General features: G+C 38.4%; 7 protein-coding genes across 15 annotated transcripts; 4 read left to right on the top strand and 3 right to left on the bottom strand.

Annotated features, from left to right (window-relative positions):
• Positions 1 to 2,072: 2,072 nt before the first annotated feature.
• Positions 2,073 to 38,085, bottom strand: crc (bZIP transcription factor crc). Of its 3 annotated transcripts, XR_011237547.1 has the most exons (9): positions 37,574 to 38,085; positions 37,176 to 37,297; positions 36,470 to 36,563; positions 34,816 to 34,967; positions 32,985 to 33,161; positions 32,263 to 32,334; positions 31,350 to 31,586; positions 29,519 to 30,926; positions 26,159 to 26,201 (listed from the first exon to the last, which is right to left on the bottom strand). XR_011237547.1 is itself a non-coding variant. In XM_034975602.2 (5 exons), exons 3-5 carry the CDS (start codon positions 25,555 to 25,557, stop codon positions 2,493 to 2,495), a joined length of 1,062 nt encoding a protein of 353 aa, XP_034831493.1. In that variant the 5' UTR covers positions 25,558 to 25,585; positions 26,108 to 26,201; positions 29,519 to 29,678; the 3' UTR covers positions 2,073 to 2,492. The 3 variants fall into 3 exon arrangements, 2 of the variants coding, with proteins under 2 accessions (XP_034831493.1, XP_069359125.1); XM_034975602.2 differs by lacking the exons at positions 31,350 to 31,586; positions 32,263 to 32,334; positions 32,985 to 33,161; ... (2 more) ...; positions 37,176 to 37,297; positions 37,574 to 38,085 and adding exons at positions 2,073 to 3,277; positions 15,296 to 15,463; positions 25,449 to 25,585 and having other exon boundaries at positions 26,108 to 26,201; positions 29,519 to 29,678; XM_069503024.1 differs by lacking the exons at positions 26,159 to 26,201; positions 29,519 to 30,926; positions 31,350 to 31,586; ... (4 more) ...; positions 37,176 to 37,297; positions 37,574 to 38,085 and adding exons at positions 2,073 to 3,279; positions 15,128 to 15,283.
• Positions 38,086 to 38,575: 490 nt separating this feature from the next.
• On the top strand, positions 38,576 to 44,918 carry hdm (meiosis specific with OB domains hold'em). 3 transcript variants are annotated; one of them, XM_069503169.1, is made up of 9 exons: positions 38,576 to 38,630; positions 39,339 to 39,400; positions 40,343 to 40,496; positions 42,270 to 42,350; positions 42,459 to 42,552; positions 42,981 to 43,153; positions 43,781 to 43,940; positions 44,188 to 44,290; positions 44,654 to 44,918. In XM_069503169.1, exons 3-9 carry the CDS (start codon positions 40,388 to 40,390, stop codon positions 44,810 to 44,812), a joined length of 879 nt encoding a protein of 292 aa, XP_069359270.1. In that variant the 5' UTR covers positions 38,576 to 38,630; positions 39,339 to 39,400; positions 40,343 to 40,387; the 3' UTR covers positions 44,813 to 44,918. The 3 variants fall into 3 exon arrangements, with proteins under 3 accessions (XP_069359270.1, XP_034831213.1, XP_069359269.1); XM_034975322.2 differs by lacking the exon at positions 38,576 to 38,630 and adding an exon at positions 38,871 to 39,117; XM_069503168.1 differs by lacking the exon at positions 38,576 to 38,630 and adding an exon at positions 38,871 to 39,117 and having other exon boundaries at positions 44,682 to 44,857.
• A 533-nt stretch (positions 44,919 to 45,451) lies between these two features.
• On the top strand, positions 45,452 to 49,551 carry Dnai2 (dynein, axonemal, intermediate chain 2). The gene is made up of 11 exons (XM_034975685.1): positions 45,452 to 45,669; positions 46,139 to 46,286; positions 46,361 to 46,616; positions 46,711 to 46,820; positions 46,929 to 47,080; positions 47,180 to 47,314; positions 47,384 to 47,465; positions 47,556 to 47,734; positions 48,220 to 48,352; positions 48,795 to 48,899; positions 49,321 to 49,551. Exons 1-11 carry the CDS (start codon positions 45,452 to 45,454, stop codon positions 49,549 to 49,551), a joined length of 1,749 nt encoding a protein of 582 aa, XP_034831576.1.
• Positions 49,552 to 50,437: 886 nt separating this feature from the next.
• LOC117988208 (ecto-NOX disulfide-thiol exchanger 2-like) lies at positions 50,438 to 64,831 on the bottom strand. The gene is made up of 10 exons (XM_034975321.2): positions 64,625 to 64,831; positions 64,181 to 64,315; positions 58,375 to 59,006; positions 57,518 to 57,742; positions 56,543 to 56,726; positions 54,299 to 54,405; positions 53,719 to 53,841; positions 53,234 to 53,377; positions 51,659 to 51,802; positions 50,438 to 51,274 (listed from the first exon to the last, which is right to left on the bottom strand). The coding sequence occupies exons 1-10, from the start codon at positions 64,641 to 64,643 to the stop codon at positions 51,083 to 51,085; spliced, it is 1,905 nt and encodes a 634-aa protein (XP_034831212.1). The 5' UTR covers positions 64,644 to 64,831; the 3' UTR covers positions 50,438 to 51,082.
• Positions 64,832 to 70,882: 6,051 nt separating this feature from the next.
• Polr3H (RNA polymerase III subunit H) lies at positions 70,883 to 73,502 on the top strand. Of its 2 annotated transcripts, none has more exons than XM_034975207.2 (4): positions 70,883 to 71,100; positions 71,484 to 71,667; positions 72,012 to 72,152; positions 73,277 to 73,502. In XM_034975207.2, exons 1-4 carry the CDS (start codon positions 70,990 to 70,992, stop codon positions 73,486 to 73,488), a joined length of 648 nt encoding a protein of 215 aa, XP_034831098.1. In that variant the 5' UTR covers positions 70,883 to 70,989; the 3' UTR covers positions 73,489 to 73,502. The 2 variants fall into 2 exon arrangements, with proteins under 2 accessions (XP_034831098.1, XP_069359274.1); XM_069503173.1 differs by lacking the exon at positions 70,883 to 71,100 and adding an exon at positions 71,150 to 71,413.
• Positions 73,503 to 82,347: 8,845 nt separating this feature from the next.
• anchor (integral membrane protein GPR155 homolog anchor) lies at positions 82,348 to 99,545 on the bottom strand. Of its 3 annotated transcripts, none has more exons than XM_069503164.1 (16): positions 99,523 to 99,545; positions 98,444 to 98,559; positions 97,816 to 98,105; positions 94,886 to 95,184; positions 94,090 to 94,211; positions 93,286 to 93,451; positions 92,424 to 92,651; positions 91,925 to 92,077; positions 91,064 to 91,232; positions 90,380 to 90,544; positions 89,845 to 89,859; positions 89,279 to 89,411; positions 88,569 to 88,755; positions 88,073 to 88,248; positions 86,903 to 87,028; positions 82,348 to 86,565 (listed from the first exon to the last, which is right to left on the bottom strand). In XM_069503164.1, the coding sequence occupies exons 2-16, from the start codon at positions 98,530 to 98,532 to the stop codon at positions 86,373 to 86,375; spliced, it is 2,511 nt and encodes an 836-aa protein (XP_069359265.1). In that variant the 5' UTR covers positions 98,533 to 98,559; positions 99,523 to 99,545; the 3' UTR covers positions 82,348 to 86,372. The 3 variants fall into 3 exon arrangements, with proteins under 3 accessions (XP_069359265.1, XP_034831202.1, XP_034831204.1); XM_034975311.2 differs by lacking the exon at positions 99,523 to 99,545 and adding an exon at positions 98,863 to 99,213; XM_034975313.2 differs by lacking the exons at positions 89,845 to 89,859; positions 99,523 to 99,545 and adding an exon at positions 98,863 to 99,213.
• An 869-nt stretch (positions 99,546 to 100,414) lies between these two features.
• Positions 100,415 to 116,064, top strand: LOC117988422 (uncharacterized). 2 transcript variants are annotated; one of them, XM_034975558.2, is made up of 8 exons: positions 100,415 to 100,538; positions 100,639 to 100,733; positions 108,586 to 110,026; positions 110,112 to 110,340; positions 110,418 to 110,576; positions 111,093 to 111,434; positions 111,928 to 112,080; positions 112,633 to 116,064. In XM_034975558.2, exons 2-8 carry the CDS (start codon positions 100,699 to 100,701, stop codon positions 112,761 to 112,763), a joined length of 2,490 nt encoding a protein of 829 aa, XP_034831449.1. In that variant the 5' UTR covers positions 100,415 to 100,538; positions 100,639 to 100,698; the 3' UTR covers positions 112,764 to 116,064. The 2 variants fall into 2 exon arrangements, with proteins under 2 accessions (XP_034831449.1, XP_034831448.1); XM_034975557.2 differs by having other exon boundaries at positions 111,925 to 112,080.
• Positions 116,065 to 116,385: the final 321 nt, after the last annotated feature.

Here is a 116,385-nt window from a genome sequence, read left to right as displayed (position 1 = left end):
TCTATTTTTCGTAAAAATCCATGTCGGCCATCTTGGATTTCAAAATAAATGTCATCATCCAATTCAGCACCCTCGAAAACCCTGAAAACGACACCCATGTCAATTTTTTGTAAAAAATCCATGTCGGCCATCTTGGATTTCAGAATAAATGTCATCATCAAATTCAGCACCCTCGAAAACCCTGAAAACGACACCCATGTCTATTTTTTGTAAAAAATCCATGTCGGCCATCTTGGATTTCAAAATAAATGTCATCATCCAATTCAGCACCCTCGAAAACCCTGAAAACGACACCCATGTCAATTTTTTGTAAAAAATCCATGTCGGCCATCTTGGATTTCAGAATAAATGTCAACATCAAATTCAGCACCCTCGAAAACCCTGAAAACGACACCCCTGTAAATTTTTGTAAAAAAATCATGTCCGCCATCTTGGATTTCAGAATAAATGTCATCATCAAATTCAGCACCCTAGAAAACCCTGAAAACGACACCCATGTATATTTTTTGTAAAAAAATCCATGTCAGCCATCTTGGATTTCAAAATAAATGTCATCATCAAATTCAGCACCCTCAAAAACCCTAAAACGACCCCCATGTCAATTTTTTTGTAAAAAATCCATGTCGGCCATCTTGGATTTCAAAATAAATGTCACCATCAAATTCAGCACCCTCGAAAACCCTGAAAACGACACCCATGTCTATTTTTTGTAAAAAAAATCATGTCCGCCATCTTGGATTTCAGAATAAATGTCATCATCAAATTCAGCACCCTCGAAAACCCTGAAAACGACACCCATGTCTATTTTTTGAAAAAAATCCACGTCGGCCATCTTGGATTTCAAAATAAATGTCATCATCCAATTCAGCACCCTTGAAAACCCTGAAAACGACACCCATGTCAATTTTTTGTAAAAAATCCATGTCGGCCATCTTGGATTTCAGAATAAATATCATCATCAAATTCAGCACCCTCTAAAACCCTGAAAACGACACCCATGTCTATTTTTTGTAAAAAAAATCATGTCCGCCATCTTGGATTTCAGAATAAATGTCATCATCAAATTCAGCACCCTCGAAAACCCTAAAAACGACACCCATGTCAATTTTTTGTAAAAAAATTCATGTCCGCCATCTTGTATTTATAAATAAATAACATCCCGGAAAAGTGCACAATCAGTTAATACTTGATACACGCGCAATAATATGTATTTATGTAGGTGTGACACAAGGTGCCAACAAGTTCAAATTAATTCCCGTTGTGTAACAGTGTTACTCAACGGGAATGTTTTGAAATTTTAGGCACCTTGTGTCACAGTGTTACACACGGGGGTGTGACTCAACGGGAATAACCATTACTGTAGGTAGACGATACCCGTGCACGGCTTCGTTTTCGTAGATTAATTATGCTCTTAAAAATCCCGTCAGCCAATCCGCATTGGTCCAGCGTGGCAGACTATGCCCTGTACCCTTCTCACTCTGAGAGGAGACCCGGCTCAGTAGTGGGCCGATAATGGCTTGATCATGATGATCACTACCACTTTTATAAGTTTCGCCGATGTACCTGCGCCGAAATCTTATTTTTTGAATGGCGCGAAAATATATTAAAGAGCGAACCGTAGCGCGCGTCCGTCGGTCCGTCCGCGGTTAGGCACGTGCGAATTATAAGCGAGATAGTTATAGGAGTCTCTGTTGCTCTTGTATAAATAAACATCTTTTCTTTCTTGTTCAATATTTTAAGGACAACAATGAGGTCTGGATTTCCATTTTTTTTTCTGCGCAATCGAATTTGCCGATGCAACTTATAAAAGTGGTGCTAGTTTAACTGAGAAAAACCATCATCATCGTCGTCAGCTACTCATCGCTTTTAAAGAGGCGAATGTTTCGTAAGTCTGGACTGCCAAATGCACAAAACGCATCGATTCTTTCTCAGCAGACTACATAACACGTCTTTCCACCACCTGCCTTCAGCGCACCCTCAGTTATTTTGACATCTCTGCGGCAGGGCTCTTTATTACTAACTTAGTAGATAGTTTATTCAGTATGTGGAAGGTCAAAAATGAAACAACGATATTCCGCCGTCGCATCCTTTATATTGTTAGAAAACAGAACAAGATCTCATAATACAAAATAAAATCTGTACAAATAACCATGTTGCTGTAATTGAATTACAAAAAGAAGTTCATGATTTCATCACAACGAATGCAACCTATCCTCTTAAAACTAATGAAAGATGAAATGAAAAAAATAGCGCCACCTATGGATCGTAATAGATGTTATAAAGATGCCCTCGACGATGACACGGGTGGCTGTGCTGCACGACATTAATATATGATGCAAACAATACAAACTTATCTAGCTAACTAGAAATTAAAATGTAAGTATATCATCGAAACTTAATAAAACTCCATAACTTCTTTAGAACAATATTCAGTAGACCGCGTTTCGAGCGGTGCGGTTAATATTCTTTCACGGAATGATATCGCTTAGTACTTATTTTATAAGGCCCTTCGCCTTGAATAGATCGCGCATGAGCCCTTTCAAGTAGCGAATCTCGCGCTGGAGATCCGAGCACTTGTCGCCGAGCTCGGTGTGACGCTTGCGCAAGTTCTGCTCCTCGCCCAGCAGTACCTCGATCTCGGCCTTCTTCTTCTGGCGGTAGCGGGTGGCCGCGTTCTTGTTCTGCTCCTTCTTGCGCGAGCGGCGGTCGTCCACGTTCCGAGAGTAGGGCTTGGGGCGGCCGGATGGGATGCACCAGTCCTCGTCCGCGGACGACGAGCGCGGCGACGACGGCGGGGAGGAGCGCGGGGACGAGTGCGGCGAGGGCGACGCGCTGCGCCCTGACGGCTGCGGGGACGCAAGCTGCGCAGCGCGGTGGCGGACCAGCTCCTCGAGGACCTGCGAGTCGCAGTCGTAGTCCGGCAACACGGCTTGCGCTGGGGTGTGGGGCCACGGTTCGGCGGGCGGCGCGAGCTGCAGCGCAGGCGCGAGCGGCGCGCACTGCGCCTGCTGCGCGTAGCTGAGCAGCAGCTGCGTGGCGGGGCCGGGCGGGCTCTGCGGCGGCGTGAGGTGGGTGAGCTCGACGGCGCCGTACACCGTCTCGAACTCGCGCAGCAGCACCTCAGTCGGCTGCGGTACCGTCTGCGGCGGATAGGGCGCGGCGGGCGGCGCAACCAGCACAGCGGCCGGGAGCACCTCCACGCGCTCGGGCACTTGAGAGATGTTTTCGAAAATGGGAAGATCCACTTTCTCTTCTAACCAATTTTGGAATATGTTTTCTGTAAAGAAAAGAAAATTTCGTTAATTACGCTATCGAAAAACAATTTATTCTAAAGACTAAGCTCGTCGAATTGAATTTAAGATGTAACCGACATAAAGGCCATCATCGTGTCGGGCATCGTAAAGATTCTGACTTCTGATAAACCTGAGCATTCACTTGTAACAAAAAATTGAACATTCATCGTTTTTAAATTTTGACGAATAAAGGAATTTGCTTGTACTTCATTCCTTGTTGGTCAACATATAAAAACCGCCCGAGTACGAGTCGGACTCGTGCACGAGGTTTTCCGTACCATTATCTATAAAAACGGCAAAAAAATCATTGCGGTTCATGAGATACATACAGCCTGGTGACAGACGGACGGACAGCGGAGTCTTAGTAATAGGGCGGGACCCTACGCTTTTACGCTTTAAAACGATGAATGCAATGAATGAACGTTTTGTTACAAACACAGGTTACAAATTAATACTCAGGTTTATCAATACCTTTACATTAAAGATCACTTCTCGAACTGAATTTTAAATAGCTGCTCGATAACGCTATCGAGAGCCGAGACTATTTACCTACACAAATACATACTGAGTGTTATCTTTCTTGCTTTCCAATAGTTTTCTTAATAAGATAAAATATAATAATGAGTGTGTAATTTTAAGTAAAGCCTCAGAAATTGTGATAATGTTTCTGCATGTAATGCTTGTAAGCCCAGTCGATATAGATAACTTCTGCGCGAAAGCTACTCACATTACTATTTTAACATTCTGTAATAATTGAAAAGCTATATTTTGCATCAACGTAGGAACGAATAAGTAGGTATAATGATCAACCTTTTCAATGACAATCACGAAAAGTAGGTACCTAAAGTTGCAATGTAAATAAAAGATAAAAATATTAAGACCACCACATGAAAACAAAATCAATACAAACCCCAAACAAGTTTAAACAAGCGAACCTGTTAAGTGTCTGCTGAATATTATATGTATTTTATTATTGTGGCACATGTAAGTACTAAGTATCTATGTACATATTTGCTTTTGTGTAATCACTAATTACAAACGGAAACGGACAAATATTTGTCAAACAATCTCAATTCGGGTTGCTAAACAGCAACTGATATAATATGAGCTAATTTATGATTTAGACTAAAATAATGAACTAAATTAAAATCTATCTAAATATATAAAACGAAAAGGTGACTGACTGAACTATCAAAGCACAGCTCAAATTACTGGGCAGATAGCTATTATTTTAGTTTATTTTATTAGTTTGCATTAGAGTGTACACCCATTACTCGCAAACCGCCATGCAATATTTAAAAGTATGTAAAAGTTTTGAAAGTTTTTTACGACGTAGAAATCCGCTGAGAAAGGATTTTTGAAAATTCGATCCCTGAAGGGGTAAAGCAAGGGTTTGAAATTTGTGTAGTCGACGCGGACGAAGTCGCGGGCATAAGCTAGTTGCATTTTTTTCTCTGTAATATTATTTAACAAGAGAAAAAAAATAAAGACTAATTAGACTAAAAAAAACCCTTAGAACGTAGAACAGTAAAAGTTACTGTGATAATAACTATGTTAATATATTGTTAAGATATAATCAATTAACAAAAACGGGATTTTCCCAATAACAATAATAACGTTTTACCTTAAAGTAGCTTTGAAACTAGATGAGAAGAGAATCTTATCCATACTGATCCATACTAATATTATAAATGCGAAAGTGTGTCTGTCTGTCCGTCTGTCTGTCTGCTAGCTTTTCACGGCCCATCCGTTCAACCGATTTTAATGAAATTTGGTACAGAGATAGCTTGCATCCCGAGGAAGGACATAAGCTACTTTTTATCCCGGAAAATCAAAGAGTTTCGCGGGTTTTTTTTTAAACCTTAATCCACGCGGACGAAGTCGCGGGCATCAGCTAGTCTTTGATATTTTGCTATTTGCCTTGCCTTTCGATGAACACAGTAGGCATTAGAATGCAAAACAAGCTGTGCTCTGTAAACAAAACATAATCTCATGTTGCACGCAGTCAGCGAAAGCCATAACGATAATAAATTAATTATTGAACTATTGTTGCACCGCGAAGGAAAATCAAGCATTATTATGCGCCTCATTATGGTAATTTGAAATCGTAAACTAACCCCATTACTTTACTATAAATAAAGCTAAGGATTTGTAATTAAGTTTTTAATTAGAAAAGATTTTCTTTTGTTTTCATAGTAGTTTTTGTTATAATTAAATTAGCGATCTATAGAACGATAAACAAAGGTATTGGAACAATCAATCGAACAACGCATTTATGCTATAATTTATTTCTGTTTTATAGCTAGTTTTGAGAAAATTTAATAAGTATAGTATGCGACAGGACGAGACGAGATGCCAATCGGGGAGGGAACGCCCCACACAGCTGCACAGCACCCGCGCTAACCCGGTACGGGTGAGCTCGGGTGTGCGGGGCGACCCCCCGCCTCGTACCCCGATTGCCATCTCGACCTGTCGCGGACTACAGTCTATAAGTGTAATGAGATAGGTACCTATAATATCAACTAACAATACCTATAGACGAAGAATTCTCGCTCAATTTTTAATCGCTTTATTTATACGTTGACTAGCGACCCGCCCCGGCTTCGCACGGGTAGCTTATTACAATTTTCGTAGGGGTCTCTAATTTTTTGAAATAAAATGTAGCCTATGTCACTCAGGAATAATGTAGGTTTCTACTAGTGAAAGAACTTTCAAAATCGGTTCAGTAGTTCTAGAGACTACCCCCTACAAAAAAACATTACCTCTTTATAATATTAGTACATATTGATTAATTGTGTAGTACTTTTCTCAGTCTTTTCAGAGCCTAAAATGAAGGCTTAAAATATTGCATGAAGTCAACAATTTTGTAGAGCGCTATCTCTTCTACTCGTGCGTTTTTCTTTCTTTCTCACAAATAAGCACGCATTGTATACGCAAAGTAATATTAAAGTAACAAATCTATGGTATATAATCTATTTATATAAACGGAAAAGCTGGCTGATTGACTGACTGACTGACAAACTGATCTATCAACGCACAGCTCAAACTACTGCATAGATCGGGCTGAAATTTAGCATGTAAATAGCTATTGTTGACGTAGGCAACCGCTAAGAAAGTATTTTCGAAAATTCAATCTCTTAATGGGGTAAAACAGGGGTTTGGAATTTGTGTAGTCCACGCGGACGAAGTCTCGGGAATAAGCTAGTATAATATTATAATTGCAGCCAAAGACATTACTATTCTCCTTCTAGAGAACTATGTTATTCCCTCATAATGAACAATTAATTATTAATTACAACAAAGACTTGTAGATGCAGATATTACACGCTTATTTATGTGACATTTATTAAAATGCAGCCCGTTGGACTAGATTTTCCTCGTAAAATGACAAACGCAATAAACCGATCCCTAATGATGAATGTGATAAAGCGTGTAACGATTTGTGCGACGATCGATCGGCGGGTGTTTTATTTGGTTTGTTCTCGCACGTCGCACACTATCAATTGATCGTAATTGAGAAACATTTCGTCTGGCATTTGAATTTGATTCTTTTTAGAGTTCCCTCTTTCTCGCTTATCTCTGAATGGGACGACTGAATTTGTTAGTAAAAATGTATTTTGACTTGAATCTAACTTGTAAATAAGTTTTTCACTTTGATCGTACTAATGTTTGTGCCTATTTTCCAACAGCATATAAAATACGTAAATTTTATTCCTTACAGGGGCTTGGCTTTACAAACAACCACAGTCATCACAATCCTTTGTATTTGGAAATGGTTTTTATCAAATGCACTTTCGCATTAAGTATTTCCTACAAAAAATCTTTATATCTTTATAGGATATAAAAGCAAAAGCTGACTCACTGATCTATCAACGCACAGCTTAAATCACTAGACGGATCGGGCTGACATTTAGCATAGAGATAGCTATTACGACGTAGACATCCGCTAAGAAAGGATTTTTGAAAATCTAACTGCTAATGGGGTAAACCTATTTCACCTTATTGGCAGTTAGGTTTGAAATTTGTGTAGTCCATGCGGACGAAGTCGCGAGCATAAGCTAGTTTGAAAATATGTTTTTAAACTAAAATCGTTTATTTCACAATATGTTATAGGCCGATTTAATAGACTTATTAAGATACTATAACTATACTATAATAAATGTGTCATTTCCGAAGGGCAACAAGTTTTATTTATAAAACTTTAAGTACCTACCTAAGTATAAAGGTAGTTGTTTTAAAAGCAGCCTGTAAAAGCCTTGTCAGAGCCATAATAAAATGTTTTCTAAGATCATGTACACTTGTACAATGAGCCGATCACAAAGCGAAGGGGCGCGACAAGCAACAAGTGACCCCTTGATAAACTGCCGCAATCTGTACAGTTCACCGATGCTGCCCTCTTGCTTATATACGCTAGATAAAGAAATCATTATATGTCGCACAAAAAATGGCCATGTTACTGAATCATCTATAATAACTAAAGTAAATCTCTGCTGTGATATTAAAAATATGAAAGTTGTAAATTTTCATACAAAAAGCGATAACTTTTTCTCGTAGTTTAATTTTCATAATTTTTAGAAATGTTATAGACATAATGAAGAACTATGCTCGTACGTTTTAATTTTAAAGAAATATATCCATATTTTTGACCTATAAACTTTCTTGAGTATTTTTTTAAATTTAACTAAACTAAAATACTAAAAAAAAAAACATACGAGCCTAGATTAAGGTGTACTGCTACTGAATCTAATGAGACCAAAATTGTCTAATTTTCGTGTCGTGTCGGGTTTAGGAACACCAAATGTAAAACAAAAGTATAAATAATTTTATAAACATATCAAAAATTGCGTTGCTAAAAAAAAATTATAAAAAATACAAAAGTATAATTTTATACCTTTGTAGTGAAAAACTAAATTTAATTTATTTTCTGTTGTCTGGATATGACACATTTATATTATAAAAATTACTCTCAAGCTATTTTGCATTATCAATAGGATAGATTAAACTAAACACCAATTAAATTGTTTTGACTTTGTCTTAAAGATTTCTTATTGTCTTTTCTAGAGCAATGACAAATGGAAGTCATTGTTCCGATATAATCGTAGTTAAGTAATTATTATTAACTGTTGAATTTGTAAGTTGTTAACTGATTATTATTTACTTTCCCGAACTTCCAGACATGAGGCGTATTAATTTCTAAAATGTAGGTATATACACTCGTTATTGAATTTCCCGGAAATGTTTCTATGAAAGTATCTAACAAATTCAGTTCTCTGCGCTCGCGCTTTTATTTAGGATTTGATGTCAGTTTTCTGGTATGAAAGGTATCTTAAAAATACAAAAAAATTGCGATAGCTGTTTGTTTTCGTTTTGCTTTTTAAAAAATCTATACTAAGACAAAAAAATCGCGCACTTTGCGGTTGCGCTCCTTGTTTATTATTGAATTCTAGCTTACTCTCAGATTGATAGGCAACATTTTACTAACCAGGTACCCCGTCATTTCGGGTCAATTTTTTTTTGTCATGAAGGGTTTCTGTAAAAAAAACCCTCCGAAATCTATTCCATGTATGATAGAAAATGGTCCTTTTGTATTCCTAGTACCTCCTATTTTTAAATACGCTATGTGCATAAAACTTGATACATCTTTGAAGTGGGGAACCATCTTAAGAAGACTTACTTAGAGCAGATTTGTGAAAACTCAAGTTTTCAAAGAAATAAGGTTAATCACATCCACTGGGTGTCTATTTTAGAAAGTCATTGTGGCTAATTCCGTTGTATACAATCTCTAAACTAAACTAAAATGGCACGTCTAAATCTATTCCTATCCTTTTCATAATGTTGCTTGCGGAAAAGGATAGCACTAGATTTAGACCTGTTAATTTAGTTTAGTTTAGAAATTGTGTACAAGAGAATCGGCCCCATTGTCAGTGTTTTTATCTATACTATAATTCAACATTAACGCTCAAAACTAACGGATCGAAATAAACAGCGCTCTGCGACAGGTCATAAGCTATATCAATGCGTAGGAATGGAAACAAGTAGCCAATATCGCTTTAATTATTGGGCGAGTAGCAAACGAGGTCGCCTTGTAAGCGAACTGGTTTATCAAAACACTCGTGGCACAAGCGTGGAAAGGTTTAGTTCCACGTAGGTATTAATATAATTATTGCATACATACTGCATACAGAAACAAACAACCGCGGGGCGAACTTTGCAAGAAAAAATAATTAATTTGACATGAAGTTTCAAAATTAGAACACGACTCTAGAACCAATAGTACGCGACAGATCGAGATGGCAATCGGGGAGGGAATGTCTCGCACACCCGCACAGCCCGCGCTAGCCCGGTGCAGGCGAGCGCGGTAGACGTGCAGGTGAGCGCGTCTTCCGTCTCATACCCCGATTGGCATCTCAACTAGCGGACTAGGTATAGGTACCTACGTACTGTATAAAAAAGTTCACCACGGACGTAAGACGGGCTGATATTTTCATATCTATTACTACCCATATTATAAATGCGAAAGTGTGTTTGTTTGTTGGTTTATTGGTTTGTTGGTTTGTCCTTCAATCACGTCGCAATGGAGCGACGGATCAACGTAATTTTTCGCATGGGTCTAGCCAAAGGCCTGGAGAGTGACAAAAACTACATTTTATCCCGGAAAATCAAGGACTTCCCACGGGCAGTATAAAACCCTAAATCCATGCGAACGAAGTCACGGGCATTAGCTAGTAGGTATTATTTTAAACATTTGTTTTTCTCGATGCCAATTCTAATCCTTCTTTTGTTTATATCATAGTATAATAATTTATAATATAGTTATTATTTGTAACAATATAGAGAGACATATTCGCCATGCCAATTATCTCTGCAAGTAAAGATTTTTTTTAAAAACCGGCCAAGTGCGAATCAGACTCGCGCACTGAGGTTTCTACAATCGTATTTTATCGACATTTGGCACGGATAAATCAAAAACTAATTACTAGATCTCGTTCGAACGAATTTTCGGACGAAGTTTGCATGGTACTGTACATCATATATTTTTTTTAGTTTTATCATTTTCTTATTTTAGAAGTTACAGGGGGGGACACATTTTACCACTTTGGAAGTGTCTCCCGCGCAAACTATAAAGCCTACAAACTTGGAATTTGGATGGTAGGTTCCTTCTAGGACATAGGTGTCAGCTAAGAAACGGTTTTGAGAACATCCACCCCTAAGGGGATGAAATGGGGGGTGGAAGGTTATATGAAAGTCCTATGTTTTTGAAGTTACAGATGTGAAAATCGACATTTAGGTTAATAGGTTTAAATAATAAAAATCTGTATAAGTCAGTTCGGGAAAATCCCCCCTTAAGGGTGTTAAAAGAAAAGTTTTAAATATTATTATTTTAACTTGAAATTTGAAACTTAGGTTCTATCTAGGGGGTAGGTATCAGATAAGAAAGGATCTAACTAAATTCCCCCCTAAGGTGGTTAAAAGAGCGGTCGAATGTTGCATGAAAGTCCTATGTTTTTGAAGATAGAGACTTGAAAAACGACATTTAGGTTATTAACTTTAAATAATAAAAATCTGTATGATTCAATTTGGGAAATTCCCCCCTTAAGGGTGGTAAAATAGGAGGAAAAGTTAGATATCAGATAAGAAAAGATCTAACTCAATCAAGCGGGTGAAATGGGGGTTGAATTAAAATGTTATGTTTTTGAAGTTAGAGATATGAAAATGGCATTTAGGTATTCTGGGTTCCGTGCCTTAAGGTGAGACTGAGTGCCCTGAAGCTCGAGCTTCTTTGAGTCTTCTCTGTGACCTGTATTTTGATTTTATTGTCCCAATTTCAACCGTATTTCAAAGAGCATAAATCTGAGTTCAAGTTGCTAACAAAATAGATTCGGCTCCAATCTCCATACTTCGTAGGTATATGTCGGCCCTTATGCGACACGTGAATTATTCTCAGTAGGTAAATTGCGCATCATTCTATATCTATACCTATGCATTGCTAAATAAGTTGAAGTTATGCACTTCATAAAACCTACGACTATAATAATTAGAGATATAATGTGAATAAATTACAATAATAAACCCCTTATAAACCCAACTTGCTACCAGTATAAGCTATAAACCAGTTTAACGTAGCAAAACATTATGAATAAAGATTAGAGATTTATTTACAATTTTGTTAGATATAGGTACTTTACCTACTTTGGTAGCAAAAATTCCAAACTTGTTTGTTGTAATCATAATGATAAATGACAATAACAAAGAATAGCATTATAGTACTCGCGCCTCAAAGTTTTCAAAGTAGAAAAATTGTTGAAGTACAGTACCAGTTCACAACAGGAAACTTCTAACAAAACGGCGAGGCTTCGACGTTACTGGCTGGCGTCAAATGTTAGTACATTTAAGGCAGGTAGCGGTGAAGTAGCCCTATTTGTCTATGATTTCACGTCACTATAGCCTAATCGTCAATTCAGTTTCAAACTGCGAGTTCTCTCATGTCTTAAGGAGATCCATTTAAATAACAAAAAATTTAAACATTAGCTTGATGATTAAATTTGATGGAAAGAAACATTCAATTTATGAGGCATACGTTAAACCACAGTGACATTGAACAAATAAACCCCTTTCGAATTGGCAATTGCCAATTACCTTAAAGCTTTCAATTTCACAACATAGTACCTAGTCAAAGTTTTAAAGCAAGGTGATTATAACTTTTAAATAAACATAATTTCAGTTCGGTTCGGGCTGAATTAGAAAACAACAACACGAGGAATTAGAGCGTTAAGGCCTTGATATCAGTTTAATGTACTTTTCAAACTACACGATCAAAACAAACCATCTAGCATTGACACATTCGTTACAGATCAAAAACACGTACCAGCATACAGATCTGCAAGTGCCATCACGAAGGTCCAAACGTATTAACAAATAATTAGGCCTCTATTAGTCTTACTGCTATAAATCGTCTAAGGTTAATTCTACACGAATAAATGGGCAGTGGTATTGCAGAAACTGGAATCCTCGTGGTGCGAGCGATAGTCGTCGGAAAGTCCTAGAGTCGGGCCCGAGAACCTAACGTCTTTGACAAGTTTTTGTGAATTGAACACTATGTCCTTGTTCCAAATGCAGCGATAGTGGTACTTCATTCTAACGGCGTCCAAGAATCGCGTGGCTGCCTGGCAGGCATAGGACGCGAGCCGAGCGCGAGCGCCCGAAATGTGCTTCTCGGAATGAATTTATATTGTCACGGTTTATAAAACCAGCAAACGCGGCGCGAGACACGTTCAACTGAGTGCGCGTGCGCAGCGCGATGTCAGCGCGACGCGCGCCTTTCCCCTCCGTGCCGCGGCTCGGAGGCGGTCATAGATGCTGAATACTAATTTAGCTTACGACGCAACTACTGCAACTGCATGCAACCTCTATAATGTAAAAGTGGTATTGTTTCAGTTCACGCATATTTGGACCTACTGTTATTTCGCGTCTTGATATTGCATTCAATGCCTTAGAATAGAAGGGCAGTTTCAAAATTGATTAGTTTATATACATATACCTAACCGTTTTAGTATTTTATTTGCAGTTCAGAGCTATTAAAACAGGAAAGTAGAAAAACCGATCCTATCATCCCAAAATATTAAAGATCGTGGATTAATACAGATTTTCCTTAATTAAATTGATTTTTAAAGTAGAATAATTGTCAATTTACGAATACATAACAAGTGTTAAGGTTAAAATAATTAATGGTCAAAAAAAATTATAATTAGGTAAAGACAAAAAATAATCTAATATGATAACTGTATTTTTAAACAAGTAAGAATTACCAATTGATTAGATAGTATTTGTTTTCTAATATTTTACAATCGACACGTTTCATACAGAGAGCAACTATTCCACCGCCACGAGAGTGAGCAATAACTGATTTAAATGAATCTAATGAGACCTTATAATTTACATAACATCAAAAGTTATCACGGCAATACTTCCAATAGGTTATTACTTATTAATTACGAGTTATCGATAAGCTGAGCTGATCACGCGGTATGTTCGTGACTTGCCGTAAACCATATCAGGGTGTGTCCTTTGTATCTAAAGCGCCAAGATAAGGAATTAGTGTCTAATCATATATATTAACGCAAATATTGTTTAAGGTTGCTTTTATGCAAGGCTGTTTAGCGAGAGATGTGTGTAAAACCCACCAATAGAATCGCTTTATTTTCCTAACTTAGCTGACTAAACCCTTTCCCCTCTATATCTGGTCTGTCCCTTATGCTTAACTCTCAGTTCATCGAATCTTTAGTGAAATTTCAGATTTTTGTAGCTAGGAAGACATCAATTGATCATAATGAAATACGAAATAATATTACTATGGTTTTTTAATTGCGACATAGGCCTGCGCTTGAAAACATCATGCTTAGTAAAACTTGGTCTGCTGATTAAAAAAAAATTGCAAATTGTTCCAGAAACCTCGAAAAAATCGATGTACATAGGTACATTGTTTAAAAAAAACGGGCCGAATTGAGAACCACCTCCTTTTTGGAAGTTGGTTAGAAACTGATGAGGCCTAGGTTGGAGCGCGCTTGTCTAGAATATGCATATGCACTTTTACCTTGAAGGAATTTAGGTTACATGTGACAGGAAACACGGACGCCGGAAGATCATTCTACTCCTTAGCCTTAGCGATTCATAAATCAGAAACGTTGAGCAAAAACTTAACAAAAAAACTTATAATCGGGTTTCAGGTTTTTTAGCCAATTTCTTTAATAATAAATAATTTATTTAAGCTGCGAGCCCTAGTTACTACTAGGGCTCGCAGCTTATAGTAGTAGTAGAGTAATGTCGGCGCTAATGAAATGCTTCATTAAAGTCAAGCGTATTTACTGTGGCACCAATGTAAAAACTGGTCAGACAGATAGAGTCAGACACGCATACGAAGGGTTCCGTACCATCGTACAAGGTATACTTAACACTTTTATGTAGATTTAGTATCCATATTAATATTTTCGTGAACACATTTAATTTTTTTTGTGCTGTAACCACATATTCACGGTTTTTGGATTTTTCCTTTACTTGTGCTATAAGACCTACCTACCTGGCAAATTTCATGATTCTAAGTCAACGGGAAGTATAGGTTTTTTTGCCAGACACGGTCAGACGGACAGACAGACAACAAAGTGATCCTTTAAGAGTTCCTTTTTCCTCGATCCGATTTCCTTGATCTTGATTCAAAGGTCTTTTCTTTTTTCATAATCAAGGGGAAAACGGAAGACAAAAGTGCATTTTAATCATGAGTAGAAATGAAAAGACACTTTGTAAATTTCCGTTGATTGTCATCTTTTTAGTAATGTCCCTTACGATGCTATGCCCATCAATTTGACAATCCATCGAGTTGAAGATGTGCGAGGAACTTACCTAATTTAATAAATTCTCATTTTTCTACTAAGTATATTATTCTATTAGTTCTAATAATGATCTTTTCTAAATTAAATTTATTTATTTCGTCTGCGTGGGCTACACAAATTTAAAATCCTATTTCACCCTCTTAGGGGTTGAATTTTCAAAAATCCATTCTTAGCGGATGCCTACGTTATAATAGCTATCTGCATGCCAAATTTCAGCAGGCTCCGTCCAGTAGTTTGAACTGTGCGTTGATAGATCAGTCAGTCAGTCACCTTTTCCTTTTAAATATTAAAAAAGATGAATAACATGTCTTACGCAGCATAGGCTTGCTTGACGATATAATCCTGGCTGGTGGAAAGCCAAGGATGAAATCTAAGTTAGAGCGCTCTTGTCTGGAAGGTGCCTATTGACGACCTCCTAATGAATAGTATGGATTATTGGAGCACAAAACTTGTTTGCATTGAGTTTCCAGCTGCTGCAGAAGATCGTTGCCAAGTCCGGCTCGACTGGGCCTGGTATCGGGCGGTGACGGCGGGAACATGGTATTTGACGTGTCATCGTGACGGCATTTGCTGAAGTCCAACTTCGGAGTAGTTGAGTATGATTATTGGAGCACAAACCTTGTTTGCATTGAGTTTCCAGCTGCTGCAGAAGATCGTTGGCAAGTTCGGCTCGACTGGGCTTGGTGTCGGGCGGTGACGGCGGGTACATTGTATTCGACGTGTCATCTTGAAGGAATTTGCTGAAGTCGATCTTCGGAGCAGCGCTCGGGAAAGTCTTTAGGAGATCTGTTGACAAATTTCATTAATTTAAAAAGGAATTTTTTATAGTAACGTAGACGGCAGTACAGTTAGATGGCAATCGTGAATATAAACCATGTTTGGTTTAAAGTATTTAGATATAGAGATATAAATAGATAAATTTTTTATTCAAACAAATATTTACATGAGCTTTCAAATCGAGAAATATCTACCAAACAGAAAAAATTTAGCCAGTTGCGGACTCCCTTCCTACCAAGAAGAAACTCGGCGGTTGCTCTTTAAAAAAGATTTAAACTTATTATGACTTATCTATACTATACTATAATATTATAAAGGGGTAATGTCGTTAAGTTTGTTTGTAGGGGGTAATCTCTGGAACTACAGAACCGATTTTAAAAATTCTTTCACCAGTAGAAAGCTACATTATTCCTGAGTGTCATAGGCTATACGGGATCTTTAAAAAACCTAAATCCACGCGGGCGAAGCCGCGGGGATCAGCTAGTTTAAGAATAAACTAAATAAAAAATATCTTATATAAAATATATAAGTTATTTATATTTAAAGTTTATTGAATCACTAAAAGTATTGAAGATAAAATAAGTAAAGAAAAAAATATATTATAAAGCAAAAATGTATTAGTAAGATAATTTTGTGCCCAATGATCCCAAAAATAAGAACTATATTCCTTCGTAATATCGTCTAGGTACATAAGAGTCCTAGTAAAACTCCACAAGATTAAGTTATGTACCTATTTAAATATTAAATAGTTCAATATATTTAACATTTAATTGTTAACAAATAATCTGTTATTTGTTAGGCTATTTTTAGTATTTTATAAATAAAATATATCTTACTTTGCAATATCGTCAATTGGAAATCTCTACACAGGTCACACATTGCATTGTTTTATAGCAACACATTTCGGATATAATATAACAGCTACGATTATACACTACGATCTAAAGATACACTGATACGAACTGTAATGAAAATTAACTGTGCAATTTTCATTAATAAACGCGAGGAGCTTCAAGGTAAAGAGCTTAGATAAGTAGTGTACAAAATACGAAGAGGGACCGAAGACGTCAATATATATACGGGCGATATCTGTCGCACGATGCTACGTCAAAGTAACGCCCAGAATAATGTCGTAACGCTTTAAATCTTATTTGATAGTGTCATGACAATAGCTTTTCATATAAAAATATATAATAATAACGATAATATAATACTGTTCTTGATAAAACTTATTACAGGGCCTCTTCTTGCTCGCGACCTAAAATATCGATTAAATACTTCAACTCGAGTGGTTTCATTAAAAATTATTACTTACTTTATTTATTACTAACCACAGTTTTTTTTTCACGGGGGTCCTTTGACAATGATGATTTTTTTTTAACAAATTATGAACCAATAGTATAGTTAAAATGCTTTTTCCTCAAATCCATACTAATATTATAAATGCGAAAGTGTGTCTATCTGTCTGTCTGCTAGCTTAACGGCTCAAGGCTCAACAGATAAACCGATAACCGATTTTGATGAATACTCAATAATCTATAGCCAGAACTTTGTTGAAAAAAATTATTTCAATAAGTTTGCATATTTTCCTCTGTTGCTCTGTCTACATAATAATTTAATCTTATTATGGTTCCCAATATGCCTTCCATTCCATAAATTATATTCAATGAAGAAAGAGAATTATATAATAATCAGTTATCTAATTATACAAATAATGATGGCTATAAATAGATTTCATAGTGACTATTACTGAAATTTATCTCCTCTTATCAACTCGTAACGGATGTATGTCTGTCCATAGATGACATTTCAAAAATAATAAATTATTTTATTTATTGAGGCCATCTAAAATATCATGTAATGGTTTTTGAAAAACATTGTATGGATAAAATTGCAAAATACTACGATAATAAAACAAAACAAACGCCGGCACACTACTGAGCACGGGTCTCCTTTCGGAATGATAAGGGTTTAGTCATAGTCTACCATGCTGGCCAAGTACGGATTGGAAGACCTTTACACACCTTTGTGAACATGAACATTGGGGCCGATTCTCTAGTACACAATCTCTAAACTAAATTAAATTAAAAGGTCTAAATCTAGTGCTATCCTTTTTTGCAAGCAACATTATGAAAGGGATAGCAATAGATTTAGACGTGTCATTTTAGTTTAGTTTAGCTTAGTTTAGAGGTTGTGTACAATGGAATTAGCCACATTATCTCTCTATCTCTCTAGGGCATGTAGGTTTCCTCACAATGTTTTCCTCCACCTTCCAACCCCGAAAAGTTAGAGGTGTCAATAAAAGCAAAATAGGTTGCACAAGTAGGAATGTGACCAAAACTTTACCTTTAACCTCTATCATGGTACCAGTGAGACTGGCAGCCAGCTTGCTTGGTATTGGTTTTATATAAACAGTTTTCAAGTTGCTCAAAATAGAAAGAACAATTTTGTCCAATATGCTTGTATAGTCCGTACAAAATGACTCATCACGCGCCATTTTAACTCTATGGGTCAACTGTCATGTCAAAAGTACGGTTCACCTTTAAAATAAGGACTAAAGTCGTACTTTTGACATGAAATTTGACACATAAAATAAAAATGGCGCGTCAGAATTTTAATTTTACGCGTTTAAAACCCTTGACATAATTTATTCTAATAAATGTAAATAAATACACATGTCATTACTTGCACAAACAGCAAAATAAGCTATTATTATTTTGTAATGTAAGGACGTAAACTCATTCGAAACAAGATAAATAGTGGAAAAACAGTTATAATTTTGTGATATACGAATGTTTATATGAAAACAAGATCGTAGGGTTCAACTAGTTCAAAACAAATATGTTTTTGAACAACCAAAGACGTCATAGATAGTCAAAGTAAACTGTTTCCAACCAATTACACAGCGCTTAATGATTATCAAGACACACCCACATATCTGGCATGGCAACTCATTGTGATCGTTTAATTTGAATGGCGTGATAGTGATACTGGAAGTTTATCAGGTTGAACGCAACATTTTAACTCAAATAGATTTCTTTTGGAATAATTTATGATTTAATTATTATTTACACAGTCCAATTATTGCATCATTGCAAATATGTGTGAGGGTTCACTCTGCAATGATAAGTTAAATAGTTACTGTTAAAATGGCATTTCCAACAATAAGCAGCGAACATGAATTGGCGAGATGGCAATCTCGCCAATTCATGTTCGCATGAAATGTGCGTCTCCCCGCCTCATACCCCGATTACCATCTCAACCTGTTACGTACTACAGTTTTAGGCCGTATCCGCATAGGCGAACAGTGTGGCTAATTCTGTTGTACACAATCTCTAAACTAAAATGACACGTCTAAATCTATTGCTATCCCTTTCATAATATTGCTTGCGGAAAAGGATAGCACTAGATTTAGGCCTCTTAATTTAGTTTAGTTTAGCGATTTTGTACAAGAGAATCGGCCCCAGTGAGCGGCTAACTATCCGTTGGCTGACTGAGCGGCGCGCGTATCGGTCGCTAATGTCGAGTTAGCTGCGATCTGGCGAACAATTGGGAGGAAAGGTAAACAAACGGTTAGTTTACATGATTATTATATCAGTGTACCGCGCGCATTTCGCTAAGAATCAGCCGCTGGCAAGCGAAACTCCGCAGACTGCGCAAGTACATTACACGCTGTATGGACACTATTTAAAAATTATAGGCAGCTAAAGTGGAAGCAAACAGTTAGCCGCTCACCGTACGCCAAATGGGGACACGGCCTTAGGGTTCCCATACTAAATTGGTTTTTAAACTTATTTACTTACTATTATTTACCTTACTATTATTATTATAATTTTAAATTTATAGAATAGTGCTTGACTTGCTGGCAAGTGATGATGCAGCCTAAGAGTGTACAGAGCATCTACTTCTAGACATTTGCGTAGATGCTCATACACTCTTGATTTCAAGGTTACCTATACTAAAAGTATTACCTAATTGTACCTATATTAAAATTTAAATATTATTATGTATTTATTATTATACCAGTGGTAGATGCATTTGACGATTCAAAAGTACTGTGTTTTATTTGAATAAAAAAAATCTATTGATTCTATTTTTATCTAAGTATCGATAATTAAATTACATATATGCTAATGTCAATATTCAATAATTATATAACTTTTCTCAAACAGTAATTATGGCCCTGGAAATATACATGAATTGATAGGATAAACGAGCCAATTATTGACCTTTATAGTTTATCTGTACATGAGGTGAATCTGTGGGGGGCTAGTTGTTGGTCACTCGTGGAATAATAACGTCATTTAGATTGTTGGTGAAATGGAACGCAGCCCATAATGTAAACGTTTTGACACTTCGCTCTGTTCTCTTTGATTTTATGTCTCCGCCGCGTATAATGTGTTTTTTGTAAAATCCTATTTTAATCAGATAATTAAACAAGTTTAACTAGTTCATAACCCGACTTTAATTCAGACTTTCAGGTTATGGGCCGTCTCATACCTAATAACAACAAAAATGACAACAAATAACCATTTAACTTTGTGTGAAAAACTAAAAGGCCGGGAAAACTACTCCACGTGGAGCTTCTCTGTGAAGGCTTTGTTACAGTTAGAAGATCTCTGGGAATGCATCAATGATGTCAAGCCGGACCCAAAAAAGGACACAAAGGCAAGATCAAAACTCATTTTATTGATTGACCCCACTCTTTACGTGCATATTAGAGAGGCCGATACGGCCAAACAAGTATGGGACAACTTGTCACGGGCATTTGAAGATTCGGGTTTAACTAGGAAAGTAGGACTCCTGAAAGACCTTATTAATACAACTTTAGAAAATAGTTTAAACGTGGAAGACTATGTAAATAAGATCATGACCTCTGCTCATAAATTGAGAAATATTGGTTTTCAAGTTAATGATGAATGGCTCGGGACATTGATGTTGGCAGGGTTACCCGATGTATATAAACCTATGATAATGGGTATTGAAAGTTCCGGTGTAACAATTAGTGCAGATTTGATCAAAACGTTTACATTATGGGCTGCGTTCCATTTCACCAACACCCTCCTCTGAACGCAGACCCATTGCCTTGGTGAATTGTAGGTGCTTAGGCCGGTGCAGACCCTTTGTGAGAACATCAGGACATGGTCGCTGATGTTCTCACAAAGGGTCTGCACCGGCCTAAGCACCTACAATTCACCAAGGCAATGGGTCTGCGTTCAGAGGAGGGTGTTGGTGAAATGGAACGCAGCCCATAATGTAAACGTTTTGACACTTCGCTCTGTTCTCTTTGATTTTATGTCTCCGCCGCGTATAATGTGTTTTTTTGTAAAATCCTATTTTAATCAGATAATTAAACAAGTTTAACTAGTTCATAACCCGACTTTAATTCAGACTTTCATAGATAAGATTATTAAGTTTAAATAGAACGCGTTTTAATATAAATAATATGAATAAATGAGCGTTCACACCTAACATAATGTCAGCGGTACCCGGCCACAGTACGGGTTAACGGGTACCCGTATTGGGGCCAAGTAGATCGCAAGCAGAAAAATGTACTATAACGTATTTCTATTCACACTGCAACGCGCTCGCCCGTGAGGTTGCAGACGATGCGAAAATGTTCTTGTGTTCTTTAGCAATTGTAATCTACCAATTATAATCCGGATACCTTTAAAACAAGAGTAAATAGGCATGTTCTGTCCTATCTTAGACTACATCACTTTCCATCAGGTGTGATTGTGGTCAAGCGTATGCCTATTATGATTTTTTTTAAACGTTACGTGTGAACGCGCCCTAAAGAGAGAACAACATACAGTCATCATCATCATCATTATCAACCGATAGACGGCCACTGCTGGACGTAGGGCTCTTGCAGAGACTTCCACACGCCACGGTCTTGCTCCGCCTAAATCCAGCACTCCACCTTGGGTGGGGGGGGGGGGGGGGATCCTTCCACCGCTGCGCTTTGCGACCGCAACGTCTATCGGTTTTCCGAACTATGTGCCCTGCCCATAGCCACTTTAGCTTAGCAACTAGTTGGGCTATGGGCTTTGAATGTCGGTTACTCTAGTTCATTATTTACCTTTCCAGATAAGCGCGCTAGCTAGCCATAGGTACGACATTGTGGCTAATTCTGTTGCACACAATTCTACTAAATTAACAGGTCAAAATCTAGTGCTATTCTTTAGAAATAGGAGCATTATGAAAGGGATACCGACACATTTAGATTTGTTAATTTAGTTTAGAGGTTATATAGGTACAACAGAATTGGCCACAATAAGTGCTGTGACTTTTTGGCAAGAACATAATGCGGTTACCAAAAATTGACAAAAAAAATAACTAAATCAGTTTGTGTCCTTGGTCCTTCATTTTCAATTGAACGCAGTACTTCGATTTATTAAATTCCGTTATTAATTTGTCCTACGTCATTTACTTAGAATTTAGATATCGCTGCTGGTCTGTTTATGACCATGCCATACCTACTATATATGACACTATCTATAATCTATATACATACATGTAAAATTGATCAAGTGCGTATCAGAACACACATATAAGCCGGTGATACACATGCTTGTTACTCGCACAAAAGCATGCCAGTTGCAAGCAAAAATGACCTACTCGCATGTGTATAGAGATTTCTGCCAGTAGCTCACGTGCAGTACAAGGCATACTAGTAGATCGCAAGGCGTTTGATTTTTCCCCCTTGAGGGGAAGTAGGACGGGAGACTTGCATGCCAGCTGCAAGCACGCAAAACATGTCGTAAGGCGTGTGCTAGTAGATCGCACTCTCAACCTCAGCCAAAATCTTTTGAATTTTTGTACTGGTTTTTGTTTATTGCGTCTATTCCTTGATATAAAAGTTTCTTCACTAATATAATCGCGAGTTGTATTGTACCACTATTATAATTTCTTCAAAATTAATATTCATTTTGTGATCTTCAATTCGCACGTCACTGGCACGGTATGAGCCTTTCTAGAAACTGGCATACCAGATTTTTAAAAACCTAAATCCACGCGGCCGAAGTCGCGGGCATCATCCATACCCGTACTTAATATAAATGCGACAGTGTGTCTGTCTGTCTGTTTTTTTTTTACTATTATGAGAATTCATTGTGGTTGATTTCATGTAACATCAAACATCAATTCAGCATCTTGAATTGTATGCAACTGTCTTATAAAACTCATAAGATTCTAAACAACTACATATATTATGTTAAAATTTAGCCCTGTTAAAATTAAATTCGCTATTTATATTCATAAGATAAAATTTGCTATAAATTTTTTATAGGGTAAAATTTTTGTTATACTTGAGTATTTCAAGGGTTTCATACCCGAAGGGTGCTAACGGGACCCTATTACTAAGCCTCCGATGTCCCTCTGTCCACCCGTCTGTCTGTCTGTCAGCGGGCTGTATCTAATGAACCGTAATTGGTAGAGTTGAAATTTCAGTGTGTATTGCCGCTATAACAACAAATAATAAAAAATTCAAATGGCCGCCACGTATATTTAAAAAATTTAAAAGTACATAATCTTGTACGATGGTACGGAACCCTTCGTCTGCGAGGCCGACTCTCACTTGACTGGTTTTTTTTTAATCATACAGGGCTGTTTTTAACATTGTTACGTCAGATGGAGACCTATTAAAATTGAGCTTTGCTGCGACCACAAAACAGAGGTCGAATTGCAGGGTTACTGCCCGCATAAGTTATGGAAATTCAGCCACTGTTGGTGGTGAATAATTGATATTGTAGGTACCAAGCAACAACTTAAGGATTGGGTTCAAAGTCCCTACTACTCAATCCTGATGATGCAGGGTACAGCACTTCTAGACAAAGAAAAAATTTCGCAGATAGCATGTAAAAAACCACGTGAAAAGCTTATAATTATAAGCATAATATTATGTGACTTGCTATCTTACTAAAAGAAAATTAAAATATAAACTTCTGGATGTCCCAAAAATCAAAATAAGTGTCGCCTGTGAATATTATTGAAGCAAAATCTCACAAAATTACAAACATTTATACGTCTTTATTTTTGTCTAAACTTCGCGCGCACACTGTCATCGACCCGAGTTAAAGAATGTGCGAATGAGAACACTCGCATACCTGCATGTTAGAAAGGGAAATACATCTAGCTCAATTAATGTAGCTAAAGATCGTTTGCTATGTTTCACGAAAAGTAATTTTGGCACTTACAATCTTATGTGCGAAAATTTACTTTCCCTGAAAACCAACCCACGAAATATCAGCGCTATTGATCTTGACATAAGAATAATAGCGCTATTGATATGAGCGCTATTATTCTTAGTTAAATTAATATAGCAAATGAGTGGAACTGCGAAAATTGAAAAATCACTTTCCGTGAAAAATCGTCTGGGAAATAGCTGTGAAGCAAAATAATAATTTCGACAAATGATTTCGACATCGCTAGTTCCTAGTCTAGTTGCTAAAATCTGGCAATCAATATTTCTTAAACAGTCACTTTTGTCCAAAACCATGAAACCTATTATTGTTTTTTTATATCTATTTAACCATGTATCATTCGATGGGGTAAACAAAATTGTTTTTTCCGACTCCCACCTTATATTCAGGTTGTATACTGAAAAATCTTTTTATTTTTATTTAATGTCTCTGGTACTGTTTCTGAGCGCAAATTTTTTTTTAGAGTATACGCATGTTTTTCTTTACCAATTTAATAAGAAAAGGACAGACAAACCTAATTTAATTTAGAACTGTCTAACCTCGTGACTTTAGGTGCCAGTCGTGATCCTATTGTTTAAATCTGTAGAGATGCACAACAATTTGGTCTTTAAATTTCATTTTCCAGCCTTTTTTAGCAATTTCAAAAAGAAAAAGATGCAGATACTATAAAGTTAGCATAGAAAAAACATAGCGGCGACGCCTTAACATTACGCGCATAACTGTGCTAAATTAAAACTTTACAGCTTTTATAGTTTGCTAGCAGATGCCCGCCACTTCGTCCGCGTGGAATTATGTTTTTTTTTAAATCCCGTGGGAATTCTTTGATTTTCCAGGATAAAAGTAGCCTATGTCACACTCCAGGTCCTTACCCCTATACCCATGCAAAAAATCACGTGAATCTGTTGCACCGTTGCGACGTGATTGAAGAACTAACCAACAAACAAACACTTTCGCATCTATACTATACTAATAAATAAAATTAAAGTGGATGTCTGTAATATTGAAATAACTACCTCATATTAGACTCATATGGTCATTTGAACTGTACCATAACTGAATCTCACGTTTTTAAAATTTTTGTCTGTCTGTCTGCCTGTCTGTTTGAACGGGCTAATTTCCGGAACGGCTGAACCTATTTTGACGAGACTTTTACAGACAAGTAGAGGATTAACCAAAGAGTAATATAGGCTACTTTTTAACTGACTTTTAAAAGGAGTTGTGTTTTTCTACTTATAGACACCGAAATCTCCGAGATTTCTGAACCGATTTGCGTTTTTTTTTAATCGATCGAGAAACTTTGCGACATGCTCCCATAAAAAATTTGGATTCCAACTCATCAATCCTGCTGTACGTAACCTGACCACAAAAACTGTCTATTATAAATTGATATTGGAGGTACCTACCTAATAAATACTATCACTGAACTCAAGGACTCAACTACTCAACCCTGATGCTGCAAGGAATTAAATTGTAAATCATGCTGATCCCACGGAATTTTTAAAGAATCATGCGTTTGAATATTTTTACGAAATTTAGTACTGAGATACCTTGCATGCTGGGGATGGGCTACTACAGATAGACTAAATTTTGCCCTGGAAAATATAAAGTCTCCACGAGATTTTCAAAAACCTAAATCCACGCGAGCGAAGCCGCGGGCATCATCTAGTTTATAATAAGGTTACTGATTTTTAAAATGGCTGTAAACACACAAACAGTGGACTGGATAAGATAACACTATAAGGGCCTTCATAGTAGTATGGAACCCTAAAAATGTAGATAACAATATGTACCTTCATCGGTCTTAAAAAGATCAACGTCGCGCAGCAAGAAGCGTTCATTTTCAGTGAGAAGGCCGTCGGCCGAAGCCAGCGACCACACCCATGACTCGCTTGCACTCATTGTAGTTGATGTAGTCCTTGGTGTCAATCTGCAACATTCACAACACAACAATTAGTCCAACACAACTTTATGGCAACCAGGGAGGGAATGCCCAGCCTCATACCCCGATTGCCAGCTCAACCTGTCGCGGACTATACTAGCTGACGACGACTTTTAACAACCTTCATGGCACAGTGGTGATCACTGTGGTCTTATCAGTGGGAGGTCCTGGGTTCGTATCTAGGCAGGGGAAATTTTGGATTTTATAATTTCTGTTGGTCCTGGTTATTATCACAAGCATCTGATAATAACTAAAACCTAAGAGTCGAAATCTCATTCTCTTGAGTTGTATACGGAAGGATCTGGGAACCCACCGCATTAGTATCCCAAGAGAGCTCCTGCCATTTTTATGAATCAATGGAAAAAACGTCACGACCCTCAGCAGTGAGGAATACGACTAAAGATTAAACTAATATATAAAGAAGAAGAATCTTCAAGCCTGGCAAAAGGTCTTGAAAAATCCACGCCTTTGACTATGTAATTTTGGTTAATTAAAAAAAATGATACTTACCAAAGATGCAAAGTCTAATCGGAATTGATCGAGATCCGTTGATGCTGGTAGTGGTCGAGGGACTGGGGTGTCCTTGGAAGGCGCCATTTTGGCACTGAAAAATTAATATTTTGTAATTAATATGGATAAATAAAAATATACAAACAATAAAATACATATAGGTAGTCATGTTAAAAATATATCTTATTTCTATTTGATTATTTACAAAACTAGCTTATGCTCGCAACTTCGTCCGCGTCGACTACACAAATTTCAAACCCCTATTTCACTGCCTTAGGGAGCTGAATTTTCAAAAATCCTTTATTAGCGGATGCCTACGTCATAATAGTTATCTGCATGCCGAATTTCAGCCCGATCCGTCCAGTAGTTTGATCTGTGCGTTGATAGATTTGTCAGTCAGTCAATCCTTTTATGTATTTAGCTGAACAAAATAAAAATATACAATAACATAAAATATGTAAAAAATATATCTTATTTCTATTCGATTATATACAAAACTAGCTTATGCTCGCGACTTCGTCCGCGTGGACTACACAAACTTCAAACCCCTATTTCACCCCCTTAGGGATTGAATTATCAAAAATCCTTTCTTAGCGGACGCGTACGTCATAATAACTATCTGCATGTCAAATTTCAGCCTGATCTGCCCTGTAATTTGAGTTGTGCGTTGAAGATCAGTCAGTCAGTCACCTTTTCCTTTTATATATTTAGATTATACTAGCTGCCTCGGTGAACTTCGTACCGCCTAACAATCGATTCGTTTTCAGGGAATTTTTTAATTTTTTTTCTCCTTAAGAACCATCCTCGTACTTCAAGGAATATTATAAAAAAGGAATTAGCGAAATCGGTTCAGCTGTTATCGAGATTTGCGATCAGCAACACATTTAGTGATTCATTTTTATATATAGAGATTACATACTTATTTTTTATTTTCAGATATGTTTTTTTTGGTCAATGGTAAAGACAAGAGCAAAAATTTGTTTTCAAATACTTTTTCTTAATATTGTAGCCAAAATAAAAAATAGTACTTCTTCCTATTAAACATATTATAAACATATATTCCGTAAAAAATTGACTTTTGACACTGATAAGTATTGTGATGAAGCCAAATCAATTTACATAACTATACTTATGCAACAATGTTGATAATAAATGAGGAAATAATGAATTAACTATCAATGTAGTGTCTAAGTAATTAATAAAACAAATTAGTAACACAAAACTAATAAATATATAACTTATTTATTTCCTGAAACTTAATAATTAGAATACCCCAAAACAAGCTAATTGGTAAATTATCCTCTGGAAACCTTAAACTTAAATCGGTTAAACTGCTGGGCTGTGAAAGCTAGCAGACAGACAGAAAGACACACTTTCACATTTATAATATTAGTTTGGATATGGATTTCATAGTTCCCATCAGTCATGCACATGATTCATGATTACTTTCCTTTAGGCATTTATCATAAATGTCAGTAGTATGCCTTGTGTGTAAGCATGCCTTGTGTGCAAACAGATGGAAATAATAATTAAAGATAGTTATTTACATTAATGATCAGTTCAGATAATGAGAAGCATGATACAATGGATGCGTACTATTAGTACAGGTAAATAGTAAACACAAAACCCAAGTGACTGTAGTAAACAGGATGTTAGTAGACCTAGTAATTGTGCCAGTCATTTTTCTATTTTACAAGATTTTCAAATGGGAAAATCCTTGTCTGCAATTATTGTATTTACTCCTATACATATTATGTCTAGATTAATTTTGGTTAGATGCCCTATTTTTTTCAATTTTCAAGAACGGTGATAGCCTAGTAAGAGCCGTGACAGCCTGGTGGTTAAGACATCTACATTCTTATCGGGAGGTTGGGGGTTCGATCCCGGGCACAAACCACTAACTTTTCGGAGATATGTGCATTTTTAAAACAGCAAGGCAGACTATGGCCTAAACCCTTCTCACTCTGAGAGGAGACCCGGCTCAGTAGTGGGCCGGTAATGGGTAGATCATTATGACCAATTTTTTTTCAAATAATTGTAGGTTGTAGAGCCAGCTGTTATTTATTCATGTAGATCTTAGTTCTTCCTACACTGATCTCTCATATAATAATTAGTTACCCATTGTGTGCTAAAGTACTAACATAATTATTTTATTTTAAAACTACCTACCTACATTAATAGTATGTATAGTATGTATCAGTATGTAAGTATAAGACTACAGAGGAATGTGCAGTGCTCAGACAAGCCGCCAAGCGCTTACGAGCACGAAGAAACCAATATTGTGTTTTTTCTGTTTGTGTGGAGAAAAAAAAAAAAAAAAAAAAAAAAAAAAAAATTAACTATTTTTTTTTTAACTACATTTAATTGTTATGCGAAAGACACTTATTTAAGTATTGACATATTGTTGTTGATAGTCCCATACCACATAATTAATATTGTTAAATAGTCTTTACAGCAAAATATGATAACTTTTTCTAAAATTGAACCAAATTTGGCTTAAGTGGTCATTGATTATCCAGATTATTAGCCCAATTTTAATTTTTTGGACACATGCAGTATTTAACCTTGTTAGTTAAGCAGTATGGGACTAACAACAATGATATGCCACATCTGACCAGAGCATGAAGAGCTCATACCTCTGATGCTGATTGTTTAGCCTGTTAAGAACTATGACTATATAATCAAAGATTTTTTAGAAATCAACTAAAAAAACTGTTTTAGAAATCAATAAACTAAGAACTATAAATATATATTCAAAGCTTTTTGTTTGGATTACTTATGTAAGTAATTGATTTCAGTTTCATGCTTTATCATTGCTCAACTACTTTTGAAACCTTACAAAACTAGATGTGTCTGCATCTGTGTTTTTGTTACAAAATGTTTCGCAATACTAGACCGTAGTACACTTGTGTAATGTAATGTACACAGCATGTGCTGTAAATTATCACCAGTTACATATTAAACAGTGAATTGACAAACAATCAATGTAAGAAAGTGAGAAAAGAAAGCCCAACAAGAACTTTCTTTTCATTGATTGACATGCTAACTTTTTGAATAGCTACAATAATTATAATTATTAAGATAGCAAGCATTATTGGTTGTTTATGAATGACATTTTTTCTTCTTTCCAGCTATTCCTAGCTCTTCCCAGGCTAACTGAATACACGGAATATCTGAATTAAAACATACATATTTAGTTAATAATGTAAGAATCCTAAGGTTAGCGGCATTGGCTATCCGCGTATGTATGTCATGCACTCATACAGAATGCTGAAATGACTCAACACGCTCGTGAAAGCTCTAATCATAGTGTAATTTCGTAACGACGCCATGGTATGGAATTTTCAAATAAGTACTATGCTACGATTGTAAACATATTTGTTAGTGAATGTTGGAAATAATAATACTTACAACATTTTTTATAACTTGTGAAGGCACACGCAGGTGTGCAAACGTTTCAAAACTAGAAACCCATCTTTAAGCAATTAATCGCACGGGAGAAAACAATAACACGTCTTTCTAGTTGCGAGCCATGATGAGTAATAGAAAGAGACAGTTGTTATGAGCTGTTTGATAGTTTAAGTCACTATTGAATATTTGCAATCCATTTGACCACTCGCTTACTATTGGTGGATTTCTCTATCTATTGATTTCATAACCAATAGCATAAACGAATCTGCAACAGGACAAAGGCAATAACCAATAGAATGATAGCAACACTATTGCAATATTTATTCCATCCAAATTCCATCAGATTGGGAATAGAATGGAATAGTAAGGAATAGAGACTCAAGCATCAAGAGTAAAAGTAATTAATAGAGAAAATGACGGCACAACGGCAAACACGGAACTCTGACACTATCCCATCATTATCCGTAGAAACGGGTAACATTGATATAATAACGCAAGTTAAGATGCTATTAAAAAAGTGTATATATTTTGTGGAATGAAGTGTTCCCTAACACGTGCCTAACACCTAGGTAGAGTGAATCTACGAGATTACGGAGATAACGATTATTGTGACCAAACAAATGAAAAAAAGGTACACAGCCGCAGATTTTTCAAATTGTACTTTTGTAATAATGACAAAGTTACTCCACAGTACAGGCTAACTTTAATAATAGAACATTTTTCTTTTGAGAATCAAAGGTTTCACCCATCTTTGGTATTTTAAAGGTTTTAATAAACTATAATGGACCTTCTTAGATTTTTCAATATAATAACCTACATTATTTTACTTATGTTGGTGAGATATAATGTACCTACCTTATATCTTACACTAAACACACAAATTTTTTTCATCTACGGGATGTACTATAGCACAGAATATATAATAGACTATAGGCTCATCCTATTATAATATAAAAACTAAAAAGCATGGGTTTTACTAAAATGTTTTAATACTGGTTAATCAAGTTACTTGTAGTTAGGTTGCTGAATCGATTTGGTTCAAATTAAGCACACATGTTGCATGGACGATGGGGTAATGGAGTCGACGCGCGGGGGCGTTCAGGGGGAGGAGGCTGATGCGGGTCCGCCCGCGTGCCATATTCTGTCGTTAGTCTTTTGTCATTTTCTCTGCGTTTGTAATTTTGTACATGTACCTATGTTCATATTTAATGTGTTTTATTGCCTTGATAATCCGCAATCCGTCTTGTTTTTGCCTGTTCAGATTAGCGAGGCCCTACTGTATAAGGTACTTATAATTAGGCAAATGTCATGCTATAACATTCTAAGTTTGCAAGATTAACCAAAGCTACTGTCTTAGATGAACAAAAATCAGGAACGCATACTATTCTAGTAGTTTGTCCTTCATCGCCTGAAAATAAAACAAAATTAAAATGTTCAATTAGCAGTTCATTATAATTATGTAGTTCATTATAGGTGCACTAGCTTATTCCCACGACTTCGTCCGCGTGACTACACAAATTTCGAACCCCTGTTTTACCCCCTCACAGGTTGAATTTTTAAAAATCCTTTCTTAGCGGATGCTTATGTCGTAATAGATATCTGCATACAAAATTTCAGCCCAGTCCATCCAGTTGTTTGAGCTGTGTTGATAGATCAGTCAGTCAGTGGACGGATCGAGCTGAAATTTGGCATGCAGATAGCTATTATGATGTAGGCATTTGCTAAGAAAGGATTTTTGAAAATTCAACCCCTAAGGGGGTGAAATAGGGGTTTGAAATTTGTGTGGACACGGACGAAGTCGGGAGCATAAGCTAGTTCAATATATGCATACCTTTAAACAAGTCAGAAGCAAATTCATTGCAGTTACCGCTGTAATATACTGCAGGACAGTTGTATATAGTAAACGGATCTGTTTCCAAACATGGTGTGCTCGGTACCGTATCTGGGCATGTGGGTGCTACATGACGCCATTGCAGAGTTTTCTTCATTGCATTTAAATCAGAACCTATCTTGCTGTATCTTTTTATATCTTTTATAGGTTCTCCTGATGTACCCAAACATACAAAACCTGAAAAAATTGTTATTGTATTGGACCACAGAAGAAATAGAAACAAATCATTGGTACCTTTTTGATTCAGCGCAAATCTAATTTTATAAATTATCTGTATAATCTATCTGTCTGCTAGCTTTTCACAGTTCATGTAACTGATTTTGACGAGATTTGTCAAAATCATCCCATGGATGGACATATAGCCTACTTTTTATCCCGCAAAATTAGAGTTCCCACGCGATTTTAAAACACTGATTGACGGTTTTGACGTACAGACAGACACAGTTTGGCATTTATAATTTATGGACTATGCAAACCCTTAAGCTGGAGATTGACTTGTAACTTGGTGTATCGAGTTTTTGTAACTTTGTAACGTTAGTTTGTAATGTAATTATTCGCGGCGAGCGCCGCGTGCTGAACTCGACTGTCGGTTTTTTCGCGAATTACCTTTGAGAGTTACATTACAAGTCAGTGCAGGTCGTGTCATCGCAAGAGCAAATCGCAAACGCAAGCCATAAAAATGGAGCACACTTGAGCCAAGAGCTCGAATGATACATTATAAACACACATTACAAGTCAGTCTGTGTCGCCTGTATTGTAACAAGATCACCTAGAATGGTACATTACAAACAAACAGTACAAATCTATCTCCAGCTTTATATTCAGGCAACTTACTTATAAAAATTATAGTTACCTCCAATATCACATTCATATGGATTAGAAACTCTGTTGAATGATTTGTATTCTATGGTTTTGGGAAATAAACCTGGAAAGATGGACACAAAATATTAAATTCTTACACTAACGGCGCCTTCAAATTTGTCGCAATTTGTCGGCTGCAGCGCTGCGGCTGCGTTGCTTTGTAAATCCATATAATTTCGGTCGATGTAATGACGCGCTGTGTAGGGCTGCAGCCGCGCTACCTGCGCGCGGAACTTTGCGGCAAATTTAAAGGCACCCTAAGAGACTTTAAAAAAAAATCTAAAGAGTTTTTGTTATTAAAATAGGCATGCTTCAGTTTTGGGGTTCCATACACAAAGAATCCTTATAACTTTGTTGAGTCCATCCATCTGTTTGTGTATCACAACAGCTATTTTAAAAACAAGCTATAAAGTTAAAACTCTTTCGAGTGACACATTATACCCATATCTCTGATCGCTTTCTACGCTGAATCGTGCCGGAACGCTTAATAGCTTGGCAACACGGCTTTGCTGGTAGGGTGGTAGCTAGCCACGGAAAAGCCGACCACAAGACCAGACCAGGGGCAATAAATTATAAATTCCCTTGCCAAGAATAGAACCCAGGTTCTTGGCGGAAGGCCGCTTATAAGACCACTTGCAATGGAAATTGTCAAAATGTCGTCGTCATGATGATGAACCTATGAATAATAAAATAAGCACTACAAAATATACCCACAATAATGGAATGGCTTCTGTGGCAACATGATACCAGTGGGGTCTTTGCAGCCAGGCATGAGGTCCAAAGGCGTTACAGCACTGACAGCCGCCGAAAACGAGTCCACGACTTCTGACGCGGCGATCACATCTGATTCACTGAGTGTGGTCTCATCCGAATGATTTGCATACATTCCACCTGCAGTAAAACAATTTTTTTTAAATAAAAATGGCGAGCAAACTATATCGCGGGACTTCGTCCGCGTGGATAAAATGTGGTGGTGGTGGTTCCCGTGGTTTTTTGTAATCCCGTGGGAACTCTTCAATTTTCCGGGATAAAAAGTAGCGTATGTCCTTCCCCGGGATATAAGCTAACTCTGTACCAAATTTCGTCAAAATCGGTTGAACGGTTGGGCCGTTAAAGGCTAGCAGACAGACAGACACACTTTCGCATTTATAATATTAGTATGGATTTTTATTTATTTTTATGCATAATAGTTTTTGATTAATCGTGCAAAATGACGAAAAAAAATTTGTAAGAGTTCCCTCTTTGATTTGCCGCGATTAAAAGTAGCCTATATCACTCTCCAGGTCTTAAACTATTACCATGCCAAAAAACACGTCGATCTGTTGCTTCGATGCGACGTGATTGAGAGACAAACCAACAAACCAATAAACCAACAAATAAACACACTTGTAACAAACCATCCGTCCGCGCGGCCGCCGAATGCTTTCCCACTCGCACACTACTAACTGCACTGTTCTACAAACACGTCATCGAGTAGCCGCCTACGCAAGAAGCGGGGATCCGCGAGTATAAAAGAGCGCGCCCGCCAGTCCGAAGATCATTCCGAGCTTAGCGGCCGGTCTTAGAGCGATAGCCACGCAGTCCTCTAAGACTGGTAGGGTTAAGGAGTGCGGTAGCTACCTGCAGCCCACTCCGACAACCAGTTGAGGTTACGAACGCGATAGCCACGCAGTCCGTTCTTCCACCTCCAGCTTAGGATCCGATTTTGTCGTGTACGTTTATTTGTTAACTATTATGTAAGGGAAGAATATAGATTTATTACTCATCCTCGAGTTTTGCTTCTACCGCCCCTTATAATTGGCGCCCAACGTAAATACTATAAAGAAGAAGATCGTTTGAATATGGAAGCAAATATGCTGTAGGAGCAGCTTTACTGCAGGGGGAGGATGCAAATGATCATCCTACCGAATATGCAAGTCGATCACTTACGTCAGCAAAATTTCCACTTCGCCAAGACGGACCATGTGTAATTATGGAAAAACACGGAAGTTCCAACGCACATTGTACCCATTCAACGACGAGGACATCCAAGGAAAATTCAAGATGTTCCTGGTGCTCTTACGGGACGTTAACGAGCACCAGAGGGGGATACTGTAACAAACCATCCGTCCGCGCGGCCGCCGAATGCTTTCCCACTCGCACACTACTAACTGCACTGTTCTACAAACACGTCATCGAGTAGCCGCCTACGCAAGAAGCGGGGATCCGCGAGTATAAAAGAGCGCGCCCGCCAGTCCGAAGATCATTCCGAGCTTAGCGGCCGGTCTTAGAGCGATAGCCACGCAGTCCTCTAAGACTGGTAGGGTTAAGGAGTGCGGTAGCTACCTGCAGCCCACTCCGACAACCAGTTGAGGTTACGAACGCGATAGCCACGCAGTCCGTTCTTCCACCTCCAGCTTAGGATCCGATTTTGTCGTGTACGTTTATTTGTTAACTATTATGTAAGGGAAGAATATAGATTTATTACTCATCCTCGAGTTTTGCTTCTACCGCCCCTTATACACTTTTAAATTTATAATATGGGTAGTGATTTGAATATGAATACCTGCAATTATAACTCTGACAATCTTGGAGACTTCCTGTTGGTATTCTGATGTGCCACAAAAACCCGAGAGCCACTCTGTGAAAAGACTCAAGGCAAACAAATGGTCTCCACTCTTTGAGGCTAGGTTTAGACCTGACATCAGAACTATGTACCTAAAACAAGAACATTTTCATTTTGCGGGGTTCCGTACTTCAAAAGGAAAAAGGAGCCCTTATAGGATCACTTTGTTGTCTGTCTGTCTGTCAAGAAACCTAGAGGGTACTTCCCGTTGACCTAGAATCATGAAATCTTCATAATTTTTTATAATCAAACTGAAATCTAAACAAATTAAAGTCAAAAATTCTACAGTCCACAAGTGCTTTAATCATCTCCCAACAGGCAGCAAGGTATGTCTTATAGCAGAAATGAGGGGGAAAATCTGATAACCGTGAATTTGTGGTTAGGTACATCACAAGAAAAAAACTAAAATGTGTTATGAACAAATACTGCTATTTTCAACTTTCAATGTAAGATTACAATACCAAGTGGGGTTTCATATGAAAGGGCTTTACTTGTAAATTCTAAAACAGATTTTTATATATTTTTAGGCATAATAGTTTTTGATTTATCGTACAAAATGTCGATAAAATACCATTGTAGTACGAAACCCTCAGTGCGCGAGTCTGACTCGCACTTGGCCGGTTTTTTATTTACATAACAAAGTCATTTACATGTTTTTAACACCTTTAAGCCTTGTCGACTTGCCTGGGTGCTGCACTATGCTTTATTTTATGTATGCAAAATACAATAGATGAGACAAAAGTAAGTAATATACATAGTTAGGTAAGGTAATTTTTATATTGAGTTTTTACTAAGTCTAGTATACTTAGCTGAACTGGTTTGGGAGAGGATTGAAATGTAAATTGAAGGTACTTTCAAATTTTAACTTTTGAATTTTCATTCTATAGTTTTGATACTTAGGAATGAGGATATTAATTCGGCACTATTCCTTAATCTTTATATTATAAAAAAGGATAAACTGACTGACTGACTGATCTGTCAACGTACACCTCAAGCTACTGGACGGATCGGGCAGAAATTTAGCTTGCATCTGCAAGCTATATTTCTGCTATTATGACGCAGACGTCTGCTAAGAAAGGATTTTTGAAAACCCAACTCCTATGGCAGTAAAACAGGGGTTTGAAATTTGTTTAGTCCACGAGGACGAAGTCGCGAGCATAAGCTAGTGTATTCATATTATTCTAGTAATCAATTTAATTTATTAGCATTTCAAGAGTATTTATTGAGTAGTTTATCAGATTTAAGTAATGCAAGATTAACAGACCTATAAACTAATAAATTAATCAAAGTCAAAGTCAAAGTCAATGTTTTATTCAAAATAGGTAATAAATTACACTTTTTGATGATCAGTTGTTGCATTTGTAAGATGATGATAAAGTGTAGGTAGACATTTTTTACGAGAACTTAAAACTAAAGCTATGAGGGTTCCAAACAACTGAGAAGAGCCCACAACAAACTCAGCGGTGTATTCTTTTTAGTATCACCACTTTACAAACTTATTAGAACTATCACAAAGCTGTTAAGCAACTCATTCCAAGCTTTCTTATCATTTAAATAATCCTTTACATTGTAATCAGATAAAATATATGTATACCTATCACTAGTTAATACTGGCAATGGTTTTTGTATGTTACATCCAGCCCAGCATACATCTTTGATTGTAAAAACACCATTTTCATCCTCAGATCCTGAAAGAGATATATAATAGTATTAATACCAAGCAGCGCTTTTTCCGTGTATACTCTTACCACAATGATTCTTGTACAAAACTAATCATCTGGTGTCCATTCAGTTATTGTTAATTGTTATGCACTTACAACCCTACCACTTTTAAAATTTACACTAATGTACCTGTGCAGAAATTTTATTTATGAATCGCACGACAATATCTCAGCCAATCATAGCGCGCGTCGACCCTTATATCAATTGGTTGTTACGCGCGATGTTTTGTACAAGCGAATTATGAGCGAGATAGTAAGAGTCTCTGTTGTTCTTGTGTTTAAAATCTTATCATCAAGCAATAAGGTATGTATGTCATTGGTGTACATTCGGTTTGAGTCAACATTAGGTAGGTAGTGCTTGCCTGCACAAACATATTTAGCCGAACGATGTGACGTATAAAAGTGTAGTACTGTAACTGTCAAGAAACAAAGATATCACTATGATCTTTCAAACCTAGAGGCCATCGATGCATACAAATCTTAATTTTTATTCTTGAATTTTTTATATGGCTGGCATAATAATGCTGGTACCCAACTCAGAAGGGCCTCCAAATAGTTAGTGTAGCAATCAATAGTCACCTAGTAAAGCAGCAACAACACCAGTTACAACTTCATTTTCATCAATAATATCGCCAGCCAACTTTACTCTTTGTAACTCATCCTCCAACACTAAACTGTCTGTCTCATGGACAAAGTGTGTCCTGCGAAATAAAACAAAATCATCATAATTTGTCAAACAAAATCTAATTAAGGCACATGTTTTTATTTTTTAATAAGTAATTTTAATTCATGTTTATACTTTATTTGTACAGACTGATATTGATAGAACACCTCCAGCGTACTTTATTCACAAAATATGTTGGTACAAAACTGCAAGTTTTGTTGAATAGAAAATTAATTAGAATAAAGTTAATATTATAGTGATGTAACAAAATCTAGGTGGTTGATATCAACTGCCTAGTTGCCTAGATACAAACCTGGCAGGTTGTGGTATAATCTCCAGTTGATCAGAAAGCTCCTTCAATATACTTGGTTTTAATTCCTGAAGTTTGAATAGGGTACCTATTATTACACAAGTTGTACCTTTGTCTCTCAAGTCACATAGTTTTAAAATCTTGTATTTATTACCCCACCTCTTATTTATAATAGGCTGTAGTATATTTCTGAAAGTATTTAGTCTAGCGGAGTAAATGTGAGCATATTGTTTTGAAAAATCACGGGAGACATTGTAAAATCGTTTCGACGTATCGGTATGCTCAATCGTAGGTCTTTCTATTTCTTGGACTTCAAATCTTTTCGTTTCATTATCAGATACATTAGAGTCGACTTTAAATAACATATTATTGTTTAAATTCTACGTAGAGGGTAAATACTGTGCACTCCAAACCACTCCAAACCCACCGACCAGAAATAAAAAGCTCCAAGCCTCGCGCCAACTTTCTTCTTCTTCTTAATTTTTGCTTTAAGGTCTTTTATTTCTGGTTTATGTTTATGGCTTTCAGTAGTGCCAACTGCCAAGCATGAGCACAATGCACTTCGCCAAGCATCAAGACTTCGCCAATGTCACGTAGAAGCGCCATGGCGCCAACTTTTATCAACTGTCAAGAAACAAATGTCAATGTCAATTTGGTTTTTTTTCAAACTGGCTTTACGGCTCTGGGTTCTAGCTTTAGCCATGAAAACTTCTTGAAACGTTGATAGCCATTGAAGCCATTTTCAATAAATATATAGTTACTAGGTTTGAAACAAATCAAACATGAACCTTACCTGTAGTAGTTAGATGCCTTATTGTGACTATTATTATTAAAGTGAGATAGTTAGACGTGACGAATGATTATTTTTGTCCATTTCATGGTAGCCTATTTTTTGTTGGTCAAAATGTAGTTATTTTGTTCGTAAGATTTTGAAACACAACGTAAAGTGAGGATATGTTGACCCAAGTATTTCAAAGAAATAATTGATTTGTTTTGAAAATTGAAAACAATTTGTCTAGGTTACAATATCCGAAACGAACATAGTTATAACATTTCACAAGTAAGTAACTATACCTCTGCTTGAGCGAGTAGCCACACTAGTTAGTTGTTTATTCTGTAGGTATAATATATCTGTGTGTCCTGTGGGCTGTGATCGATAGTCGATAGTATCGATAGTGGTTCTTTTTAGCGAGAAAAAAGTACCGCTAGTGGCATATTTGTTGGCAAGTTTAAACGTCAAAGGCTATGCTAGACTAGAATCCAGAGCAGTAAAAAACAAAATTCAAAAACACTTGCGAAAATGGCGGGAGTTCAAAAAGTTTGCCTGAATAATTTAAATATTAATATTAATAATGCATTAATTGTAGGAATTATTATAGCGAAAAATAGTCCTCGAACTATAGGTTCAAAAAAGAAGAATGGCGAATCACGGGGGGTCATGTCTTTTACATTACGTGATTCCAATATTGATACGATTAACGCGGACGTTTGGGGTTCTGAATACTTTGTTATCACATTCTACGAAAGATTTCTCGTGGGAGACGTTGGTAATATAATATATTATACTTAATATGTTATTAGATATTACTTGAATTAATTAGTAACAAGTTTCAGTCAAAATCTTATTTAATTATAATAATTACTTATTAGTAATTAATGGGTAATGCGATTTGGCGTCGCTGAAAGCAAACCGAGGATATTTCTTAATAAATCAATAGTACCTAAGTTCAATTTGTAAATTGTATTGATTGAAATTACTTTTTTGCAGTCGCTATCTCATCTCCGAAGATTTGTATCAAGAGTGGTGACAACGAAATATATAGACCCCAGGTTTGAATTTATTTTTGCTAGTTAAGTTATAAGTGCATGATGAATGCTACAGATTTATACTATTTCAAAGCCATAAATCTGTCTCGTTTTAACTTAAGGTAAAGTCTGAGTAAAGTCAAAGTACGCTCATCATTGCTTTCCCTAAGGCATGGTTGTAGTCAAGCGCAAGTCTATCCTGCTATAAAAACCGGCCAAGTGCGAGTCAGGCTCGCGCAACGAGAGTTCCGTAGGACTACAGTCGTATTTTTTCGACATTTTGCACGATGATTCAAAAACTATGATGCATAAATACAAATCTGTTTTAGAATGCTAGGTGAATCCCTTTCATATGATACCCCACTTGATATAGTTAGTTATCTTTGAAAATTGAAAATACTTATTTTTAGTTCATGACCACAATTTAATTTTTATTATGTGTGTAGTAACCACAAATTCACGATTTTCAGATTTTTCACCTAATGTCTGCTGTAAGACGTACCTACCTGCCATATTTCATGATTCTAGGTCAACGGGACGTACCCTGTAAGTTTCTTGACAGACTGACAACAAAGTGATCCTATAAGCGTTCCGTTTTTCCTTTCGAGGTACGGAACTTAAAAAATATGGGCGTGTGAAATGATGAATCGTGATCTATGTAAAGACATAGATTATGATTCATGGCATAGATCTCACTGTCTTATTTAGGCATTCCTGTGCCTATTAATATACATATTACTTATATTATAATTATTATCTTTATGTTCCCTAACAACTTACGTACACCTTAAACCCAGTTTCACTAGCCTTTAAATCCTCTTCAACCTAGTTGCCTGGTAGAGATCGCTTCACAGCGATAAGGCCGTTAATTGTATGTTCTTCTTTTACATGTTTCTTTTTGTGTCTTTTCTTTTTGGTGTACAATAAAGAATATTAAACTAAACTGTCATAATATCCTGGTTTAAGGCGACGTCTCCATTCTACCTGTCACTGAACGAAGGCTTATCCGACATGAGCATCTTTGACGGCGATACATTCGGCTCGTACTTGCCACTTCTCCATATCCCCACTAAGCCATGCGCAGGGTACTGCGGCCTTTCAGAAGTATTGAAAATTACAGGTAATCATCTCCTATATACTAGAGATACTTAATTAGGTTAAGTTTAAAGGTATATATAGAAGGATGACTCCGCTAATGGCCCTTTTTATGACGCAATAATTCAGCTAGCAAAGCGCTGCGGCCTAATATTAAGTGCCTCTCTAACGTGTGTTGGGATCTAGCAACTCTTATCTTAATATATAAAAGGAAAGGTGACTGACTGACTGATGGACTGCCTGACTGACTGACTCATCTATGTTGATAGATCCTGTAGTTTGAGCTGTGCGTTGGCACAGCTCAAACTACAGGACGGATCGGGCTGAAATTTGGCATGCAAATAGCTTATATGACGTAGGCATCCGCTAAGAAAATTCAAAATTCAACCCTAAGAGGGGTGAACTAGGGGTTTGAAATTTGTATAGTCCACGCGGGCGAATTCGCGAGCATTAGCTAGTCTCATACGAGATCAAGTTAGTACCTAAGTAAGTACCTATATTTCTTGGGTCACATAACTAAGTGTGGCCTTTAGTATATTCTTGACTCTCTTCTGTGTCGCAATCATTATTAAGTACTTATACTTTTCAATAATCCCATAATGCAGCAGTAGGTAGATATACGCTCTCAGATCCAACTCCATAAAGTAGCTACACGCGTCTATGTACTTTAGGTAGGGTACGGTACGTACTTATAGTTATAGGATTAAGGCTCGGTTGTTTCAAACCGTATGTTATCGTTACATACATTCGTTAAAAACCGGCCAAGTGCGAGTCAGGCTCGCGCAATGAGGGTTCCGTACTACAGTCGTATTTTTTCGACATTTTGCACGATAATTCAAAAACTATGATGCATAAAAATAAATAAAAATCTGTTTTAGAATGTACAGGTGAAGACCTTTCATATGATACCCCATTTGATATAGTCACTCACTTCGAAAGTTGAAAATACTAATTATTAGTTCATGACCATAATTTAATTTTTTTTTTGTGTGATCTAACCCTAAATTCACGGTCTTCAGATTTTTCCCCAAATGTCAGCTATAAGATCTACCTACCTGCCAAATTTCATGATTCTAGGTCAACGGGAAGTACCCTGTAGGTTTCTTGACAGACAGACGGACAGACAGACAGACAACTAAGTGATCCTATAAGGGTTCCGTTTTTCCTTTTGAGGTACGGAACCCTAAAAATGGTTAAAATGGTTGTCTTTGACATTTTGTTCCGTGAAGCCTTGTTTAATGGTTACGTGTCTGTTAAAATTTGTTGAAGCAACCGTGCCTACTATGTCTATAGGCCTTAGGCGCATACGAATACTAAGTATGGTTTCGCAGGCAAGAAGTTCTAGTTTCGCTTTCTCTGTAAGGAAAATTAATTAATTATTCTGTTTGTTATGTTTTTGGTTTGTGCTCAAGATTTTCAGCATCCTTCATCCTGATCCCGCCCAAATATTGTAGTCTTTGATCCCGCCAATACTTATATCCCGCGGGACTAAGAAACTTCAGTTCCGCAAATGACGGGATTTCATCATCATCATCATCATCAGCCGATAGACGTCCACTGCTGGACATAGGTCTCTTGTAGGGACTTCCACACGCCACGGTCTTGCGCCGCCTGAATCAGCGGCTCCCTGCGACCTGTAAAAGCAATTTTTGTTTTATTTAATACCGGGATTTTAAAAACCAAAAATTGTGGGACTACGTTACCTAAAATTTGGATATGATTAAAATAGCGAGGTAGCTACGTTAGATCTAATGATTATTATTATTGATTACCTAATTTTATATGTAATTTATTGCAGAACAGACAAACAATGTTTACGTAGACTTATTGGTAGTAGTTAAGGCTGTGAAACCAGCGAAAACTATCAAAACAAAAGCAGGTTGGTATATTTCATTTGGTATATATATTTTATTTAGTTTTCAACTTTGTCTTGTACTATCATACTTAACTCTTCTTTTGCTCCTTACTTGATTTTACTACGTTTAAGGTACAGACATGACCGTGCGTACCGTTGAAATAATGGACAATACTACACCTGCTTCGTTAATCCTCGATATATTTGATATTGACACTATTCAAAGGTAACCTAATACTTAGTTAATTAATACATATTTAAGCACTGAAATACAAGTAAGTATGCTGAAAAGGGTCTAAAAGTAGGTACTTATAAGACAATAGTTTAGGAATTTGTATTTTCTGAATTATCTCTGGTCTGGTCTAGTGGAAGGCTTCGGCTGTGGCTAGTTACCACCCTACCGGTTAAGCAGTGACGCCAAGCGATTTAGAGTTTAGATACGATGTCATGTACAAACCGATTAGAAGTATGAAGGGTTTAATGAAACTGCCATATCCTTCCAAGTTAGCCTGCTTCCAATTAGACTGCGTCATAAATTTTAAAAAAAGCACCGGGTAAGAAAATCCTTCTAGAAGCCACTATTTAAGGCAGTATTTGAAAATCCTAATTCAAAACATTTAGTCATTTAATTTTTGTATATTTAAAAAATCGCAGAGCCGAGCAATGGCGTCCGTTAGAAAGCGTGCTATTCATTGCGGACGCGCGCGTGTCGTGGCGCAGCTTTGCAGTGCGAGTGCAAACGTGCTTTCGAAGTGTGGTCACCCACCAGCCGCATACTTCTGAGGCAGAGGCACTACGGCTTTACATACGCAATCAGGCTAACACACGTGAGTTCGATCAAAACCGGTACTAAACTTGACATTAAGCAATGGCCTACGTTTGAGCGCATGCTATTAATTGCGGACGCGCGCGTCTCGTGGCGCAGCTTTGCGGTACGCGTGCAAACGTGCTCTCGCAGCGTGGTCACCCACCAACCGCATCCTCCTAACAGCGATCATGCACTCATCCGATTCGAATCCGTGAAAATACGGATGTAAAAAATATTTACGACATATGTCATAAGCTACCATACAAATAGTTCGTAAAACAAAAAGGAAAGGAACGGAAGGAAGGCTCTAAGGCTGAACCAAAAGCTAATTATTATTAGAGACATCGGAGTCATACATTTTACATAAAGACGAGGGACAAGAACGTATTGCTTTGGCAAAGCCACAAGCTCAAAGTCCTCGTCAAAATCATTTCGATTTTGACGAGGACTTTGAGCTTGTGTTGATTTCCAAAATCAACGTCCGGGGCACGCTCTACCATTCGTCGATCCGGTAGGACACAATCTTAAAATTAAACTACATACTAGATAAGTTTTAAAATAGTGCTATCCCTTTAATAGTGTACCTACTGTGCGGAAAAGGATAGCATTACTCTCAATTTAGTGAAATATAAGTACTATGCGTTAGGCGGAGGCGAAGCTGCTGCTTGGGCGGCTTGGAGTGGAGAGCGCGCGAATACAGCCTCCGTATCGCAAATCAGAGACCGGCTCAGCTCCGGGGCTCCATTCTGCGCCGCTCTGCATGCATTACTCACTCATCTGGATTTAGACCAATTTGTTACATCCAAGTAAGTAAATGTTATACCTGTAACTTATACCCTATCCGCGGAATAAAGTCAATATGTTTGCTTGATGCTTAAGTTAAGGACTTACGTGCTTGACGTGGCATTCGGTCAATATTCAAAATATGCGACCGTCAAGCAGCTTGATCAAGCAAAACAAAACTAGGTACCTACGTGCTTGAAGTCAAGCCACTTGAGACAGTCTCGGAATTTTCATAATGTATGAAAAAGTGGATGCTTTGTTTATGTCTAGGGATGCAAATCTGGAAGAATTGAGGGTCCGCTTCGCAGATCACACCGGGGAACTAAACGCAAGAATACCTGTTAACGTACTAGAAGATGCATTTGGATATTCTGTAAGAATCTTTAACTAAGATAACTCAACATCAAGATCGACATTTAATGCGCCTCTGATCACATATCTAAATATATAAAAGGAAAAGGCGACTGACTGACTGACTGACTGATCTATCAACGCACAGCTCAAACTACTGGACGGATCGGACTGAAATTTGGTATGCAAATAGCTATTATGACGTAGGCATCCGCTAAGAAAGGATTTTTGAAAATTCAACCCCTAAGGGGGTGAAATAGAGGTTTGAAATTTGTGTAGTCCACGCGGACGAAGTCGCGGGCATAAGCTAGTCATATATAATAGAGCTATCACGGCTCCAAGTATTAGTAAAATTAAGTTATACCTCAATTTTTTTACGTGACAGGCTGATCAATTCAAGTCGATGTCGGCAGATGAAAGAGCCTCTATCCGTTGGAGATTTCTACTGGAGCAGTGCAGTACAAAGATAGCTGTGACTCCGCCTCGCCTTATTGTCTTAAGTTTACGACGTGCTTCACCAGCGGATCCAATACCACTGTACTAACTGATATAGATACAATGGAAATTATAATTAGTATACTTTATTTTCTTATCTACGACAGTTTTTGCAAATTGAAATATGTACCTACCTACTTAAAAATATAGCTAGTCTAGCCGATACAAAAAATGTAGATATCGATAGCAAATATCTTTACTTTGTGATTCATGTTATTTTGGATAAGTAAATAAATAAATTATTATTGGATTGTTTATTTTAATTAATGTCTACCCAGCCGATTTGCAGTAACAGTGGCCTCCCCCCCCCCCCCCCCCCCCCCCCCCCGCGAGTAGCCATCTGCGCCATCGGGATATATAATAGTGAACAAGTGTGCACGCAAGCACAGGTGCACTCTCTATTCCTATACTCGACAATTCAACACGACCGGAGAGAAATCCGGCGCTGGACAGCGTGACTCGTCATTGACACTTGAACATGCTAACTACTAGCCAACGAGGCAGTTATTTTAAACATAAAGTACCTAGGTAGGTCTACCCACCAAATAAAAACAAGTGAATTGCTGAACCTCTGATAGGTACCGAACTATTTGTTGTTTCTACGCTACGACCACTTTTATTGATCAAACCCGCAACAACTTGCTAAGCACAACGTGAAAGAAAAACAATCGTATTGACAAAAAGTAAGATGGTAGAAAAGCCAGAAAAAACAGACATCACTTACGAGTACACAAGACGTAGAAGGGGATTCGGGAGGCAACTGCTTTTTGAAGATCACGGTCCTGAACTATGTGTCAGTATACCGTCAAATCCAGCCATGTACAAACACTACATACTAAGGAATCCCGTGCATGTTGCCATCCAGAATACTGGAACTATGTCGGAACATTGGGTAAATTCTGTAAGGTAAGAACATGATCATCATCATTTTTATCACCCGATAGAGGTCCACTGATGCTGGACATTCTATCTTACACCGCCTGAATCCAGCGACTTACTCTCGCGATCAAACTCAGGTCGCCCTTGGGACCCCAACGTCCATCAGTTTTTCCAATTATGGTGTGCCCTTCCCACTGCTACTTCAGATTCGCAACCCGTTTAGCTATATACAGCTACGCATTCATAAATTTCGTGTAACGCAATAGCCAATGAATCACAAAACATCAAAAACATAATTTAAAATTTTCTACCAAATTACCCGATAACTTTATCGTAAAAACTACACTACAGATATAGTAAGATAAAGTGGCACGTACCTAATATTCTTTCCAGTTACCCTATGAGTACCTACCGTGAGTGATTTCCATTCTAAATAATATCGGTCCCTAAATAATCAGCCGGGACAAATATTATTTACCCTATAAAACTTTTTTAGAGCTGAATATACCAGTTCTGGCATGAATCACATAGAAGGCGGCTGGCCTAAAGATATTAATACGAATGACCCAGAAGCTATGCAAAGATATCGACGTAAAATTGAAAAAGATGACGCTTATATCCACGCGGTTATGCACCTTGGGCATGTAAGGAACATTCACGTAGGTATATAACGTAAATATAGGTATGAATAAAATGTAGAACTCGAATTTTTTTCTAGAGCATGGAGCATAATATTCTACAAAACAACGCAGTGGATATGTACGAAATCTATTATTCTGAAATCGGCACTATCCCACCTGTAGAACGTAGCAGTTGTCATACAGTGAACGTGTATAGAGAACCTGGTGGAAACCGAAAACCGGTTCGATCCCTGTCGTGGCAAGCAGACGGAGCACGATTAGCATCTGCACACGCTGATGTTAACTTCATGAGAAATACAAGAAGTCTTCAATTTTCGTACATTTGGGATATAGGTAGAAACAACTTATAAGTTTTCTGTTATATTGAATGTTGCAAACACTGAGGAGAGAAAGATCAATTTATATAACAAGATTAATATTCTTTCAGAAAACGCAAACGCACCCGAGCTAGTAATCACACCTCCTCAACCACTACTGGATTTACAATATAATCCTCGTGATCAACATGTTCTCGTTGGTGGGATGATGAATGGCCAAGTGAGTATAGGTACATGAAATTCACCAAAATACCTCTGACATCAGAACTTTTATTTAGAGGGTTTTCTATCAACAAGAATCGGAATAGTTTGCTTGATTATTTTCTAGGTAGGCTGTTGGGATATGCGAAGAGGCAGTGAAGCGGTTGCACTTTGTCCTCCACACGTAGCTCACAGAGATTTAGCCAGTAAAGTACTTTTTATTAACTCCAAAACTGGCGCTGACTTTTTCTCCTCATCCCCTGACGGCGTTGTGAAGTGGTCAGTAGGCAAAACCTTTACCTATTCCTTTATAGGTTTCATAATTATTGTTAAAACAGGAAACAATAAAAGAAAACCAAAGAAATCACTTGATTACAGGTGGGACATCAGAAATACCAGCGAGCCTACAGACTCCATGATAATAGATCCTGTCAAAACCAACAATGATACTCAAAGCATCGAAAATGCTTTAGGTATTTCTGCTTTAGAATATGAACCAACTATACCGACGCGGTAAGAAGACAGTTTTGATACCTCTTATTGATTTAGAACATATTCTGTGACTTATGATTTATTTTTCAGATTTATGGTAGGAACTGAAACAGGATTAGTTATTGGAGGAAACCGAAAAGGAAAAACACCTCTGGAAAAGCTACCTTCTAAGGTAAAAAGTAATTAACATCAGCAATATAATACATCAGATTATAGTGCCGAAACATATTTTAAAGCTCTAATTGTTACGTCATCATTTTAGTATGAGGCTCATCTAGGACCAGTTTATGCACTGCAGAGAAATCCGACATTTTTAAAGAATTTTCTAACCGTCGGGGACTGGACAGCTCGAGTATGGAGCGAAGATTGTCGCGAGTCCTCCATACTTTGGACGTATGCACACAGAACCAAGCTTACTGATGGAGCATGGAATCCGATAAGGTACTCCGTATAAACATTAACGGTAGAGGTCCCAAACATCAAACATAGAACTACGAAGGTTGACTAAGACCCGCTGATGCCGCCATTGCACTTCGGACAACGTATTGAAAGAACTCTTGCTCGAAAGCTCAAGCCAAGCTTACACTGCTTACCTATAGCTAATTATTTTCTATTGTTGACATACTTTTTTTTCCAGATACAAGTTATCCCTTGACTGCAATCTCACCTGATGGTAAGTGACGATGCAGTCTAAGGTGGGAGCGGGCTAACCTGGAAGGAGTATGACAGTTTTTATTAAACCCTTACATACTTAACCCTTAATACACCTTTGGTTTCTACACGGAACTATTCTATTATTTCTATTTAACTGACAGTGCTATTTTTTTTGTACCATTGTGAAAAGGATGGCATTAACTTTAGAGCTTCAACAGCTCTTACAACGGAATAAACACCACTAACTAGAAGGATTGGACATTGAATTTTAGATTCTCGCTTCTGCTAGTGACGCAATGGGATGGCTGTCTCTCCTGTTGGGACCTCTTACGAAGACGCAGCGCGCCTATCGTCACTGCACAGCTTTGTGATGAGCCCTTACTACGCCTTCGACCACATGAAGGGGTACGACTTCTTAACTGAAGGTAGCTGTAGGTGAAAGTAGGCTTTGCTGTACGCGAGATACGACGATTTCTGTTAAAACGAGATAGCATCATATCGCTGAAATAAATCTGTCTCGTTTTAACTGGAACTTAAGTTAGAGCCAAGTCAATGTATTCTTTCTTACTTGCTCCAGAACGATCCGTATCGTATCCGCGAGAGGTTTAATATGACAATCGGGGTATGAGGTGGGAGGACGCCCCGCCCACCCGTACTTTCCCGCACCGGCTTAGCGCGGGGGCTGTGCGTGTTTGCGTGGCGTTCCCGCAGGAATTGCGGAATTCAATGCCCGTGTAAGCGTACCTTTAAACTTGTACACACAATTATATTATATTCGAGACATCAGTAGTAAAAAAATTCTACGCATTCACGGTAGAGTGCTTATTAGAATTATTATTTTGTTCAGGGTCAGTTGGTGGCATGCGGCAGTAGTCTAGGCACTATCTACTTGGCAGAGTTATCACAAAATCTAGGAACTGCTGATAAAAACGACAAACAACTTTTAACCCATGTAAGTTTTAAAATGACCTTGTTGAATTTAATAAATGAAGGTCAAACGAAGATTGTGTAATTACAAATTATATGATTCACATAATAAAACGTATTCAGGACTCTAGAACCAATTTATTTTTTTGTGAATGTAATGTAAATCTAGCGCAAAAAAATATCGGAAAAACGAGTCCGGACTCGCACACGAAGGGTTCCGTACCATCGTACAAGAAATAACACTTTTTTATTTTCATGGCAGCCATTTTGAAATTTTTTCTAAGTATTGTTTTTAATTATAGCGGCAATAGACACGGCAATACGGTTCATTAGATACAGCCCACTGACAGACAGACCGACAGACAGCGGCACCCTTCGAACATATCGACTACTGTGGTAGTGGTAGATGCACAGAGCACAATAACATGAATTTCTTCTTCCATCAGATTCTAGATCGGGAAAATAAACGGGAACGCATACTGGAAGCCCGCATGAGAGAGATAAGACTACGAATGCGGCAAGACAGGGACGGGGGACAGCAGCTCGGCGAGAGCGAGTCGTGCGTGAGCGACAAGGACCTGGAGGAGGCCACCGCGGACTACATGGCGACGGTCAGCGACCTGCAAGCGCAGCACCAGAAAAGCCAACAGACGTCTGAGGCGAATTTTACGACGTAATGCCACCCATGAATGTAATAATTAGTTTTGGTCGAAATAAATGATTTCATTATTATTATTATAATATATCCTACTAATATTATAAATGTGAAAGTGTGGATGTTTGTTACTCAATCACGCAAAAACGGCTGAACGGATTTGGATGAATTTGGAATGGAGATATATTATATCCTGGGTTAACACATAGGCTACTTTTTATCCCGGAAAATCAATGAGTTCCCGCGGGATTTTGAAAAATGTAAATCCACGCGGACGAAGTCGCGGGCATCAGCTAGTATAAAATAAAGGTGGATCATGCGCTCCTAATACATACTTGAAGCAAACAACCTACTATCGGTTTCAAATTTCACAGAACTAGCCTAAAACTGAGTTGTTAACACGGAAAGAGAATGACCAGCTTGCTAGCTTACTGTCCAGCTCGAAAAATTAGCCTCATATCACCCGGGCGTCCAACTCCTACCAATTGAGTAGTCGAAACTTTATTTAATTTATAGAGCCAACGCTATGCCAAAGTAATTAAAATAGATGATTTTTTTAATAGTACATTACTGTCCAGGCTTGAAATAAAACATTTTACGGTCGTGCGATATTTGACGACCTCGCTGGCGCCGTGGTAAGCACTGTTGTTTTATTAGTGGGAGGTTTCGGGTTCGATTCCTGGCAGGGGTTTAGAATTTTTAAATTTATTGATATTTTAAATAATTTCTAAATTTCTGGTCTGGTCTGGTGGGAGGTTTCGGCCGTGACTAGTTACCACCCTACCAGCAAAGCCGTGCTGCCAAGCGATTTAGCATTCCAGCACGATAGGAGGCTGTATGTAGTTATTTTGGCTGAAACTTGTATTCATTAGTGAGGAAAAAAGCAATACATCTAAATAAAACTAATCTTCCAGTAACTTATTTATTCTTATAAAGATTTTTATTTTACATACTAGGCACTATGCAAAAATTATCACACAATCACGTTAACACCTCATTAAACAAGTTCACAAGTACCTAAAATCTTAATTTTGATTTGTTGACAAAGAAAGTCTATTTAAAAATATTTTTTTCTATACATTGCCAGGAAATATAATAATTTATGATTACTCAATATTATTCAAATGCTAACAGTCATGACTCAACACCTTCCGCTATCTAATAATGTTGGGTTAGCAGGAGTTCGCATAATAGTCCACCTGTCGCGTACTGTACTTATAAGTTTTCACATAAGACCGCGATTACACCTGTAAGTTTTACTCACGTAAGTAGCTTACATAATTAGTTGACAACTTTCATCATCTTACATTAGCAAAGTCGTAAGTTAATCACGTAAGCTACTTATGTGAGTAAAACTTACAGGTGTAATCACGGTCTTAGTAAAGTCGTAAGTTTATCATGTAAGCTAATTACGCGATACAGGTGTATCCGGGGCCAAAACGCATACTGCGTGGGGACCCACAAGAGCCACATGCAAAGCATTTTTTGCTTTTGCGCTCTTGTGGGTGGTGGTTGCGTGCAAAAAACGCTCGACGGCAGCATACCGGTTTCCTTTACACGGCGGCATTGGTGAACGCGACGAAGGTCCATCGCGTCTCGATGTTGGCGCCCACGCCGCTGCTGGTGCGCTGGAACACCTCGTCGTGCTTCTGAAGCACGTGGTGGATGGTCGCCTGCGACACGTTCGGGAACAGTGCGCGCACGTACGACACCACGTAGTCCAGGCTCGCGCCTTGCGGGTGCACCTGCAATTATTGTTACAATAGAAACAGTTTCAAATCTTATATTTAAATTTTGCAAGGTTATTAATATTCATGACAAGGTCCAATTTACACTTCTGAAGGAACAATTTTTTAATTTAGACATCCAAAATGCAGTTCAAAACAAAATGCAGACGCGCAAAGTTACGCAAAACAAACTAATAACCGTACCTTCAAAAAACAAATACTAAAATACAAATACTAAAAATAAAAATTAAAAAAAAACAAGTCTTATTTCTTCTACGATAGTACCGTGTGAGAGTCCAACTCTCATTTGACTGACTTGACTATCTTGACAGAACAAACATGATTTTTAGAATTACTGACATAAAAAAGGACAAGTTATTCTTTATGCCACTTCAAACAAACCTGCAAGAATGCGGACATGACGCCAATGAGCTTGGCTTCTCCGCACTTGACATCGATTTCGTCTTTCAAGGATACTTTGGAGTCCAAGTCATCGGGTAGCGGCGGCGGCGGTGGCGGCTTCACCACGGGCGACGGCAATGGCGGCTACACGAAAAAAATATAATATTTCTATTACATGATATTAGTGTATTAATACTAGCTGATGCCCGCGACTTCGTCCGCGTGGATTTACATTTTTCAAAATCCCGCGGGAACTCTTTCATTTTCCGGGATAAAAAGTAGCCCTATGTGTTAGTCCAGGGTAAAATTTATTATTTCCGCCGGTACCTGGTCGGTTGAAGCGATTCGGCCATACCTTGAGCGATGGCTTAAAAGGCAACATGGAGTGCTGACGTACCGGCTGGTGCAGGTGCTTACAGGGCATGGCTGTTTTGGTAAGTACCTGCATCAGATTGCGAGACGGGAGGAGACGCCAGCCTGCCACGAGTGTGGTGCACCAGAAGATACGGCATATCACACTTTGGTAGAGTGTGCGGCATGGGGACCTCAGCGGCACATCCTGTCGTCGACCCTCAGAGGAAACCTCTCACTTTCGAATGCAATAGACGAGATGATCAGTAGTGAGACCAGCTGGGGCGTAATGGCCTCCTTCTGTGAAACTGTCATATCACTGAAGGAGGCCGCGGAGCGGGAACGAGAGCTGGACGCCGACGCCCACCCGCTCCGCAGAAGAAGACAGGGGAGGAGAAGGAGACAGTATGCTCACCTTCTCCTGCCCTAGGCATTGGGAGTAAACTTGTGCCGGCCCAACGCCAGGACGTCTCAGTCGCATCCGATATCCGGGATCCTGAGACGTCTTATACTTGACGCGGACGGCACCGCTGGGTTTTTTAGTGGGTATGCTGATGGCGGTTAAAAAAAACCGCGAGTGAGTCCCACATACCCGCCCTTGTGCGGCATGCCTAATAGCATTTTTACCAGCGGAAAAAAAAAAAGGGTATAATTTATTTCCATTCCAAATTTTATCCAAATCCGTTCAGCCTTTTTTGCTTTATTGAGTAACAAATATCCAAACATCCACACTTTCACATTTATAATATTAGTAGGATTATATTGGTGCTGATGCTGAGCACAACAAAATTTTAGAGCATTCGCATTCTCTTCTTACTAATATAATATGTAAAGGACAGACACAGTTTGACAGTTTTAAATTTAATTTAGAGTCGTCAAACCTCGTGACTGTAGCTGCCAGTCGCGAGCCTATTGTTTTAATTTGTAGCGTGCTCTAAAATTTAGAGTATTCAAATGTTAAATTCATGTTCCATTCTTTTTTAGGAATATTATTAAAAAGAAGAGGATGCAGATACCCTTTGGTATGGGTACACCCCTATCTATTACTCGCTACTACCTGTCATTGAAAATCGCAGAACATTGCTGATTGCAGTTTTCGATCTCTTTTCAAAGGCTCATAATTTCAATGTAGCTTTTCAACCAAAATAACAATTACATGTTGTCTAACTTTGTATAAAATATAATTGATTGAAGAAACATTGTATCTCATTAGAAAGGACTTACATTCTTCTCCATTGCGACTTGCAACGCTTGACGCGCTATGAATTGAGCTTTGAACTTCTCCATCTCTTTCTGAGCATCAGCTTTTATTACATCAACCTCGTTCTTGTAAGCCTCCAATTGGAATTGAAGACTCTCATTTTCTCTCTGAAAAACACATAATATCTTCAGGCCACGTTGTTCACAACACCAATAGATGTTGAAGTCCCAATTTAAGAATGGCAACCTCGCAACGGAAAACGCAGCGTTGACAGACCCTCCATTAGGTGGACAGTCGAAATCAAATGAGTCGGAGAGAGACGATGGATTCAGCGCAAGACCATGGTCTCATGTAGAAGTCCCTACAAGACCCTCCATTCCAGCCGCGTCGCGAGCAGAGGCCCTTGGGCCCGAGAAGGGTTTGAAACTAGTCAGGCTTACTTCAACTAATCACGTGAGTCTAGCCCCTTATTTAGAACCAAAAAGTTAAAATACAGTTTAAACTTTACCTTCAGTTGTTGAACTTCTTCATTATTCATATCGAAGTTACTGTTTGTTTTATTGTACCCATTAAAGTCTGATTCTTCACTAAAGAATTTCTCATTGAATTCCTCTTTCAGCGCATTAAACTCCTAAAAGTAAAGATTTGCTATAATTACCAGAATGTTGTCTTTTGTCAAAAGGTAACACAAATTCTTTTGTGAAAAGAAATATATCTATACAATAAAAAAGGCTTTCCATATATTGTAATAAGAAAGAATTTCAACATTATAATATTTAAGTGTTCCTAAGAATTTGTGTTACCATTTTCATGTTAGTGCTAAACAAATGCACAGGGATAATAGAGTAAATAAAATAATGATAGTTGTTCCTTGGACCATTTCACTTTTACCTGTAACTGCTGTCATTCCAGTGATGCTTTTAATACTTACTTACTACTTACTTTAAGTATGTTGCAGTTAAAAAATATTCTAGCTGCTTTAAGTATCAGAGAAATTTATTCACTAGAACTCTTACAGCTCATTTGCCACACATTTTATCACATATACCTAGCCTAAAAGTCTTATTACAAATCGATCAGTCAGTTACCTGTGTCATTTTTTGCCATGTTTCGATGTTCTTTCGCTGAGGCTTAGTAAAGTGGTCCCAAACGCGTTGATGCGTGGCTGCATTGAACACTTTCGCCACCTGTTCGACTGAGGTTCACAAAATGTATATAATATTTAGAGCATAGAAACAGTCCGCTCGAGAAACATACCGTAGTATAATCGTGACACCCAGCCTCTAGAGTGCAGACTTTACGTCGGCTTAGAACGCACGCACTTGTATCTACCCACGGCTGTCGCTATAGTTGCGCACGCGGCTCGTCACGTCGCATCTCGCGCCGCGCTGACTTACTCAAGAGTCGAGCTGTTGTAGCTAGTGTTTCATATTTTTAACGATTTCACTATTTGGAAATATGCCATGGAGCTTTACAAAACTTTACAAAAAAAAACAGTTTTCATCATGATATAATTATTTGAAGTATAGCTTACACTGTATTACAGAAACAATAAATACACAAATAGTCAATTCGTCTTTCTGATGAAACATTAACTACAAATGTGACATGAGATATCACAGAGGGACCACCAATGCTTTTACAAATATTTGTGCAACAATTTTAGACAAGTGAATAATAAAGTAATGGCTGCAATATTTGTAATTTAAACAATTATATTTGCAAAAGCATTTCAGACTTACAACCTTGATGTGGAATACATCCTGCTTTTCGTGCACACTTCTTACATACTCGTAGGTTCATAATTTCATTGGCTAACGTTTGCAATCGGCTATGTTATGTCCAAGAGTAGGGTTACGTGGCGGGAGGGCAACCCATATGTCCAAGAGCAGGGTCACGTGGCGGGAGGGCAACCCATATGTCCAAGAGCAGTAGACCCAGTACAAGAGTGAGATAAGGATTTGTTATGTAAATATAGAGAGCTTGACCAGAACCATGGAGGCAAAAGGAATACCCGCCAATTGACCAGCATTCATTCTTCTTAGCTTTGAAGACTGCCAAACTCGATCTGTGTCTTGCAATCCATTGCATAATTCCTCTTGCAAAGAACAATGGCATGCAATTATTTAATCCATACAACTATACCCAGTCCGATCACTCCTGGCACGCGGAGTCATAAAACATGGGAATGTAGTGCATATAGCGCGCTTTCTTGTACTTACGGGCCTTATGGCGGGCGTAGCGATGTTGAAACTTTGTTATCAATCCTTATATGCGTTATTATGCGTTAAATGTTTACTGTATAGTGTTACTTGTAAATTATAACTTACAAAATTTAAATAAAATAAGTAACAAAATAATTATAGCTAGACTTATATTATTAACTAGATGATGCCCGCGACTTCGTCCGCGTGGATTTACGTTTTTAAAAATCCTGTGGGAATCCTTCACTTTTCCGGGATCAAAAGTAGCCTAAGTCCTTCCCCGGCATGAAAGCTATCGCTGTAACAAATTTCATCAAAATCGGTTGAACGGTTGAGCCGTGAAAAGCTAGCAGACAGACAGACAGACAGACAGACACACTTTCGCATTTATAATATTAGTATGGATAATTTATTCTTGCCCATCATCATCGGAATCGCTGTCTTACCTTAACAACAAAGCAATCCGACAATTTCACAAAAAAGGTTAACACATTACTAATCACACAGCAAGCTTGTTGCTGCACTTTACCACAAATGCTTTTAATGTTATTTTGAATGCCTCCATGCTGAATGTAAGTGTAAATAAAAACGTACAGTATCCATTAGCCAGCCCGCAATATGCGTATTTGTTGTTGACTCATCTGAAGGAATACGCAACCCTAATGACTGACGTCACTAATGCGGTTTATAATCCCGCGTGCCACGAAGGATTGTACGAGGCATAAGCTATGATGAGACGCGATGTATAGACGATTCCTGGCCACTGTATTTGCGCCTGATCAACTGACACGGCAAAATGCCCAGAGAGAACTATTTAAACTCATGAATTGAAGACGGCGACAGCACTCCAGGCTCGTTCGGCTGACCAAGAAAAACTATGATGGACTGAGTAGACCAGAAAAAATATTTTTAGTTACCATGGTAGGTTTTTAATTTAAAATTAAGCTTAACTTTAAAGCTGCTTATGTTGAGTTTCACTATCTTACCTCAGAAACAATAACAATCAAGAGTAATATGGCAATGGTGCGCATTATTTTAGAGAGAGACAAGAGAGTGACCAATGAACAGTCACCAAACAGGTGAAAGATTGACTAGATGTTTAGTGTGATATTCTGTATTGGCACTTACGTTGTTCAATCACACTCTGAATGTGATTTTTCACCCTTTCTTTGCACTCTTGCAACTCTTCCTCTGCTTGCATTTTTTCACCAAACAACCTTCGAATGTGAGAGTTTGTAGCTTGAATCATGGAATAAAATTGATTGGAAGTCTTTTTGGAGCATTCCCCTCGTTCCAACCATGCAATTAATGTCTGAAATAACAAAATTTTAAATGAGATGATTTAGTTGAGTAAAACAAAATTAGCGCCTCCAGCAAAAAGGGAACAACTCAAATTAACGAATTTTCCGGAAAGACAATAACAACTTTTTAAGGATTTCTAGAATTACACAGTTGAAGTCATAACTTCAGAATAAACTCATCAATTAATTCAAAAGAAGTTAATTATTTCAACTGTGAAATACTAAAATTCATTAGAAAAGTTTTGTTTTAAAGTCCTAATTGCACCTAAAAGTAAAATGTACATAGGCAAACTTAATACCAACAGGTATTCTCATCCACGTTATGCTTTTTAGGGTTCCGTACCTCAAAAGGAAAAACGGAACCCTTATAGGATCACTATGTTGTCTGTCTGTAAAGAAACCTACAGGGTACTTCCCACTGACCTAGAATCATGAAATTTGGCAGGTGGTGGTGGTGGCAGGTTATAGCAGACATATTGGTTACATCACACAAAAAAAATTAAATTGTGGTCATGAACTAATAATTAGTATTTTCAATTAAAGTAAGATAACTATATCAAATGGGGTATCATATGAAAGGGCTTCACCTGTGGATTCTAAAACAGATTTTTATTTATTTTTATGAATCATAGTTTTTGATTTATCATGCAAAACGTCGAAAAAATACTACTGTACAACGGAACCTTCGGTGCGCGAGCCTGACTCGCACTTGGCCGGTTTTTCCTCCCTTGAAGTGTCTAATTTGAGTAGTTCCCTTTTATACTGGAGGCACTAAAATATTATCCGTAAAAATTCTACCTACAGGCAGACTGCTTGCAAAGTGTTCTTCATTTTTAATTTTTTCCGACAATTGTACCATGGCTGCATTCGAAAACAGTTGAATTCGGGCGGGCGAGGGCGAGCGACGATAGTTCATGGTGCGACTGGCCATGGCTTCCTGCTGCGCTGTCAGCTGCTGCATTTGTTGCTGCTGAACTCTTAACGCTTGGCGTTGACGTCTCTCGTATTCATTTTGATCATCTCTGCTCTGTAAGGTACTAGATGTCAATACCGGGTTTAATCAGCAGGTAAATCACGGAAAACCTTCAATCATTGTTACAATCGCAATTGTTGTGATTGGCAGAGTTTATGGCATACTTGTTGCAACAATGCATTGTAGCCAATAGTGACCCAGCATCAAACAATCAGAGGCGATTGTGACATTATAGCTGTCATTCTACGGCAATCAAGCCACAGTTGGATAATAAGTATGTTACTTTTTTCTTCTGTTATTAATATGAACTTATCATCATATCAGCAACTCATCAATACGCGCGCATAGTATGGGAGCTTGTATTAACGGTGAAGGAAACTATCGTGAGGAAACCAGTATACCTGAAAGTTCTCTAAAATGTTCTCAAAGGTGTGGTAAGTCTGCTAATCCACACTTGGCCAGCATGGTTGACTATGGCTAAACCCTTCTCATTCTGAGAGATTTGTGGCTCAGTAGTGAGACAGCAATGGGTTATGGTGATGATTAAGCTTTAAAATGACAGAGAACATCGATTTTATATATTTTGGAAGACCATCTATTTACCAATCACTAGGAAAACAATATATTTTGGACTCAGGCAACATCTCTATTATTGCAGACATGGTTTGAACTTAACCGTGACTTACCAAAGCGTAGTCCACATGAAGCCAGCCATTATTAGCTTGGGAGTCTTCATCATCGTCCTTATCATCTTTGCTGTCCTTATCTTTGGTCACCAGTTTAATCCTGTAACCAGATATGGCCATAGCAGCATCCACACAACTCTCTCTATCGAACCGAATATGGCAGAAGTTCTTTTTTGACAGCCTCAGAATATGAATTCTTCCATAGCGTTCAAATATTTCTCTCACAGTGCTCTCCCTGATTTTTTCAGGTAAACCGCCCACAAAGATTGTTCGACAGCCAGGCGGTCTCGCTCGACGGGGCGGGTGGGTGCTGCCGATCGCCGGTGGTATTAACTTGCAATGTTTGAGAACTATTTCTTTTTTCTCATGTTCAGCTTCTGCGCTCATATTAGGATACATTCCCATCATGGGGTCCATCATGACACCACCCATCAACCCCATGTCAATGGGTTGAGGAGTAGGCTGCATGGGCTGAGCAGTTCCTAGAGCAGACATATCCATCGTAGGCTGCATAGCTGACATTTCCATCCCACTGCTTTGCATCATATCCATCCCAGTTGTCTGCATCATACCACTCCCCATCATAGCATTTGGCATCATCATATTGAACATTCCCGGCATCATCATGTTTCCTTTGACATAACGGAGAAAATAATTTGATTGTTGCACATGAATTTTAGAAACAAAAAGGTTTTTTAGGTTATCAAAGATTGTGCTAGGACTGGTGGAAGTATTCAGCCATTGATTTATTAACTACCTAAGATGCACCATCAACACGCAAAAAATGGCACGGCCCAATTGTGCTGGTTTAGAAAACGTGAACAGTTTTGCCCTCAGTCGCGCATGAGTCGACAAGGTGAAACTATGCCGACGTGCTCCGTGAAAAAGTGCAAAAATAATCCAATAAATGTGAAAAAAAAGATGGAATATCATATTTTCGGTAAGAATATACTTTATTTACATTAATACTACGATATAGTAGTGAAATAATGTGAAATTCTTACGTAATTTAATTATTTTGTCATTAAAATAACAATATTTCTGCGGCGCAGCTATCTCCTTCACACGCTTACCTAGGCTTACGCGCCAAAAGAGAACGCGAAAGGGGCGTGTTTGAATCACGTTTGAACAGAATGGATACAAAAATATATAGAGTAGTTTAATTTTTTTAAGTGATCTCTAGTGACTACCGAATATCTTTAAGAAATCAATATGGATCTTTATCAAACCGAAACCTTCGTAGTTTAGAAATAAATTAAGGACCTCACGCTTTTATTTAGACTACTATTAAAACTAAGCAAAACTAAGTTTGTTTGTTTTCTGTCCACTGGCTGGCTAGTTGTGACAGACAGTCAGGCCGACAGACGTAGTCGCACCATAACATTGATAACTTAATAAATTTTTTTTGCAGATTTCCTGTGAATGAAATCATTGGCGAAAAGTGGCGGAAAATTATAGGTCGCCAAAGAGGAGATGAGTTTTTTAAACCCAATCGTTCTCATGTCGTTTGTTCTGCCCATTTTTTAGAATCTGATATGTACTACACAAAAAAAGGGTACCGGAAGGTGACAAAAGATGCTTCTAGGTCAACGGGAAGTAGGTACCCTATAGGTTTTCTTCACACACATAAGGATTCCTTTTTTTATTTTCAGGTACGGAACCCTAAAAATTAGATAATTCAAATCCTAGGTGCCAGGTCATTACACAATTCCAATTACTGGCGGCTATAGCATGCAAATTTATACGGTTACGTCATGCAAAAGAACATTAAATTAACTTAAATGTTAATTAACTTAGATAATATCACTAATAGGTACTTCCGTCCTAAATGACATAAAATCACCTACGTGTAGAATATTTCCTACGCGGACAAAAAAAATTATTAATATAATAATAAAAACGCGACTCCACATTTGGAACATAGAAAATACTGCGGTGTGGTTCTCAAAACATCGTACTTGTCGAACATTCATTACAAAATTGAATCTTAACGCTAAGTTGATATGGTTGGTTTTTGTGATCCGGGTGGAGCCTCGGTGTATATTATCTATAGCTGCGTTCGTATAGATGACTGTGGACGCTTTTTGCATCTGAATTTGTAGGTGATGTTGTATCTAAGGTAGTTAATAAATCAATGTATTCAGCACAAGCATTATTCTTTAAATGCTTCTTTGCAAGAGAAAGGGCAATTATTAAAAATTGATATTTGTTATCTCCTAAAAATTACTAGTAACCACTAACGTAAAAATGAACCATCCCATATTACAAAACTAAATTATTCTTCTTTACTAGACAAAGTGGAATGAATGGCCACAAGTGTTTGACGCTCTTTGTAATAAGTATGGTAGTTTTTACGTCCTACCCACATTTAGATTGATAAGTTTTGGTTAGGTAACTTAGGGTGGAGTTCGCCGACTTTTAAAACGGCCGATTATGTGATAACCGGGCGTTTAATGATTTTTACTGTTTGCTGAGGCTTGTAAATATCAAAACGGTTGTTTATACGACGGTTGGAAAGAAACCGGCCGGTTACTAAACCTTGTTGGTTTGGTTTTGTAGCTTCTGATGAACTCCAGTGTTAGTAGGTAATTATGCAATTTCTAGCGGGATAAGTAAATAAATATGTAATTATATATGTATTTATATTTTGGTATTAGATAAGTAGAGGGCGTAGTAAGAGGGCGCTGCAGTATATATAGCGAATATACTGGGTCCGCATTTAAAGTGAATTATTAAATTGAAAATCGCAAATTTACAGTTGTTTTTGTGAAAAAAGTGTAGAACTATATACAAATCGCAAGTGAAAGTGTTATCAAAGCCGTACAAGATAAGAAAACTGTGTGAAATGCTTATGAATATCTTCTCTTAACCGATCGATAGCCCAAGTGCTGTTAACAAAAGTGCTAAAATATAAAGACAAATACAATTAAATCTGGACTAAAGTATGTTAAAAAACTATTTTTCTATTGATATTAGGTACTGCAAATGAATAGCATTATAAAGTGAATTAGGTACCTAAATAATTTATCTACGAAAACAATAAAAACCAAACAGTGAACGAATGAGGGTTGCTTAAAAAATAGTTAGACAATCGCAGGTTCGCAGATAAGGATTACGTATTTCACTTTATTGACCAAGTTAGCGGTTGGCGCAATTCGAACATCACTGGTCTTAATATCAACTTTACTAAGATCGATCCCGGGTACTGAAAGTGTGCTTTTTCTTTTTTTTCTTTTTTTAAGATAAATTATTATAAAAGCAAAGATGGAAGATATTGTGCAACTATTGAAAAATATACAAGAAGACATTAATGAAACGAAAGAAAGTGTCAAAAACAGCGAAATAAATTTACTTAACAAAATAAACGAAAAATTCGACGATATCCAAAGTAAACTGCAAAATCTAGAGATCACAGTCAGTTCACAAGAGCAACGACTAGACCTCCTCGAAAAACAAGCCAGGGAGAAAAATATTGTAATTTTTGGTGTTGAGGAAAAAGAACATAATTACGAAGATTTACAGAATAATTTTCTCGAGATATTTAATGATATTATGAAGATAGATTGTAATAATTTTGAAATACAATGTATAAGAAGAATTGGTAAAAAATGTGATAAACCTAGACCTGTTGTCGTTAAACTTTCTACACTCAGGAGAAAAATCGAAATTTTACGTAGCAAAAAATCACTTGAACAGTTTAATTACTATATAAAAGAAGACTACCCACCAAAAATTTTAGAAAAAAGAAAAGAACTTCAAGAAATAGCGAAGGATGAACGGAAAAAGGGCAAAAAAGTAATAATCAAATATGATAAGTTAATTTTCGTTCCACAAAAAGAAACAAGTGAGAGCACAAAACGAGGAAATAAACGCAATCTCTCTGAAACTCCACCCGACAAACATAGTAAATTTACAAGGAAACCCAAAAAGACGACCCAAACCCAAAAAAATAACACCCTGACATCTTACTGGACCAACAAAGACACCCCAAATCATCTAAACGAAAAATACATGACTCCAGAGCCAGAGATATCTAGCTAATATACATACTTACAACCTAAGGTGCCCCCCTCCTCCTCCTCCAAGACGGCCGGTCACCGTGGAGGAGTATGACCATAACCCCCCCGGTTAAAACAGAATTTATTTACACACATAATCGAACAATAAGGCATATACTTACCTAAGAGGCTATGATATTTATGTAAACAAGGAAGAAAAATTTAAGGAATTTACCTACATTATATTATAATTATTATGGATTTTCAAGACTGCATTAATGAAAAATACATAAATTATATAGACGGAACCGGGGGGAGGCCTTATACCCAAATATGGGATCCTTATCTGGACTAACAGTGAAAACTTACTCAAATAAATAATTAGATATGTAATAAGTAATAGATATAAATATAACTAGTTTAAAGCTTATGTAAACTAACAATTTTATTAACAAACAATTTTACTAGAACAATTTTATTAAGTAACAATTCTAGTTATAAGTAATTTTATTTTTACTAACTAAAGGTAACATAATGTAACATGTGAACCTCACACATAAAAACAAAACAAAAAATAATAATAGGTATGTACTAACAAAACTAACATAAAGTAAAGGTAAAAACAAAATGTAGAATAAATAACTAGACAGCTGTAAGAAAGTATATTGTATTTAAAGATAAGGAAATAAATAAATAAAGGCTTAATAATAATAATTAGATAAGTAAATATAGATATAGATATAGTTTAACTATATTGTGTGTTTGTGATTAATTACTTTAGAATTGTAACTTCATAACTGTGTGCCTTATGTCAACTGCACTACGATGGTGTACAGAAAAACTCAACTGAGTTTATGTTTACAGCATAATCGTAATAAACCTTGTAAGCATCCTTTGTAACAAATAAATAAATATTAACAAATAAAGAATATCAGAATTAAGAATAGGTAAATTGAAGATGGAAAAATCTGGATATGGCCCAGAAATTTAACAACTCCTGAACTAAATGCCAATAGTAAGTTATGTAATGACTAGAGACCGGATTATATGCATTTGCATATTTTAGCCATTCTCAGCGGTAATAGCATATTTTACCTAAGATCTAGTTATGATGCATATTATCGGTACATTTACAATATTTTTCACTCACCCTGCGTTCTGCAATGCGATCGAAATAACAGTCACAAAATATAAGGGCTTAGCTAGTGAGTAATAATTGTGACTTCATACTGCATTTCGGAACGCAGTCAGTAGCCGCGCGCGTCTTTTGTTTCGACAGTTACGCCTTAATTCTGCCCAGTTACCTCAGTGGATGTGGAGCGAACCTTTTCCACTTACAAAAATATTCTAAATGATCGTAGACACAATCTTACCACTAAAAAATTTGAAAAATATTTGATTGCTTACATTTACAAAAAAATTTAAATAATTTTATTGTCAGATACCTAATGTTACGGTACCTATTTATCGCCTATCAAAAAAACGATTTTGAAAAAAAAATTGATTACTTTTCTCTTTTTTTGGGGATTCCTAAAATTTATCATTTTGTGGTGGTTGCCATAGTAGAACCTAGATGGCGCTGTTCAATCGATAACAATTTTGCATAGTCTGCCAATTTTCGTGCATATTTCAAGCATTTTTCATGCATATAACAAGCTTTTTATGTTGCATATAATGCATATTCTGCCAATTTTCGTGCATATTTCAAGCTTTTTTCATGCATATTTGCATGCATATAACAAGCTTTTTATGTTGCATATAATCCGGTCTCTAGTAATGACTAATGAGGTATAGGATCAGAATTTTACCTTGAGACATCATCATGTTCTGCATCATCATAGGGTTCATCACACTACTGGACATACTGACATCACTTTTATTTTGCTCCAATGGTTTGTCTCTTCTATTTCCTCTCATCGGAGATCTTGATCTATCTCTTCTACCTAGATGTTAAAATAATTGAAACACAATTTAGTGCTTTGCCCCGCCTTCGCTTTGCGACGCTCTATTATTATATATATTGCAGAACAAAATAATAATCTATATTCTTGCGATAAAATTTGTTGCAGCGAGGCCTGCCGTGCTGCCAGTCCAACGCTGGGAACAAACCCGACAATCCATGCTGTTATAAGATTCAGTTTTTTCTCCATAACATTAAATTACATCTAGGCCTCCAGGCGTACGATATCAAGACACAAGTAATTCAACGTTTGCTTGATATAAAATAATTATAAATTAGGTATTTTACCTACCTGACATGACCGCCTTCATATAAAAGAACGCGAACCGGAAAAGGTAAAAACTTGGTAAAGTAAACGTAACCGTTGGTGTGGTAAAATCAATGTTCGGTTAAAAAGCTCATTTCCCGTTCACTTTAATAACTGCAAGCTGCACTGCAAGTAATTTGGAAAATCCTGAACTGGAAAAGCAATAACATCACAAAGTACTCTGTGAATAACATGTAATAGTGTTCTGCGTGTTCTGTGAGGCGTGAGCAAAACTAAAACTATTTTTTTTTTTTTTTTTTTTTTTAATTTATTTTACGGCCCTGGATAACAGTCCTTTAAGGCCTTTCAAAAATTTACAAATTCTAAAATTCAAAATTGCTTATAACTAAATATTATTCTAAAAATACAAAATTGCTTATAACTAATTAGTCTAACGTTTTTACACTTTATTTATAGTATTACTTATATAATTAAAAATAGACTTAAAATATGACGTTTTACACAACAAGTCCTTTACATGGCGAGGAAAATCAATTTTTTGTTTTTGTTCCATATTTATAGTGTTTAGATCACTGGCTAATATAAGTCTTTGTATGCCAAAAGCTGGACATTTGAGTATCATATGATTAACATCAGCCTCCTCATAATCACAATAGTTGCATTTTTTACTGTTTAGTATTTTTATTTTATTCAGGTGTGTTGGCACCAGACAGTGACCAAATCTCAGTCTATTCATTAATGATGTAAATTTTCTAGATTCACACTTCGTTTTGAAATACCATGGTTGTATTGGTATTTCCTTTTGAATTTCCGCATACCATTTTCCTTTATTTTTATTAGTCACATCCCACACTTCACTCCACAATTTCTTTTGTCTTATTTTAATTGTATTGCATAAATCCGTAAATGGCACCTTGATGCTACTTGAACAATCTTCATAAAAATTACTTTTTCTTGTAGCAGAATCAACGACTTCATTTCCTGTTATGCCTCTGTGGGAGGGTACCCAAACAAATTCTATATTAATTCCCCTTTGTTTTAAATTAAGTAGTACATTTTTAATTTGGAAAATAATATAAACTAATTTATAATTACTAAAATTAAAATTATTTATAGCTAAAAGAACACTTTTCGAGTCTGTTATTAAAACATAGTTATTAATTTTAAACATTAATTCTTCTTTGATATATTCCAATGCCTTGAACAGGGCCACGCATTCAGCAGTAAACACACTGCAGTCAGAGTTTAATTTATATGATCTACATTTTTTTAACTGTGAATCATAAAAAGCAGAACTTACAAAGTTCTCATTTTTAGAACCATCCGAATATATCCTATAATAATTTTTACAATTTTCTTCAATGAACAATAGGAAGTCTAAATTGGATTTAATATCAGTGATGTGTATTCTATTTTCGAGGTTTATTACATCATAGTGGCAATCATACATAGGCCAAACGTCATTCACATTTATCTTACTAGCAATACTATGCATATAAGTCATAATCATTGACATAGTAGGTCCTTTACCGGAAAGAAGTGCTTCCGCTGTAGGTTGTAGAGTTTCAATTGATGCTTCAGTAACTTTTAATAAATCCTGTGGAAGTAATAATTTGTTTACCAAGTTAGAGTTAGCGAATAGTTGCTTCAAACAAAACTTTTCAGCCAAATAAACACGTCTCACCGGCAAAGGAGGGATACATGTTTCTACTTCCATTGAATTAATAGGTGTAGACCGCATTGCTCCACTTATTATTCTCAAACCTATATTTTGAATGACATCCAATTTTTTCAACAACGATGGATTAGTTTGCATATACGCAAGACAACTATAATCAAAATGACTTCTAACCATACTATTGTACAACAAAGTCAAAACTTTGGGATCTGAACCCCAAAATGTACCAGCTAAACATCTAATAAGATTAATGCTTTTTAATGCATTTTTACAAATGTAGTTAATGTGAGCATCGAATTTTAGTTTTGTATCAAAAATTACTCCTAAGAACTTCTTATTTCTTACAATTGGAACATCTAAGTTATTATATTTAATGTTTACATCTACTGGTCCACCAAATACCATGCATGAACTTTTAGAGGTATTAATACTTAATTTTAAAGTGTTTTGGTAATAATTTTGCACCTGAGTCAATGCTGAATTAACATTATTTACAGCTATTTCTACATTTTTATTTACACTATATAATAACAAGTCATCTGCAAATTGTAAAATTTTTACATCCTTTGTTGTTACATATTTCTCAATTTGAGAGGTATATAAATTGTATAAAATTGGAGATAATGATGCACCTTGCATAAGGCCTTTACTTGTTGAGTTAGGTCCATGAAGTATATTATTATACTTAACATAAAACTTTCTGTTATTTAAAAAATTTGATAGCCATTTTAACATTTTTCCAGGAATGCCAATTTCATGAAGAGAAGTAATAATCTGGTTTAAATCAACATTATCATAAGCACCTTCTATATCCAAAAATACACATACTGCAGCATCTTTTGATAACTTACAGCTTCTTAAATCCGATACAAATGATGTCAAACTCTCATTAGCACTTCTTCCTTTTCGGAAACCGTATTGGAATGTAGGTAATAATTTATTTTTTTCTGTAAAATAATCTAATCTCAGTTTCAGCATTTGTTCAAATAATTTTCCTATGCATGATGTTAGAGATATTGGTCTGTATGAATTACAATCAGATGAAGATTTATCAGGTTTTAAAATCGGTACTATACATTGGATCTTCCAACTCTCTGGAACACATTGATTATCCCATAGCCTATTAAATATATCAAGTAAAGCTAATTGACCTAATTTATGCAATTTTTTAATCATTATATATGGAATGTTATCTAAGCCGGGTGTAGAGTTTTTTCTTGATTTAAGTGCTATATTAAATTCTGCAAAAGTGAAAGGCTTTAAAAGTAACATATGCTTGTCAGAATCATTATTAAATTCGAAAACAGAGGTATTTAACGTTGTGTTATTGTTATCATGTTTAAATTTTGAAATAAAATCGGGAATCCATACATCATTTTTATGCTGTGGTGGGTTTTTAATACGTTTAAACATTTTCATATAATTCCATACTCGAGTAATAGGAGTATATCTATTGAATGTTGAACATAACTTGTACCAACTATTTTTCTTAGCATCCTTAATTATTAATTTTTTTTGTGCATCCAATTGTTTATAATTAATGTAATTTTTTATCAACCCATTTCTTTTATATAACTGTAAAGCTTCTCTCGAATTTTTAACAGCAACTTCACAGTTTTCATCCCACCAAGGAGCAGGAGTTTTAAAAAGTCTAGGACCTTCAATTTTTACATAAGGAACGAATTCTTTTCTAAGAGTATTTAAAACTTCACAGAACTTATCATACGACTGTGAAGGATCTTTTTCATCAAAAGATATACCTTTAAAGTACTCCTCTGATTTTGCATAATATTTGGTCCAATCTGCTTTATGAAATAGAAATTTCTCTACTTTGTCATTGACAGAATATTTAGATGGAACTAGGCTTAATTTTGTAAATGTTGGATAGTGGTAACTACCCAAAGGATCGTCACCTACTGACCATTCACATAGAGGTGCTAGTACGGGACTCACCCCTGTCACATCAATAGCAGAGCTATTTGCATTAGGTCTTTGTACTGTAGTAGATACACCTGTGTTTAACAGGCATAGGTCATGTTCATCAAAAATTTCAAACAATGTTTTGCCTCTTGAATTTGTACAATTGCACCCAAAAGCAATATGATGCGCGTTAAAATCTCCTGAGACTATACAAGGTTTTGGTAAGCTAGCAATAATATTTTTAAGTTTATTAATTCTACAATAATTGTTATTTTTATTTTTAGGTGGACAATAAACACATAGAATCGACACGGAACCTATATTAGTTTCTAGAGAAATTGCTATGGACTGGACATCTTGATAAAATTGTGTTGGCAATATTTTATATTTTAATGTATTTTTTAATAAAATGCCTACTCCACCATGTTCATTATTTGCATTTTTTCCTACAAAATTATATCCTGAAAATCTAATAGGATTACTTGTATTTTTTTGCCAGGTCTCATTTAATAGCAAAATATCAATATTATGTTGTTCCAAAAATGTTTTAACCAAGGGTTTCTTATTGTTAATACTTTGGATATTATGCTGCACAATAGTTAGGTGAGAATCCATTATATTTTACTTAAATGTTCTAAAAATGTTTCTTTGATTTGATTAGTAGTCTTAATATTATTAGAGTTCCCTATTGTAACCAAAGTGTTTACTATGGCTCCTAAAAGCTTAGAGTTATTTACAATATCATTGTGTGAAATTTCTGTCTTTGTCTGTGTAGTTTGCTTAGGCTGTGAGTATGTAGTTTGGTTTTTTTCATATGTCTGAGGGCTCTGAGGCTTTGGGAGTGGAGGGAAACTCGCACTACTTATTTGAACTACTTTTGAGTAGGTTTCTTTTTTGTTCCTCTCCATTCTCGCTGCCTTTACAGGACACGTTTTTGATATTGCAAGATGCGCACCCCCACAATTGCTGCACTTCAGTGTATCCGTCGTGCAGTCCTTGTAATGGTGCTCACCAGCGCACCGTGAGCATATTTGCTGATTTTTACAAATTTTCCCATAATGGTTAAATTTCATACATTTAAAACATTGCATCAAAGGAGGAACATAAGTGAAAACTTTGTATCTCCAGTTGTCCAAATAAATATACTGCGGTAGACTAGTACCGCTGAAAATTACACTGATAGTGGAGAGAGGAATTAGCTCCTCTCCCACTTTTTTCAAAAATCTCTTTACACCTATTACTTCACTTTCCGAGGAGAGTTTATTGAATAGTTCCTGATTGCTAGATTCTTTTGGAATAAACCTAACCACCCCTACCCTTTCCACAGAGGACGCCGGGATGAACGCTCGAAGTTTATAAACTGAAAGGCACTCGTGCTTCAAAAAGTCATTAGCCGCTGTCGCTTGTTTGAAGACAAGCATAATTTTAGTAGCGTTTATGCGCCTACTTTCACTTACACCTTTTACTTGTTTAAAATATTTGGATACCACTAGGGGATTTTTGTTTCCTAGTTTGATATCTTCTGTGCTTTCTACGTATACAGGGAATTCTGAATTGGTACTAGTATCGCCGTACGCCCGGCGATACCCTGGTTTTATAAATGGTTTGTATTTTGCACCATCACTTTCAGAGGGTTTCTCCTTTTGCATTTTCTTCCTCTTTTTGCCCGCTGCTGGTTCCAAATCACAGCCGTCACTATCTGACGGCATTGTACCACAGTTTAACGAAAACTATTTACAAAATAATGTACTATTTACACTCAAAAACTATATTTTTAACAATTTTCAATTAAAAAGCGCACTTCGCGTTTCCCGCCAAAAACGCAAGTCCAAAACTAAAACTAAAACCAACTAAAACAAAGAGTAAATTACAAAATATCTGAGCAAAATATAATCAGCACAGAGTACATTGAATAGGTATTTATTATTAACTGATTTATTTTTAACTGGTTGTACGGCTCTGGGTACTAGCCTTTTGAGCCAATAAAGTGCCCCGTAAACGTTCAAGCATGTTTGTCAAATTTTACGTGTTTGACAAACATGCTTGAACGTCTGCGGTAGTTTTTCACGTGTTTTTCAAACAAACAATGTTTGGCAAATTTGATTGACCGGTATGTTTGTCAAACATGCTTGACGATGTACGGCTATGTTTGTCAAACAAACGTTCCATTTTAGCTCCATATTTCTTTCAGTAAATTTTCATGTGTGAATATATCTCGCTGTTTGAACCATTATCGTGCCCAACGTCTCCTTTTTTCTTTTTTTTTAAACACATTGCTAAAGTTAATGCAAGAAATCCTTTGTTCGCGGTGCTCATCACTCATCGCAGTAGGTAGCCCTTTCTGGATTCTGCGTCAAAAGTGACGCCTTGTTTGACAAGAGTGTTTGACAATCCTGTTTGACAGACCTGTCAAGATTGTCAGGATTGCAAAACAGACGTATTTTTGCACCGTGCTCTTGTGTTTGATGACGTCATCAAACAAAACTTCAAAATCGTAAAATTTGACAAACATGCTTGACCGTCTGCGTGGCTTATAACTCCAATCAAGTAGTTTGCTTCCAATCCAAGTGAACGTCAAGACCACAGACTATCCGGAGATTCTTAGTCTGTGAGAGACAAGATCAGACAAGATCATTAAGACAGCACAGGGCGCCTGAATGGAGTATAGATTATAGAACCCAGAGCCGTAAAACCAGTTTAAAAAAAAAAGTGAAACAACAAAAAGCGGCAATGTATTTATTTTCAAAGTTTTTTTTACCATATTTGTATTAAAAATCAAACAAAAGTGGATATGTTTGTTTTATCGGAAATGAAAGATGTAATCCGAGTTACACCTGAACATTTTCATCAAAGTTTAACAGAATCTATCACTACCTTGTTAAACAGGAAACTTGCTAATAAGGTAACATTTTAGTATTCATTTTTATAATTATTAGTTCGGGATCAGATATAAAAATATTTACTTAAAATAAACAATATTAACTGAATTAAACTAAAACTTAAACTTAACCTATAGACGTAGCTTTTACAATTAATTTAAACCTTTACAATAATCATAACCTAAAATAAAATTTCTGGATAATGTAATGTATGCAAATTCTGAGGACAGTTGTGCACAATATTAAAATAATTCTACAAAATTGTGTAACGCTTTATCAAACAAGTTTCTTAGATGACAACACAGAGCTGCAAGACTGGACATTCACAACCAAATGGTTAAAAAATTGTAAAATTTGAATAAAACCATCTTTTTGCTACCTAACTGAGTTAATTTTAACTTTTCAGGTAGTGCTCAATGTTGGCCTATGTATAGCGTTATTTGATATAACACACGTTGGACATTCATATATATTTCCTGGTGATGGTTCGTCCCACACTGAAGTTAAATTCAGATACATAGTATTTAGGCCTCTAGTTGAAGAAATTCTAATAGGAAAAATTAGAAGTTGCAGTAGAGAAGGAGTACACGGTGAGATTGATAAACAAATACATAAAACTTTATTTGTTTTTCCAAAATTTTTGTAAAATCACTCTATTCTGTAATGACTTCTGCGCCTTAGTCTTTAGTATCACATGTTGGTACACCACTATCCATACTAGTTTAATAAGTGCGAAAGTGTGTCTATCTGTCTGTTAGCTTGCCACGGCACATCCGGTTAACCAATTTTGAAGAAATTTGGTAAAGAGATAGCTTGCAACCCAGGGACTGATAGAGGCTACTTTTTAATACTGGAAAATCCAAGAGATTCCCATAGAATTTTTTATTTCTTTAGTAGTATTGCCTTCTAACAGTATCGTATTGCGTAATTGTAGTCACAATGGGATTTTTCGATGATATTCTAATACCTGTGAATGCACTACAACATCCATCCAGATTCGATGAGACAGACCAAGCATGGGTATGGGAGTACCCAAAAGAAGATGGAGAAAAGCATGATTTGTTCATGGACTCAGGTGATTATCCATACTTATATTATAAATGCGAAAATGTGTCTGTCTGTCTGTCTGCTAGCTTTTCACGGCCCATCCGTTTAACCGATTTCGATGAAATTTGGTACAGAGATAGCTTGCATCCCGGGAAGGACATAGGCTACTTTTGATCTAACTTAAATCCACGCGAATGAAGTCGTGGGCATCATCTAGTTTATAATATTCAAATCCATACTTTCATTCATTCTAATATGTATTATAAATGCGAAAGTGGGGCCGATTCTCTAGTACACAATCTCTAAACTAAACTAAATTAACAGGTCTAAATCTAGTGCTTTCCTTTTCCGCAAGCAACATTATGAAAGGGATAGCAATAGATTTAGACGTGATATTTTAGTTTAGTTTAGAGATTGTGTACAAAGGAATTAGCCACAGTGTCTGTCTGTCTGCTAGCTTATCACGGCCTATCCGTTTACCCGATTTTTATGAAATTTGGTACAAAGAAAGCTTGCATCCCGGGGAAAGACATGGGCTACTTTTTATCCCGGAAAATCAAAGTTCCCACGGAATTTTAAAAACCTAAATCCACGCGGACGAAGTCGCTGGCAGCATCAAGTACCATTTTGTACCATATAAATGAACTAACCGCCAGGCTCAGTTGGTCACGTGACGCGAGAAATATACATAATATACCTACGGCGGTACACCCCTTCGACGACGCGACTTCAACAGCTTTCTGCTTCTATTGGTGTATAATATAAGTTATATCCTGTAGTGTGAAATGAGCTCAACACTTATCTCTTTTGAGAGAGAGATTACGCGATAAAAACAGTTGTTTATAAAATTTTAGACCACAGCTCTGTGCAAGCTGAATTGCACTTTAACTGTTTTGAACAAGAATCGCTTTTTATTTTTAAATCTTTGTGAAGTGATCCTTCCATACCTCGAAGATGCAACGAAGTATGTGCTAAGAAACAAACACTAAGAATACAAAAAGCCATACGTTTTGGTATGAATATAATTTGACAAAATTCACACTGCCATGCCCTGGACTGGGCAACACATTGGCCCAGCGTATTGGCCTAATATGTTGGGGCCATCTACTAGGCGTAAGCCTTTACTTAAGACAGAGTTCTTATATTTTCCAGGTGAATCAATAAGGTTCAGGGTGACAAGTGAGGCATTTGAAGAGAGTTTACCCTCTGGCCCTCCCGGCACAGAGTGTCCAGTACAGACAGTGGCCCCATACAGACTTGTGGGTGGTATCAATGAACCAGGCCTCGGCTTATTGACGTGGTGGGAGACACCGGACCAAGACGACGATGGTGATGAAAATGAGGAACAAGAAAATGATGAATAAATATTTTTATACTATTTTGAATTTTAATTCCTCCTTAATTTTCTACGTTGATAACATGGTTTGCGGTTGCTCGTATATTTGATCACCTTATAGATTGTGATGCATGACTGGTGCTAATTTGGTTGCACACAATCTAAAATTGGCAGGCTTAAAACTTTTGAGCTGTCAAAGTCCCATGTAAAGAAAGCTATGTGTATAATTAATTTATTGTGTACACAATCTCAAAAATAAAAACCGGCCAAGTGCGTGGCGGGCCACACGCAGTGTAGCGTTCCGTAGTCACAATTAACCTCGAAAAACAGGTATAACTCCTTAACCTGTGAACCCTACTTAGCCATGATAGTTTGCCCTTAAAATTGATTATATATACTACTGCTGTAATTTTTTTTTACGTTCCTATAATATACTACCATTTGTCTGATAGAGAGGGGGACACGTCTTGACTCTAATAAAAATTAGCACTTTTAAACATCATATTTTACAAACGGATCTACTAGACTATAAATCGAGTAATGATGTTCCCACACCTACAGTATTTTTAAAGAACCTATTCAACGACACCCCACATTATGGGGTGGACGAGAAAAAAAAATCATCCACACTTTAAATATTTATCACAATTTTATTTCACCACTTTGCCGGCGTGAATAATATTTATACCCATGCCAAATTACAGATTTCTAGCACTAATAGTCTCTGAGATTAACCGAGGACGGACATGGCGGTCTTTTTCTACAGATTATAAAATTAACCACAATCTCAAAACTAAACTAAAATGACAGGTCTAAATGTATTGCTGTATTGAAGAAGGATAGCAATTTAGACCAGTCTTTTGTGTACAACAGAATTAGCCAGTCTTAGCTGTCCTGTGTTTACAACCGAATTAGCACAACTATCTCTACCTATTACGGTTCACGAGATACAGCCCGCTGACAGACGGACGGACGGATAGCAGAGGCTAAGTAATAGGGTCCCGTTGGCACCTTGGGTTGGAACCCTAAAATAATATCTATAAATAAAATCAATCTTTGATTTGCAACAAACGATAATATATTTTTTACTTTAAACATAATATATTGAATACATAATACTACTTACACAGTATAGGATATTTCTTAACATATAAAAAATCAAACATTTAAGCTCAAAACAACAGCCTTCACTTATCACATTGGATCATACAAAACTTGCCAAAAATAAACCTAAAACGTACATAGATTATAATTATTATATACCTATTAATTTTACAATAATATGAACTGGTAATCTCATATGATTAACATTATTTTACAGTATAATACGATTTAGTTCAGAACAACAGCTTTTCAAATTCCCTACAATATTTCTCTGAGAAATAAAGCCAATATTTGTAATGGCCAATGGGAATGTCAAATCACTCAAATCTACTAAAGTTTATTCGACGATTAAAAATGGTCTAACTACATTGGTGTGCATGTGTCCAGGCATAGTATCAAATTATATTTAAGTTGCGCGTGTTGCGTGTGCGTGACAAACGAGGGAGAGAATACAAGAGTGGGTACGTTATTGCGTGCACCACAGGGCAAACCCTTAATGCATGCGCATGCAGCGAACATGAGGCATGTTCACAGGCATACGTCTGGGTAGTTAGCGCATGCGTCTAACGCAAGTTGACAGCGCGCCAGTGTAGTTAGACAAAACCAGTCTTTATAGGCGTAAGTAAGAACTCCGAGGCGATTGTTTCGAAATCACACATACACACTTCCCAAATATTTTTATTCGTAAGTACACAGTACTATGGTTTATTGTTTAAAGGTGGAGTATAGAATTTAGAATAGAATAGAATAGAATAATGTTTATTCGAGGTATATAGGTGGTACATGGTGTAGGCAATATCGTCCTGTACAGCAGTGCAACACCTCGAACAGGTAGGCCACTCAGCTTGTGTTGAGACGTCGGGCCCCTCAGACACAAACCTCTAGAGCAAACATCTGAGGTACCAGACGCCCCAACGCTGATTTTCAGTGACCGCCTTTTAAATATTACCTAAACGTCAGTGGCATAGAATTTAGGTTTCTAACGTAATAAACTAATAAACTGGCTAATGAAATTACTATAGGAATAGCCAGAGATAATTTATTACAAGTATAGATTGCTAACTTCATACATTCATTCGAAGCTCGCTTAAAACTCCTTAAAGTCGCCGGTACCTCGCATTTCGACTCCTTATAATGGGATGGCGTTACTGTGTAAGCTGAAATGTGATTTATCGAATCTATTTAGTGGCATCTATCAAACAGCTGATAAACTCAAATTTTAAGTATGACGCCTTCCCTCAGCAGTCAAGGTATTTGGTTTGTAAATCTCAATATCCGGGTTCGAATCTAGCTAATTACATTTTTACATTACAAAAATTGTAACAATAACAAAAGAGTAATTTTATTTTAAAGTGTCAATTTCGTCACGCCATCTACTGGCATTTCGCAAAACTCCTACAGCTATCTAAAGCATCCTAAGATTGTTAAATCTATAAAATATTATGGATTTCATAAAGTTCAATGAGTCATTAAATAAAATTATGAATTTGCTATTTTCAATGGTGATGTTGTGAAAATATTGTATTTTATTACTAAATATAAATTAATTTGGTAAACCAGAAGAGTAAAATATGATATTTCATCGAATCACTTTTATTTCATACGAGCCAAGTAACGCCATCTAGTAATAGTTTTGAAATAGTTACTAATAATGGCAAGTGAGCACTATACGTCTTGTAATAAATTATCTCTGGTATAACAAACATCTTGGAAATTCATAATACATTAATCATAACTGCTAACGTTTTTTAATCAACTAAACCTTAAAAACATAAGTATTAATATTTAAAACAGTTAATATATAAAATAACTGTAGTTCTTTTAAACGCTTGTGCCCACCATTATTTTAGTTATGTTATATAATATTTCTATGATTTCACTAAGTTAACTATGAATTTGAAGAAGCTTACTAAAAAAAACTATCACTACTTGATAGCACCTATAAAAGCTTACACAATTCGTATTGTTTTATTACCAATAACATTACATTAACTATAGTACGCGACAGGTCGAGATGGCAATTGGGTGGGGACGCCCCACACGCCCGCAGTCCCTGCGCTACAGCAAATGAACTGTCGCATTGCTACTGCTTTAGCGTTGCTTTCGCTACTGCAACGTTTTACGTAATCACCCCGCCGGTGCGGGATAGCGCGGGTATGCGGGGCGTCCTCCGCGGCCCTCCTCATACCCCGATTGCCATCTAGACCTGTCGCGTACTACACTAATTGAATTCTCTAAAAGCATTTATCTACTTTAACAGTTGAAATCTGAATTTAATATGTATGTACTACTCTCCTACATAATACAATACAAATGTTTCAGTTTTTGAATCTATAAAATCTTTTCTTTTTTAAACTGGCTTTATACGGCTCCGGTTTCAAGCCCTTTTGCGCCTTAAAATCTTGAAGTCAACGATTTATATCTCTAATCTATATGTTACAACTAGTCTGTCTTGCTGTGCTTACTTTGACATCTGTATCTACTATTAGAGAGCCTGACTGACTATAGACAATAATCCGTCAAATAAATGCGGGTATGATTATGATACTGACAGATGTTTAAACTTTTTTTTCACTATTATAGTGTACGCCTTAGAACAAAATTAGACGCAAGACTCCTAATTATTAGGCCGTACACATGACTACAGATTCCAGAAGTTTTGTACTACAAACTAGAAAGCTATTTAATAATTAGCTAAAGATCCGATATTCTACCCTTGACTTGAGTAATAGGATATTTTACCCTTTTTTGAAAAGTGATAAGAAACTACCACAAAGATTACAAAAAAATATTCGAACGATAAGTACAATCAAAATGCATTTAAATTTTGTATTTCAAATTTCGCCGAAAACGCCATCCGCCATCTTTTTAGATTCATGAGCTGTCATGACGTCACACGGATTGGTAAGTAATGGTGTTTTCTTAGTGAAATACATTACAATTTCAAGCCATTTGTGACGTCACTGTCGGAATTAACACGGCGGCTACGGTATCAAGCGTTTTGGATATTTGTAGAACAGATAAAAAAGTGAAATCTTTAAAATGAAGTATAAAATTCATTATATAATTTTATAAGCTGAAATTAACATTTTTCGATTGCTTATTGCTAATACTATCTTGTTTTATGCATTTTTAGATTTTTGCTTAGTGTAAAATACCGTATATTTGACGAACTATAAAAACTAAACATAATAACATAAACATAACAATAACAAAATCCTTAAAACAATCACAACATATGACCAGTATGGGCAAATTATATCAACAGTGGAGTTCACTGGTATATTTAAAATGCTACATTAAAATATGTAATAGGATGTGTAATGTAGGTAGATTGAAAAAGTATTGTCACTCGCCCCGATCACTACGCGAATAAACCAGTATGCGATAGTCCGTGTTTTACTCAATACATTACATTGGCGCAGTTCGGTTTTGTTTTAAAATCATGCCTTTTGGCAAAATTGAGCCTTTTGAAGTCGGCTCCCACAACTGGGATGCATATTGTCGACGAGTGAAGCAATTTATCGAGTTAAATAAGATCGATGAAAAGTTGCACGTGGCCACGTTGGTCACTCATGTCGGCATTACGTGTTACGAATTGATGTGCGACTTATGCTCACCGGATTTACCAGAAAGCAAAACGTTTGAACAATTAGTGAAAATTGTCAAAGATCATTTGGAGCCACAAAGGTCGGAGATCGCAGAGAGGCATATGTTCAGGCAGCGGAAACAATCGCAAGGGGAGGCAGTGAGTGATTATCTGAAAAGCCTTAAGCACCTCGCCAAACATTGCAACTTTCAAGACACTCTTGAGGTCAATTTAAGAGACCAATTCGTTTCTGGGCTTCACAGTGAAGACATGAGGTCTAGATTGTTTGCCGAGCGGAACATAGACTATAAGCGAGCAATCGAGCTCGCCTTGGCGCTCGAGGCGGCAGAGAGGCACGCAGCGGAGGCGGCGTCTGGTGCAAGTGGCAGCGTCGTTCCGGAAGCGCTGCACCGCATCAGATCCTCGACGGCGCGCGGGGAGCGCGGGCGCAACGAACGGCACGGAAGACGCGAGGGAGGCGGCCAGGCGGAGGTGGCCGGAGCCAGGGCCAGCTCGGCTGGCGTCGACGGCTCGCGACGTGATTGCTGGCGCTGTGGGCGCAATGAGCACCCACCCTCTAAGTGCAAATTTTGGTCATATACCTGTGACACTTGTGGGCTCCGTGGCCATCTAAAAGTCGTATGTAGAAATAGTGATAAGTGCAGTGAGAAGTATAGTGATTCGGTGAACCAGAGGAACCCCAAAGGTCAGTTTTTTTTTAATGATTCGGACGACAGTGACTTAGGATTTTACAATATAACGTGCGATAGCAGCGATGGACCTTATTATCTCAAATTAAAAATAGAAAACTCAGTGGTAAAATTCGAGATAGATACTGGGAGTAAGATCTCTGCAATTTCAAAGTATTTTTATGATAAACATTTTTCTAATGTACGTTTACAACATAAGAATTTAAGATTAAAATCTTACACCGGTAATGTTATCGAACCGTTAGGGTATATAATGGTAAATGTTAACTATCAGTCTTGTTTGCATAAGTTACCCTTGTTTATAATTGAAAACGGAGGGCCTCCGCTACTAGGTCGCACTTGGATTAGGCTATTACAAATAGATGTTACAAATTGTTATAATTTAGCCGAGAAATGTACAAACGATGATATTGAGTTATTAAGGAAAGAGTTCCCTGAGGTATTTGCTGATGGGCTAGGGACTTTTAAAACTCCAATGCAATTGCACCTGGCTGATAAAACTCCAGTATTTGTGAAGTCGCGCGCGCTTCCCCTCGCCCTCCGCGCCCCGGTCGAGCGCGAGTTGGAACGATTGCAGCGAGATGACGTCATTTATAAAGTAGATCGATCAGATTACGGAACACCGATTGTCCCTATTATAAAGAAGAATGGAGATATTCGTATTTGCGGAGACTATAAGATAACGATTAATCCGTTATTAAAAGATTTTCACTATCCTCTTCCACGAATCGAAGATATATTTGCCACCCTAGCGGGCGGCGAACAGTTTTCTAAGTTGGACTTGTCCCATGCCTATCAGCAAATTTTATTAACGGAGGACTCGCAACCTATGACGGCCATTACTACACACGTAGGCACTTTTGTTTACAAACGTGTGCCTTTCGGAATAAAATGCGTTCCCGAATATTTCGAAAAATTAATCGAGGAAACCTTATGTGGTTTACCCTCTACTGTAATCTTTCAGGATGATATTTGTGTTACTGGCAAGGATAGGGAGACGCATTTTAAAAACTTACGTGCCGTTTTAGCTAGATTAAAAGAGGCCGGGTTGCGAGTCAATTGGTCCAAGTGCGAGTTCTTTAAAGATAGTGTAACGTACTTAGGATACAAAATCGATAGAGAGGGCTTGCACACGGATGTCAGTAAAGTTGAAGCCATTGTTTCTGCACCGTCACCGAAAAATGTAACGCAATTGAAAAGTTTTCTAGGGCTAGTTAACTTTTATAATAAATTTTGTGTAAACATGAGTTCCGTATTGAAACCTCTATACGATTTATTAAAGAAAAATGTAAGTTGGAATTGGAGTCGCGAATGTGAAGGTGCCTTTATAAAAATAAAAAAAATTCTTAGCAGTTCGCCGGTGCTAGCTCACTACGACCCGAAGCTGCCTTTGTTTTTGTCGGTCGACAGTAGTGCGTACGGGCTCGGCGCAGTGTTATCGCATCGCTACCCGGACGGCTCAGAACGCCTCATCAGTTGTGCCTCGCGCACACTTAACGACGCTGAGCGTAATTATTCGCAGCTCGATAAAGAAGCTTTAGCCATCATTTTTGGAGTTACCAGGCACCATAGGTATCTTTATGGTCGGCATTTCACTTTACGTAGTGATCATAGGGCTTTGAGTTATATTTTCGGTAAAAATAAAGGTATTCCGCAAACGGCAGCAGGCCGTTTACAGAGATATGCAGTTCGCTTAGCTGCTTATAATTTTGATATCGAGTTTATTTCTTCGTCAAGGAACTGTTTCGCAGACGCGCTATCTCGTCTGCCGTTAGTTGAAAATTCTTTCAGTCGAAATATCATACAGAAGGACAATGGTATTAATAGTTATTTATTTTTTATAGAAGACAAACTACCCATAACCTGTCACGAAATCAGAAAAGAAACGGCTAAAGATACTACTCTTAATAAAATAGTAAGTTATGTTAAATTTGGTTGGCCAGAACAAGTAGAACTGGATCGTTATAAACCATATCACATTAGGCGAGATAGTATATTTTTAGAACAGGGATGTTTAGTTTGGGGTTACCGAGTAATCATACCCGCCAGCTTGCATTCTGCCGTGTTGGATGAATTACATTCAGGACATATAGGTGTCGTTAAGATGAAACAGCTGGCACGAAACTATCTTTGGTGGAGCGGCCTGGACGCTGATATTGAGCGTGTCTGCCGCGAGTGCGCGGCGTGCAGCGCGCAGCGCGCGCAGCCGCCGCTCGCGCCGCTACACACATGGGAGTGGCCAACGGAACCTTGGTCGCGATTAAACGTTGATTTTTTAGGCCCTTTTCGCAATAGATACTATCTAGTTATTGTAGATGCTCATTCCAAATGGTTGGAAGTTGAATCAGTAACGAACACCTCGGCGGCGAGTGTTATAGCTTGCTTACGTCAATTATTTGCCCGCTTTGGGCTTTGCAAGGTCATCGTAAGTGACAACGGATCTTCATTTTCATCGTCGGAATACGCATCGTATTTAAATAAAAATGGAATTAAGAGAATTTTAGTAGCCCCATATCATCCGTCTAGTAACGGTGCCGCAGAAAATGCTGTCAAATCCGTAAAGTTGGTTTTAAAGAAAGCCACAATTGAAAACGAGGATTTAGACAAAGCTTTATGTAGATTTTTATTTACATACAGAAACACAGAGCACTGCACCACTCAAAAAGAGCCTTCTGTGGCACTTTTGGGTCACAGGTTACGCGGTAGGTTAGATTTATTACGGCCGAATACTCGAGATGTCATTCGCGATAAACAGCTCTGTCAAGAAGAACGTCGTGGCGGCTCCTTGCGCGAAATGCAACCAGGTGACAGTGTTCTCGTACGAAACTATAATGATAATTTGATTAAATGGAAAGAGGGTGAGGTGATGAGTAGAACAGGACCCGTTTCTTACGTTGTTAAAACTAACGATGATAATCGTACTTGTAGAAGACACATCGATCAGTTACTTGACAAAGGCGTCAGAAAATCTAGGTACTCATTAATAGGCTTGGATAGTGAGAATCCAGCGGAAAACGCAGCTAGCAAGGAGGTCAGGAGGAGCACCGAGAACTCTGATATCAACTCGGATATTGCGGTGACGCCTATTCAAGTGGCAGAGAATAGTACTAAAAAGACACCTTCACCTTCCCACGGTATTACCGATAATGATCCCAAAATTAAACCTTTTCGCATGGAATTAAGACCGCGTATTAAAAAGGTTTTGAAGTTCTAGTCATTATCAATTTATATTTAAGAAAGGTTATGTAATTATGTTATATTAGCATGGACGCATACTTAGCTTTAATGTTTTTATGTTATACCTGTTTTAGATTTGATACCAATTGCATGATTTCTTTTGTTATTATTACTCTTAATTTAACTTAATATAGTTAGTTTAAAGAGAGGAGCAGTGTAATGTAGGTAGATTGAAAAAGTATTGTCACTCGCCCCGATCACTACGCGAATAAACCAGTATGCGATAGTCCGTGTTTTACTCAATACATTACAGGATGTCAATATCGGTGCTTAGACCACTTACATAAGTTTTTATTTAGTTTAAAACATGCATAGGTATTACAGAAGTTTGCATTATGTGTTTTGTGACATGTTCAGCATCGGCTTATAGTGAATATATAGGATGCAATTCCTAACGATTTATTTCGCTTTTAAAATGTATACGCAATCAGTGTGACGTCACAATCACACAACCTACCAAAACTTTGATCGGAAAAGCGCACTTTGATCTTCACTATCTCATAAAAATCAATAAAAAATAACTTTCTTTGTAATTTTTCCTATGTCACTTTGCCACCTATATAAAATTGATGGCCAGGCCCATTGATTAATAAATTACACTACAACCAGAAGGGGCATGATAAAAGTAATAATTTCGAAAATTATATCTTTTCGAAATTATTACTTTTATCATGCCCTACTAGAAACTATAATTATATATCTACTAGCTGATGCCCGCGACTTCGTCCGCGTGGATTTAGGGATTCCGTGGGAATTTTGTGATTTTTCCGAGATAAAAAGTATGTTACTCTCCCTCCTTTCAACTATCTCTATGTAAAAAATCTAGTCGATTGGTTGCTTAGTTAGGGCGTGAAGGAAAGACAAACAAACAAACACACTTTCGCATTTATAATATGTATTAGTGTAGATTGGCGTTGTGAAATAATGGTAGGTAAGTAGAATTACTTACAAAAATAAAATGCTAAAATAATATACAAGACATAAATTGATTAATGAAGAACATTTAAATAAACAGCTATAATTCAAACCAGATCCTAATATCGAGACACTACGTAAACACTACGTTAAAAGACTAGATACATCATCTGTACATTGAAGATATTTTGAAATTTTTTTTTCGAGGGCACTCTATAATCGATACTGAACCCAAAACTGTAATAATATATAATTTTAATGAAAAGTTTTTTTTTAAAGGGATATGTCGGAAACTATGCACTGGAAACATCACAGTATTTTTTATGGAATTAATTTTGTGCTATGTGTCTATACTCTATAGTCTAAACATACCTATTTCTCGTCGGCCGCCTGCGTGAGGGGTTTATGTGAAGGTGTAGAGCAGCGGCGAGTTGGTGAAGTGGTGCTGCTGTGGATGTGCGCAATGAGGCGTCCGTCGAGCGGGTGTCGCGCGTAGTGCACGGCCTCCTGCTCGTCGGCCGCCAGACCGTACTGCGTGAGGGGTTTATGTGAAGGTGTAGAGCAGCGGCGAGTTGGTGAAGTGGTGCTGCTGTGGATGTGCGCAATGAGGCGTCCGTCGAGCGGGTGTCGCGCGTAGTGCACGGCCTCCTGCTCGTCGGCCGCCAGACCGTACTGCGTGAGGGGTTTATGTGAAGGTGTAGAGCAGCGGCGAGTTGGTGAAGTGGTGCTGGTTGTGGATGAGCGCAATGAGGCGTCCGTCGAGCGGGTGTCGCGCGTAGTGCACGGCCTCCTGCTCGTCGGCCGCCAGACCGTACTGCGTGAGGGGTTTATGTGAAGGTGTAGAGCAGCGGCGAGTTGGTGAAGTGGTGCTGGTTGTGGATGTGCGCAATGAGGCGTCCGTCGAGCGGGTGTCGCGCGTAGTGCACGGCCTCCTGCTCGTCGGCCGCCAGACCGTACTGCGTGAGGGGTTTATGTGAAGGTGTAGAGCAGCGGCGAGTTGGTGAAGTGGTGCTGCTGTGGATGTGCGCAATGAGGCGTCCGTCGAGCGGGTGTCGCGCGTAGTGCACGGCCTCCTGCTCGTCGGCCGCCAGACCGTACTGCGTGAGGGGTTTATGTGAAGGTGTAGAGCAGCGGCGAGTTGGTGAAGTGGTGCTGGTTGTGGATGTGCGCAATGAGGCGTCCGTCGAGCGGGTGTCGCGCGTAGTGCACGGCCTCCTGCTCGTCGGCCGCCAGACCGTACTGCGTGAGGGGTTTATGTGAAGGTGTAGAGCAGCGGCGAGTTGGTGAAGTGGTGCTGGTTGTGGATGTGCGCAATGAGGCGTCCGTCGAGCGGGTGTCGCGCGTAGTGCACGGCCTCCTGCTCGTCGGCCGCCAGACCGTACTGCGTGAGGGGTTTATGTGAAGGTGTAGAGCAGCGGCGAGTTTGTGAAGTGGTGCTGGTTGTGGATGTGCGCAATGAGGCGTCCGTCGAGCGGGTGTCGCGCGTAGTGCACGGCCTCCTGCTCGTCGGCCGCCAGACCGTACTGCGTGAGGGGTTTATGTGAAGGTGTAGAGCAGCGGCGAGTTGGTGAAGTGGTGCTGGTTGTGGATGTGCGCAATGAGGCGTCCGTCGAGCGGGTGTCGCGCGTAGTGCACGGCCTCCTGCTCGTCGGCCGCCAGACCGTACTGCGTGAGGGGTTTATGTGAAGGTGTAGAGCAGCGGCGAGTTGGTGAAGTGGTGCTGGTTGTGGATGTGCGCAATGAGGCGTCCGTCGAGCGGGTGTCGCGCGTAGTGCACGGCCTCCTGCTCGTCGGCCGCCAGACCGTACTGCGTGAGGGGTTTATGTGAAGGTGTAGAGCAGCGGCGAGTTGGTGAAGTGGTGCTGGTTGTGGATGTGCGCAATGAGGCGTCCGTCGAGCGGGTGTCGCGCGTAGTGCACGGCCTCCTGCTCGTCGGCCGCCAGACCGTACTGCGTGAGGGGTTTATGTGAAGGTGTAGAGCAGCGGCGAGTTGGTGAAGTGGTGCTGGTTGTGGATGTGCGCAATGAGGCGTCCGTCGAGCGGGTGTCGCGCGTAGTGCACGGCCTCCTGCTCGTCGGCCGCCAGACCGTACTGCGTGAGGGGTTTATGTGAAGGTGTAGAGCAGCGGCGAGTTGGTGAAGTGGTGCTGGTTGTGGATGTGCGCAATGAGGCGTCCGTCGAGCGGGTGTCGCGCGTAGTGCACGGCCTCCTGCTCGTCGGCCGCCAGACCGTACTGCGTGAGGGGTTTATGTGAAGGTGTAGAGCAGCGGCGAGTTGGTGAAGTGGTGCTGGTTGTGGATGTGCGCAATGAGGCGTCCGTCGAGCGGGTGTCGCGCGTAGTGCACGGCCTCCTGCTCGTCGGCCGCCAGACCGTACTGCGTGAGGGGTTTATGTGAAGGTGTAGAGCAGCGGCGAGTTGGTGAAGTGGTGCTGGTTGTGGATGTGCGCAATGAGGCGTCCGTCGAGCGGGTGTCGCGCGTAGTGCACGGCCTCCTGCTCGTCGGCCGCCAGACCGTACTGCGTGAGGGGTTTATGTGAAGGTGTAGAGCAGCGGCGAGTTGGTGAAGTGGTGCTGGTTGTGGATGTGCGCAATGAGGCGTCCGTCGAGCGGGTGTCGCGCGTAGTGCACGGCCTCCTGCTCGTCGGCCGCCAGACCGTACTGCGTGAGGGGTTTATGTGAAGGTGTAGAGCAGCGGCGAGTTGGTGAAGTGGTGCTGGTTGTGGATGTGCGCAATGAGGCGTCCGTCGAGCGGGTGTCGTCGGCCGCCAGACCGTACTGCGTGAGGGGTTTATGTGAAGGTGTAGAGCAGCGGCGAGTTGGTGAAGTGGTGCTGGTTGTGGATGTGCGCAATGAGGCGTCCGTCGAGCGGGTGTCGCGCGTAGTGCACGGCCTCCTGCTCGTCGGCCGCCAGACCGTACTGCGTGAGGGGTTTATGTGAAGGTGTAGAGCAGCGGCGAGTTGGTGAAGTGGTGCTGGTTGTGGATGTGCGCAATGAGGCGTCCGTCGAGCGGGTGTCGCGCGTAGTGCACGGCCTCCTGCTCGTCGGCCGCCAGACCGTACTGCGTGAGGGGTTTATGTGAAGGTGTAGAGCAGCGGCGAGTTGGTGAAGTGGTGCTGGTTGTGGATGTGCGCAATGAGGCGTCCGTCGAGCGGGTGTCGCGCGTAGTGCACGGCCTCCTGCTCGTCGGCCGCCAGACCGTACTGCGTGAGGGGTTTATGTGAAGGTGTAGAGCAGCGGCGAGTTGGTGAAGTGGTGCTGGTTGTGGATGTGCGCAATGAGGCGTCCGTCGAGCGGGTGTCGCGCGTAGTGCACGGCCTCCTGCTCGTCAGCCGCCAGACCGTACTGCGTGAGGGGTTTATGTGAAGGTGTAGAGCAGCGGCGAGTTGGTGAAGTGGTGCTGGTTGAGGATGTGCGCGATGAGGCGTCCGTCGAGCAGGTGTCGCGCGTAGTGCACGGCTTCCTGCTCGTCAGCTGCCAGACCACACTGTATAAGCCAACGCACTAGGCACGATCCGCGGAACACGTTTCGGTACGTGCGCATGCGCCATCTGAAAAATTATAATTCCAAATTCAAATAATAGTCCGGTGATTAAGGTTAAATATTGATTATTATTGGATTATTGGTTATTAGTTGATAGTATCGAGGGTAAAAAGACCCAGATGTTTTTGAAGTGAAAACTGCCGTCACCAACATGCTAATGTTAATAGCATATCTGTATCTATAAGTATGTTGTGATATGCGTGTTTGATAATACAATGATGTATTAGAAAATCCAAAAAAAAAGAACTGTTATTTCATCGTTTTAAATATTTACTTCTGTCAGATTCGGAAGTCCCCAATGACTGCAATTTTTTTTTAGGTAGGATCGATATGGGTTGACTCACCTGGTATCCTTCGCGATAGCTTCCCTGCAGCGGTCAAGATGGTGTGTGATGAATTGATCACACACGTGCTTGGTTTCGAAGCTGAGGTCTTCCACCGCTGGCAACACCACAGTATCAGCGCCGTACCTTCAATTTGGAAAAATGTTTCAGTTAAATAGTGGGATAATCGTCCGCCCGCTACTATTTATTTCCTAGGTTTTATACTTAAAAAGTTTGGCAACTCTTAGCCAGCGTGGTAGACTATGGTCAAACTTATCTTATTCTGAGAGGAGACTCGTGCTTTGTAGTGAACCAGCGATAGATTGATCATGATGTGAGTGCACGTTAAGGTTTCAGTCCCAGTTATAAAACGTTAGTTTTAACCGAAACACGTCGAATATTTTTACATAAAGAACAATATACAACGTTAGTTTTAGTATACGCAAAATCTGATCTGGTTGCAATCATTTTTACTATGGGTTATATTTTGACCAAAAAATACTTTAAAATCCTGCAAGTTTGAACACCTAGTTGAATGACCAGCATGCACCAGCTGATTCGAGCGGCGCAAGCGGGAGCGCACACGATCGTCGTCGTGATATTATGTTTCATATGTGCCATTGCTTTGTTTCTTTATTCCTTAGAACATAAGGTTTATTATTGTGTGATTTGCAATAGTAGAGCTTGTCTAAGCTGAAATGACGCGCCCCACTACTTCGTAAGTTGAATTGGATTTGTGAGTGCAAATATAAATAACGACGTTTCATCTGTGTGGGAGCGTCGACTGTTCTGCTAATAAGGATCTGTATGCAAACATCGCAGTCGACTAGTCGCGTGATAAATCCGACAACGCTCACTGTATGGAGCAGCGATGGCGCGTTATATGAAACATTACGTCCGCTCTAGCGCGCGTTCAGATCAATTATGACAAGTTCGACAACAAATCTATCCAGTCTACCGGCAACTGAACGACCAATTACAATGGCCTCTATATGTGTATTGCCTTCGTATTTTAAATATGCTTGTGTGCGTAAATGCGGTAGTGGGGCGCGTCATTTCAGATTAGACAAGCTCTACCAACATATAACTCACGCGTCCAAGTTACGACAAACGGACATTAGCATTATTTAATTTATCATTTTATCAGAGTGATTATTTCGCATCCAATTTAAAGAAAGTGAAATATCCTACCATTTCTTCCTCAAGTAGCGGATGGTAGGTATCAAAATTTCCTGCGGGTCCAGTCCAAACAGTACGAACATTATCAGAGCTTGTCCAGTCACCGCGGCCGTGTCAAGGTATTCCATTTCTATAAATACTCCAGCTTGGTCCTTGCGCATTATTCTCCATCCTGTGTAAGTCATATCCTGGGAGGAAACCATTTTTATTTTAGAACAATTGAACATATTTTTAACTTTTTTGTTTTCCTTATTATTGAGTGCCAATTAGCTACTCAATTGTATTACGATCAAGCCTAATTTATGACTAATAAGTAATTTTATTTTAACCTAAACTTATAAATTATCTTATATACTAAGAAATCGTCCATTGACGCATCTTAGTCTTTCTTGATTAGAGATACACTTTGTCCACGTGTTCTTTTTGACGTGGCTTTAAAAAAGGAGGAGATACGGGCAGGTCTCGGCGCAGTTGGAGCGGAACTGTTGTGGTCTATAAGACAACTCACTAGGAACATCATGAGGCAGTAAGCGATGACCAGCACGGTGTGTTTGAGCAGTTGTCCGCCGCGGCCGCGACTCTGCTCCGGCGGCAGCAGCCCCAGCTCGTTGGCCGCCTCCTCCAGCTCGTTCAGATACGGGCAGGTCTCGGCGTTGTTACAGCGGAACTTTTGAGACGGCGGACACGCGCAAGCCCTATAAGACGTTTGTGATATTAGTCGGACGAACACATAGCCAGGGACAAAAGTAGTGGAAAATGGGATCGGTGTAAGAGTAGAGTTTCGTGTGCGAAAAATCTCTCACTAAACTACTATTTTCGTTAGATGTATGAACAAAAACATCGGACGAAATTGGACCTGACTGGCTTGGCATGATTGGTTTCATTAGAAACAGCTTAAAAATGAAAACATCTTAAATACTGACAAGTGTACAATTTTTAAGATTCACTTGCATGGACACTCGGCACGGATTCTCTCAAACAAAAATAAAGCCATTTTTCTTTTTAACAATTTATCGTTTTACTCCTGCAAAGTTAAGGTAGTAATGATTTCAGAAATTCGTAAGAGGCATGTTAGTAAAAAGATCTTCAATAAACCAAAAGCTTTATTTAACTTAATTTATTAAGCTTTTGGTTCATTGTATATCATGGACTTCCGCAAAGTAACGCCTGCTTCTATACAAAAAAGATCTTCGTTTCTAAAGGCCATAAATATCTTACCTTCCATTATTGGCCATGTCCTCAATATCATGGGTGTTCGTGTTCAGAAGCCCATTGTTACAGTTGGGGTCATTGCTGCAACAGTTCCCGTTCATATTCGGGGAAGGAGTCCCTGTTATAGACCCGTAGCAACCTGTAAAACTGGTTTATTAGAAGAGTTCTAGAAAGATTTTGCTTCATTATCATCATCATTGTCAACCGATAGACGTCCACTGCTGAACATAGGTCTCTTATAGAGACTTCCGCACGCCACGTTCTTGTGCCTCCTGAATCTAGCGGCCCCCCGCGATATCAATCTTTTGATGTCGTCTGTCCACCTAGTGGGGAGTCTTCCAACGCTGCCGCTTTCCGGTGCGAAGGTCGCCATTCTAGCACTTTGGGACCTCAACGTCTATAGGTCTTACAATGTATATGCTCTGCCCATTGCCACTTCAGCTTCGCAACCCATTGAGCTATGTCGCTTACTCTGGTTCTCATACGGATCTCCTCATTTCTAATTTGACACGTAGACATCAGACAAGTAATCTGTACTTTAATTTTACAGAGTAGTTCATATCATTATGTACCTGGATCATCCATCCCTTTGATTCGAATGCAAAAAAAAGGAAAAATATATTATTATTTTATAATGTAAGTTGTCATACTATTTTTCTTCACAAATCTTAATTATAGTAAAGTTTATAGAGAAATTTGGAAATCCAGCAGTATGTACCTACAGTCGAATTTGGCCAACCATTAGGCTGTCACAGGCAGCATTAGTATTTTAGACAAGAGCCTAATGATGGGCACTGGAACTCCCTAATAGCATATGACAGGATAGTCCTGTTTGAACCTACCTATTATTATGAATGTTGTATTAAATGATGCCCACGACTTTCCCGTGGGAACTCTTTCATTTTCCAGGAAAAAGTAGCCTATGTCCGTCTCCGGGATATAAGCATATAAACTGTTAGGCTGTGAAAAGCTAGCAGACAGACAGACAGACACACTTTCGCATTTATAATATTAAAGTAAGTATGCATTAATAATAAAGAAAATCAATACAGCTTATTAATACATTAAAAAAATGTTATTACATTCAAGTGACTTTGTTGAACTTACCAAAGTTAGACACAGGGTGGGTATGCGAGTTGGGCTCGGCGTTTTCGACGAGGCTGGATGTCTCGTCCGGCGGGGAAGGGTCGATGAGCATGTCTGCCAAGGAGCGCGGCGACGCCGGACTGCGGCGACGGAACCTCACGTACAGGATCAGGCATCCCGTGGTTACTGTACAAAACACCGGTCAAGTGCGAGTCGGATTCGCACTTATCTTAACATTTTTATGTGGAACACTACAAGTTAATGACAACAGCGCCATCTGCATGTGTTTTAGTAAATAAATTTTTTTCGTGAACACATTTTAATTTTTTTGTGATGTAACCACAAATTCACTTGTGGTATAAGACCTACCTACCTACCAAATTTCATGATTCTAGATCAACGGGCAGTTACCCTATAGCTTTTCTGACAGACACGACAGATAGACGGACAGACAGAAAGACAGACAACAAAGTGATCCTATTTGGATACCTTTCTTTTTTTGAGGTCTGGGACCCTGAAAAATGACTTTTATGATCTTTTTAGGGCATCCATCCAGTACTTTGTATTTAGACTGAGCGTCAGCAGCATCGGGGTTGATGGAGCTCATTTCTTTAGTGAGCAGCAATACTGCCACCATAACCCCAGATGTGCCCCACGCGACAAAACAAACATTAGATCATCGCATAAGATTACTTCATTACTCACATGTTATAGAAAAGAAGAGCACACTGAGGCGAATAGCGTCAGAAGCGTCGGCATTGATCGGTCCCGGCTGTTTAGTGAGCAGCAATACTGCCACCATAACCCCAGATGTGCCCCAAGCGACAAAACCAAGCACGGGCCATAGCGTCGCCGCGAAACAGGGACCGCGACTCTGGGGAATAAAAAATATTCCATTGTTCTTCTTCGATTCTCGAAAACTATAAACGTTGTCGAAATGTCAAAACCGTACTAAGTTTTCAGATGTATGGAGATGTAGGAAGCTTATAGCCGTTTTCGTCTACAAAAAAAATTGTTATTAGGTGTACATGTATCTACTTTTTTGACAAGAATTTTAGGCGCAGTCGCATTCAAGGTCAAACCTCTGTGGTTTATTCAAAGCGTGCTACCTAGCATTTAGTTGTTTTTTTTTTGTTATATATCTCTACATAAAAACACAAAAATGTTTCTACCTGTGTCCGTTATAGACATTAAAACTATCCAACCGATGTACCTCAAACCAGTTTGATTCGACAGGCAATAATGAGAAGATGGTTTTAGACCAATAAAAAATATTTTTTTACCGTAGTAGCACACACCGGGTATCCGTTAATCCATATTCCATACTAATATTATAAATGCGAAAGTGTGTCTGTCTGCTTTTCACGAACCAACAGTTTCACTGATTTTGATGAAATTTGCCACAAAGTTAGCTTACATCCCTGAGAAGGACATGTGGTACTTTTATCCTTGAAAATCAAAGAGTTCCCATAGGATTTTTGAAAAACTTAAATCCACGCGGACGAAGTCGCGGGCATCCTCTAGTTAATAATAAATGTAAAAAAATGTAGACTTTTTAAATTTTACCTCTAAAAGTAGAATGCCAACAGTGAGCATAGAAGTCCACATGAAAGAGGAGTACGTAGTGAACAGCTGCAGAGCTTGCAACATTACGCTGAACCACGATGAAACATTCACTTTGTTGGGCCCGATGCAGATCACACTTAGAGCAAGGAATATCTGAAAATACCAAAATTAAATTAATTTTATATTCTAGCAGTACATATTAGAAACGTGGAAGTGAATCGGTATGAATGAATCTGCATAATTTCGACCAGGGTTTTTGCGGATGCCATTGACATTCACGGATGCGGATTATCAGAAGCTCATATCCGCGGATGCGGATATCTGATTTATTGCGAATGTTTAGCATTTGTGTAAAAAACATTGTTTTTTATTTAAATAAAAAACTGGGGAAATAAAATCTCCCAAGTTGGCAACCCTTCTCGTTGATGTTTTAAGGGGGAGCCCCTCGATTGTATAATACGTCATTTAAAGTCATGTAAAGACTTTACATATTACTTACCTGAGTTATATTGAGGCTGAGTGTCAATCTATGCGGCATTCTCTTATACTTCTTAGTGACAGAGAAAACAATCAACACCCACAGTGCAGCGAGTAGAGAAACTATGGAGAGGTCGAAACCAAACTTCGTTATCTGGTCCGCATAGTCTTTGTTTATTGACATCATTTGGGCTGAGAGGAAAATTATCGGCGCTGATAGGAATGTGCATATAACCATGGATGCCGCCACCTAAAAAACATAATTTTTCAGTAAACTAGCTTCATCCTCTTATGACTAAGAGCTATAGCGCAAACCACGGTAAATTTCCGTATTTTTCTTCCCCAGAAAAATCTGTGAACTATAGAACTATATGGAAGCGCGCGCACTGCGGAATTAATTCCGCACCGGATTTTTATACATTTAAATTCACGGATTTTAAAACGTACCGCAACTCACCGCACCGTGATGCGCGATAGCTCTAAGGCACAAAAATACCAGGCAAAGAGGACTGGAGCGGTGTTTTACATAGCTACTCTCTCTGTTACATGCCCATACAAATGATAGAGCCAAACAGAGAAGAGCCCATTATAATATTAACTTCACTCCGCGCATAGGCTCTATCCCGCATCGGGTTAGCGCGGGGGCTGTGCAGCGGGTGTGCGGGGCGTCCCCACCTCGATTGCTATCTCGACCTGTGGCGTACTATATATATGACGCCATTATAATAATATATCGTCTGATGTTCCCGCTTTGTAGTCGCTTTGGTCGCGCAGGTTCGCATGATGCTTTATGCAGGCGCATAAAGCATCAACCAAACCTACGCGATAAATTTTTAAACTCTGTACAGGCAACCAGAGTTTAAAAATAAATTATTCGGTCTTACCAAGTCAATCTCTAATTGATATAGATTAGAGAAGACAAACACAGCCGGCGCAGTCGGTATTGTCCCATACAGGAAAGCATATGTGGACAGAGCTTGAGTTTCAGTTGCGTTAACTCCAGCATCCAATGTACTGACGCATTCTCTCAGTATGACCGGCAATATGATCCTGAGGACAAAACAAATAATAAATGTACAATAGTCAAAGTCAAATAATTTATTCAAATTGGGTATCATTGTACGCTTTTTCATTGTCGAGTAGTTTGTAAAAGGTAATTATGATCAACCCATCGCCGACTCACTACAGAGCACGGGTCTCCTCTCAGAGTGAGATGGGTTTGGTCATAGTCTACCACGCTGGCCAAGTGCGGATTGTTAGGCTTCCCACGCCCTTGAGAACATTATGGAGAACTCAGGCATGCAGGTTTCCCCACGATATTTTCCTTCACCGTTAAAGCAAGTGATATTTAATTACTTAAAGCGCACATAACTCCGAAAAGTTAGAGGTGCGTGCCCGGGATCGAACCCTCGACCTCCTATTAGAAGGAGGATGTCCTAACCACTAGGCTATCACAGCTTAGATGTAATGGTGATAATTAATTACTAAAACTTTAGGTTTCCAAACGCCCCAGATCTGGGCACAGCCCACAACAAACTCAGCCGGGTATTCTTTTTATTATCACCACTTTAAAACTTATTAGAACTACCAAAGCTGTTAAGCAACTTTGAAAAATAGCAACCAACTTAACTCGTCAGAAAATAATTAATGGAATATTCTCTCTTCTCTTAAATAAATATTGTACTTACAATTTAACCATTATCAAGACACAGGGTACTAAAAGTGCAGGTCCCTTCAACCTTGTTATTTGGCCAACCATACGCAATCCTAATAGAAACAATGCTGCAGCTGAGAAGGATTGGCCAAAGACCTGCAAGTATTTTAACATTGTTATCAATTCTGTTGCTTCAAAATAACTTGCTGATTAAAGCACACTGCAATGTTTGCCGTTTTCTATCGGTGTACGCCCGACTGTTCACTCAGTATGTGCCTATTTATACTGACAACTGCTTGACTTGAGGCCCTAAAGGGGTCAGAAAGTACTTTGTCGGGCATACGTCGACAAAACCCGATGTGAATTTAGCCGAATTCCCAATGTATTCTGAAGAATGGATTTGTAAAATAAATATATGAAACCATTAGCAACATGCTTTGGAATTAAAATAAATCGTATGTTTCCACATCAGTAAATGTGTTCACACAAAGCATTATTTTGGGAATTCGCCTCAGTCAAATTTGGTTTGGTTGGTGATCATGGTGATGTGGTCTACACATCACCATGATGAATTTTATGTACAATGTGGCTAATTATGTTGTGTAATCTTAAACCAAATTGATAAGTCTAAATCTTGTGCTATCCTTTTGCGTAGGAAGCATTATGAAAGGGATAGAAATAGATTTAGACCTGTTATTTTAGATTAGTTCAGAGATTTCGTACTACAAAATTGGCTACGTTGTTTCTCAGCACAAAGCAACAGAACGAAAGGCAAAAAGCAGCTATTTTTATGTAGCTAAATTAGTAAGGAGAGTATTGGTTAAACTTACATCTAACAAACCCTCAATGTAAACAGACAGTCGGTGTTTAAAAGCAACGTTACCAATGATGCCCAGTACTGTCATCACAAGCACTGGATTGAGGATAATGCCTTTAGACAACTGAAGGAACATCTTTAAGTGGTGAAGCCGATGTTGTGCTTCAGGTGTCCGTGCTTGAGGATATTGCCGTTGTTTATGAATCTCCATTAGAACAAATGCCAGTGGGTTGAGTATAGCAAGCGATATAGGGGCCATTAAGTACAAGTACAGAGCATACTCGGGGTGGGTCTTTTCATATATTGCATTGACTGAAATGGTAAAACGAAAAATAAGATAATATACTTATATTAATAAATAATCATAAAATTTTAGCGTTAAAACTACCGTGAGTGATTTCCATTATAAATAATATCTATCCCGGCTGTACTCACGTGTCTACAACCCATCCAGGGTCCTTTTTTCAAGGGAGTCAGTTCGCGCACAAACTAGTCGAGCTAACGTCGACTAGACACGTGAGTACAGCCGGGATAGATATCATTTATAATCATAAAAAAATTTGCACGTGGCTTTGCCCCCAATTTTATGATCACACCTGATGGAAAGTGATGATGCCTAAATATACTAATTTCAACAATAATACTGTGGCAATAAAGCTGAGTTTGCTATCGAAAAGATTCAGTTGTACTCCACTGCACTGGTTCTAAAATGGACTACCACTGATGGATGGTGTAATTGGCTTTTGCCTTACTGATTCAAGTTACAGGGGGTATACCAAAGTTAAATAAAAGCCATAACTCTTAACGGTCTCTACACTGCACCATGGGACTGGGAGCACTAAACACTGCAAGTGAGATTTTCACTTATCTTTTAAATACCTATTAGTATTGTTTATAACCATAGGTCAAGGGCGGATCCAGCTTTGGTGCCAGGGGGGGGTCACATAGTCGTGGTCAAGTCACAACATCTCGACCTCTTGCGACAGGTCGAGTTGGTAATAGGGGTATGACGATCGGGGGTTGGGGGGGGACGGGGGGGGGGACGCCCCGCACACCCGCACGCAGGGCCGTCTTTAACCTATTGGCGGCCCTGGGCACATTAGAATAACGGGGCCCCTATAATCTTGACAGAGTAGGTACTATTTTCTTTGAATAGGCAAAGAAAGCAGATAAGTCACGTTCTAGACGTATTATAAATGCGAATGTTTCTATCTATCTGTTATCTTTTCAAAGTCCATATTCTAAATCAAAATTTGGTACTATTCAGAGATAGTTTACACTCGGAAACGGCTTTTTATCCCGGAAATTTTTTATATATTTACAAAAAAATCATAAGGTAGCTACTAATATTATAAATGCGAAAGCGTGTCTATCTATTTATCTGTTACCATTTGACGGTCTATCTTTTTAACCAGGTACTACACAGAGAAAGCTTTCATCCCGGAAACCTGCATACACTTTTTATGCGGAAAATCAAAGAGTTCCTACGGTTTTTTGAAAACGTAAATCAATGCGCACAAGGTTGCGGGCGGGCAACAACTAATACAGAGCAAGAGCGCGAGCGAAGCGAGCGCGAAATTTTCTGTATCTCCATCATCTTGTTAGGTACTTTATCACGGCCAAATGTAGGTAGGTAGGTACTACTCAGTGATAGCTTTCATCTCGGAAGGGAATTTTAATCGTAGTGAACAGAACGTGCGAGCGAAGCGAGCGCAAAATTTATCACATTATTTACAAAAAAAGAAAAGATAAATGTCAGAAATATTGTATAACGATATAGATAAATGCCAGAAATTTTGTACTAAAAACTATAAAGTCATCTGTTGTAAAGAATAGTTCTATTATCTTTAGGGGTCCCCAGATGCAACGAGCGCTTGGATAATAAAAATTTTACTATAAATATTAAACGTAAAGGACCAATCCGACCAATACATTATAGGTATATAATACATATTATTTTTTACCTTTAGAGGTTTCTACTGTCGGGAATTTTTTAAAAAGTGTGAAAAAGAATGAAATATTCTATAATTTGCGTTATCAGTAAAGACAATAAAGATCGGATACATAAGTCAGTCTTGACTATTTAACAATCTCTACGGTCCTTTGTTTGTGATGGCTTTTGTGACCGTTGATTTTATCGAAATAAATATGTTTTTGGGTATTAAAATATCGGTTGGACTGTTATAGTTTGGTGATCTGGCAGGGACTATTGGGCCCCAATCGATCGTGGACCCTGGGCAAGTGCCGTGTGATGTTCTGCAATCATTGAAGAACGTCACACGAAATGTGACATCTCGATGAAAGATAGCGGTGGCGCGGTAAAATTCAAATTTTGGATGCGTTTGTTCGCAATAACATAATGTTTTTGCCATCATACAAAATATTATTTTAAATTGATTAAGTATTGAAGGAACTTACATAAAATGTAGGTATATAAAAATATAAAAAACATTGTTTTTCTAACAATTTTAATTAGTGGTCCACCTAGGTCCTGGACGCAGCCCAGGGGGGGTCATGACCCCCATGACCCCCCCCCTGGATCCGCCCTTGCCATAGGTATTACGCACAACAGACGGAAGTGCGGAAACCAGCCCAGAGAGAGAAGAAGAAGAACCATAGGTATTGTAGTACAGTACGCGGCCAAAAGTGATGAACATCGATCTTTAGAAGGAGACAGCAGATTTGCATAGCACTGTCTCGGCCGTTGAGGCCGACAAAGCGTCATATAGGAATGAGTGATAAAGACAATGCTCTACAACATGAAATGTCATTCTAAAGACTGATGTTCATCGCTTTCGGCCGCGTACTGTACTATGTAATTAATGACACCATGCAGGGATAGCCAATCTATAAAGTAGCCTCATCCAAAATTCTTTTGCTTAAAACAGACATGGTGAAGTACTTTATAGTGATGTAACATTTTCATGATTGAGTATTACTTACTTATTGGATATCCCAAAGCAAAATCATTACTTTGTGTACAAAATATTGCAAATATGCCCGCTTGCCCCAAATTCATAGGTCTTGTTACTGAAAGTGTGACAACCATAACTGCAAAGAATACAAGTCCCTTTGCTAACAGTATTGCCAGTAGAAATGTCCAGTTGACACTCCTGAAGTCTAGTCGGGCCAGTGATAGAAATATGAGGGATGGTAAGGCAAAAGTGCCAACAAATGTGGCAATGCCTTTTGATTCTACCTTGGATACAATATTTAGCCGTCCAGCTATATACCTGAAATGAAAGGTCAATAATTATAATATTATAGTACTAAACCCTTCTCATTCACACATTTTTCTCTAATTCTTTATTTTTCTACAGTTTGAACTCAAATATTTATCTCAGAAAGGATATCACTTAAGACATCACAATCACTGAATGCTTTTTGATTGCAGATTCAAGATCACTTACTCCATCGATTAACATATGCTTTATTACTGGCCTGAAACGAGGTTTTTTCAAAGAACACAAAGGTGACACACACTATTTTAAGGCTCCACCCACCTACAAGCTATTACTTCGATGAACCAGGCTCTTAAATGTAATAAATGTTTGTGCCTAATCTTACTTACCCGCACAGAATAATAGTAAAGCACTGAAACAAAGCAGGATACAATTGGTCTGATACAGTATCAGTCACAATATGTTTACCAGGATCCATTTTAGGTATTTAGTGATTCACTGCTGTCTGCAAAGAAGTAATTCATACAAAAGTTATAACCACAATTCTCACCTATTCTAGTTACGAACAAAACATAAATAATTAGTTTAAATCATGAATTCAATTACAATTTATAGCATATTTATAATAGCTTCTAAGTATCAATGAACTGAGAACAAAAACGGGATTAGAATTTAAAATAAGTGCATGGCAAAACCTAAGGTGTTTTAATGAAACTAAGCATACAGAAACCAGAAACCTAGTAATTTAAAGCAGGTACATATCAAAAACTTCAAATAGTAAATTTAACATATTATTTGCTTTAAATACCTCGTAATTCTACAGATGTTCTACAGGATCACAAAGAGATAATAATAAATAATATTTATGTGCAAGGCAACATAAAATCAATAGTTATGTCCTCAGCACATATATTTATGAATGTAAATTGTAAACTTAGAATTAATTAAATAATAAGCACATAACATAAGCACATTAGCACTAATTAAGATAGAGAATTTATTCTTGTCGTAATATTAATTTGCTATTTTGCATCTATTTCGTCTTTTCGATTTCGAGTTTTGCCCTGTGGTTTTGCCTTTTGGCTTTGCCAATAATTTTTTGATTGGCTATCTCATATTATATGTGTGCAGTTGTGCACATATATGTCTATGTTTGCCTCTCATTTACACAACTTAAAGGCCCTGTGAACGGTCAAGCATGTTTGACAAACGTGCTTGAACGTTTACAGGGCTTCTCATGTCACTTTTTGATGGATCCACAAGAAGCTTGCGACAAACAGCAAACAACAATCCGGCAAGTAGTTAGGTAGTGATTAAGTGTACAAGTACGATTCAAACTTAAATGCGCAGTTACCCTCCCCGCTACCCGGACACCCAAAATGTGTGTGGTGCGCAACGTCGTGCGCAAACTTTAGGGGCGCATTTAAGTTTGAATAAAATTGTACTTGTACTGTGTATGTATACCTACTTATTTTGGCAAGGGTGTGAACCGTAGACGGGTGTTTGCGTATGCTTGCCATTGCCAACGCTTGGGAGCTGGGAGTGCTTGTCGTTTAATCCGATTGTGTTGGTAGTTGATTCAACTACTAATTGTTAAAAGAAAATACGTAAGGATATTCTTCGTCAGTTTTTATTTAGTTGACATGTTGATGTGAACAGCAAACAAAAGAGAATGACATTTTTATTATTTAGATTATAAATAAACCTAATACCTACGAAGAAGTATTTATTCTAACAGATTGTCTGCAAGCCAATCAATAGCCAAACTCTATATAGAACTCTGTCGTGTTTGCCAATGTGTGCTTTATGTAGTTTGCCGCAAGCGTCTGTTGCCACCATGACAGCAGCTGACGTTTTTTTTCGCTTTTTTCTCTACATCTTCTTTAGCAATTTAACAGTTGGCTGCCCTGTAACTTTTTTTTGAGTTTCCTGTAAGTGTTGCCTTCTACGGGAATTTCCTGAGATCTTAGGAAAATCGTATGAAATAAAACAAATATGTTTTTTACTATCTAGTAAATAAACACCAGCCAAGTGCGAGTCGAACTCGCACACGAAGAGCAATAATAACAGGAATTAGTTACTTATTTCTTCGTATGCCGGAGGGCTTGGGAATATTAAATACACAAATACAATACAGATCTGAATTTAAAAAAAAATTAATGCCACGTATTTAAAACGGACTAAAAAGTCGTCTTAGATAATATTTTCCATCAGGATTTCCATGGTTCAACCGTCGTCGGTCGATTCACAATGTTTGACACGTTTCTAAAGTTACCCTTCATCACTGCATGTATGTATGTACTAATATGTATTTATGGAACATTTGCGAATAGCAATTGGCAACTCTATGTTCCAAATTCTAGTAATTTCCAGTTCCGGCGCGTCGGCCATTTTCATTATCGAGTTGTTCGTTCGCCGGGTCTGTGTGGTCGAACCCAGTTAATGAAAATTAAATAATTTATTTAAAATTCTCTCTATAGAGAGGTGAGTATACTTTCACGATTTTCTGAGGTTTATTTTATTCGTATAAATATCCAATAGGTATAAATGTTACCTGTGCTTAAATCGAATCGATGTATTCCAGATACCCACTCAAGCGTTTACGACCACGTAGGTACTGCCTACAAAGAAACAAAGACGCATTATGCAGTTTAACAGCTTTCATAATCAACATCCTATGTAAGTATAAAAATCTTTTTTATAACGCTACAATAAAAATAAAATTCGAAACTTTCTAAGCCGCATGAGATGAGCCATGAACCTTTGGGTCGGCGGCCATTTTGTGCACAGCTGTTAAATGGACGCAACTGCTAGGTCACGAAAAATCAATACCTAGTCAGCTTTGAATTTACGGGATATGTTTTTCTAATCCGTTTATTCTATCAATTGGAACTTGAAAGCTTAATTCGATCATTTTACTTTTATTCATGTCGCTAGTAGATTTTTGTTAAAAAAAATTGCAGTTAAAGCACATTAAACCACATAAGGTGACTAGGTAGACTATTATAGGTACCTAGATAAAGTATCTAGTTATGTAATCGGGACTTCTGTTATATGTCAACTTTTATCTGAACTAAACTGACCATAAGAAATGAAATTGAGCCATAATTTATTGATTTTGTTAAAACCTATGTTGGTTGAATTAAAATTATTACAGTTCTTAGGCAAGGTAAATCATCTAGAAACACATAATATACAATTAAGCTTTCTATTTAATAAAAGAATAATGATAACAAAAATACAAGAAACTAGTATGATTTTTTCCAAATACAGTGTACTCTATAACATGTTCATTGTAAGGAAAAACTTCTTATAACAAAAACAAGTTCAAGTTAATACTCTTTCTAACGGAACAGCCATTCTCTATTAGAAATGAATACATTAATATTTTTGTCTTTGTTATTGATTTACAAAAATTCCACCTGAATCTTTGAAGTGCTGCTATAAACAGTTGATTTGCTTTAGGTAATTATTATTGTCAAATTACTGCAACAACTCTTGGACTATAGTGTCCTTAAGAAAGTTTGGTCTTCAATAATTATTGTTCTTAATTAATATTATGTTTAGGATTATTGCAATATCTGACTTATCTTAGGTAAATCATGATTCCACAGCTCACTACAGGAACATAAGTCATCTTTCTTGTTAAATATTTTAGGTTTAGCCAATGTTCTTTGGATAATATTAGATTTTAGTGAAATTTGATTATGCAAGCTATCACTGTACCAAATTTTGTCAAAATCGGTTTAACGGATCGGCTGTGAAAGGCTAGCAGATCGACATTTATAATATTATTAGTATGGATATAGATAAATGACTAATATAGCGTGTGCTCATAGTACAGCCAGCGTGGTTTCTTAGAACACGCGGGTGCTGGCGGGGGGGAAAGGGGTATGCGGCGCTCGCGGCGCGCTCCCCTAAGAAAAGGCAGTCGGGTTCGGTTACTAATGGGATGTACACGTGGTGCCATACTTACGTTAGTTCGCGCGTTTTTCCTGTTTTTAGTTACCGATTTTTAAGTGATTATAATAGTAACTCACATGACTCTTTTTTTTACAACCCAACCCGCCACACTGGCTGCCCAACGTGATTAAGGGTTTTAAGGGTTTCATAAACGATCATTCGCGTTTTCCGTTAACGGTTTTTGTGAACAATGCCCCGAAAAAGGGTTAGTTTGAGTGATAGCCAGGAAGACGGAGATCAACAACCAAGCAACGTTACTATGTCGGCTGAGCATTTTTCCACTTTGTTGACGTCGCTCCAGAAACAAAATGCTGACATATGTGAACGGTTGATACGTGAAGTACGTTCATCAACACCCCTTGAGGGGTCTCCATCACCTATACAAGCCAGTAACAACGGGAATTTTTCGAAATGTTCATCGCGTTACAGCGGCGCATCGAACGAATGCGTGGAAGGCTTTATAGATGCTATACAGGTATATAAGAATTGCCTACAAATAACAGACGACAACGCAATAAAGGGGCTATCTATGCTCCTGTCGGATAAGGCGGCTTTATGGTGGCAAGGAGTCAGAAAGTCAACCACATCCTGGGATGACGCTGTCCTGCGCTTGCAGTCTGCATTCGGCGCGCGTCGGCCGCCATTTGTTATTTACAGGGAATTATTCGTATTGGCGCAAAAAGATGAAAACACAGATATTTTCATATCAAAAATTCGATCGCTATTTGCAAAGCTTCCGGAGGAGGATTTAAGTGAACGTGTGCAGTTAGACATGACTTATTCCTTACTTGACCGCAGAATTAGAAAAAGATTAGATCGGGACGAAATCAAGTCTTTTGATGACCTGTTACGTAAGGCGAGGTCCATCGAAGACTCGCTGAAAGAAAGCGAGATTGTCCCCATCAAAGGGTCTCAGGAATTAAGAAGTAAGAAGTCTTCCACTACAGATTCTCCGTCCAGCACGCCCGTGCCAGCGGCTACCATTCAGCGCGGCGAATACAGCAAAACAGCTGGTTCAGCAGAGAGTTCGGCGACGAAGGAGTCAACGACCTCGAAGCCGCGGCCGCGTGTGTTTTGCGTTTATTGTAAAAGCGGTAAGCATGATAAAAGTGAGTGTTTTCGGTTAAATAATAAAAACAAATCGAGTGATTCGGTTAATAATAATAAAAGTGAGTTAAAGTGCTACGGTTGTGGCGCGCCTAACGTTACGAAAGCGAACTGTAAAAGCTGTAATACTCAGACATTTTATTCGGTTGAGTCAAAGGCGACGGTCGCAATCGGAAGGCAACCGCGTTCCGCAATATCGCCAGGTGGCCGCGGAGAAAGAGCGCGAGGGGCCGACCGTAGCGCGGCGCCGGCGTCGTCCCGGGCGACCGAGGCGCGCGGCGGGGCGGCCCGTGGCGGCGGGGCGGCCCGCGGCGGCGCGAAGGCCCGCGACGGCGCGACGGCCCGCGGCGGCGCGACGGTGGCGAACGCGGACGACAACGGCTACGTGGAGCGTCCTCCTAGGCGATGCGTTACGCCCGCGCATAATATATCAACCGATTTTACGGGTCGAGGTAACCCGTCGCATAGTGACGGAAAATTATATCCGAACGAAAGTGACTTTTGTTGCGACTCTATTTTATGTTCCGATGACAATTTAAATTGTTCTTGTGTAAATAGTAATTCTCATTTTGTAAACCTTAATGATAACTATTTTAAGAAATATGTTTCGCAATCAAACGCGACTTCAAAAGATTGTTTTAACGTTACGAATGGTTATTTTAATGATACTTGTCTTGATAACTGTAATGTTGTAAATAATAATTGTTTTAATAATGTGTCGTATGAACCTAACCGTCGTCCTGTGTTAAATATAAGTATATTGCAAAGGTGTGGCACCGCGTTGGTTGATTCTGCTGCGAAAAGCTGTATTGCGGGGCACACCCTATACTCCCTCCTACGCGAAGTCGGACACCCGTTAAAGTCCTCAACACAGATTGTTAGGTTGGCGGACGGGGTTAGTAGGGAGATGAATGTACTTACGACGGAGTTAGGGGTGACACTACATAATAGAACTAAAATAGTTCCGTTTTTGATCTTTCCGGATTCTAATAATAACGAAAGTTTATTAGGTATTAATTTCTTAACCTTATTTAACCTTGTTTTCGATTTTGGTAACCAAAAGTGGCACTTCGCAGACAGTAGTATGCAAAAGTTCGACATGCAGTTCGAAACAGTGTCACCTCTATCTTCGTGTGCTTCGCTTGACGTGCTGCGCGACGATGAGGCGACTTCGCTTTCTGCGGAGCAAAGAGAGGTTCTTGCGCGTCTCCTCGTGGAGAATCAGGACATCTTTGAGCCAGGGGGAGCGCCAACTCCTTTCGCTGAGCACATTATTGATACCGGCGATCATCTTCCCATTGCTGTTCCGCCTTACAGGTTAACGCCGGCCAAAAAGGAGGTAATGCGGACTGAGCTTGACAAGATGCTGGCCGATGGTATCATCGAGGAATGTGAATCAGCTTGGATGTCTCCAGCGTTGTTAGTGCCTAAGGCAAATGGCAAGGTAAGGTTCTGTGTGGATTATAGGAAGCTCAATGCGGTCACGAAGACCGACGTCTATCCTATGCCCTTGATAGACGAACTAGTACAATCAACAAAAAAAAATTGTTTCATGACTAGTTTAGATATGCGCAGTGGATTTTGGCAGGTTAGCGTACGCGAGCAGGACAGGGATAAAACTGCTTTCGCGACGCCGTTTGGAACGTTTCGTTTTAACAGGATGCCTTTCGGACTGAAGAACGCGCCGTCGACCTTTCAGCGGTTAATCGATAGGCTCCGTTCTGGTTCGTCGTTAAAGAACGTGACGTTGTTAGCTTACCAGGATGACTTACTTGTCATATCGGAAGGAAGCTTTGAAAATCATATCTCTGATTTACACTTGGTTTTCGAAAGGTTACGTTTGTTTAAGTTGCGTGCAAATCGAGATAAGTGTGTATTTACACGTGACGAGGTCAGATACCTTGGTCATCTTATTACTCAGGAGGGTATATCTCCCGATAACGACAAGGTTCGTGCGGTCTTGGAGATGAAGGCACCGTCATCCTTGCGACATCTTCGCACCTTTATACAAACGTGCTCGTGGTTTCGAAAATTCATACCAAATTTTTCAGGACTTGCAGAACCTCTGACGCGTTTAACGAAAAAGAACCAGCCGTGGGTATGGGGCGCAGACCAAGCACGCGCGTTTGAAGAACTGAAGAATCGTCTTGCGTCAGCTCCCATTCTCATTCAGGCAGATTATAGTAAACCTTTCGTACTGAGAACCGATGCCAGCGCCTACGCCTTAGGTGCAGTGTTGCTTCAAGGCGAAGGTAAGGATGAGCGACCGATAGAATATGCCAGCCGGCTACTTATACCAGCGGAACGCAACTACAGTACGACGGAGCGTGAGGCTCTTGCCGTCGTTTGGGCGGTTGAACGTTTTAGAGGATACATCGAGGGTCACGAGGTCATAATAGGCAGTGACCATCAGCCACTCAAATGGTTGCTTACACTGAAGTCGCCGTCGGGTAGGTTGGTTCGATGGGCACTAAAGCTGCAAGCCTTTAATATTCAGTTCCAGTACACGCCTGGAAAAGCCAACGTAGTCGCTGATACTCTCAGTCGTCCCACCTGTGAAGAAGAAGACAAGGATAAGTGTGCTGTTTGTTCCGTCATTATTGACTTACCTGCTCGTAGTCCGGATGAACTCAGGCGCGCGCAGTTGGAAGACCTGGAACTTAAAAAAATTATTAATGAGTTAGAGGATGCTTCTGATCCGCAGGCAATAGGCGTTAAACGTTGGTCTGAAAGGGGATATTTTATTCAGCAAGGTGTTCTTTACAGATACAACCCTGACGTGGAAAGTGAAGAACCTCAACTCGTAGTTCCTGCTTCGTTACGTTTAGAAATTTTAAAAGAGTGTCATGACACGGCCTTGGCTGGTCATCATGGAGTTGATAGGACTTACCATAGAATCGCTCAACGTTTTTATTTTCCAGGAATGCGCAGGATCATCGCTGATTATGTTAAGTCATGCGTCACCTGCCAAAGATACAAACCTTCTAATGAAAAGCCTCATGGACTTCTTCAAACGCCCGTACTTAACCAGCGAGGTGAAGTCCTGGCGATAGATTTATTTGGCCCTTTGCCTAAAGGCGAGTCCGGTGAAAGGTGGATCCTCTTAGTGGAGGACACTGCAACTCGTTGGGTAGAAATTTATGCGCTTAAGGATGCTACTGCAGAGGTCTGCGCTCGAGTTCTTATAGAAGAGTATTTTCTGCGTTACGGTCAGCCGCGGAGGATTATCTCAGACAACGGCGTTCAGTTCATCTCGGCTGTTATGCAGCAATGCATGTACATCTTAGGGATTCGTCAAGATCTAGTTCCTTTGTATCATCCGTCCGCTAATCCAGCCGAACGCAAGAACAGAGATCTCAAATTTCAGATTTCCCGACTCGTTGACACGAATCACTCGTCTTGGCCAAGTCATCTTCCAGCGATAAGGTTCGCGATGAATACTGCAGTTTGCCAGACTACTGGGGTGACTCCAGCTTATCTCACTTATGCTAGAGAGCTGCGTTCTCCAGTCGATGTACATAATGATATCAGGTCTGTTCTTAACAAGGATAATTTTGTCCCTCAGATAACACCTTATCTGAAGAGTTTCATAAACACTTTCATTGCTGTTAGGGAACGGGTAGAGACCCAGCAGGATCGGCGGAAGGAGTTGGCTGATTGTTCCCGAAGTACTGGCGAGGTTTACGAGGTTGGTGATAATATGGTACTTTTAAAGTCACACGTGCTCAGCAACGCCTCGAAAAATGTAACAGCTAAGTTTATTCCCAAAAGAGATGGCCCATACGTGGTCAAAGAGCGAGTTAGCCCTACAGCTTATATTGTTGCTAACTTAGACTCCGCCAATGAGGTTGTAGGTAAATTCCATGTCTCTGAGCTCACGAGATTTCATAGCCGGGATTGTTCGCCTCCTCGTCCTGTGGTTCCTAAGCGTCAAAGAGGGCGTCCTCGCAAGCATGCGTGCCCTGTTTGTTCGTTTGCTTGTGGGCGATCCCGTGAGCGGGGACGTTCTCACGAAATCGAGGGGGAGTATAGCGTGTGCTCATAGTACAGCCAGCGTGGTTTCTTAGAACACGCGGGTGCTGGCGGGGGGGAAAGGGGTATGCGGCGCTCGCGGCGCGCTCCCCTAAGAAAAGGCAGTCGGGTTCGGTTACTAATGGGATGTACACGTGGTGCCATACTTACGTTAGTTCGCGCGTTTTTCCTGTTTTTAGTTACCGATTTTTAAGTGATTATAATAGTAACTCACATGACTCTTTTTTTTACAACCCAACCCGCCACACTAACTAAATATAAATAAAGGAGATCGCCCGAGAACGGGCCCTCTTTTGTGGCGTCGTGTCAAAACTTTTTTTTTTTTTTTAAATGTGTTATTTTTTTACGATTATGTTTTATAACGACTTTTTTCACTCTATCATTGAAAATATCCACAATTACAGTTAGAATCGTAAACATGCATTTATTTTGAAGAAGTATTAATTAAATATAACCTCAATATCAGCAATATAAAAAATAAGATTTCTTTATAACCAGGGTGAATAAATAGAAATCGTTTGCAGAATATAAAGAGTTAATTATTTGTCTACAAAATAAAATTAAAACCATGGTGACATAACAATTATATTAGGAGGGGCCCAAAGCTCCTAAGAAAATGGGCAATCTCTTTTGATTAACCAGAAGAGTAAAATAAGATATTTCATTGAATCCATCAGAGACTTATTTCATTCAAGCCAAGTAACATCATCCAGTAATAGTCTTGAACTAGTTACAAACTTTAATGGAAAGTGACTCTACCTTCATTTCACTACATATTTTATTAGCTCACTGTACTCCCTACTGTCGCTTCGCTCTACTCGGTCTTGTAGGCTCACTTCAGGAGCTTGTTTGCAAGGTTCTGGCTTCACACTTTACAAAAATAGAGGTCGAATAGACAAGACTGTATGGAGTTAGGGTGGTCAGATTTAGTTCTAGTTTAGTTATTATTCAGACTTTAACATCCAAAAATCTTAGGATTTACCGTAGTAGTTTGAGCCTTAACATTTATATGAGAATAAAGATGTTATAATTTAATCAACTCTTAGATTCCAAAAATCTGATCCTTGACAATCACCCTAGGATTTTCGCATAGAGCGCATTTTTCTTTAACTAGTAATTATGAAGTCAAAAAGAGCAGAATTTCACAGTAAAAACAACAATATTGGAGAAATGAATAATATGGATGTTTTACTTTACAGCATTCCGAACCAGTGGTAAATTAAAACTACCTGACTATTAGCACTTGTAAAAAGTTTACATGAATAAAAAAACATTCTATTTTATTCTATTCTATTCTATTCTATTCTTACTTGTAACACCTTAACATATCATACACCTCTTTTCTCTGTGAATTGTTATTAGCTAGTTTATTTAAATGGACACTATTATTTTCAAAAGTTGTCACATGTGTATTATGCTTTGTTTACAGCTTCAGACCCAGGCTAGATCGAAATGAACAATTCGGTAAGATTCCATTTTTCAACCCCCATGATTTTGGTGGGCCCAAGAACTTTCCACCAAGAAACAATATGGGTAACAAAAACTTCAGGCCAAGAAACGACTTTAATAATGGAATAAGAAATGATTTCAACAATACCAAAAATGATGCCCAGGATTTTGGGGGGCCAAAAGAATTTAGGCCTAGGAATAATTTTAATAACCAACTTCAGAAGACCAATGATTATGATGGTGATAAAGCATCCGGTGGAAATATGCAATTTTATAATGGAAAGAATGATTTTGGAGGGCCTAAGCAACAAAGTTATCAAAAAAATTTTGGTCCAAAAAGTTATAACAACCAAAATGGGCATATGAATGGCCAGCAAAGTTATGTTCCTAAGAAAATATTTAACAATAGTTCCGCACAACCGTCGCAAGATTTTAATAACCGTAATTTACAAAGTCGAAAAGCCAAACACCCAGGAGATAGTCTTATTAAGCCACAGTGGGATATGGCAAATCTCGACACCATCCAGAAGAACTTTTACAAGCCGCACGCTAATGTCGAAGGGCGCTCCGAGGACGACGTGCAAACATTCCTAGCCGCCAAGGAGATTACTGTCAGTGGTAATGACGTGCCTCGTCCGAATCAAATTTTCGACGAAGGTAACTTTCCTGATCATATTCTGAACACTATCAAAGAGCAAGGATGGGATGAGCCAACCGGCATTCAAGCTCAAGGTTGGCCCATCGCGCTTTCCGGCCGGGATATGGTGGGTATAGCGTCGACGGGATCGGGCAAAACATTGGCGTACATGCTTCCTGCAGCTGTGCATATTGTGCATCAACCGAGACTGCAGCGCGGCGACGGTCCTATTGCGCTGATCTTAGCCCCGACAAGAGAGCTCGCGCAACAGATACAATCAGTCGCGCAAGCCTACAGCGCGCGTGGTTGCATTAGAAACACGTGCCTATTTGGAGGGTCACCGAAAGGGCCGCAGGCTAGAGACTTAGAAAGAGGCGTCGAGATTGTTATTGCGACACCGGGACGTTTGATTGATTTTCTAGAAAGGGGTACTACTAATCTACGCCGATGCACTTACCTGGTTCTGGATGAAGCTGACAGGATGTTGGACATGGGTTTTGAGCCTCAAATCCGTAAAATAATCGAGCAAATTCGCCCCGACCGTCAAGTGCTGATGTGGTCCGCCACTTGGCCCAAGGAAATTCAGGCTCTGGCTGAAGATTTCTTAAACGATTACATCAAAGTGAACATTGGCTCATTGAATCTTTCCGCCAATAATAATATTAAACAGATAATAGAAGTTTGTGAGGAGCATGAGAAAGAGCTTAAACTAACAAATCTTTTAAAAGAGATAGCATCTGAGAAAGACAACAAAGTTATCGTTTTCGTCGAGACAAAGAAGAAGGTAACATACTGGTTATTTTTTGTTCACATAAATGGAATGTAATATGGTGATACGACAGCCAATGAACAAAGTTGCAATGTTTCAGGTGGACGACATCGCCCGCGCTGTGCGGCGTAGCGGACACAAGGCGCTCGCTATCCACGGCGACAAGTCGCAGCCGGAACGTGACGCCGTCCTCACGGAGTTCCGCAATGGAGCCACTACTATTTTAATTGCTACAGATGTCGCAGCCCGTGGTTTAGATGTCGAAGACGTGAAATTTGTTGTCAACTACGATTATCCTAATTCGTCCGAAGATTATATCCATAGAATTGGTCAGTATTTTGATATTAAAAATAGGAGTGATAAAAATAAAACCAAGAGACTAAATTTCCGTATTTATTTTTTCTAGGTCGTACCGGTCGCTGCCAACAATCTGGCACAGCTTATACTTATTTCACGAGCGGCGATGCTCGTCAAGCTCGTGCCCTGGTGGCGGTCCTGCGGGAAACGGGACAGAATCCTCCAGCCAAGCTGAATGACATGGCCAGAAACAACAACAATAACTCTAGTAAGATTTAGTTTTGTATTTTAAAATTAAATACTTGGTCGAGATGGCAAGTGGGGAGGGAACGCCCCGCACACCCGCACAGCCCTCGTGATAACCCGGTGCCGGCGAGCGCGGGTAACGTGGGGATGAGCGGGGCGTCCCCCCGCCTCATACCGATTGCCTTCTCGACCTGTCGCGTACTATATAATGACTTTTGCTTTTTAAGTACATAAGTCCATAAAATAAGTTTCATCTGTGTCAAATTTTGGTCAGATTGGTTTAGTAGTTGAGATGGTAACTGACAAACACAATTTCACTTTTATCTGCGTGCCTGAGCCGTGCGCGCGAGCGCTGCAGCTGCGCGTGCTCGACGGCTAATATGACGGTGGTGGGGGAGGAGCTTGGTACTTGCGAGGCTGTTGCACTGCAGGCGCTGATCTTCTCCCTGATACCGTCTGTCTCGCTAGTGGAAGCGGAGCTTTGACGTTTGAAGACCGAGATTGATCATGTACTAACTAATCATAAAATTCCATTTAGGCCGCAATCGCTGGCAGCAACGTAAGGAGAACAACAGCGGTGCGAGCTCACCGCGCCAGAAGAGTAACCAGTGGAGCAACAAGATGGCTACCATGACCATTGAAGATAATCAAAACAACACCTATCAAAACCGTAACCCAAATCAACAAGCTCCTCGATTCTCCAACCAGAATCAAAACAACAACCAAGGTTACAGGCAAAACAATTATCAACAGAAGACAGTGCCCTTCCCCAGTCCAACTGTTTTTGAATCCATGGGAAGCTACCAAGGAGGATACAATAATGGATATCAAAATGCTTACAACAATCAAAACGGCTATGGACAACGCCAACAGTACAACAGTAAGTACATATTTTGAAAGGTGTCCAAAAACTAATTTTATATTGTACTAGATGATGCCTGCGACTTCGTCTGCGTGGATTTAGGTTTTAAAAAATCCGGCATCCGTTTTCCAGGACCTCAACGGCCATCCTGACGTTCACAAAAGTAGCCTATGTCCTTCCCCGCGATGCTAGCTATATCTGTACCAAATTTCGTCAAAATCGGTTGAACGCAGACAGACACCCACTTTCGCATTTATAATATTAGTAAGGATTCATTCAATTTTAGGTCCAATGATCCTCAAAAAAGGACAGGAGGAAAATGGAGTTGTGTTTTTCTATCTATGTACACTAAAATAGGGGTTCGAAATTTGTGTAGTCCACGCGAACGAAGATGCGAAGATAAGCGAGTGTGTAACTATGTTTGTTTTCAAGAAGTTTGTCCAATTCAACTTATTTTACTGTAAATTGTGATTATGTCTTTAAAACAACTTGGGTAATATTATTTCAGCAGACGCTCGTAACGGGGGACAGCAGTACCATCGTAATACTAATTCTGTTGGCAACAAATCTGCTGGATCAGGATCTTCGTACGGATCTCCGCCACCTCACTTCGCAACACCCCCGCATTACCCACAAATTCATCCACACCACCAGGAAATGCTTGGTAAGTTGCCTGGGTAGTAAAGATAGGATTTTTGCTTTTTTTTTTCTTTAGTTTGTATTTGTAGACAATTGGATTTCCCGTTTCAAATGAAAAGGCCATCAGCATACTTGAAATGTCAAACTTATTATTGATATTTTTTTTATTGTTCTACATAATATTATTATTTATTTATTACTTTTGTAGATTTTCTTTACAAATATAAACAAAATATGGTTTGCAAGAGGTAAAATTCTGATAGTCTACACTCTACAAGTGTTACGAAGTACTAAGTACTTTGCCAATGGTACATAATGGATATCACTCATGATAGACGCTAAAATATTGTTATCTAGATGGTTTTCTCTTCCTAACACGCAGCAATTGCGAGTGTTCTGTATTAAGCGTCTTATTCTTTATGACCACGCGCGTGCAAAATTTAGAAAAATTAATTATGAGATTCTGTTTAGTGATTTTTCATAGGCTTCCTTACGTAAGAAAGCAAGGGTTTCCACGTGATTTGTCATGCTACGTGTAAAATAGTTGATCTGTAATTAGTATTGTGTATGTAATCAGGAGGCAAGTTCTACGGCGGTGGCGTGGGCGGCGGCGGCCCTTGCGGCTACCAGGCGGCGGTGGGCGCGGGCGTGCCCTACGCGCACCTGCCGCCCGGCCCGCTGCTGTACGCGGCGCCGGTGCAGCAGTAAACTGCACACATCTTACTATCACAAACGCAAAGGTTGCTTTCTGCTTTATTTTAATTTTCGTTTCGATGCCCCCGTAATCCAATATGAGCTCGTAATATTTTTGTGAATAAAATTCATACATGAATAGATCGCCTGATTTTGTATGCGTTGTTTTTGCTAGAATCGGCGAATAATGCAAAAGTAAAGTCATTAAAAACCCAAATCAACCTTATTTATTATGTGGAACATTGAATTTTTTTATTTTTTAAACCTTTAGAGTATTACTTGGATAAGTCAAATACATAATATTTGTATTGCTAATTATATTCGTATTTGTATTTGGGGTTGTAATATTCAAAACAAATTGTTACATCATTACTCTTATATAGAAACTATTGTTGTACTTAGAGCTGCTTCAATAAGTATTTGAATTTAGATTATGCTCTCGGCCGATGAGGGGCGTTGTTTTTTATGTTAGCTTTTCAATAATTATTATTAATATGAGAATATTTTTTTAGATCTGAATGATAGCTTGCAAACATATTTGATAAGTGAATGGACAGTATATATCTCTTTATTTTGACAAGGAAGAGAGAACTGCCATTTTGTGAGTGTAAACTGTGCAACTTTCCCATAATTCTAAATGCTTTGTGAATTCTCTTTCAGATCGATTTTATAAAAATGTATGATTAAAATAAGTGTGTTAGATTTAAATCTGGTTTATGACCTGTTGACCACTAATATTTACAATAATTTATTGACACAAAAACCTTATTCAAAAGATTCAATATTGCTAGCATTTAAATGAAGCATTTACTTTTTGTGGTTCTTAATATCGCAACTTTGTAAAACTTAAATTAATGTTTCAAAATTTTAAGTGCACTTGAAATTGTACTATTTGAAGAGAAAATGTTGTCTCCAGTTTTATACTAATAGTTATTAATATATCGAGTTATTTACACGAAAATAATTCACATTATAAAACATTTCAAAATAATAAATATTTTTGTGTGTCAATGATAAATAATATATTTAGACAAGATGTAAATATGGTCAACAGCGAATGATCCACTTGGTGGAATGTCTGGGTTCCATCTATAGATGTTAATCACTATTATTGTTAGAGTAGTCGGTGTGGTACCCTCTCGTATAATCCAGGGTGCCTTTCGTTTAAAATGTCTGTATGATGTACGAAATGCACGAAACATGTAGAAGATGAGTAAAATTTAAGGGGGTGGTATTCAAGGGGCGGATATAAAACTGATATTTTATATAGATTATTTTTATTGTTAATGATGATCTTATCCAGTGAACGTGTGCGGGACGAGTTAGTATAAGACAATTGAAGATGCTTTTGATATACTTTAAAACAATCTGTATTGCCAGATAAAATTGTGAATATTTTTCTTTTGTGATGATGACGTTTCGGGTGATTTCGAGGTTATATATTTTTATTCATTAATAGATCTTGAGTATTACGCCTAGGGATATTATGATAATATAAATAGCTGGATTTTGAATGCAGTTACATTGGTAGTATCATTCTCAAAGAAATTTAAGACAGTATGTAAATACGCGCATTTAACGTAGGAGGTTTCAAAATATTCAAACTATGGTTATTTTCTTTCTTAGCAAAATAAGTGACTTAATTGATTTTCGATTATTTTTATATAATGTAAATTTCACATAATTCTAGTTAATTGCTGGAGTTTCTTTGTACGTAAAGGGGTTCTAAGGGCGAAAGGGTAGGAGAGTCAATTGGTACAAAATAATTTTTAAAGCAGTTATTTTGTTTTAGAAGCCCATTACTGTCCAAAGAGAAAAAATCTGTGATATTTCATTACTATAACCTGTCGTTGCGTTGGTCAATTGTTAATACATAAGAGCACTTCCCTCAGTGGATAGTGTAACTAGACAAAAATATATTTTTTGACTATTTGAGCGAATTACATGTATGTTTGTGACAACAAAGCTTGCAAGTGGTTCACAAATATAATATTATGATAGGTGTAAGAATATTTTATTGTTATTCAATTTAGTTTTCAGTTTACCGCTTGGTGACAAAATGTACCAGTTCAAAGGGGACGTAATAGTTATTATCTAGGAATCCCGATATAAAACTGCATATAAAAGATATGAAGTAATAATTACACACGGGTCATAATATGGATTCAAGGGGTGAACAACTTAATTGTGGGTCTCGCGTTTCAAACGCATTTACGATGCGAGATTTGCATGCTGTTTGTGTACATTTATAAGAGAAAGACTGCAATGAAGAATGTGTATATGTGCATATTTTCATCTAAAAGATGTTTTTTCCTATGTGCTAGTCCATCCACGATGTCGCCGAGTGCTCGGGGTATACAAGTGCGAGTTCACGCACGAGCAAGCGCCGGCGGCATCGGGCGGGCTGGATGCCCATGGGTCGGCAATATGTCGAGTATGGTCGCGGATTGCAGGTAGCTCCTGTTTTATGTACAAAGTACTGCACCCACCTCTACTAAACAACTGTGATAATAACACTAAGTAGCGTAGCAGGCGATTTATATACTAGTTACGTCCAAGAGAAGGAATGACATCATATCTGACATATTGTATTGTGATAATAAATAATATATCGAGACGTGTGTACAATTTCTGCACGTTTTGATGAAACTTTTTCTCTAAACAAGACTGATTATAATTATTTCTAATTGAATATTTTATACATGTTTCACTTTGACTGAATGAATCAAGATGTCTGTATTTATATTGGTAGTATTCTTGAGCTGTGTGTTCTCCAGATTTATTATTCACTATGTTGGATATGTGTCAAAGCGCCTTTCTACGCGGTCACCTAATTGAAAATGATATTCGACTCCTAACGTAAGTTGATTTCTATTCTCTTAATAAATTATTATGATGGTAAATGTTGTCTACAAATTGTGGCAGCGACAGAATAAGAACTAACGTCATAAAAAGTATGTTATTATTTGTTGTTTTTTTTTTGCTAAATTTTATTTATTCAACCAGATTATCTCATAGACAATCGTAGATTCATGCTTTACTGTGTACTATTTAAGGATTTATTTTCTAAAATTGTAGGTTTGTGAAAAATATACATAGATTTTTAAGTATGTGGCAATGCAGATCTTCATGATTCTTTAACAAAGTACGTACCTAGCTCATATTTATTCAATTTATAATGTAAAATAATATTATTGATTGGAGAAAGACTCCATTTTAAACTGTCCCAAAGGGAAGTCTTCTGAATGTTTCTGAAAAGTGCATTTCTTCAATGTAATACAGTATTAAATTCCGATTATTAAATTGATGTATGAAACTACTGACTTTTATTTTAAGACTCAATTTACACTGAAAGGGAATGGAAGCGAATTTCTAAAATATTACGTAGCATATTGACTTCTATCTTCACTACGTAAAACACGAATTACTTGCCTAAATGAAAAATTCGCGGGGTCTCCGGCGATTTTGCGAGAATTTTCTTTCTCGGTAGAAATTAGTGCTTTTCGGTGTGGAGATAGATAAAAGTAGCTAATAGCTATGCAATATTTTAGAAATTCGCTTCCATTCCCTTTCAGTGTAAATTAAGCCTAAGCCTTCGGAGAGTTTATTCCTTTTTTCCACCCAAAAATTGCTCGAT

The sequence above is a fragment of the Maniola hyperantus genome, chromosome 14 (assembly GCF_902806685.2).
Source record: "Maniola hyperantus chromosome 14, iAphHyp1.2, whole genome shotgun sequence".
Taxonomy (NCBI): domain Eukaryota; kingdom Metazoa; phylum Arthropoda; class Insecta; order Lepidoptera; family Nymphalidae; genus Maniola; species Maniola hyperantus.
This window is presented reverse-complemented; position numbering and strand designations above follow the sequence as displayed.

Coding starts and splice junctions, on each gene's coding strand:
- crc (XM_034975602.2), bottom strand. CDS start 25,557: ATGAGTGCAAGCGAGTCATGGGTGTGGTCGCTGGCTTCGGCCGACGGC. Junction 15,464..25,448: donor TCTTTTTAAGACCGATGAAG/GTACATATTGTT, acceptor ATTTGTCAACAG/ATCTCCTAAAGACTTTCCCG. Junction 3,278..15,295: donor GGAAACTCAATGCAAACAAG/GTTTGTGCTCCA, acceptor TTTTCTTTACAG/AAAACATATTCCAAAATTGG.
- hdm (XM_034975322.2), top strand. CDS start 38,871: ATGGCGGGAGTTCAAAAAGTTTGCCTGAATAATTTAAATATTAATATT. Junction 43,154..43,780: donor ACGCAATCAGGCTAACACAC/GTGAGTTCGATC, acceptor ACTATGCGTTAG/GCGGAGGCGAAGCTGCTGCT. Junction 44,291..44,653: donor AAGATGCATTTGGATATTCT/GTAAGAATCTTT, acceptor TTTACGTGACAG/GCTGATCAATTCAAGTCGAT.
- Dnai2 (XM_034975685.1), top strand. CDS start 45,452: ATGGTAGAAAAGCCAGAAAAAACAGACATCACTTACGAGTACACAAGA. Junction 46,821..46,928: donor GTGGGATGATGAATGGCCAA/GTGAGTATAGGT, acceptor ATTATTTTCTAG/GTAGGCTGTTGGGATATGCG. Junction 48,900..49,320: donor ACAAACAACTTTTAACCCAT/GTAAGTTTTAAA, acceptor TTCTTCCATCAG/ATTCTAGATCGGGAAAATAA.
- LOC117988208 (XM_034975321.2), bottom strand. Junction 59,007..64,180: donor GAACATGATGATGTCTCAAG/GTAAAATTCTGA, acceptor GTTATGTCAAAG/GAAACATGATGATGCCGGGA. Junction 57,743..58,374: donor TTCATGTGGACTACGCTTTG/GTAAGTCACGGT, acceptor AGTACCTTACAG/AGCAGAGATGATCAAAATGA.
- Polr3H (XM_034975207.2), top strand. CDS start 70,990: ATGTTTGTTTTATCGGAAATGAAAGATGTAATCCGAGTTACACCTGAA. Junction 71,101..71,483: donor ACAGGAAACTTGCTAATAAG/GTAACATTTTAG, acceptor TTAACTTTTCAG/GTAGTGCTCAATGTTGGCCT. Junction 72,153..73,276: donor TGATTTGTTCATGGACTCAG/GTGATTATCCAT, acceptor TATATTTTCCAG/GTGAATCAATAAGGTTCAGG.
- anchor (XM_069503164.1), bottom strand. CDS start 98,532: ATGGATCCTGGTAAACATATTGTGACTGATACTGTATCAGACCAATTG. Junction 95,185..97,815: donor TGCTTTGGGATATCCAATAA/GTAAGTAATACT, acceptor TTACCATTTCAG/TCAATGCAATATATGAAAAG. Junction 86,566..86,902: donor GCTATCGCGAAGGATACCAG/GTGAGTCAACCC, acceptor ATAATTTTTCAG/ATGGCGCATGCGCACGTACC.
- LOC117988422 (XM_034975557.2), top strand. CDS start 100,699: ATGCAGTTTAACAGCTTTCATAATCAACATCCTAT. Junction 110,027..110,111: donor TCGTCGAGACAAAGAAGAAG/GTAACATACTGG, acceptor GCAATGTTTCAG/GTGGACGACATCGCCCGCGC. Junction 110,577..111,092: donor AAACAACAACAATAACTCTA/GTAAGATTTAGT, acceptor AATTCCATTTAG/GCCGCAATCGCTGGCAGCAA.